Here is a 121,954-nt window from a genome sequence, read left to right as displayed (position 1 = left end):
AGGGAGGGAGGGAGGATGGTGGGGAGAGAGATAAATGCTGGGAGGAAGTGGAGAGGCTAAGAGCCCTTGTGTGCAGCTGGTGGGGGACACAAAACTACACAGCTGCTGTGGAAAACAGGGTGTCGGCTGCTCCAGAGATTAAACATGGATTTATGAAACAGGGTGTGGTGACACACACCTGCCATGGAGCTGGATGCAGGGCCAATCTCAGCTACAAGATAAATTCAAGACCAGCCTGGGATGCATGTGACCTTGCTTAAAGAATGCAAACAATCACAAAAGGGCTAGAGAGCTAGCATGTCCTGCTCTTCCACAAAACTGAGTTTGGTTCCTAACACCCATATCAAGTGGCTCACAACCTCCAGTAATTCCAGCTCCAGGGAGAACTTCCTTGGATGCCTGCACTCATGTGCACATCCCCCATACACACATACATAATTCAAAACAAAGTCTTTTTTTTTTTTTTTTTTTTTTTTTTTTAAAGCTCTTAAAATGGGACCCAACAATTCCACTTTCAGTTTTGAGGCCGATACCCCAAAAGTTGAAAGCAGGATTTCATGAGTGCTCTGCACACCCATGTGCAGAGAAGCCCTATTCTCAATTGCAAAAATTTGGAAGCAACCCAAATATCCCAAGGCTGATGGGGTGGACTAATAATACATTGGGATCCACACACATAATGGGATAGGCTTCAGCCTTCGGTGGGGGTAACCTTCAGCCTTCAAAAGGAAGGGAATCCTGCATTGGCTACAGCGTGGGAAAGAAGCCAGGAGGCTTTGAGAGATGTTTAAAATGGATCACTCTTCATAGCAAACAACAGAAGGAACCTAGACTCGGCATGTTGGCTCCTTTGTCAGACAGAGCTGGGCACAGCTGAGCTGACCTGTCCTCAGCCCCACACTGGGCAGGAGGATGAAGGAGAGCTTGTCTCTGTGGGAAGACATTTGTACTCATTTCCCTCGTTTCATTGAAAACATATTTCACAGTGCTGGGGCTGCAGGGTCATCTCTGTAATTTCAACATTAGGGAGACTGGGACAGAAAGATAGCCAAGTTTAAGGTTAGCCTGGACCACATAGCAAGACTCAGACAGGATAAAACAACACTTTACAAAATGTCGGCACCCCTCAAATCTGTGGATCTAATTTGGAAGCTGACCCATTCTGGAAAAAAACAAAACAAAACCAAAAAACCAAAAAAACAAAAAAAAAAAAAAAAAAAAAAAAAAAAAAAACTGAAGCTACAGTTGGCCACACAAGTTGCTGTTGCTTGCAAGAAAGCAGGGTGGGTGGCCACAGGCACAGTGCAGCATGGTTACTTGTGGCCTGAGGGACTAGGTCTGTCTAACCCACAGTGTAACCACCCTGCCTCCACACTGAGCAGCATGGGTATCACTATCTAGCTTCTGGCCCTGCATCTCTGGGGCCTATATGACCCTAGGGCTGTATGATGCTGAGCCATGAGCACAGCTGTTCTGGGACAGGCCATGGGACAAAGGCTGCTGGATCTGGAATTCATCCAAAGTTTCAAGCTGTCAGAGTAAAACCAGGAACCATGGAAGCCAGAACCTTGTAGCCTTGGGTTGCTGCTTACACTCTCAGGCAATATGCCTTGCCAGCAGGTGAGGTCTGACACCCCTGGGTGGCCCCTCAGCAAACATGTTAGAGAGAAGGTTTTTAAGTTTCCATGTGGGTCAGTGGTTACCATCACAAGATCACTGAGATTATCAATGTAAGAAGAAGGAAGGTTTATAGTTTTGAGGGCTCAGACCCATGGTCTATTGACCCTGTAACATTGGGCCTGTGGCAAGGCAGCACATTAAGGTAAGAGACTGCCAGAGGAAGCTACTCACACAGCATTCCAGGAAGCAAAACAGAAACAGGACTGGGTTCCCAATGTACCCCTTAAGGGCAGGCCTCCAGTGAGCTGACTCCTCCCTCTAGGCACTACCTTAATATTAAGGGCCCCAGCACCTCCTGAAACATCACAGGCTGGTGACCGCTTAAGCCTTTGATGCACACACAGCCTCCTGAGGACTGTTCTCCATAAACCATGTCACTCTGGTGCCAGGGTCTGAGCCCACCACATGGGCAGCCTTTAACCAGTCATGACGGCTGTGGAATCCTGCTGAATGGAGTGTGGGGGGTGGGGGGTGGGGAATGGACATGTGGAGGATCTGATACCCCCTGAATAGCTGTTTCCAGATTGGAATTCCCTCATGCCTTGTGTCCTGCTTTCCCAATTGTGTGGGTTGAATTGTGCTTGGTGAGGAGTGCACAACACAACAAAACAATCTGACTGCTTTCTCCTCCACTGCAGAGCACATCTGTGATCTTAACCTGGTGGGTATCTCCCCACACACTAATTCCCAGGTGGGAGATTCACTCAACCCTAGCTTCACCTGGAACATCAGATACCATAGGCCAAGACTGTACCCACCACCACACACACACAGGATGGACCCCACTTGAGACAATAGCTTCAGGTCCTGGCTGATGTGGGTGTTTCTGGTAGGTTCACTATAAACTGGAGGGTTTCATGCCTTGACTTTGAATTCCTCTGGGCATATTTTGTCATTTGCTAGAATTGTTCACAGAACTCAGAAAGACATTTTACTTAAATTTATCTTTTTATTTTAAAGGGACAACTTAGGACCAACTAGGTGCTGGAGGTTCTGAGGTACAGGGAAAGGGCATGGGCTCCCAAGTCCTCAGGGGTCACTACCCTCCACAGTACCCATACCTGGAAGTTCTCTGAATCCCAGAGTTCCTCTCTGTTGCTTTTCTGTTGCTTTGATAAGACACCAATGTAGCGCCTGCACTACCATCTGTTCCACGAATCAGGCAAAGCCTAGTGATTGAAATAAAGAGACAAGACAATGGGTCATTAGTTCAATGGCAATGTCAGAATGCCGAATGCCATTTATTGAAGGGATGCAACAGGCTTAAATAAGGACTTACAGCACAGTGGAAAATAACAGGATTTTTAGGCTTAGCTCCTCCCTACGAGGTGTGTGTAGTCACGAGGTATGTGTTATCAAAACGGGAAGAGTACCAATAACAGCTTTGGGGCAAGGAGTTCCGGCCAACAGCTTCAGGCTTGCTCAAGGTGCCTTGGGGGGGTCCATGCAGGGCCCTGCACACCACGAGCAAGTCAGCCTATAGAAGGAAGAGTTTGTTTGGGATTACAGTTCCAGAGGGCTAGAGTCCATTACAGTGGGAAGAGTATGGCAGTAAGCAGCAGGTATGCATGGTAGCTACAACAGGAAACTGAGAGCTCTCACATCTTGAAACACAAGCACAAAGTTGAGAGGGGTAGGGGAACCCACATGAGTTTTTTTTTTTTTTTTAATCTCACCCCTGCCCCCAGTGATGTACTTTCTCCAGCAATGACAAACCTCTTTAACCTCCACAAACAGAACCATACCATGTTTAGGGGACCAAGTATTCAAAAGCCTGAGACTATGTGGGACATCTCATTCAAATCAGATCTCTTTCTCAGGGGAAAGGGTAGAGAGAGGAGACTGGCCTCCAGGGACAGGAGCAGGTGGGGGTGGTGGTGGTGGCAGGGACAGATAGACTGAGAGAGGGAAAGAGAGAGATGGGAGGTGGACAAGGCCCTTTTAAAAGGGAACATAGTGAATAGGCACAGGTGGTGCTCTTAGTGGCTGCAGCTGAAGGCATATCCTGTCAAAACTCCAAAGGAAGGCCAGTACAAATGCCTAAATACTAACATTTAGGACCCATAGAGATGGTAAAGGGCTAGCAACACTATTGTGAGGGTCTGGCTTTGATCATGTGAAAAAGTCCAGAGAGGCTTTACTCACCTATAATCCCAGAGCTAGGAAGGTAGAGATGGGATCCCTGAGACTTGCTGGCCAGCCCATCTAACTGAATTGGCAGGTAGGTATAGGTTCAGTGAGAGGCTTTGTCTTAAAAAATAAGGTATAAAGTGACTAAGGAAGACAGTCAATGTTGAGCCCTGGTCTACACACACACACACACACACACACACACACACACACACACACACACGTGCACCCTAACACATACAATCATATAATACACACTACACACATAAAGATAAAATTAAAACAGAAAAACAACTCCAGTGGAATCTATACATCCTAATTGATTGGTTGAGTTTTGTCTTTGTTTTTCATTTTTTTTTTTTTTTTTTTTTTAGAAACAGTGCCTCATATAGGCCTGGCTGGCTGGCCTGGAACTTGCTATGTAGCCAAGGATGTTCTTGAACTCTGGTCCTCCTGCCTCCACTTCCACAAGTGCTAGGATTACAGATACAAAACACCAAGCCTAGATGGTTGATTTTGAGATGGGGGTGTGTGTTCATAAATCACTCAGGCTGGCTCTGAACTCCAGATTTAGCCTCTTGAGTGTCTGGGATTACTGGTACCCTATACACATTCATAACTCTGCTCCCAGACCCCCAGGCCACTTAAGGACACTCAGAGTCCTCCTCTAGTCTACATGGAATAGCAGGGCTGGCTGTGTCCATCTGACTATTGCTGACTTCTTGCACTGGGCTGATATGCACACTGAAGCCTTGGTGGTCAGGATCCATATCCTTTTTCTGTGAGGTCCCCTGCAAGCCTGAGCCCTGGCTGGGCCAGAGCAGGAGCTCAATCCCTCAAGTTGCTGCCTTTGTTAATTCTGCCCTTCCTGTGCATTTGCATGGAACACCATCTGGCTTCATCCCAGTCAATCTTCCTCTTCTTTTTTTCTCCCTTCTTGTTTATATTGTGTTATACTTTTTTTTTTCTCACTCTCCTTTTCCTCCTCCCCTTCCCCTTCCTATCCACTATCCCCAGTCCTCTTTACTGCCTAATGTCCCAGCTCTACACTCAGTACAGGTGGCTAGCTGATCCCTCCCTTCAGTTGTTACACCTTCAGACTTGTGTACACCACAAGCACCTACGCTCAGAGCACTGAGATCCTTGTTTCTTTGAATGACAGTTGGGATAAAATCAGAAACAGAATAAAAACAGAGACACGATGAGCATGTGCAAGTCAAAGTGAGGTCATGGCCAGGTGCTTCCTGAGTGGGAAGAGCCGGTTGCACACTTAAGTCCCAAGATCATTCCTTTAACCCCACAAGTTGCATCCAGTGTTGTAAAAATGGGAAAGAATTCCACTCTTGAATTCCTCATATACTGTGTGTGTGTGGTTTTTAATTTCTTGCCCTGAAATATGGTCCTTAGGAAAATAATGATGAAGCTTTTAAAAATAATTTATGCGTTTCTGTGGGTATGTACCCACAGATGCCAGAGAGGATGTAGGCTCACTTGGAGCTGGAGTCATAGGTGGCCTGCCTCTGGAAGAGCTATATGTGCTTTTACCATGGTGCCTTCTCTCCAGCCCCTAATAATGAAGCTTTAAAAGGCATCACAAAGACACAGAATGGATGGCAAAGAGTTAAGTGCTTAATATTCTTTTTTTGGAGGGGGGTGTCAAGCAGGGTTTCTCAACAGCCCTAGCTGTCCTGGAACTAGCTCTGTAGACCAGGCTGGCCTTGAACTCACAGAGATAAGTCTGGCTCTCTGTCTCCCTAGTGCTGGGATTAAAGGTGCCCAGCTAAATGAATGATGTTCGTTTTCTTAGAAACCACCCTGGATCTCAGCTCTAGGAAGAGGTCCTGTGTGTCCTCTGACGTGAGAGCCTCTGCTCCCTCGGTGGACGGGTCAACTTGCAGCAAAGACAAGAGAGTTTTCCTTCTCCTACAAATGAACTTGTGTGAACAGGAAATGAATGACAGAAAAGGAATAAGGCAAGAAGACTAGATCCCTGAACTCTGAACCCAGATTGGGGAAAGGGGACTTAGCTAGCTCTGGATTCTGGGTGGGCAGCTTGTATTTGGGTGACCATGCACCTGGATCCTACTGACAAACTCAGCTGCTTTAATAGGCTGGATAGAAGACAAGTGGAAACCTGAGCCAGGATGAAGTGAAGCCCCTTCATCTCTTCCTAGAACATCAGCCACAGCCATTGCACAGGACCCTGTTTAAGAAGGCTTTTGCCTTCTGCAATGGTTGGTTTTTGTCACCTTGACAAACTAGAGTCACCTGGGAAACCAATACCATAAATGAAGAATTGCTTTCATCAGATTTGCCTTGGGAATATCTGTGGGACATTTTCTTAATTGCTGATTGATGTGGGAGGGCACAGCTCATTGTGAGTGGTGCCAGCTTTGGCAGGTGGTCCTGGGTTGTATAAAAAAGCAAGTTGATCAAGTCATGGAAAGGAAGTCAATAAGACTTTGCTCAATGACAGGCCATAATGTGGAAATAAGTGCTTTCCTCTCCCAGGTGTTTTGGTCAGTGCTTTGTGACAGTGACAGCAAGCAAACCAGGACACCTTCCTTTGATCGCTTGGAATTCTTGTTATCTTTTTGCTTTTTGAGACATGGTCCCACATATTCCATGCTGGCCAGGAATCCAGTATGTAGCCAAGGATGGCTTTAAACTTCTGATCCCCCTGCTTCTACCTCCCAAGAGCTGGGGTGACAGGCATGTCACCTAGGGGTTTGTGGGTGCTAGGCAAGCACTCTATCAAGTGATACATCTTCAGCACCCCAAAACTCACTTCTCTTCAGATTTTATTGTTGCTGTTATTGTGTGTGTGTGTAAATGTGTATGCACACCTCACATATATGTTAGTAGTTTGTTTCCTGTTTCCACATGGGTTCCATGGACTGGACTGTAGTTACACGAGGACTTGCTTCCTCGTGTCTGTGGAGCTCTGAGGACACAGGGCAAGTCCCCTGAGCTGTGAATGCTGGGTCTACTTCTGGGCCCTTCCAGCCACCAGCCACCAGCCACAGTGTACAAGGTTCTTCCTGAGGATTGTGGAGTCAGCAGAACCGCTTTCTTTAAGCTGTGCGTGGATACAAAGCAATGATCACACACACAGGTGACCACTGGTTAATAAAATAAATGAACCTAGACAAGCCTGGCAAACTGAGGGCCTCCATCTCTCTGTCTTTACATCTTTCAGTAAGGCCCCAAAACCCGTCGGGTACACTGCTGCAGAAGACCTGGTTAGGCAGAGCTGCAACTAGAGACATTTTCCAGTCCTCCTAAGGAAGGGCAAGATATCTGCCTGGAGTTCACATGAGTTCCCTGGGAGGAAGGATGAGCGGACTAGAGACCAGTCTGTATCCGCTTCCCAGACATCACGGTCAGTGTGTGGCTGAGCGCTCAGGAGACAGCACCCAGGGCCAGGTCCCAGGGCAGACACCACAGGCACTGGTGTGTCAAAGATACACCACCCACTGACCCCCGCGCCTACCCCAGCTCCAGAATATGGATTGCTAGGTGCCGAACAGGCAGAGAAAGGCTGGAGTTGGCTCAGAGTCGCAGATCTTCAGATGGTACAGCCCATACTCCCTGCCAGGGCTGCAGATGGTTCCAACCGGCTCGGCAAACCATTTTCCAAAAGCGGAGGCGGGCGCAGAGGGGGCGTGGCCTACAGCGATCTGGGCCACGCCTTCATTGCATAGTCATGAGATGGTAAGCTCTGCCTCTGGGGCGGGGCAGGCAGCTACTGGCGGTGGGGCAGAGCCGTTGGGTGGGGCCTGGCTGAAGGAGCGCGGCGGGGAGGGACCGGTCTCTGCCCCGCCCATCCTGGGCCCGCCCCGCCCCCTGCCTCGCCCCCGCCCGCCGCCGCCCCGCCCTGTGCCCGCCGCCGCGCTGGGCGGAGGCGGGGCCCGGGGCTTGCAGGCCCCGCCCCCGCGGTGAATATTGATGCGGCGCGCGTCGGCGTCGCCCTCCTCCCATTGAGCGAGGCTGTGTCGCGTGGCCCAGCGTCGGCGTGACGGTTGGACGCGGGCGCGGCACTGCGGGTCCCGATTGCTGCAGCCGCTTGTCAGTGTGATGAAGATTGGCACCCAGGTAAGCTGTCACTCAACCGCTCCGCCGCCGCCGCCGCTCTCGCCGCCGCCGTCCCTATCAATCACACCGGCCGAGGCCGCCGCTGCGGCCGCCTCCGCCGCTGCTTCTTCCGCCGCGGGCCGGGCGGGTGGTCGGGCGGGCGGTGCCCGGGGCCGTACTTGACCCGCGCCCGGGGCGGGGGCGGGGGCGGGGGAGGGGAGCGCCGATGGGGGAGGGGGCGCCGCTGCGGCCGCGGCGCGGGGGCGCGCCCGGCTTGTTTTCCTGTGTGGGTTCAGGGGCGCGGAAATTTCTGGAAGGCGCCAGGGCCTCCGCGCCGGGCCCGCTCGAGGCGCGCGCCTAACCGTCGCTCACGGAGCGCGGCGCGCGGGCGGCGGGGGCGCGCGGGTCGGCGGGGGCGCGCGGGCCGAGGGCAGGGGGCGGCGAGGCAGGAAGATGGCGGCGGGGTCCGCGGCCCTGGGGGGCAGCCCGAGCCAGCGTGGGGCTCCCCGCGGGAGTCCGCGGGCGGTGACAGCGTGTCGCGCGTGTCCACGGCCCATCGGGAATAGCTTCTTAGGGAGCGCTCGCCCCGCTGTTCCTGCTCCGTGTGTTACTGCGAAGGGAAGCGATGCAGATGAGGACGGAGCCCGCCGACCCTGGGGCTTCGGGCTCCGGGCTCCGGTCTCCTCCCGGCCGCGGCCTTGTGCGGCCGGTCCTGCCACGCCACCTGGGAGCGCGGTCCGCGGGACCCAAGTTTGAGCGCACGCCTGGGGATTCTGAATAGCTGAGACATTGGTGTCGGCCTCGCCACGGAAGCTTCTTCCAGAAGTGACTGGGTTTTTTGTTTTTTTTGTTTGTTTGTTTTTTTTAAATGTGGGTACTTTCCACTAAAGGGAAGAACCCGCCCCTAAGCAGGCCTCCTGTCATGGCATTAGAAAAATGAGCTTTCTCTAAATACTCGGAGGAAGGATCTGACTGAGGCGGGAACTCGATGCCAGCACACTTGGTTGCTCAGGTGGGGTCCAGGTGATGCAGGAGTTGCCAGACCCTCTAGTCCTGGGGCCTGTGCGGGTTAGGAGCATCCTGCTGCAATAAGAGCTTTGAGTCTTAAGATTCACTGTTGTGTGAGGTGCCGCTGAAGCTCACGGTTTCTCCTGGCAAACTTTGTCACCAGGGTACCAGGAGTGGAGATGCCTAAAGTTCCTTGTGCTTTAGAATTGAGAATGCATGGCTGGAAGAATAGCTCGTTCCCTACAGTCTCTGAGTCAGGTTGCAGCAGGTTTACATTATGTTTAGTTCCGTTTCTTTGGTCTTGTAGCCTAACTTTAGGAAAGTCCTAATTGTGAATTGTGGAAACAAAGTCACTACAGGAGTTTTAACATTCAGTTACAAGCTTGATTTTGGTCTGTTATTGTTAAAACTAGAACTGTTAAGAGGAAAAGAAGATTGCCAAAGTTCAAAGTGTGGATCCAGGAGCTGTAACTTTCCCAGAGTCAAACAGAGAACTAGCCGTATTGAATTGGCTATCAAAAGTATCGGACCAAAGTGGAGTCTCCTCGGAGCCCTGGATTAGCTTAGCTCAGCTCACTGTGCAGCCAGGCTGAGCAGAACTTTCCAAGTCTGGGAATGTGGTGAGGTTTCTGTGACAATTCAGGTGCTTTGTGGACATAACCTCACACTGTCCATACTAGATCTCCTGATCTTAATGTCTGCCTTCCTCCTCGAAGAGCTGGAGCATACCTGGGAGCTACTGCAGATATTTTTTATTTTGTTTTTGTAAGATTCAGATACTTAGTTTAAAAAGTCCTCACTAGAAACCCATGTACATTCAGCTATCTTTGTTAGGAATATGGATGGATGTGCTGTGTCACATACACCCTCTCCCCCCATTTGATGGCAGAGGTGACAAGAAATTCAAGTAATAAAATGAGGACTTGGTGTTCTGATCTAGTGGTATGACCTCGTAGTAGTTGAGGATAAGAGCCTTTGGTGGATTAGCCATGTTGAATCCATGTGTCTTAAGTTCTGTTCAGGTCTTATATAAAGTTAAGTGTGCTTGTGTATACAAGAAGTTGATGGTGGAGATAGGTAGAATGAACAAAGTCTGGGCTGGACGGTCATTTGGTGCAAAGCAGCCACAGGTTTGGCCACAAAGGCTGCTTGCTAAGTGTTATATTACTGAGAGGATGCCAGGTACCTAGCCTGCTGCAGCCCCTTGTTCATTTTGTCAGCCCTTGATATTCAGCTATTGTTTCTGGAAATTTTCTGCAAAAGGCAGTCAATGTAGTGGCTGGCCTGTGGTTGAAAAGTCCTGTTTCTGTGGTCGGGAGCATGGGAAGGGGGTAGAGCGACTTCTAACTCCCGGAGCTGTGAGGTTGAGGAAGAACAGCTGTAGTATATTCAGAATCTTGAAAACCACTAGGTAGGAGTGTAGCTCATTGATAGAGCTCTTGCTTTACATGGCCCTGAAGTGGATTCGGAACATCCCTACCCCAGATGTTTTATTGTCTTGGCCCTTTCTCAGGGAGTGTGGCCATCCTGCTAGCGTCAAGCCACAGGCCCTTCTTCCCTCTTGAGGAGAGATGAGTGTGGATTGTCAGTGCTCTGTGTGTAAGGTAATTTCTGCTCAGGGTAACCCTGTCATCCTAAAGGCCTGTATAAGTTGTTTGGCCCACCCTCTAATAGAGTAAAGCCTTCTCAGGTGCTCAGTAGGGTAAGACAACAGGAGTCTAGTGGGCTCCCTCTGTAATCACCATGTTGTCTGGTCCTCACTCAGCTCTGCCTCACATTCTCTCAGTCCTCACCTCTGCCTCCTTAATCCTCTTCCCTTTTGTTAGCCATGGACATGAGACTTCTGAGCTTTCTTTCCCTATACATCACCTTCTGCACACTGACATCTGAGCTGGCAGGCTGTCTTTGTAAACGTTAAACTCTTTCTTCCCAGCAACCACATTTTACTTTCTGTGTGTATGAAGGTACCAATTTTAGGTATCCCATATAAGTGGAATAATACATTTACCTTTTTGTGATTGGCTCAATTTCACTTAATAAAATTTCATCAATACTTTAGCTTGTGCCAGCATTTCCATATTTTTAAGCCTAATAAAGTTCCATCCTATGTATGTCCTGCATTTTGTTCATCCACCCATTTCTGAACACTTCGTTCCTCCATCCTTTTGGCTATTGTGAATAAAATGGCCATGAACATGAGTGTGGATATCTGAGGCTCTGTTTTCAGTGCATTTGATATAGTCTCAGGAGTAGAGTGTGAATTACATTTTAAAGAACCATTGTCCTGTTTTTCCACAACGGCAGTGCTATACTCCAGGTTTTCAGCTTCTCAGCATCCTGGCTTTTGGGTGTCTTTTTTTTTTTTTTTTTTTTTTTTTTTGTTTTTGGCAAGAGCCCAGAGCTTTGTGAACAAACAGTAGGTGAGCACTTTACCACTGAGCTACACTACTAGCACCAGTCTGCTATGCTGCCATTTTGTTAGTAGTTATCCTAATGGGTGTGAGATGGCATTTTATAGTTTTAATTGCATTTCTCTACTGATGTTGAGCATCTTTTCCTGGGTTTATTTACCATTTGTGTGTTTTCTTTGGAGAAATTTCTTAAGTTCTTTGCCCATTTTTTGAATCTAGTTTATATACACATGTTTTATGTATAAATTGTTAAAGTACTTCTGTATCTGGCATTATCATATAATTTTATGCATGTTAACATAAATGTTTCTTATTTTAAAATGTTAAAGTTGGGCCAGAGAGATGGCTCAGCAGGTAAAAAAAAGCACTTGCCACCAAGCCTGACAACCTGAGTTCAATCCCAGATCCCACAAGGTAGAAGAAGAGAACTGATTTCTACAAGGTGCCCTTAACACCCACATTAGCTGTGGTATTGTATGCACACACAATAAAGAAATAAATTTAATTGAAAAAATGTAAGTGTCAAGATTTTTTTCCTGTTTTTTAAATATCTAATGGTTATGCCTAATGAGGCAGGGCTTTTGAGCATTTAGCTTTTGATATTGTCTGTGTTTTCCATCTGAAAACTGGCTTTCCTCTGATCTACTCAACATGGTACTAGCTAGGTTGACAAGGAATCTGCTATGAGCAGCTGCTGGAAGATGGGCTGTCTGGGGCCTCTTTCCATGGTGCACTGTTGATGTCTCTGAGCAGCACTGGCAGAGGAGGGAGGGGGAGGACTATCCAGGGCAAGGGTGCTCATCGTGGAAGAGTTAAGGTCCCCTATTTTCCACTTCCTATGCTTTCCTTGTGCTAGGGATTGAATTTGGGACACTGTACATGGTAAGCATATATTAATATGTGCAGTAGCCTGCACCCATCCGTCACAGGACAGTTTCATTGATCTAATAACAAGGATACTATGTAAGCTTTGTGTGACAATTTGTATTGTATTGATGCCAGTGATAGTCATATAGTTTTATAGCTTTGATGATGAATTGAATAGCTATGATGGCCCATCTAACTTGGCCTATTAAAACACATTCTAAAACCTGTAAAATGTCTTTTTGTTAGAGCCAAGGAGATAATAGGTAAGTGTTTGCTACCCAAGTGTGAACCAAGCTCAGATCCCCAGACCCACATAAAGCCTGGTGTGGTAGCACATGTGTAAATCCCAGCACTCCTGTGAGATGGAAGGCAAAGAGACAAGAGAATCCCTGGAAGCTCATGGACCAGCTTGCCTGGCAAATGCAGCAGCAGACAAATAGTGGAAGGTGAGGACGATGTCTCAAGATTGTCCCCTGACCTCTACACACTCGTTCTGTATGTAGCCCACATGCCAGCACTCACCCTTATCCTAACACACGTGTCTTTGTTATTAGAAATTAATTTGATTATGTAGATTTTTTTGATTTTTGCTGTGTAGCCCATGTTTGCCTCAAACCATTCTTCTGTTTGAGTCTTCCATGTGGCTGAGTTGTCTGAGCGTGGGGGTTGTAAGCGTGTAAGGTTTTGTTTTAATAGGATTTAATATCTGATTTTTATTTGGATATTAAATTATAAATTACACCTTCTCAAGCTTTGTTTGAAAACTAAAGTGGTTTCTTGGCAGATGTTTTCCTTCAAATGAGTTACTTACTGTCTGTGCTGAGGGATGAGAACTGGGGCTGTTTATGATTTTTGAGCCCCAGTCACCTGAGACTTCTTACACAAGAAAAGGCCCTAAACTTTATGCTAGGTGCTTAATTCCCTAAATAGCTCCTGGGGAAGGTGTACTTTTGAAGACAGACCTTTGCCAGCGTTCTTAGAATGTCCTGGCTTTGAGGAGTATGAAAAAGTAGTTTAATTTGGACAAAGACCATCAGTTCTTAGGAGAATTTGTAACAAAAGGAAAATGAAGAGACAACCCAGCACCCTCGAGTACCTCTTCAGCCTTCTGTTGTCATGTCTCTTTTAGTGCTGGTTTTGCTCTCTGCTAGACTTGAATTTGCCTAGAATGCCCAGCTTTTCTGAAGTAGGGTTGTTAAGGCTTACTTTGACTGTAGGTAGGACTAGGGAAGTTTTCCTGTGTTGCCATGGCAGCTGGAAAGGAACACAGGGTACTTTGGCCCATCCAATGGCTTGAGACATCACCAGCTGAGTTAGTAAACATTTTAAGGGTGTTAAGAGGAGTATTCTGGGACAGCCAGAGCTACATAGAGAAACCCTGTTCCAAAAAGAAACAAATAAATGGAAAAAAAAAAAAGAGAGAGACATTGCTCTTTGATTAGTTATACTTTATTTAGAGCAGGAGTTAGCTAGGATTAAAGGCATGTGCTACTACTACCTAGCTTTAGTGGATATTTTTAAAGTGTATGAGTGTTTTTGCCAGCATGTATGTATGTATGTATGTGCACCACATGTGTGTCTGGGGTCTGTGGAGGCCAGAAGAGCGCACTGGATCTCCTGCAAGTGCAGTCACACATGATTGTGAATGGCTATGTAAGTTCTGGGAAACAAACTTCTGTCCTCTGGAAAAACAGTATGCACTTCCATGTTGCCCAGGCCCACTTTGAAATCCTGGGCACAAGACATTTTTCCTGAATCAGCTTCTTGGGCAGCTGGACTGCAGGTGAGCACCTGTACACCTGACTTGTAAACATGTTTATGTGTAACTGATAATACAGGGTTGTTATGGAAACCAACAGGGGTAGAGTATTACTGTTGACTTTAAGTATCATAGTATGGAAATAACCAGTTGATATCCGAAGATGTGAGGACAGGGAGCATACTGCACCTATAGTGGATTGAACAGAAAACTTCAATAAAGGAGAATCGGGAAACATAAAACCAGTCGGCATAAACTCAGAATATCAGGAACCAGTTAGTTTGGAAAGGCTCAATCTTTCATCTGATAAAGCTCCAGATGAAGCAGAAAAGTGACTTCTAGCCAAATGATCTGGCTATAAGAGGCATCTAAGATTGGCAAATAGGTGGGAAAGAAGGGGTAGAAAACAGAGTATCCAGAGCAACTTCCAGGCAAGACAAACTCCTGGTGGCTGTATTGGACAGGAGAAAAGCAGTGAGGGCCACTGCATGTCCCTCAAAGGACCAATTACTAATGTTAAACTTCATATGCTTTGATTATCCTTACTGAGATTTTAGCAAGTAAACTAACAAGCATCGGTATACACAGGCACACACACTCAATGAGGACAGAAACAGATCTCAGAGAGAGAGAGAGAGAGGAGAGAGGAGAGAGCACAAGCTGCTTGTGACTCCCAGCAGCTCAATGACCAAGAAGTTACCAAAGGAGTGAGTGTTAGTGTCAGACAGGACATGAGCAGGTTACTCTGTCAAGATGTCACATGCTTCAATCATCAGAAATGTCTCCGGGCATTGCCAGATGTCCCCTTGGTGCCATTGTCTCAGTTGAGAACTGCTGATACAGAGGATTTAAACAATATGACAAACGAACCAATAAGCATGGACAGAAATTTGTACCTAATAAACAAAATGTAGATTGTCTTTCTCACATAAACACTTAACAAAATTAGCCATGTGTTATGATAAAAAGAAAATCAGGTTTCAGAAAAGTAAATCCTAACCAGGTATGGTTCACCACACTTGTGATACCAGCATTTAAGAGGTAGAGCAGGAGAATTGCACTTGGGAGGTAGAGGTAGGTGACTCTCTGCTTTCAGTATATTTCTCTGAATAAAGAGAAGATTCCAAAACTATCCCAGTGAGATGGGACACGCCTTTAATCTTAGCACTTAACAGACAAGAACAAGAGGATCTGTGTGAGTTTGAGACCTAGACACATAGTGAGCCCAGGCCAGTTGGGGTTACAGTTAGACTCAGTCTCAAAAAACAAAACTGTTTTCTGCCTCTGAACAAATAATGACTACAGCTCTTTACTGATTTACAAATGAATAACCATATTATACGTACTCACCTCTAGGGTAAAGCAGGGATAGCATTGAGGAGAAACCAAATAAGAAAGTCAGCAGATTAAACTTTCACCTTAAGATACAAGAAGAGTAAAATTAACCCAAAGAGAGACAAATTTCATTTTATGCTTGATAAACTTGATTAAGAAATTAGAGAAAGATTGTTTTAAAAGCGATATGAAAGTAAACTGAAGGTGACAAATAAGAGCACATCACATTGGGACTGGAGAGATGGCCCAGAGGTTAAGAGCACTGCTGTTCTTCCAGAGGGCCTGAGTTCTGCTCCCAGCACCCACATGGGAGCTCACAACTGTAACTCCAGTTCTGTGAACTAGTGAATCCTACTGGCTTCTGAAGACATCAGACACACACATGGTGCACAGATGTGCATGTAGGCAAAGCATTCATGTATGTTATAATAAAAAGGAGTACCATATGCTACTTGATGGTAATGCCTTTAAGGAGCTGTGGGGCGTGCATGAAGAAGGCAGAGTCTGGGTTGACCTAGGCAGAGCATCTTGAATGGCCTCCAGGCACAGGTGAGTGAGTTCTATGGGATTTTAACAGAACAGCTAATTCCTATGTCGTGCAGATTTAGAAATCACTAAGTAATTGACCTCTGATGTGTACCCAGCATTGTGATAGTGGCTGGGAATGTGGGGATGAATAGAAACAGCTTAAGTTTGTGCCTGGAAGGAAATGAGCTCATCGGTGACTCTTCAAGAGAAATGGTATATTACAACTGTGGTAAGGACTGGAAGGGAGGCATACTTTGCTCAGAGCAACTGGTCCAGAGGTCAGGGGTGACTCATGCAATGAGATGACTGCTGTGTAGAGGAGAGCGAGAGTGAAGGCATCCTAGACAGGGTTTCTCTGTGTAGCCCTTGCTGTCCTGGAACTCACTCTGTAGACCAGGCTGGCCTCACACTCACAGAGATCCACCTGCCTCTGCCTCCCTAGTGCTGGAAAGTTGTGTGCCACGCGCTGCATGGTGTTTCTAGTCTTTTCTACAGTAATGTTCTTGTCTGTAATCTTAAGTGAGCTCCTTTTGTGTCTAAACTGTTTATTTCCAAATCTTTGTCATTGCTTTTTGCTCACAATTTTTACTGTAAATTTGTCTAAGTATCCACCAATAAGCACATCACAGGCTGACTGGGAGTTTCTTTGACCAGGTTAATTAGGCCATCTGCTTTCAATTTAGCCTCACACAATTTGTCATAGACAAGAAGTAGGCAAGTTCATTGCCAGAATGTACACAAATGACCTGTAGTCCCACTCTCATTCCTATTAGAAACCTTGTAAGCACACATTATTTACTTTTCACATTGCTGTCAGCCTTCTGGCCTTCCAGGCTTCCTATGAAACCATTCACCCAGCTCTGAAGCCATCAAGAGCTCCGAATCCCTCCCACAAACAAGTTCCAGGATCAGGCTTATGAGCCACATGGTGAGGTAGTCACAGTAAAATACACCAGCTTCTTGGTGCCAGTTCTCTCTGTCAGGATTGTCATCACTGCAGAAGACACCCCACCATGCACAACTAACAAGAGGAAGGATGTATTTTGACTCACAGACTCACAGGTTTCAATCCATGGTTGGCTGCCTGTTGCCTTTAGACCAATGGCAAGACAAACATGGTAGGCTGTGGCAGAGGGTACTTGCCCATCTCATGGCAACCAGTAAGCAGAGAGGCAGGAAAGGATCAGGCTAGCTAAAGGCGTGCCTCTGGGCACCTATTGTTACAAGGTCCTATTCCAGCAAGGCCCCACCTTTTTATAGCCCATTCACTATGAATTCAGTTACATTAGTCATTGATGAACTTAGTGCCCCATCACCCAGCTGCCTCTCAGTAGTGTTACTGGCGAACCAAGGATCAAAATCATGGTCCTTAAGGAAACTTCATGTCCAAACCTCACCCAGATTCCCCATGTTTCTCTGTTCAAACACCTTAACTATCTAGCTGACTCTGCTTAAAAAAACACTGTGGTACGTGAATTGAGTTGATGAAACTTAACAGGCACCAGAGTTGATCAAGTTACAGAACTTTTCTGGTTTCCATGTGAGTCTATATTAGTATACATTAGAAGAAACTGAAGTACCCTTGGAGCTGGATAGAGTGACCTCAGGAAGCTGCTGAACCTTGGTATCTATTTCAAAAGTATCTGGTCATCTCTGGTATAAATCTAGTAACCCTTAGTGGCATAAAACAACCATTTTGTCATATGCATGTTTTGTATAGGCTAGATATGGAAAAGTCATAAGGAAATAGCCTACATGTCCACCATGTTTGGTTTCTCAGCTTGGGGACTAGAGTGGCTTGATGACAATGAGATGAATCTTTAGAGACATCATTTCTTCCTCCTCCTCCTCTGTGGTGATATATTATTTATGATTTATTAAAGCTTGACTGAGGATTCAGAAAAGCAAAGTCAGTCACAAGCCATTGAAGCCAGACACACATCTTTAATCCCAGCAGCCAGAAGCTAGGAGGTGATGGTATATACCTTTAATCCTAGGACTCAGATCTACCTAAGAGTGAATCAATCTTTAAGAGAATTATAGCTCACACCTTTAATCCCAGCATTAGGGAAGTATATAAGACAGAAGCAAGGTCTCAGTAGCAGGCATTCATTCTCTAGCCACACTGAGGAGAGGTTATAGTCTGAGGCTTGGTGAGACAGGGTCAGCCCATTCAGCCTGAGGTAGAGGTAAGAAGCTGCTTTGCCTTTCTGATATTCCACTTGAAGTTTGAACCCAATATATGTGTGTGTGTGTGTGTGTGTGTGTGTGTGTGTGTGTATGTGTGTGTGTGTGTATGTGTGTGTGTGTGTGTGTGTGTGTGTGTATATATATATATATATATGTATATATATATATATACATATATATATATATATATATAATCAATCTTGGAGGTGTAGCTGTCAACTGTAATATGAGGAGGGGATGTTGGGATGTTGGCCAGAGTGCTTAACCTATAGAGGTTCCATGTGCTTTGTTATAGCCTTATGGGGTTTTTTTTGCAGTCTTGAAGGGAATAACCCACAGAATTGGTGGGTTATATAGAATCAGGGAAGCTTCCTTACAGCCTTAGGAAGGTTGCTCATAAAATCAAGGGGTCATCCTTATAGACTAAGAGTTCAGAGCTGGAGAGATAGCTCAGTGGTTTAGAGTACAGGCAGCTCCTGCAGAGGTCCTGAGTTCAATTCCCAAAAACCGCATGGTGGCTCACAACCATCTGTAATGAGATCTGGTGCCCTCTTCTGGCCTGCAGGTGTACATGTAAAGAGAACACTGTATACATAATAAATCAGAGAGAGAGAGAGAGAGAGAGAGGAGAGAGAGAGAGAGAACAAAGGATCCTGTGCTCTCTGGATGGTTGACTTGGTATTTAAAGACCCCTGGCCCCTCAAAATCACTCATAAGTATTCCAACAGTTGTTATAAAGTGATTTCTTTATGCTATTAACTTAGTTTACTGACCCATCCCTGCACTTGGGGACAGGCCCCAGCAAGGAGAAAGACATCTCCCCCCATAGTAAGTATGCAGCATGCAGGCTGCAGCTCTTGTCTTTGCTACTCACTCACTGCTGCAAACTCATTAGCACTGCTTTTGGGTTTCATTTGTTTTTGATTCTGGAGACTCCATCCTGGGCCTCAAGCATGCATATAGACTTTTAAGCATGTGTTCTCCCACTAAGCAAAACCACCAGACCCTTGTGTTCTAGTAGAAGCTTCACCCCAGTCCCTGGTATCCATATACCCAAAGAGTCTGGAAGCTCCACTCCCAGTCCCTTCTCCCATCTCTGTCCAAACCCTGCTGCATCTCAAAAAGCCTAACAAATGATGTCTGCTCCCTCAGAGATGCTCAAGACCACTCCCATGGGGTCTTTAAACTGAACTGTCCTCCAGATAACAGACATGTGGTTTTCTGGTCTCTTTTCTGTCTCCTTTCTGGAGGGGGAGGGCTGGAAAATACATTGTATCCATTAAAAATGGGCTTTTTAAAATTTGGTTTGATTTGGTCTGATTTGGATTGTTGCCTCAGCTGAGAGGCTTATCAGAACTTTTTCACCTTGCTGTGAATTTTAAATGATTTTGAGTAATTAAAATATTAATTAATAGAGCTGGGTACAGGGTAAATGCCTTTAATCCCAGCACTTGGGAGGAAAGAGACAGACAAGTGGTCTCTGAGTTCAAGGCCAGCCTGGTCTACATAATGTGTTCCAGAACAGCCAGAGCTACATAATAAGAGTCTGTCTTGAAAATACAAACAAACAAAAATATTATTCATTGAAGTTACTGTCACAGGCCTAATGAGTTTTAACTTTGCCCTTTAAAATAGCTTTAGAGCAACTCAGGTTGATTCCATTAGGTACTGTTTCTTGGTCGTTTATTTTACTGTTGGAGATCAAGGTCAGCCTTGGCATGGTAGGCAAGTTCTCTGTCACTGAACTTCAACTCTAGCCTCTAGCTACTTTTAATTTTTTTATTGTGTGTGTATGATGGCAGGGTGGGGTGCATGCCATAAGTGAACATGTGGAAGTTAAATGGCAACTTTTGGAGTTAATTCCCCCTCCCTCCTGCGTATGGTCTCCATAGATTGAGCTCAGGTTGCAAGGTTTACATGACATGCACTCTACTTGCCGGGACATCTCACTGGCCCTGGAAACTCTTTAATGACCATTCCCATTACAACTTAAATATTATCACACATCTTGAATCGTAGTTGTAAGTTTGGTTAATATAATCTTGATAATACTTAAAACATCTGACTAGACAAAACTGTAAGTAACTGGGCGGTGGTGGCACACGCCTTTAGTCCTGGCACTTGGGAGGCAGAGGCAGGTGGATCTCTGTGACTGTGAGACCAGCCTGGTCTACAAGAGCTAGTTCCAGGACAGCCTCCAAAGCCACAAAGAAAACCTGTCTTGAAAAACAAAAAACAAAACAAAACAAAAAAGCCATAAGTAAATCTAGTTGTGTAAGCTGTCCACCAAGAGTGAACTATGTGAGGTCAGTCCTTGCTTTGATTATCACAAGGCATGCCTGACAGTCCATCAACTGGGATAAGGAAATGATACAAGCAAGCCATCTTAGTTACTGTAACTATTACAAAATCATGATTAATTCAACCATTAATTTTTATAGAATGCCACCTTAGTAAGTTCTTAACTAGACAACATGGATGTGCATCCCTTCTATTTAGGAGGCTGAGGTAGAAAAAGCACTTCATGAGTTTGAGACCAGCCTGGGCTACACAGTAAAATACCATCTTTAAGCCAAAATAAGCAGCCACAGAAAAGGATAGGGCTGAGGTTGGGGGAGGGGGAGGTCACATTGCTTTTAACTGAACACAACAACCATGTAATTCTTTGATATATTTTAACTTGTAATCTAGAAAATAATTTAAGAAATTTTCTTAATTATTACACACCACTTTTTTAGTTTGTTTTCTGTTGCTATAACCCATCACAAGAGACAAGGACGTTTATAAGCAATAAAAGTTTATTTGTCTCATGGTCCTCCATGAGCATAATTGCTTGCCTCTGTATGTGCCTTTAATCTCTGCATTTGGGAGGCAGAGGCAGGTGGATCTCTGAGTTTGAGGCCAGCTTGGTCCACAGAGTGAGTTTCAGGGTATCCAGGACTATATAGGGCCTGGATTAAAAAAAAAAAAAAAAAGGACAGAAAGACAGAAGATTTGTTTTGTTTTTTTGTACAGTCAGTACTGCTATTATATGTCCCTACCTTTATGACATTACATGAAACTGATTGCTTCTCAAAGACCTCACCTCCAAATAACATTAATTGGAATTAGGTGTTAAGTTTTAGCTCATGAATATAATAATTTTTTAATTAATTTATTTTTGGCTTTTTTTTTTTTTTTTTTTAAACAAGGCCTCTCTGTATAGCCCTGGATATCCTAGAACTCACTGTGTATTCCAGGCTGGCCTCAGACTCTGTGACCAAGAGTTTATGGAAGTGACCATTTTATTCTTGGAAGAGTTAAGAGTGATTGCAGAGCTGAACTGTGGGTTGAGAGAGTCATGCACCTGGCTCAGGATGCCTGTCACTTCTGTTTTGCAACTGAACATTCCCTCTGTCCTTAGACTAGTAGGAAAGGACATAATATGCGTGAATATGCATGCATGGCTCCAGATAGGAGAGAGGTGTCTTAGTTGCTTTGATCTCCCATATCCTGATTCCCCAGGGTGACATGATAAAAGCCAGATGTTTGTCTCAGGAAAGGTGATACATGGCTATGAGACTGGAATGTGTGTAGGTACTGAACGATGGAACACTGACCCAGTCTCCTCACTGAGGGGATTGATTGAGACACATGGGACTGTGGACAGGTTTTCTCTAGGAGTTTCCACAGTACTCTGTTCTAGAACATGGGCATGGAGACACTAAATCTCTGGGTTGTTATGCTGACCCTGGCTTCCCAGATGTATTAGTTGGCCATCATCTTTTAGCCAAATTTGCCTTGGAAGCCTCCTCAGTGGAACTGGGAAAACTGTCTCCCAGCAGGGTGGCACCTTTGCTGTGTATCACTTTCCCTTCAGGTGTGTGTGTGGGAGGTGTCTGGAAGTAGTACGGGACCAGCCATTGAGTCTGGGACATGGTCACTTCTAGACTGAGCTGGTTTTGATGTAGAATTGTCAATATACTGTTGGATTTGAGGTCTGGGACCCTGGAAAATATGGCATTCATAGCAGAGTTCTTCTCCACTCAGCATGGCCAGGGAAAGTTATCAGTTTGAGGGAGTTCAATGGCTCCTTAGTTTAGCTATTGTTTAAATGCAAATGTGTAAAATACTTTTCTAAGAGGCTGGGTTTGGTGGTGAACACCCTTAATTCCAGTACTCAGAGGCAGAGTCAGGCAGATCTCTGAGTTCTAGGCCAGTCTGGTCTGCATGATAAATTCCAGGACAGCTAAGGCTACACAGAGAAACCATGTCTCAAAAAACAACACAAAACAGCAACAACTTTTTACATGGCTGGAGAGATTAGTAGTTGAGAGCACTTGCTGCTCTTGCAGAGGACCCAAGTGCAGTTCCCAGTGCTCAATACTGGCTTCTCTCAGCCTCCTGGAACTCCAGTTCCTGAAGATTCAGTGTCCTTTAGCCTCTATTTACATGGTGCACATAAACTCATACAGGCACATATGCATACACTAAAATAATTAAATTAACCTTTAAAACACACTTTTATATTCTAAGCATCTCAGACCTTTAGAGACTTACTGATGGTTGAAGATCGTCATTTCCCAGGCTTTCTATGGGTCTTCTTGTTCCCTAGGCAAGACCCAGGAGGAAGGTGGGATGGGTGATAAAGCATACTCATAGTTAGCTGTGCATACAGAAGGGGAGAGAAGGTTAGTGGGAGAGAGTGGCAGTGGGAGGAGGGAGACAAGGTGGCTGGTTTGAGGGTATGTACATAATCTTGGTAGGGAAGTGGGATGGAGGTGGGCTGATGCCTAAGGATGGGCTTGGCTAGAGACAACTTTATGAAGGCAGTCACATAACCAGATTTGCATTTTAGAAAGCCCAGGGAATGGTTTGGAGCAAGCCAGACCTGGGCTCTGGCAGCTGTGTGGGGATGGGAGTCTGAAGGGGGACTGTGCTGTGCTGTCTCTGAGAGTGGAAGGACGGGTGGGAGCCAAACTGAAGAGAAGTCAGGATTTGGAGGAGAGCCAGACTTTAATCACCACAGAGGTCATTAGAGGATGTCCTGGAACAGGTTGTAGGTGTGTGGGTCTCTGTCCAGAATGGGGGTCTTGGTGAGGTGGAGTACCCAGATGTAACAGACTTAACAGGGTTTTAAAGATTTTAACTCAGAGGCTAGGCATAGTGGGTGGGGCATGACTTTATTCCCAGCATTTGGGAGCCAGAGGTATCCTGGTCTACAAAGTGAATTCTAGGATAGCCAGAGCTACATAGTGAGACCCTGTCTCAAAAAAAAAAAAAAAAAAAAAAAAAAAAAAAAGAGAGGAAAAAAGTGTTTAACTTAGTTTTCTCCCTGCACCAGTGCTGTGCCGGCACCATCACTCCTGGTGGTGGAGTTTGGGCCATGGTTCTTGTTTTGCCCCCCACAGGCCTTCTGTTGACCAGCTGCTGACTCAGTCCTCCTCTTCCTGATCCTGAGGAAGTCCTTAACATGGTTGGTACTCCTCACCATGGCTCCCCTCTTTTATGTAGTGTAAGCAGTTCTCCATGTGTACCTGCCATACCCTGATGATGACCAAGTGATTCCAGCCCAGGCTCCTCTGCTCAGTGTCCAAGAAGGTATCTGAGACTTGATTGTAGCCTGAGACATGCTGCCTGTCATGTCGTGCTGTGTCCTCTTGTCCTCTGACCTCCAGGCCATCTCCTAGCACATTGTCTTCTGTCTTCCTTTTGGTCCCCTCCAGTCTCTTGGCATTACACATTGCATTTTTGTGTATTTGTTCACTACGACTGCTGTGTCAAATTACCACAAATTGGGTGTATGAAACCTAGCATGTGTAAGGCCCTGGATTTAACTCCTACCTCCCCAGGAATGGATTCTCTCATGGTTCTGGAAATCCACGAGCAAGGTGTAGACAGGGTTACTCACTCTGAAGGCTCTAGGGGTCTGTCCTTGCTTATTCCAGCTTCTGGTGACCCTGCTTAGGCTTCTGGGCTTTAAGGTGTATTTCTGCGTCTTCCATAGTAAACCTCTTTGTGTGTCTCAGATCTTCCACTCTCCTCTTACACAATCAGTTGCGCCATCCCAAGTCCAAAGGCATTTCATCTCAAGACCCTTAGTGTCATTCCATCTGTAAGACCCTATTTCTAAATCTGGTCCTTGTTCAGGTGCTGGGTTAGAGTGGGACATGTCTTGTGGAGGACTCAGCTCATCTCCATCTGTGCCCACTGTACCCCGATGATGACCAGGTGATTCCAGCCCAGGCTCCTCTGCTCAGTGTCCAAGAAGTTATCTGAGACGCAACTGCAGCCCGAGACGTCCTGCCTTGTTTCCCTCCCAAGCCATGGAACTGTTCTTAGCTGTTTGCTCATCTCGGGACCTGTGGCTCTGTTCTTGCAGCTGCTCAGGTGGGAAGTTTAGACCCATCCTTGCTCCTCTAGTCCACCTTCAGGGCCCTGGCTCACCTCTGACCCTGATGCCTATAGCCCCCCACCTTGACTCCTGTGTTCCAGGGCCATGTGGTCTGGCCTATATATGTGATCAGAGCATGAGTTTCCCACTGCTCCCACTTGCTGTGGGTTTCTGACCACTGACTTGCTGTTTTCACTGTGGCCACACACTCCCCTGATCAGACATATCCCTACCATCTTCTCCACTCTGTTTAGCCATCTTGTCTCCTGGCTTCCTTATGCACAGGGGTGGTAGGTAGCCTACTACTACTCCACTGGTCAGACCTCTCATCTAAGTTGCCTTACTTACCCCCTAGTCATCTTCTATCCCAACCTGGTACTTCATCACTCCTGAAATTGACTTGCCAATGTTTGTCAATAGTCTGCATCTATGCCCAAGCCATCTATCTGTCCCCATAGCATCTAGTGAACTTACATACTAGCTCCTTCTTTATGTGCTAGCTCCTGGGCCTGTGGAAAGCTCTGGTACCCAAGGACAGCCTCAGAATAATGATGCTGAGGTGAGAGTAGCTCAACTTTTGGTCAGCTCTGTGGCCTTGGTCCCATTATTCTGACTTTTAAGATATAAATGGGCATCACCTGAGAACCCCCAGGGGGCTATCATGTGATCAGGCGGTGGTCCATCTATTGCTACTGTTACACTGTTGGTGGGATAGACACCCTTTTTGAGCTATCTCAAGATATGCTGTTCAGTCCTGCCTTTGGCTCTCACTGTTCCAGCTGTATGTGCCTCTGTTTTGTACAGTCTGCAGCATAATTGTGCTTCCCTTGCTGGCCCTTAGTTGGTTCTGCTAGTGCAGAACAAGTGGTGTGCCTGCCCCTGGTCTTTGAGTGACTATTTAGGCAAGCTCCTGCATGCTGGTCCAGACCAGCTGGGGCTGGCCTGTGCTGTCACATTGCAACATCCCTCTCCATTCCCCATGCTTATTGGATCCCTGCTCATCATTCCATCTTAACAACATTATTTTGAGAGTTTCTGTCATTATTAAGCAAATGACTATTGCTTACTTATTTGTGCCTCATGCACACAGACACGTCAGAGTGCCATCTACACGTTATTTTCATTTTGCACTGGCCATTTCTTTCTTCTCCCCAGTCTCCATGTTATCAAGTCCTGCTCTGCCCACACATCCTGGGAACCACCCCCATACCTCTGCTTTTTTCCTCATGCTCCTGTTCTGTGGTGCCCTTGGTGCCTCTCCTACTAGTCTCCTATTTTGCCCACCACTGCCATGTAGTCAAGGAAGGCCGGGCCTCTCTAGGCTAACATTGTGCTTCGGGTGTCCCCGAAGCATGGCCTCACCCAATGTCCTATATGTGGCAGTATTTACTGGCTCCTTGTTAGGGGATAGAGGAGTGTGGTTGACTGACTGTATAATAGAAGGTTGGGGTCCAGCACAGTAAGAGTGACTGCTAAGCGAGTAGTGCTGCCAACGAGGTTTTGGCTTGGAGTCCCTCTCTGTATAAAAATAATGCAGTTTTTGGAAATTACATGACGCTGTCAGATAAAAAACAAGAAATGCCAAGGAAGTGTTAACCAGTATTCCTCTGCTTTTATTTTCCTAGACACCATCCAATTCTGACTCAAGATGATGCGATATCTGAAGTGAACTCTCATCAACCATGATGGCTACACAGACATTAAGTATAGACAGCTATCAAGATGGACAGCAAGTAAGGGCCTGACCTTTATTCTGTATCCTGATCACTGCCAGGCCACCCAATACTAAATGTGGATAGCACTCTCTGTGAATGTTCAGTTTCCATGAGCTCACACATCTTCCTTTAAATGTATTAGGCATCCATCACATATTAGAGCTCACAACTATCAATTGCTCATCCTTGCTCCTAAGTGATACCTCTTTCTGACCAGCCAATAAACCATTTTTAGAGTATTGTATTGTACATGGATACATGGGTACATTCAAGCATGTGGTGCTGGAGATTAAAAACTGGGCACTTTTGGTGTGTTGGTAGTACATGCCTTTAATTCCAGCACTTGTGTGATGAGGCAGAGGCAGGAGGATCTCAAGGTTTGGGGCCAGCCTGTTCTGCGGAGTTCCAGGACAGCTAAGGCTACATAGAGAAACAAAAACAATACTTGCTTAGCATTTGTAAAGCATTTGGGAAGAAAAAGGGAAAAGAAAAGCTGGGTATGTATTTGTCTGTTTGTATCACTAGAGGCTAAATCCAGGGTCTCAGGCTTGACAAGCATTTTACTTCTGGGCCCTTTAAGCTGGGTGTTCTAGGGGTGTTGTTATGAGTTTTGAGACATAGTCTTTGTGCATAGCCTAGACTGGTCTTGAACTCACAGCATTAATATACATCATTGGCTGGCTCTGTTTTGTTTTTTAATGTTTGTTGTTGAATATAGGTGCACATGTACTGTAGTGCATATGCAGAGGTCAGAGGACAACTGGCAAGAGTCAGCTCTCTCCTTCCACTGTGTGGGTACTAGGGTCTGAACTCAAGTTACCAATCTTGACAGCAAGTACCTTTACCTACTGAGCCATCTTGCTAGCCCCCCCTTTTTGGGGGGGAGGGGCAGGGTCTCATATTATAGGGTAGTCTATCCTTGAATTGTGACAGAGCTGCCTCAGCCTCCTGGGTCTGGAGAGATGGCACAGCATTAAGATTGAGTACTTCTCTAACAGATCATCTGAGTTCAGTTTCTAGAACCCTGGCAGCTTACAACTGCCTGTAACTCCAGTTCCAGGGTCTCCAGTGTCCTCTTTTGGACCTCAAGGGCACCTGTACTCATGCATGTATATACCTTGCCACCAGCACATACATATACACATAATTTTAAAAGTATAAGTAAACCAATATAAAATGATGGGAGTCCTATGGTTTTATCTCCCCAGTGGTAAGCATTGGATGGCAGTGTCCCAGTAATGCCCTTAGTAGAGTTTCACTCGGAGACAGGTCTACCTTTTGTGTACTTGGGCGGTTGTGTTATGATGAGGGTACTTCCTGATTGTTCTCTCACAGAGGCTGTCCATTGTCCTTACAGGCAAGGCATGTGCGCCCATAGCAGCTGAAGCTCTCGGCTAGGGTGCTGGCCCCTCCTCTCCTTAAACTTGGGGTTCTGCTGAGTGCTCCCCGGGGGTTCTCAGTTCTGCCACTGTGTTCCAGTGGCAGAGTTGTACTGCAGAGTTGGAAGAGAAGGAATACCATCTGCCCCTTTCCCCTAGCCTGAGGATTGGGGGAGACTGGAGGGTATGTCAAGGTGGCTGGGAGCTGCAGCAAGCTCTGTCTCCTTTCCTTGATGACCATTTTGCACCATTTCTATATGGTTGCAGGTATTTGTTTTTGCTATTTTGAATCTGCCTTAGGCTTTTTTCTTTTTCATCATCTTCGCTCTGCCCTGCCCTTCTCTCCCTTTCTTCCTTTTCCTGTTCTTCTTCCCTAACACTCTCCTTACTTCCCTTGTTATTGTCCTGAGACAGAGTCTTTTGTAGCATAGCCCAGGCTAGCCTCAAACCGCCTCGGTAGCTAAGGATGACCTTTAACTCCTGATTGTCCCACCTCCCTCCTGAGGACTGAAATTACAGAGATGTGCCACCACAACCAGCTCTGAATGATCCTTCTTTTTTCTTAAAATGCAAATCTAATAATATATCTCCTTCCTGAGCCTTGAAGTGGCTCCCCGTAGGTGTCAGGCAAGGTCTAACCTGCCCTCGCTCTGTCTGCATCCCTGATGGACTGTCAGGCTCTCTACTCCAGTACCACTTGCCATACTTAGGCATCTCTTCTGCCTGTGGTTGTTGCAGTTGCTCTTTCCCTCTTGTCCTGTAGGTCTTTGTTGAGACTAGCCTTCTAACTGCCTTCTGTGTGCATCCATCCCCACAACAGAAGGAGTAGTGACAGCCTCCTGTAGCAGGCAGAGCTTGATGCTCTTTCAGGGACATTCCATGTCCCCTATATGGGCAGTCACATCCTAAGGTAGGACACTTAGGCTCCTCCTCCAAAGTCATTTGAAAGAAGACTCAAATAGTCTTGTAATGCTTTTTTTATACATACAGTCAGATCACCTTTAAGAGGATTGTGTTTGGTTAGGCTTTTGTTGCTTAGTTAATTTTTCTGAGACAGAATTTCACTATATATCCCTGGTTTGCCTGGAACTCACTGTGTAGGCCAGGACAGCCTTGAACTCACAGTGATTTACCTGCCTCTGTGATGGGGGATTTTCTTCTGTATATATTTTCTCTTATTGGTTGATGAATAAAACACTTTGACCAATGGAGGCAGGAGGATAGGCAGGGCCAGGAGATGAGGAAAATTCTGGGAAAGGTAGGCAGAGAGACCCTGAAGAGCCACCATGTAGCTGCAAAAGGAGTATCAGGTCTAGGCATTCTCTGGTAAGTCAAGACTAAGTGGAAATACATAGATTAATAAAATAAGTCAATAATTAAGACAGATGTAGCTAGTAAGAAGCCCTAGCCACTGGCCAACAGTTTTATAATTAATACAGTATCCATGTGTTCATTTGGGGCTGAAGGGCAGTGGGACTTGGCAGGACGAGAAACTCCAGCTAAACCTCTATTCCCTAAGTGCTGGGATTAAAGATGTGAGTCATCATGCCTGGCTAGTTGCTTTATTACTATTGTTGTTGGGTTTTTTTTTTGTTTGTTTGTTTGTTTGTTTGTTTGTTTTTTGAGGATAGAGATGAACTAATTCTATTACTATGTATTAATTTTACAAAACAATGTGTTTTGCTATGACACTATCATGCAAATACTCTGATCATGCTTACCATCCGTTATGTCCCATCCCAGCCTATTGGCCAATGTACTGCTTAAAACTTCTATGTCTTTTTTTCCAGTCAGGGTTTCTCTGTGGTTTTGGAGGCTGTCCTGGAACTAGCTCTTATAGACGAGGTTGGTCTTGAACTCACAGAGATTTGCCTGCCTCTGCCTCCCAAGTGCTGAGACTAAAGGCATGTGCCACCACCGCCCAGCCCATGTCTATTTTTTAAGGTCTAGTCCACTTATATGGCTTCTTCCTCCTTTGAAATGTGAGTGTGTGCTGAGGATCAGATCTAGGAAGGATGTTGCACGTGAGCTATACCCCCAGCCAGGTCCTTACTTGTATAGTGGAATAGGGCAACTAAGGAAGAACTTGAGCCCTGCCACAAAGTTGAAATGTTGCACTTGAGTTGTTTGTGTAGCACAGGCTTTCTGTTCACTCTCCTACTAAGTTACTAATTGGGAGCTGTGTGGCTGGAAAAGTCAGCCTGCATTGTGCAGTTCCTGTCAGTGATTCATGATGATGGCTTTAAAACCCTCTCAGTTCTTTTTGTTGTTGTGTGTTTTTGTTGTTTTGTTGTTGTGGTTGTATGTGTGGCTTTTTGAGAACAGGGTTTCTCGGTGTAACAGTCCTGGCTGTCCTGGCATGTTCTTTGTAGACCAGGTTAGACTCTAACTCACAGAGATTTTCCTGCCCCTGCCTCCTGAGTGCTGGATTACAGGTGTTTTCTTTGTGTAGCCCTGGCTGTCCTGGAACTTACTCTGTACACCAGACTGTTCTTGAACTCAGAGATCTGCCTCTCCCTCCTGAGTTCTAGGTTTAAAGGTGTGAGCTGCTGCCACCGGGCATCATCTCACTTCTTAGTGAGTTAGAAATTTGGCCCTTATGTTGTCTACTGGTAGAACATGAGAGATTCAAAGGAGTTTGCTACTCATGGTCTTTGTGTTGTTATTGCAAGAATATAATCTTCCAGCTGCAGTAGCACTTTATATTTTGCCTTTTGTAACAAAATTTCTTCTTTTACAGATGCAGGTGGTAACGGAGTTAAAAACAGAGCAAGATCCCAACTGCTCTGACCCAGATGCAGAAGGAGTGAGTCCCCCTCCCACGGAGTGTCAGACCCCAATGGATGCCGACAAGCAGGCCATTTATAGGTAGTGCCCAGCCTGGATGTGGGATGTGTGGTTTTCAGAGGATCAGGGAGAACACAGAGCTGGCATCTAGACTGAGCTAGGAGGTACCACTGCGATACTGCAACTACTAGGGAAACCTTTTCAGATTGCAATGTTACCTCTAACAATAAAAGAAAAGGGTTTATAATAGAAATCTACTCTGCTTTGGGTAACCTTTCAGAAAATCTTCAGGCCAGGCCTGGCGGGGCACACTTGGAATATCAATCAGCACTGGGGATAGAGAATTCAAAGCTAGTTCTAAATCAGTCTAGGCTACATAACAAGACTCTAAAAGGGAAAGGGGGTCTTGAGATGGGCCAGGAAGGAAAGTACTTGCCATGTTAAACATGTCCTGAGTTTGATGCCTGGAACCCACAGAAAGTGGAGAGAAGTCAATAAAGTTGTCCTCTGACCTCCACATAAGCAACTCTAGAAATTTTCGTTTTTCTCTGTAGACCTCAGCTACCCAGGTATCTCCTGAGTGAGGTCATGTCCTGCTGTCTGGACCTCAGTTACTCAGGTGTCTGAGGACTCACTTCAGTTATGTAATATCTCCTTGATTTTACTTTGTTTCCTGAATCTGTAATATGGAATCTGCTGGGGCTTTGTTCTTTTTGAGACTGAAGAATATTTCACTGTATAATAATCTATTTGGATTCAATAATATTTTACTATGTATAACCATATTGATCTATTTGGACTGCTTCAGCCTTTTTTTTTTTTTTTTTTTTTTTTTGGACAGAATCTCTCTTTATAGTCCTGGCCTGGCCTGAAACTCACTTTGTAGATGGAGCTGGCCTTGAACTCATAGAGAGCTACCTGTCTCTGCCTCCCAACTGCTAGGATCAAAGGTGTGGTCCCACACCTGTCTGTGATTTCTCCGTTCAACTGTTAGTGCACTGTGAGTGGGCATGGAGATGCATATCTAGCTGTCCACAGTGTATTAGAAGCCTCACTCATGACTGTCAGACTAGAAGCAGCAGCCTATGTGTTCTCAGACAGTGGTGAGTCTGTACAGTGTATGCCACTCAGCAATAAAAGGAAAGGTTATGGCTGTGTGCAGTGTCTTAACGTGAATCCCAGCTTTCTTATGTTGATGAAGGAAGTCCTCCTTAGAAAGCTTGCATTTTTGTATAAATGCCTTTAATAACACCAAGAGAACATTTGATGATGATGACCACTTGCTGGGGCTACAGATTCCAGAGGGTTTGGGGATCCTGATGTGACTGGACACACATAGAAGGATCTAAGCCCCAAGAATAGTCCATTTTATTGTTGGCTAGTTCACAAATAACACTTTAAATGCAGGCATGATGGCACATGGCTGTAATCCCACACCTTAGAAAGCTGGGGCAAGAGGAGTGTGAATCAAAGCTAGCAAGGACTATGTAGTGAGATTCTTTGTCTTAAAACAAATAACAAACAAATAACAAGAAAAAAATTAATGATCAGGAGTTTGGAAAAGTTATTTTCATGTAACTTAAAACTAACACAATCAAAAATATTTTGCTGGGTGGTGGTGGCACACACCTTTAATCCCAGCACTTGGGGAGGTGGGGCAGAGACAGGTGGATCTCTGTGATACTGAGGCCAGCCTGGTATACAGAGTGAGTTCTAGGACAGCCAGGACTGTTGCACAGAAAAACCTTGTCTTGAAAAACAAAACAAAACAAAAACCCCAGAAATAAAATAAAAAATATTTTATGAAACCTTTCCACTCAGAGTAGCCATGCAGCCATTATCATATAAACAAATTAAAATAAGTAGCAGGTGGGTTAAGAGAGATTGCTCAGGGGGGAGAACATGGCTGCTCTTCCAGAGGACCCAGCTTTATTTCCCGGGAGATCTGATGCCCTCTTCTGACCTCCATAGTGCACATACATGGAATAAAAATGTAAAAGAACATCAAAAAACAAGCAACTAGTTGTTTAAAAATCATTCATACAGACCAGAAAATGCATGCCTGTAACTTTAGTACTCAGAGGCTGAGGCAGGAGACCCTGGAGTTAGAAACCAACCTGGCCTGTATAATTGATCTTTGTCTAAAAATGGGTGGAGGCTCATTGGTGCACGTATCCCAAAGCCTCCCTGGAGAGATGCCGTACACTTACTCTCCTTCCCTGCAGGCATCCACTATTTCCCTTACTAGCCTTGTTGTTTGAGAAATGTGAGCAGTCCACACAAGGCTCAGAAGGCACGACATCCGCCAGCTTCGATGTGGACATTGAGAACTTTGTCAGGAAGCAGGAGAAGGATGGGAAGCCGTTCTTCTGTGAAGATCCTGAAACCGACAACTTAGTGAGTAAAGCCCATGCTTTGTTTCCTTCCTTCTTTCCTCCCTTTCTTTTTTTTTTTTTTTACGACTTAAACCCTGCTCATGCAGTTTACCTTTCTAGTCTTCTAGTTTCTAGCTAGTTCTCTTTTAACAATCTAACTGATCTGTGCTTCCTCTGAGCTGGGGCTCAGTCCTCTCCTGGGTGTCTGTAAAGACTTCCTGGGGGGCTGGAGAGATGGCTCAGAGGTTAAGAGCACTGGTTATTCTTCCAAAGGTCCTGAGTTCAATTCCCAGCAACCACATGGTGGCTCGCCATCTGTAATCGGGTCTGGTGCCCTCTTCTGGTGTTGAAGCAGACATGTAAGCAGAGCATTGTAAACACAATAAATAAATCTTAAAGAAAAGAAAAGACTTCCTGGAGCAGGTTGCTCCTGCAGAGTGTCTGTCCCACTTGTGTTGTGAGTACAGGTCTAATCTTAGAAATGGACTGGAGTTGTCATCTGCCAATCAGCTCCCTCCCGGTGCTGACACCAGTTGCTGTGCCTTCTTCCTGTCCAACCCATGGCCAGGTCTTGGAGGACACAGTGGCAGCATCCTTTGTCAAGGCACCCACATTGTCTGCCCTCCCAGTTTGACCCTCTCCCAGAATCTGATGTACTCAGAGCACCACAGCTCAGTGTGTTCTCTGTGTGTTGTAAATACCTGGAGGACTCTGGCCTTCAGCAGGTCTTCATCATCCATGGATAAATTGCACCGGCCTTAGTTTGGCTGCTGTTGATCTCGTCATGTGTTTAGTCTTTACCACCTGAGAGGTTTCACTATGAGCTGTGTTCAGCTATGCCTTGTCTTTGAAATGTCTGTCATTTGAGTAATCCCTTGCCTGGCTTAGTAGAGGGAACAGGTGTCCTCTACACGCTGCCAGCACCTCCTCATCGAAGAACAGGATCTAGCAGAGCTCTTGTTACTGACTTGTCTCTCACAGCATCCGAAATGTAGGTGACTTCATTAGAGAGCCTGTGGCTAAAGGGCTGGGCCTTGCTCACAGTGACATGGCACTGTTAGCATTAGTGACCCATTGCTAGAGAGCAAGTCTGCTCAACCCTTAGTGACTTCATATTAAACAACAGAGGAAATAATAGGAGAACTGAGGGGTCTAGAGGTAGGCAAAGAGTTCTTAGACTTGACACCAGAAGTATGATCCAGAAAAGACAGAGCTGGTGGGTTGAACTTTGAGAACCACTCCTAAGATAGGTGTGGATGTTGAGATGGGGTAGAGTGAGGCTGTAACCCCGTCATCTGCAAGCATTAAGCCACGTCCCCAGCATGGCCATGCTGAAGGAGGCACCTTATTCCTGTGTCTGGCACAAGTGCAGCCGGGCTGATGCAGAGGCGCTCGAGTGCTGGGACACTTTGTCTGTTGCCTGTTTGAATAATTGCTAATGCTCCTCCACTTCTGTTACTGGCACTGATGTCGTTTCCAATTACTAATAAGAACAGTGTGTGACAGTGGTGGCTTCTGATACCGGGCACATTATTTCTCACCTAACAATCTTTATTTTCTCTACCTCTAGATGGTGAAAGCAATCCAGGTCCTGCGTATTCATCTTCTTGAACTGGAGAAGGTTAATGAACTCTGTAAAGATTTCTGTAGTCGGTATATTGCTTGTCTGAAAACAAAAATGAACAGCGAGACCCTCTTGAGTGGGGAGCCTGGGAGCCCATACTCCCCCGTGCAGTCCCAGGTACTTGCTTTTGGGGCCCTCTATGCTTCTTGGTCACTATAGTATTGATCATGCAGCATTAACTCCTGAGACTACCAGTTCCTTCAGAATTGCTGGCTGTCTTGATGACAAAAAATTCTTAGTCCAATGACATGAAGTGCATTGTCAGTGTTGTACAACCATCACCACCACTATGCACTTTCCCATTTTCCCAGAGGAAGTCCTGGGAACACTAACTTGTCCTATTCTCCCCTGGCCCTGACTCTGTGCATCCTGTTCTCTGAGAACTGACTACTCCAGGTTCCTTACAGAAGTGAAATCATAGAGCATCTGGCTGGTTTCATTTCTCAGAATATCCTTAAACCTAGGCAGGGATGAAGCACCATTGCATTTTAACCACTCTGATGTCTGACGACATTTCATTGAGGACTTTATTTGTAGTTCCCTGATAGCAAATGGTACTTTTATGTGCTGATCTACCATCTGTGTGTCAACTTTGCTAGAAAAGTCTGTCTTTTGCTCATTTTTTTATTTATTAATTTTATTTTACATGCATTGGTGCTTTGCCATGAGTGTCAGGTCCCCTGGGACTGGAATTAGACTTGTGAGCTGCCATGTGTGTGCTAGAAATTGAACCCAGTTTCCTGTGAAGAGCAGGCAGTGCTCTTAACCACTGAGCCATCTCTCCCCTTGTGCTCATTTTTTAACTTTTATTTTCCTTAAGTTTCTGAGTTTTGAAAGTTCTCATTATTTGCAAATGTTCAGCTTCAGCACCTGTTGTTAGCAGCTCTCCTCCTGCTGAACTGCTTTTCTCCTTTTGTCAACAGCCATGTAGGCATGTTTCAGGAGCCTCACTATCTGGTGCTCTGTTTTGTTGACCTGTGTGTCTGTGTGTCTGTCTCACCAGGCTTTCTATAGCCCCCTGGCAAGTCTCAGCACTGAAGGGCTGCTTTCATCTATTTCTCAGTTCTCAGAGTGGTTTTAGCTCTCTTCTAGTGGCTGTGTGTGTGTGTGTGTGTGTGTGTGTCACACGTGCATGTGGTGTGTGCATGTGTGGTGTTTTGGTAGTGCTCACCCTCTGTTCCCTCACCCTTTTCCTTGCCTCTCAGAGTCCCTCTAACAGTTGGTTTTGTTCTCATCTCCTGTGACATGATGGATTTATTTCTCTGTTCCGAGTTAGCTGTTTAGTTGGTCCATTCCCTAGCTTTTTACTTTTCACTGGTGCCCTGTACGAACAGGAACAACTCTGTTTTCTCCTTTCTGACCTCTTGGTGTGCCCTCCTTTTCTTGTCTCATTGCATTGGCTGAAATATCCAGTGCTGACTAAGTGTGAGGGCAGACTTCCTTCTCTTGTCCCTGGTCACTTCTGGAGCCTCTAAGCCTGAGGTGTCAGCTTTGCATGTGTTCATTCTGTCCTGAAGGGTCTGGTTATAGAGAACCATTACCTGAACCAAATGTAGGAGAAAGTTGTGATGGAAAACACAGTCTTCCTGCTCACTTCCTGGGATTTGAACAGCAAGAGGAATGCCACACACAGCACACACAAACACAGTGTGGATCATCATAGCCATTGTGGCTGGTTTTTCTTTAGTTCCCATATAGGATGCTTGCTTTCTTAAACCCTGTGAACTGAGTCTGCTCTGTGTCCCTGGCTTCTCTTGCTTTATTGTAGCATTATGTTACTGCTTCCTTTGAAATTTTAAACATGGTTTTTCTGTGTTTTAATGATTCCAACAATGTGTGTATTCTGACGTTCAGCAGATTCAAAGCGCCATCACAGGCACTCTCAGCCCCCAGGGAATCGTGGTGCCAGCATCAGCCCTGCAACAGGGAAATGTAACCATGGCAACAGTAGCAGGTAGGACCACCTAAAAATGGACACCTTGTCCATGAGCTTTTGCAGAAAACAATATATTATAATGAGCATATATATAAATGTCTTTTTGTTTTGTTTTTTGTTTTTCAAGACACGGGTTCTCTGTATTGTTCTGGAGCCTGTCCTGGCACTCACTCTATAGACCAGGCTGGCCTCAAACTCACAGAGATCTGCCTGCTTCTGCCTCCCGTGTGCTGGGACTAAAGGCGTGCGCCACCAATGCCTGCCATAAATGTCTTTTAACATCTTTTTTTTTTCTTATTGCTTGCATTGTATTTTACTCAATGTCAGTTACTGATATAATAATGCTAGAGTCCAGGGCAGTTTAAATACCTGCTTCGTACTGATTTTCTACAATTTGAGGGAGAGGTTTTATTTAGCAATTGACTATATTTAGCAAGTGACTGGAGAGGTAGCAGAGCTGTTAAGAGCACTTACTGCTCTTCCAGGAGATCCAAGTTTGATTCCCAGCACCTGCATCAGGCTGCTCACAACTGTCTATAACTCCGCCTCCAGGGCATCCCCACCACCAGCACACACACAAATTTAAAATAATAAAGTAAAAATAGAAAAGAAGTTAGGTGATGGGTGGCACACGGCTTTAATCCCAGCACTGGGGAGACAGAGGCAGGTGGATCTCTGTGAGCTTGAGGACAGCCTGGTCTACAAAGTTAGTTCCATTACAGCCAAGACTGTTACACGGAGAAACCCTGTGTTGAAAAACCACGAAGGAAGGAAGGAAGGAAGGAAGGAAGGAAGGGAGGGAGGGAGGGAGGGAGGGAGGGAGGGAGGGAGGGAAGGAAGGGAAGGAAGGAAGGAAGGAGGGAAGGAAGGAAGGGGAGAAAGGAAAAGAAAAAATACAGGAAAAATTAATTATGGTTTCAAATAATATGTCTGTGTGCACGCTTGTGCACCCATGTTTGCACATTCATGTTTATGCATCACAGCATGGGTGTGGTCAGAGAACAACTTGTAGGAGTCAGTTCTGTCCCCACCACATGTGTTCTGGGGATCAAACTCAGGTTATCCAGGCTTGGTAGCAAGCACATTTACCTGCTGAGTCATCTTACTAACTTCTCAAATAACATAGTTTTTAATTGTGTTATTTACAGGACCTGGAAACTACCTAGTATTATAAATTGGTAGTGGCAACCATGGAAAAATACTGCCTTATTCTTACTATTTTTTTTTTTTTATATAGCAAAACCATTATAGGAAAGGGGCAGGTAAAGCATTTTCTGCTTTGTATAGAATATTGGAAATATCAAAATGGAACAGTTATGTAGGGAGGGGTAGACATGCACTCTTCATGCCTCATAGAGCGGTGCAAAGGGGACTTTACCAGAATAAGAGAACTGTTGCTAAGAAACATAACTAAGGCCCAGTGTGGTGATGTACCCAGAGGCAGAGGCAGGCAGAGCTCAGTGAGCTTGAGGACAGCTAGGGCTACATGGAGAGACCCTGTCTCTAAACAAACAAATGAGAAATAAAAGCCAGACAGAACACTAGTGTGCAGAACACTAGGATAATGGTGCTCATTATCCAGTTTCTCTAGCCAAATGTTGGATATGTATTAATTATAGGAAACGGAAAGCAGATACAAGCAAAAGGAAAGAGGCCTGCCAAGTCACCTGTGACAAGGGCAGGTGCCATGCAGGCCAGAATTGGTGTGGTAATTTGCCTGACCACATAGTTTGCAAAATATTGTCAACCATTTGAAATGGTTAAAGGCTCACTCAACAGGGTTTTCATTTCTTCCATAGCATATCAGGAAGAAAGTCTTTAAATCATTAAGACTAAGAAGTGGTTTAATCTTTAAATTCTCTTTTCCTTTTTGAGGTGGCACAGTGTACCAGCCTGTCACGGTCGTCACTCCACAGGGTCAAGTGGTCACACAGGCGTTGTCTCCTGGGACAATTAGGATCCAGAACTCCCAGGTGTGTGATGCACTCTAGGACTTGAGATGAGCGCTGCCTAGGTTGGGGTACAGTGGAGCAGGCCAAGCTGCCCTTCTTTGTGACATTTTGTTGTCACTTTTCATACTTCCTCTCCCTTATTGTGGAAATTTACAAAATTCATAACAGTCTGAGGCACCAGGGAAGTCATTCACAACCCCAGAAGCAGCCATGGCCATGGCATCCATCTGCCGTGTCTGCACATCAAGCCTCGAAGTCCTATAGATGCAGAACAGCCAGACTGTACCCCTAGACTGAAACTGCACTCCAGGCTTTAGAATCACCCCAGGCCTCTGCATTGCATCCCCAGCATGACTAGGGTGCTTTGTTGAGGGCAGGCTCTGAGTGTCTGCAGTAGCAATTCTTGGCCCCTACCTTTAGGTGTTCGGTTCTGCAAACAAAAGGTGACCTCTGGCATATTGTGGTCAAGGTCATTCTTCACTCTTCCTGTTCCTTTGTAGTAAAATAGGGAAGTTGGCTCTTGTGGGCTGGAAAACCTTCTTCATTCTAGAAACATGAATTTTTCACTTCGAATAACTGAAGACAAGGTTTAAAGTTTTACTTTGTGGATGCTGATTCACTTTGTGAGGTCTATGTCCATGTCCTTATCTAGGACTCTCATACCTAGCCTGGGGTGTGGCTGTTGTCTTAAAGGAAAAGCCATCCAAGTGGGCTGCAGTAGTTCTTGATGGTCTGGGTAGTCTGGGGCTGCCATCTTGGCCATGAAGTTTTGGTGACAATACTAGAGAAAAAGGTGCAGATGCCCCTAGCATAGGTGGGGGCTTCAGAGACTGAGAGAGTGTGACTACTCAGGCTCAAGCCCTCGTAGGGAAGAGCCAGATCTCACTTATACTGCCCTTGTCTCCCTACCAGCTTTCTTCCCTTGTGGTTTTCCATTTAAATGTTTGTTGCAATAGAGTCGTGTCCAATTACTGACTAGTTTTCTAAGATTGAGTTATGCTTTTTTTTTTTTTTTCTTCAAGACAGTTTCTCTATGTAACAGACCTGGCTGTCCTGGAACTCACACTGTAGATCAGGCTGGCTTCAAACTCACAGAGATCCACCTACCTCTGCTCCTAAGTGCTGGGATTAAAGGTGTGCACCACTACTGCCCAGCAAATTATGCTTTTTTTTTAGGGGACGACATTTTAAGTCAACTTACTAGTATTGTAGATGATACTCCATTTGTCTTTTTAAAAAGAAAGTGTTTTTTTGTATTTGTTTGTTTTTTTTAATTTTGTTTTGTTTTTGCTTTGGGGGAATTGGGACAGAGTTTGGTTTTGTACCCTGGCTGTCATGGAACTCACAGTGATCACCCTAAACCTTAGTCCCTTGGTGCACTGCAGCGGTTAAGGTCTGTGATTCTGCCATAGTCTATCTAACGTGTGTACAGTGCCTGCCTGGGGGCTGTAGTCACCAGTTGACACAGTTCAGCATATGGAAGTCATCCCTTAGCAGTTTGAAGAGTCTAAGAATTGTAAGGCTTACATGCTGAAAAAGTGTGAATGAAGACCAAATATGTTGACCTTGTTACAGTAGCCTCAGATTAGTCTGTACGTGGTGTCCACACATGCCTCTTTACCGTAAGTCTGAGAGCCTCAGTGCCTCCTCCATCTCAAGTTGTAAGCTGCTTGATATGTTGTAATTTCAAAGCCTTTCTGACATTATGATATTATTTGTCAATTGTATGAAAGCTTCAGTTGCAGTTGAATCAAGATCTCAGCATCTTGCATCAAGAGGATGGCTCCTCCAAGAACAAGAGGGGTGTCCTGCCAAAGCATGCCACCAATGTGATGCGGTCCTGGCTCTTTCAGCACATAGGGGTAAGAGTGCATGGGATACACCATGAGTGACCCCAGACCCCCTCTTGGCTTGTGTTCATTTGGCCCAGGTCTAAGTTTGGTATTATACTGTGTCCATAGTGGGGCTTGAGCACAGGTCCCTAATGATGATTTCAAGAAACTTCAAATGCAGCAGGGGTCCCCCGATGGGTGGAAAGGGGGAGGCAACTAAGCTACTACCAATTGTGCTCCTTTGGGTCAGAAAGCCCCTACTATGTGATGGGGCAGTGTATGGAAGAGGGAGTCAAAGGCATATCATGAAGTTGGGCACAATGAGGACAGCCAACACGTGGCTTGTTTAGTTGAAAATGAGTGGTCCAGGCAGAGTGAGGCACATAAGTGTTCATGATGGTGAGAGCTGCCAGCATAGGTGGTGTCAAGTAAGGGACAGGAAGCAATGGCCAGTGCAGTGGCTGTGATGCAGTGGTCACAGTTTCCCACAGAAGTGCTGCATTGGGTGTGCCTCTTTTCCTTTCTGGGTGTCAGTGTCTTATCACACTTCCCTTTAATGTGTAAGTATTTCTCAAGCATAAACCCTGGTTATGAGGGCCAGAGAGGACACATGTCCTTGTTTTCCTGTTCCTTCTTGCTCTCATTTCTTTGCAGCACCTAGTTTTCCAAGCAATGGGGTAGCAGTACTGCTGGCTGATGTTCTGGCTCTGTGCTTTCTGACCTCACTTTCTCTTTATTGTTTAGTGGCTGACCACATTCTCACTGCACACTGACAGCTGCTGTACTGTTGGACATTTTTGGTCAAAGAAACATTCTTACTTTTTTTTTTTTTTAGATGATTTATTTATTCTTATCTTACATGCTATGTTTTGTCTGCATGTATATCTGTGTGAGGGTGTCAGATCCCCTGGAACTAGAGTTACAGACAGTTGTGAGCTGTCTTGTGGGTTCTGGGAATTAAACCCCAAGTCCTGTGGAAGAACAGCCAGTGCTCTTAACCACTGAGCCATCTCTCCAGCCCGCTCCTTCCTTCCTTCCTTCCTTCCTTCCTTCCTTCCTTCCTTCCTTCCTTCTTTCTTTCTTTCTTTCTTTCTTTCTTTCTTTCTTTCTTTCTAAGACAGGATTTCTCTGTGTAGCAGTGTTGGCTGTCCCGGAATTCCCTCTGTAGACAAGGCTGACCTCAAACTCACAGAGATCCGCCTGCCTCTGCCTCTGCACACTAAAGGTGTGCACCACCACGACCCAGCCAGCCCTCTTCATTCTTATCTGAACATTTCTAAAATAATAATATATGAAACTAATGTCTGGTTATGCTGAAAAAACTCTATACTGTTATCAGCTTTTTTCTCTTGCTTATTTGTACGCATCTAATTTGCCTGAATAATCTTGGGTTTCCCTTTTAAAATTCAATTCCCACTATGACAGCAAACCTCTTTATTTTTAGCATCCCTACCCAACAGAGGATGAGAAAAAGCAGATTGCTGCTCAGACAAATTTGACACTGCTTCAAGTCAACAACTGGTAAGATGACCTAGTGCTGACACCAAACCTGTATGGTGGCAGAGCCTGGCCTCCCCATAAGCTCTGTACTGCCATCAGAGTGCTGCAGCCTGAGGCAGCATGTGTCAGGGTTTCTGCCTGGTGGGTATGCTGACCCAGCGGGCCCTCTTCTCTCCTTTAGAAATATGCCATGGCCAGGTGTGATAGCGCATGCCTTGAACTTGGCATTCAGGAGATAGAGGCTGGTGTTTTGAGGGCACCCTGGTCTACATAACAAGTACCAAGACAGCCAGGACTGTTGAGAGACCCCCATCTCAGAAAATAAAAAAACTAACCCATGCCACCACTTTAGGCCTGCAGCTTGGGAACACAGTGTTGCATGTGTCCCTGTAGTCAGTCATTCTGTTGCATGGTGGGTCTTAGAGATGTTCCAGAAAGATCTGCTCAGAGAAGACCACCATGCTGTGCTAGGCTTGGGTCACACTCTTGGAGATAGTTGAGCCCTGGGCATATGTTCCTCTTGTGAGAACTGGCATTCATCAATCAACATGGTGCACATACATGTAGGGGTGCTACTGTTGGCCAGTGGTCAGTCATTGTCCATTTCACTGTGTTCAGATGGAAAACTGTCAGCTTCACAGAATCAGCATGCAAAAAAGAAGCACACACTTCCACCCAGAAGCAATACTAGCTTCATATTGCAGCTGTGCTATCACTACCATACATGCCTGTGGCAGTTCCAGAGTAAGCCATGTAGTTGGCCTGCTTATTCTACCAGAGATGCAAGATATGGTATCCTTCAGGGCTGCATTAGACATGCCTACTTTCTTGCATTTGGGATAGTATTTATTATTTAAGTAGAAATAGTAGGCCTTACTGCTTGAGTTATTTCCTGTTAAATCCTTCAGATAATAGTGTTGGCAAAACATAAAAGGTTCAAGCATGTCCTCTCTCCCTCCCCTCTCTCCCTCTCTCCCTCTCTCCCTCTCTCCCTCTCTCCCTCTCTCCCTCTCCTCCCCCCTCTCTCATGGTTGTTGGTGAGAGTTTCGTGCTATGTAGCCCAGACTGGTGCCCCTCCTGTGACAGTCTCCTGAGTGCCTCCATGGTTATTTTCACCTGGCCATGACACAGTTATCACATTTAATTGATGTATCAATTGACAGATACTCTGAGAGGTACCTGGTGTCTGCTGTGGGCCCTCTGTCACCATTGGACTCCTGTTCTCTCCATTCAAATCTTGTGTACCCCACTTTGCTGCTGTACTCAGCTCCCAGAAATGTCTAATCTATAACTAACTTTTAAATTTGTAAAAAAAAATATTTATTTTAGCTGGACAGTGGTGGTGCATGCTTTTTTTAATCCCAGCACTCAGGAGGCAGAGGCAGGTGGATCTTTGTGAGTTCCAGGCCAGCCTGGTCTATAGAGTAAGCTTTGGAACAGTCTCCAAAGCTACACAGAGAGACCCTGTCTCGAAAAACAACCAATAAAAAACAAAACAAAAAAATAAACAAAGACAACTGCTTTGGTGTCCTGGAGTCCAGAGGTTGAGGCATTGTCCTCTTAGCATGTACCCAATGAGAACCCAAGTCATCTTCTGAAAAGACATTTCTCTCTATTTTTTTTTTTTGGTGACAGGATTTCTCTATGTAATAGCTCTAGCTGTCCCGGAACCTGTTCTGTAGACCAGGCTGGCCTTGAACTCACAGAGACCCACCTGCCTCTGCCTCTGCCTCTGCCTCTGCCTCTGGAGTACTGGGATTAAAAGCATGTGCCACCACCACCTGGTCCTAAACTCATTTTTAAAATGAGCTGGGCCTGTTCCTTCGGCTATCTAGATAGTTCAGGAGCATGCCACTTGTGTTCCTCTTGTCAGCATGGTTCCTAAGGGGTGGTACCCTGAGCCAAATACGAGTTCTTTGGCCTGAGTATCCCTTTGTCCACACAGGTTCATCAATGCCCGAAGACGAATTCTGCAGCCAATGTTGGATTCCAGCTGTTCAGAGACTCCAAAAACAAAGAAAAAGCCTGCTCAGAACAGGCCAGTTCAGAGGTTTTGGCCGGATTCTCTTGCATCAGGAGTGACACAAGCAACATCCAGTGAGCTCGCCATGTCAGAAGGTGCGTTCCTTCTGATGGGCAAAGGTGGGAACAGTGGGCCAGACGGCTCATTGGGTAAAGGCACTTGCTACCAAGCCTAATGACTTAAGTTTTCCCCCAAGACTGAACCAATCCCTGCAAGTTGTCCTCCGACATTACATTACACTCCCACACATAAACAAATAAATAAGTGTTTCAAAATAAATAAAACAGGAGGAGGCTCCCATGGATGGCTGTTTAGGCTCACAGTGATGGGCAGTGAAGGTGTGCATGCTGCCGTGAGAAGGGTCACCTGTCTCGGTGCCCTTTACTTCCAGCTTTACTTTAGCAGACAGCGGAGTTGATCATGCTCACACCACCTGGCCTCTTTCTGTGGCACATGTGCCTGTCTCTTGCTTGTGACCTTTTTTTTTTTTTTTTTTTTTTTTTTTTGTCCCTGTCACAAGCCACCATTCTCACATGTGTCATCAGCAACTCTGTGTGCATGAGCTTCTCAAAGTCTGGGTTGTTTTGTATGCTACTGTACCACTGAGCCACATCCCGACCCAGCCCCTGCCTCTTTTCAAGGCTTCAGTTACCCGTGTCAGAAGTCAGTAAGTATTGCGGTTTAATAAAGATCAGGATAAACAAATAGGCCGAATAGATGTTTACTCAGGGAGAAATAACTAACAACCTAGACAGGTGAACACCAGCAAGTTCCACGGGGTTCTCTCCTCTCCCTGTCCTGCCCACAAAAGAGCGTTCAGGCTCCTCCTCAGACCTCCTTCCACAGGTCACTTCCGCCCCTTGCTCCACCCCCAGTGGGCGTGGTCAGTGCCACAGAAGGAGACAAAGTGAATATCCCACTACAATTCCCCTTTTAGTCTATAAAGAAAAGATTTAGGCTTGATATAAAACTAAATACAAAACAGTGAATAACAAGTGTGCTCTAAGAAAAGGTAAATGGAGAACAAAACGACCTACAAGTAAGTGTCATGGGCACTAACATTCTTCTTTCCCATCCATTTCATGCTGAGTTATTTGTTATTCTTTTTGCCACATCACTGCCCTCCTTTGCATAGTGTGATTCTGTGCACTATGAGTTTATCTTAGATGTCACATACTTCCAAGAAGTAGTGTATTTTGTACTCCCCTTCAGCACAGTGACTGACACACACAGATGTCTTCAGTGTAGACTGAACAAGCAGATAGTACATTTCTGTACATAGAGTGCTTTTTTCTGAGTACTAGTGAAGACAGTGACACTGTCATCCTCTGCTTCAGGTGCCGTTGTGACCATCACCACACCTGTAAACATGAACGTGGACAGCCTCCAGTCCCTGTCGTCAGATGGGGCCACCTTGGCTGTACAGCAGGTCATGATGGCAGGGCAGAGTGAAGATGAGTCGGTGGACAGCACAGAAGATGATGGCGGCTCACTGGCGCCGACACACATCAGCGGGCTGGTGCTGGAGAATAGCGACTCCCTGCAGTAGGACCGGTGCCAACAGGGCCAGCGTAGAGCTGGAGTACCTGACTCTATTGTTTGCACAGCAAACATTTTACACAGTTTTCTTTGTAATATGTTTTATATGTAGATATAGAAGAGTGCACTTTTGTATTTCACAGCAAGCTTCAAGATGTCTTCGCTGGTGCAGCAACTTCCTTCAGATGTGCGAGTGTGGGTTTTTAATGCTAGAAACGTGATGAGTGGCTCCTGCCCTTTGAGTCCCTGACAAGATTAAGGAGCAGTGCTGCCATCTTCTAAACAATTATGCAGTTGCAGTGAGTTCTGTGGGTCACAGCAAGTCTGGGGCTGCTGCTTGTGTCCCATAGGTCTGAAAGGTGGTCTGCACTTGGGCTGCAGGGCAAGAGGACGCTGGCCCTGGTGGGCTGTGAGTGCCCACAGCACACTTGAGTTCTCTTTGGGCAGCATTGCCTGCTTCATTTGCTATATAGAAAAAGAAACTCCTATTTTTACCCTGCTGGGATTATTGGATAAAAAGCTATTTTTATAAATCGGTTATTAATTGGATTATGACTATATTAAGGATAAATTTCTAGAGAAGGAACAGCACATGCTTGTCTTTCCATTTGGAATGTTCTGAAAGGCAGCCCACACATGTGTGGTCTCCTGCTCCCCTGCGGGGAGGAGGCTCACCATAACTGCTAAAAAGGAAACAACCGTCAAGTGAACTTTTGATATGTCCAGTTTTGTGTTCAGATGTGATACTCAGATTGCATTTTACACTTGCTCTAGGCATCTTACGGAGTGTACTCAGTAGGGTGTATGGTGAGGGCTGCCACCATGCAGTGCCCTTAATGTGTCATAGCTCTCTGCCATGCCTAGTCCAGCCTAATTCAAACCTGACTGCAGTTACATGGCTGCCTGGCCATGTTAACTGGGTGGTAATTTTAGATTTTTTTTTAGTTAAAACATGTTATACATAGAACGTTTATTGTAAACTAATATAAAATGTGCTCTACCCCACTGGCTCAGAGCTGGGGTAAATTCAAACACCCAAACTGTCTTACATTATGGGCAAATGTGGAAGTTAGAACCCTGGGGGTATTGTTTCAGTTGACATACTGTTGGCTCACAGGTGTATGTGGCTCTCTCGCTGTCACACACTCTTGTTGCGTGTTGCTGCTTCCATTTTCAGGATCCCCCCCTTCCAGTTACCACTCACGATTTAGGACAGTTTGGGGACTGCATTTCCTGGTGTCAAGGCAGAGCAGACTGTAGGCTGAGGTTTAAGGTTTGCTTTTGGTTTACTTGGGAGGCTTTTTCTCTGAAAACAGGTTCCCTGCTTCGTTTGGAATAGCTATGATATCACAGATGGTATCCAAGCCCCCTGCTGATGAAGGCAGCTGTGTGGTTGTCAAGGATGCCAAGCCTTGGGGCCCAAGGGTAGTGATTGGTTATGGACCAAGATTACCCTAGAGGGACATCTTTAGCTAATTGACATTTTTTTTTTTTCTGGAATGGTTCACTGCCTCCCACCCCCCATTCCATGTTTTGATTCCATTTAGTCATGGAGTATATCTGGACAATCAAGTAGTCAACAAGAGGAATGGGGTTTCCTTTCAAAACATTTAAGGAGCCTTGCACTACAAAAAACAAAACAACAAGATACTTTAAGCAGTCTTTCCATTACTTATTTACATATATTGTTTGAATGGTTTAAGTCAGGTATACAAAAGAATGGCTATATTGGGTTTCAAGCAGAAATGCATCACCCCTGTGAGCTCCTGCAGAGGTCTGCCACTCTCCCCAAAGGAAGCATAGTCCCTGCTGTCTTGCTCATGTGCCAGCTGGTGGCGGCACTAGCTGGGATGCAGCATGCCCTTACTAGTGGAAATTAGCTTTCCTAACCCTGAACTCTCACCTGTTAAATTCAGAGGGATAGCATGAAGATCACAAGAGAACCTGGGCATAGTGGCACACTCCTGTAACCTTAATACTCAGGAACTTGAGACAGGAGGCAAGCCTGGGCTATATAACCTGGCCCTGTCTGAATAAAGATGGTAAGAGAGCTGGCTGAGGGTCATAGCCTGAGTTTCCGTCCACCTCCCATGCACACTGAAATGCTTTTAAGTAACTCCCATGAGCAAGCCATTCTGGTTCATAGAATTACTGCCCAGCATATTTGTTGTCTTATCAGTTGCACCTTCAAGATACTTGCTTACTGGGCATTTTGGCATGTGCCTGGAATATAAGCACTTAGGAGGCTGAAGCAGGAGGATTGCTGCGAGGTTGAGATCGGTCTCTGGTGCATAGTGAAACCCTATCTCAAAAACCCAAACAAAACTCCTGCTCTCCTTTCCTGTGGAGAAAATCTGGAAGTCCATCTCCTTTGAGCTTTGTTGAAATGGTCAGATTCCAGCTTTCATTCCTGTTAAAGTCCTTCCTAACATTGGAGCCTTTTGAATGTGTTCTGAGACCTACAGTCAACCTGTGTCATTCCTGCTGTTTGGCTGCCTAGCAGAAATCTAGACTGGCTGACCACCCATCTGGTGGGCTCAGTTTTCTCCTTTTTGAGTCCAGATTGTCAAATAGAAGTGTATATGCAATATGCACTGTGACCCTTCTGGCTAGGGCTGATGGGTCACTGTGTAGCCTGCTGAGTGGCCGGTGCACCTGTGTGGGCTATTGGAGACATGTTCCTCTCTGCATAGCTCCCACACGCTAGCATGCAGGGAATGCCCATCCTGAAGGCTTCACCCACAGGTAGTGACAGAACTCAGCAGTCTGCCTTTTTCAGTTAAGTTCGGTCTTTGAAACTGACAATCTTTAAAATGTGAATACTGTAACAATATGTTTTCTCGGATTGTTGTCTTTAAAAGGATTTTTGTGAAGCAATGATTTATCAAAGAAAAAAATTAAAAACAAAAACATGCCTTGTGGATGATTGATTCTGTAAAGCTTGTTCCACCAAGCTGCTTTTTCACACTGAGACTCTCAGATTGTCACATATCTTGCAGTGACATCAGAGTTCCTAGGGACAAGTTGACACTTCATCAACTGTTTAGCTTCATTTCATACCTTCAGTGGTCTGTCTGGGCTTCAGTTAGTCATTTTTCAGGAAAAAAAAATGAAATTGCAGAGTGCTTTTCATTGTAAGTTTTCATAAATTGAATTACTTTGGCATAATAACAAAAGAATGATTCATGGTTGCAGTGACATTTGCTGGTCCACACTGTAAAACCCCTATGGAGGCAGATCCTGGGCACATCCAAGGTGCCCAGGAAATTGTCTAGGTGTTGTAGGTACACAGCTTGTGCTTGGAACAGTGAACCAAGAGGTTTTTTTCTTTAGAAGTGTGTCTAATGGCTGGGAGTAGAGCCCAGAATCCCATAAATGTGGCATCGAGGGAAACCCTCCTAATCCTGGCAACTGAGAGTAGAAGGTCAGAAAATCAGAAGTCCAAGCTCCAATTGAGGGGCATTGAAGGTCTGAGATAACTTTGTCTAAAAAGACAAAAATAACATCTAAAATTTGGACTCTGGGTGGCCATTATCTTGGGAAGTATTTGACTGACTTTCAGAAGGTAAGTGTGTCATTGTTGAACTGTTATGTTCAACGTGGACAGATGACCTCAGGCCACCAATGCCAGGCTCTCAAAGGGACTTCATTGTTGAGAAGGGAGAATTTGGCTTGGTTCATCAAGCTCTACAATGATGTTTGTGGCTAACAAGTTTCAACATACCTATTTAGACAGAGACGAGCAGATGAACAGTGGCCTTGCAAAATAACTGCACATAGGGAGTATATTTGGGTTAAAAGCTTAGGGATTTTGCATTTTGTTGATTTATACAATGTTTAGCTCACAAGACTTTCTATGGACTCAAAGAGGACGCAGTTTTTTTGTCCTTGTCCAATTAGCTCTTCAACCTTTACTGGATCCTATGAACCTTCCATTTTTCAGACCTAAGTTTTGCCAAGTATGGTGGCTTGTGCTGATAATCCCAGTATTTAGGATGCTGAGGCAAGAGGATTGCAAGTCCAAAGACAGCCTGGGTGACAGTCTATCTCCAAACAGAGACAAACCTAAAGACCTCCACAGCCATGGCCTCTTGAATATGAATGCCTGAGAAGACCTCCCTAGGCCAACAGTCTGTTTTCCTCTGCAGAGGACCCTCTCGTGGGACGTCACCACAGAAGACTGCTTAGACATGGGCTTCGCCAACAGAAAGTCTATTAGCTGGCCTGGTGGACTACACTGGGTGCTTGGCATCCCATTGTAACACCGAGACTGTCTCAGGGTGAGCTTTTAAACACAGAAATTGTATTCTGGACTGACATACTTTAGTTAGCAAGGGCAGTTGGCCAGAAGTGGGACTATAGAAGCCAAAAAGCAAGGTTAATACATTTATAGAATTTCTCAGAACCATGGACTTGGATGGATTAGGTCTTTGCTTTTTGTTTTGGCAGGGAGTGCTGCTATATGCCAAGTTTCATGGCCTAAATGATAATTCCATCATAGAGTCAGTTGTGCTAAGAGCCCTCTTGTATTCTTCCCTCCCAGTCTCTTCCTGTCCAGCCTTCAATGTTCTGGAAGGTCATCATGGCCTGAGCTCAAGGGATCATCTGGTAGGTACTTCATAGGTAAGCATCATTTAGAGTCATTACCTAAGCCAGTGATGCCATTCTGTGTCCTGTTGTTTGAACCCAAGACTTGGAAATGTAAAAACAGCAATGGTGTTATTACAAATTGAGAATCCTTTCATCCCTTCATACTTGGACAGTTTTAAATTATTTTTGTGTATGGGTGTTTTGCCTGCATGTATGGCCTGATGTCCATGGAGGCCAGAAGAGAGCCTCAAATCCCCTGGAACTAGTGTTACAGATGGCTGTGTGCCACCATATAGCTGCTGGCAATGGTCCTGAATGAAGAGCAGCCAGTGTTCTGCTGCTGAGCTGTATCTCCAGTCCCTATAAGAGACAGCTTTACTGGCAGTGAGGGCTTTTAGTTTTCTTCCTTGCCTTTGGCAGGACTGGAATGGGGACACGGGAAATGCAGCTGCTCAGTGAGGTCCCCTTAAGCCATTAGACCCAGTCACACACATCTGAGACTTGTGTGAAGCCTGCATGCACCCCTGTTCCTGCAGGGCTGGTTATGTACAGTAGCTGACTCCCACGTTGGTGGTGGCTAGTGTTCTGCTTCTATGATGCACTCTTGGAATGTCCAACTGGCCTTGTCACTGTGGGCTTGGTGTCTGTGCCTGCCCTCTTCTTCATAGCCATATACCTGTTTTCCAGTTTGCCCTTCCACACTCCATCTGTCACATGCCGATGCACTCACCCACTACCATCTCTCAACCCCAGCACTGTTCCTTCTCTGATGATGGACTTTTGTCTTCCACCCTTCCTGTGGCAGTCAGAGGAAAATTCTTTTGCAAGTCAGTTCTGCCGTTTGAGTTTCAGGAATGGAACTCAGTTCATCAGGCTTAGAAGCAAGCACCTTCACTTGCTGAGACATCACCCAGCCAGGGTACTTTAAAAAGTGTTTATATATATTTGAAACGGGTTCAGACTGTAGAAGGCCAGTTCCCAGATCTGCTCCAGGGTAATAAAAAGAAAGCCTCAGAGTAGCAGAGGTTTAGGGGAAAAAATGGTTGTTTATTTATGACACCCCAATCCCAGTTCCACCACCCTCCTCACCTTCTTCCCTCCCCATCTCCCTCCCACTCCACCTCTCATCTGCTCCTCAGAGAGGGTAAGGCCTCCCCTAGGAAGTCTACTAAGGCTGTCCCATCATTGTACCTAAGTCTGTACCTCATTGAGGCAGGACCAACCCCCATCCCACTCTGCAACCTTGTCTAGGCTGAGCCAGGTATCCCTTCATAGAGGATGGGCTCCACAAAGTCAGTTTATGTATTAGGGTTAGATCTTGGTCCACTGCCAGTGATCTCATATATTGCCCAAGTCACACCATTGTCACCTATATTCAGGGGCCTAGTTCAGTCCTAAGTTGGTTCCCCAGTTGCCAGTGTGGAGTCTGGGATCTCTCACTAGCTCAGGCCAGCTGATTCTGTGGGTTTTCCTATCATGGTCTTGACTCCTTTTTTCATATTATTGTTTCTCCCTCACTCCGATTGTATTCCAGGAGCTCTGCCCAATGATTAATTGTAGATTGCTCCATCTACTTCCATCTGTTTCTGGAAGAGGAACTTAAGGTTCTCTGGGGTTGTGGATTGTAGGCTGGTTAATACTTTGCTTTATGTCTGGTATTCACTTATGTGTCAGTACATACTATATTTGTCTTTCTGGGTCTGTGTTACCTCACTCAGGAATTTTTTTTCCTAGTCCCGTCCATTTGCCTGCAAATTTAAAGATGTCATTGTTTCTTATTGCTGAGTAGTACTCCATTGAGTAAATGTATCACATTTTATTTATTTTTTTGGTTGAGGGCCATCTAGGTTTCAAGTTCTAGCTATAATGTTACTATGAATATAGTTGAGCAAAAGTCCTCCTGGTATGAGAGGTATGGAATGCCTCCTTTGGGTATATGCCCAGCAGTGATAATTGCATGGTCTTGAGGTAGATTGATTCCTAATTTTCTGAAAAATCATCATACTGATTTCCATAGCAGCTGTACAAGTTTGCACTCCTGCCAGAAGTGGAGGAATGTTTCCCTTACTCCACATCCTCTCCAGCATAAGCTGTCATTAGTGTTTTTGATTGGTGTAAGATGATTATCTCAGAGTTGTTTTGATTTGCATTTCCCTGTCTTTTGACCATTTGAGATTTCTTTGTTGCTAGTTCTGTTTAGATCTATATCCCATTTTTCATTTAGATTATTTGGTAGCTTGATGTCTATAGTTTCTTGAGTTCTTTGTATATTTTGGAGATCAGCCCTCTGTCAGATGTGGGGTTGGTGAAGATCTTTTCCCATTCTGTAGGCAGCCATTTTGTCTTGTTGACTGTTTTCTTTGCTTTACAGAAGCTTCTTGGTTTCAGGAGGTCACATTTATTGCTTCTCTGTATATGTGCTATTGGTGTTTGTTCTATTTAGGAAGCGATCTGTGCCAATGTGTTCAAGGCTACCTCCCACTTTCTCATCTATGAGGTTCAGTGTGGATGGATTTATGTTGAGGTCTTTGATCCATTTGGACTTGGGTTTTTTGCCTGGTGAAAGATATGGATCTATTTTGCATTCTTCTACATGTCAATATCCAGTTTTACCAGTACCATTTGTTGAAGATGTTTTCTTTTTGTATTTTTAGTTTCTTTGTCAAAAATTAGGAGTTCATAGTGTGTAGGTTATTATCAGCAGCCCACCTGTCTTTTTTTTTTTTTTAAAGATTTATTTATGTATTATGTGTACAGTGTTCTGTCTGCATGTATCCCTGCAGGCCAGAAGGGGGCACCAGATCTCATTATGGATGGTTAGTCACCACGTGGTTGCTGGGAATTGAACTCAGGACCTCTGGAAGAACAACCAGTGCTCTTAACCTCTGAGCCATCTCTCCAGCCCCTACCTGTCTGTTTTAATGCCAGTACCAAGCTGCTTTCATTACTACAGCTCTATAATAGAGCTTGAAGTCAGGGATGATGATGCCTCCAGATGTCAGGAAAAAAAATTCTTATCATTTTAGGCCTTTAGGAGAAAAACAGGCTTACTTGCTCTGAAGGTAACTTTATTATTGCTTCTTAAAATTTTCTCCTGTACACAACTTCCTAATTAGCTCTACATCCTTATCCTTTGCTCCTTACTCCCCCACTGCTCTCTGCTGCTTCTGCTCTTCCTTTTAACCAAAACTCTGCACAATTATACATTACGTCTTTAGGGCTCGCCTGACCCATTCTCGTAACACATAAGTCATGTAGTTTCTCTTAGGCTAGCAATGTCACATTGGCCCATGTATGTAGCTCTGAGTTGGTGAGGGTTCCCAGACAGAAAAATGACATTAGAATTCAAGACTTAATAACAATTAGCTGGATCTTGATTGGTAGGGATTAAATGCAGACTGAAGTTACTGCCTTGAATCGGTAAAATGCCACGTGGGAAAATGACCTTGTGTATTGTCTCCCAGGACAACCAGCCTGCTTCGAATCTGCTGTGAAGTCTAAAGTTAGCTGTGTAAAAGGCTGTCTTTGTTGACTGAGAATCCTATGTCAGTCTGGGTAATATAAAATTTCCCAGTATTATTTCTTCAGAATTATACAGATTAAGCAGAAGCCATCCTCCTGACCACCCACAGCTATATGTATGCCCAATAAGTATAAAACACACCACTAAAGGATCTGTGGAAAGAACACCACAACTGTTGTTACTAGGGAGGTAAGTAATAGCACTTGAGAACTTTACAGACAGGAACAACCAGTCATTCATAGTCAATAACCTATGGCTTTGCCAAGTAGGACTTCCCAGCGTCTAGTGGATTGACTTGTTAAATACTAGTTGTCACTTCTGTACAGTCCCACGGCCCTCTGCATGGAACAAATCTTGCCACATGGCTCAAGTTAGCCTCAAAACTTGTGGCAGTCCTGCCTCAACCTCCTATGCCTGGGGTAGTAGGTGTGCTGCTGTGCATAGCCCATCTCTTCTTAAGATGAACCTGCAAGAGCCTTCCCGTGGTGTCCTTGACCCCTCTGGCTCCTACATTCCCTTCTCTTCCTCCTCTATAGGATTCCTGAGCCCCACCTAGTATTTGGCTGTGGGTCTCTGAATCTGCCTCCATCGGTTGCTAGATGATACCTCTCTGATGACAATTGGGCTAGGTACCAATCTTGTCACAAGAGACAGCCAGTTCAGGCTACTCATCCACTATTGCTAGGAGTCTAACCTAGGGTTCTCCCATAGATTCTGATCACAAAGCCTGAGCACAACTCCTGGAAGCAAAGATGTGAAATAGCTGCAGCCTACTGCAACAAATGGAATACAGGATTGCAGCAAAGCCAGTCTGGGATATATCCTAGGGGGGGAAATGTATTCAAGCAAACATGTCCATAGGCCTTCACAACAGCCAAAAGGTGGAAACAGCACACACTTGTGCATGAACAGAACAAAACAAGGACCATCCACACAGTGGACTGTCACTTGGCCATAAAAAAGAATGAAACTCTGACATAGGCTGCAACATGAAACCAAGAGGTGCTCATGCCAAGGGTATGACACGGGACCATGGCTGTGTGATTGCATTTAATAGGAAGTGTCCAGAACAGGGAAACCCATCGAGACAGAAAGCAGGTAAGGCTTGTCAGGGAAGCAGGGGAAGGTGAGGAAGAACTGCATGATGGGGCATGACCTATGCAGGCACTCTGTTCACAGCCACAGGGCTTAGGTCACAGGAACTGCATCTCCATTCAAACCCACATGCTCCCATGCTGGGGACACACTAGCTCTGCTGATGGACAGAGTCGGTATAGGGTTTGCCCTTCCCCATGCTGGAGCCTTCTCTAGGGAGGACACTTCCTGGCACCCCTCAGTCTTGTCACAGTTGTACTCTGTTCGTCTTCCCTGACTGACATCCCTCAATTCTTCCATGACACCAGAGGACACCCATGTAAGCTATTCAGGCTCGGATTCATTTAGGAAGCTGAGTGTTAGGAGGAAGGCTGGGCCTCTGCAGCTTGTGTAGACAGCGACCTGTTCATGCCACCTGCTGGACATGGGCATGGAGACTGGTCCACGTCCTTGAAAGCCAAGAAGCCCCAGCAGGAGAGATGGAAGCCAGTCCCGACTTCCAGGCTCTATTTCTGGTTCTTTTCATGGGCTGTCACGAAGTTTAGCAGGTCAATGGCAGTGACAACCCCAAACACCATCTGCCGCTCGCTGGACATGCCATTGCTGTGGTCTAAGGAAAGGAAACAGCTGCTGGATTAAAGGTGACTAGAGACAGAGTTGACCTGAGGCCACTTTTCCAGTCTCCAAACAGGAACAAAGTACCAGCCACTCGTGGCTCCACCTGAGCCATGTGGGTGGAGTCAGAGAGCAGGATGCTAGGTGCTGTCTAGAACAGAAAACCAGAAACCAACCCAGGCTCCCCACAAAGGATGGCCTGGCAGGTGCTTCCTCTCAGCCCATGCCCACAGGCATGTGCAGTGTCACTGCCAGGGCAAACATCAGGCCTTCTTTCTGTCCAGAGCCCTTCCTGGTACCCAGAGCCTATTCAGTTCAGCCCACCTGAGTCTGTCTGCAGACAGATTTCTCAGAGTGGAGCTTCCTGTCAGATTGGGCCTGGCCCTTTACCACAGGGCCTACAGGCAGAGAGGGCCATGTCAGTAGTTTTCTATCAGTTTAACAGGATATGGGGAGCCTAGACTTCTGTCAACAGAGTGATAGGGACATAGAGACTTTCCACCAGTAGGGATGTCACTGGCCTAGGACTTGCCCTAGTTCATCATTTTCAGGGTCTCTAGGCTAAGACTTGGCCTGCAACCCTTGACACATTGTCCACCTCTATAATAGTGGACTGAGCTTTTGTGCTAGATGCCCCCCCCCCCCCAGATACATGTCCTATCAGGCCTGTTCTCAGGAGAGCCATTGCTGGCACAGTCCTTGGGAGGCTCTGAATGCCACCCAGTGTCTAGAGACATAGGCCCCTTGGAAGAGACCCATCAGGGATAGCCATCTCACTGGCCTATCTGGAACCCTAGGAAAGGACAGGGAAACTCAGAATAATTCAGCTGCTGCATTTTGGAATCACCCAAGCAAAGGGACCACTTGATTGGCTCTGGGACTCCCATGGAGTGAGGACAGCAAGGTTCCAGTTAGACTGGCTGATTCTCCATGCAGGGTTTGGTGGGGAATGTTTTATGTCTATGACAACATTGCCCTGTCACTCCAGCTGCCCCTCCAGTTGGAATTCATGTTTTGTTTTGTTTCTGAGATGTTCAAAGACTGGGAGCCACCCCCCTTCCCCAAACCCAACCTCAGGGAATCCAAGGCCCAATGTTGGAAAGCTGTGATTGTGAACATTAGGGCCACTTCCTAGGGGCCGGGATGGGTGAGGCGTACATACCTGTAGGCCCCCCCACCACTCCTGACCAGGCCTGGTCTTGTGCTGTAGAGCCAAGGACGGGAGAGGGATTAGACATGGGGTCGCCCCCACATGCAGGCCAGCCTTGGAGCTAGATATAAAGCTCTCCCAGTTCTTTGGATTGAGGAATGAATATCAACATCTGTCACCCTACTGGGACCTGAGAGTGTCATCCCCACCTGCAGATACTGACATTTGGAAGGCTCTCTGAGAGCAAGAAGGACAGACTGTTTCATATTCAGAGACAAGTGTGGCTCACAAGCTGTCCTTTTGACAGACACACCCAGAACCTCCCTTCAGAGTACCCCTGGAGCCCATCAGAACCAATCAATATCTCCTAGCAATATGTCCTCGAGAGCTTTCACGGGTTTCTCTGGACAACCCCCAGCATCCTTAAAGACTGCCTGCTGTTTATGCCTGTGGGCCTGGAAAGGTACTATCTAAGGTGCTAGCTAAGCAAATGGCATGAGAGCTCACTGGATCATGACTGGATTGACCGGGTCATGGAGAGAGATTCAGGATGTAAAAAGCTATGATGGGAAGATGAGGATCATGGACTCCTCCTCATCACCCACTAGGAAACATGCCTGCCTAATGCACATAGCTCAAATGTGTACCATGCATGAGAGCCTGGGCCAGTCGTGGCCAATGTCAAGGGCTTAACACCCTCGCTCCCAATAAGAACCCAGCACCAAGTGGACCCCACTCACATTGGATCTGCTCATGGATCACCAGGGCGAAGTGGTCCATCTCCAGGATGTGGGATAGCATGCCCAGTGTGTCAGTTAGGTGGATCTGCAAGAGACAGACCCTCAGAGCTCCCAGCTCCCACAGACTTGAAGAAGGCCAGAGGCCTTCACCATAGCTGCTCAGATGAGTTTCAAGTAGAAAAAGGCCCTGCAGAGCTTAGAGCCATTTCTGTTATGGCAACCTGTCTGAATGTCAAATGGCTTGCCATTTGACTCTAACCCACAGCCTCTGCTCAGAGTCCAAGCTGGTGGATAGGCCACTGCTTGTGAGGTCTGTGGAGGAGAGCTGGAGCAAGAGTACAGAGGTTTTTACTGGCATGCACACAAAATCCATGTGGCAGCGTTGACTTTCAACTGAAGGGACCTTGAACCCCTTAAGCAAGCTATATAGTTTCCAAGGGCTGGTGTGGCTCAGGCACTCACCTCGGGCACAGCAAGCACTGTGCCCCACCTTGAAGGCCCAACTTGCTCTCACATTCCCATTTCCTGTCTGGAAAAATGCTCTTACCGGTTTGAACTGCTTGTAGAGGACTTTGCAGACTTCATCTGATGGCTGCACCTTCCCAGCAAGCAGGGATGATAGCATGTTCCCAAGAGTCACCATTCCCAGGATGGCCCTGGGAAGAGCATAAAAGGGGGGGGGGGGAGAAGAGGCAAGGTCAGAGGTCTCTGACCAACTCTGAAAAGCTTCAGCAGGCCTCAGCATGGCAAATATGTCTTTGGCAGGCCTTGCCCTTCCCCCAGGCCCTGGGCCTTGCCAAGCTGTTAGATTACATTCCTAAAGCTAGCCATTGAGGTCCATCCCCTTATTTGGCCACTGACTCACTGCTAAGACAAACCACCCACATCCACCTATGAAAGTATTGAATTCCAGCAGTCAGATGCCCCCTCTTGACTGCTCTAATTAATATGTCCAATCAAGAATAACCAATTCATCCTAACTTGGGGTTTCTCCCTTTCCCTTTAAAAATTGCCATTGGCCTATGGGCCACATCTGTCTCCTCTCTCTCCAGAGGGATCCTTTTCTCCCTCATCCTGTACCTCCTGTCTTTGTCTCTTAGCCACTGCCCTTTATCCCTCTGGGGTAGATAAATCTTGTGTTGAGAACTTGGTCTTGGGAGTCCTGAGCTGACTTCAAGGTCCTTTCAAACTTGACTCAGGAGCTGGAGAGATGGCTAGTGATCAAGAGCATTTGCAGAGGACCTGGGTTTGGTTCCCGGCACCCATGTGACAGCCCACAAACATCTGTAACTCCAGATCCAAATCTGGTATCTTCTGACTGCCACAAGCACTAGGCACACAGGTGGTGCACACACACACACACACACACACACACACACACACAGAGAGAGAGAGAGAGAGAGAGAGAGAGAGAGAGAGAGATAGAGAGAGAGAGAACACCCACACAGAGGCATAACAGTTGTATGGGTAAAAATACGGTTATGGGATGGAGAACAGACAGGAACAAGTAAGTTTACAAGTCCTGTGTTGTTTATGACCCCTCAGGGATCCATGGTGACTACCATCAGACTTTTGAAGCTGGATGTAGGGTCAGCCCACTGGCTCTCCCTCCCATGTACTTCACTTGTGTGCCACCCCCAGGGTTCCTGTCACCTGCTCCCTAGGGCAAGGTGGGCCTGCACACTAACAAGGAACTGGGGGGGGGAACAGAGCATTGAGGTCCCAAGAGGTAGTATGGTCTGATTTCAGCTGCTCAGGGACAAGAGGTCAGTAGGCTTTGGATGTTGTATGCAAAGTAACCACACTCAGCCATCACTGCCCATCCCATTTAGTGACATGGACACAAGCCTGGAGAGCAGGATCTAGGATCCTGGCATAGTCTAAAGACAGAACCCTGGACTGGGGGGTCGGGGGGATTCTGAGACTGACCCTGACTCGTTGACCACAGGTGCCTGGTCAAATCCTTTCTCTCGGAGGATGGTGATGGTGTGCTCACAGGTGACTGTGGGCAACACAGTCAATGGTGCTGACAGGTTCAGATCTTGAACACGCAGATGCCACCACCTGAAGGACGGGGCAGAACAAGGCAGGAGATAGGGCTGAGAGAGAGCCAGTATGGTGGGAACCTGGAAGGCCACCTTTGTGGATCTTCCAGGGGTGACAGCCAGGCAGCATCCTTACCAAGGCCTCTTCACTGAGAGTTCCTCCTTCATGAAGCCCTTCTGCAGCATCCACTTGTCACTCAGGAACTTGGACCTGCAGGGTCAGGGTGTCACTGGGGCCTCTGTACCCAGTGGGAGGTACATACATGACCAGGGATGGAGTTTCTGAGGGCCTTGAAACTGCTTTGAACCTTACTGTTTCAGCGTATGTCGAAGGGATGGCAGAGCTCCAGGGTGGCAGAGGACTGAGGGTTACTGGGCATCTAGGCTAAATGAACCAAGGAGGTAGGCTCTGGAGCCTGTGTAGTCAGGACCCTTCCTGCAGGTTCCTGAGCAGCCTCCTCCTTGAACCCCCAGGTTTACCTCAACAGAGGGAACATTTCCCATTCTGACCAAAGGCTGCTGAACAGGCTACAGAGCTGCTAGGATCTATCCAGGGAGGCAAACTGAGGAGCAGTGGTGGTCAGGCTGTGAGCTATAGAATAATTGTTTGTGCTGAGCTAGGCAGGGCCAAGCATGGTACACAGGCATCCTGCTGGCTTCCAGGTAGGATGACAAGCAACCCCAAAGGCCATCCATCTCTCCAGCACATGGCTGGCCTGTTGTGTGTACGCATTTGTGTGTACATGGTTCTGTTCTATGCTAGTGCATGCGTGTGCTCTAGGGGCCAGAAGCACTTGAGGATTTTATGTGAGAGTACATGGGTATGTACTTCACATTGGTGCTTACAGGCTGTGGAGAATGTTCAAGAGACGAGGAACCACTCTTGTTGCCCATAAGGCCTGCTGCAGAGTAGTTCCCTCTTGTTCAGCCAGGAACCCAGGCAGTTGACAATACTTCAAGCCTGCTGGTACAGGTAGCCAGGCAGGGAGCTGGGATTGTCCTGAGTGCAGATATCAATCCCAGCAAAGCCTCAGGCTACCGAGCTAGCACATCACACCGCAAGAACCCAGCCAGGGTACACTCACCCTCCCAGATCCAGTTAGGACAGCTGATGAGGCAGCAGAGCTGGTGAGCAGAAAGCAAACTAGGATCTCCCCGGTCCCGCGGCCTCCCCATGAAAACACCAGTACAGTTTAGCCCGTGGCACCCAGAAATTCAATGATGTAATGAAGAGAAACCCAAGAGACAGGGACAGAGGGGTATATATGGGACATAACTGTCCACCAGAGCTGTCGCCATGGACACATACACACACACACACACACACACAAAGACTCAGGACAGAACCATGCAAAGTGAACCCTGACTTTGAAGACATGGGGAATCCTGCAGCTAGCAGTCTTACAAGGCCCAGCTCTCCACTACCCTTTCCCAGCATCTCACAGTTAGCACTTAGGTGATAGCTACCAGGAGGGTGAAGGGGACCAGGGGTGTGTCTTACATGTAGTTCCGCACAGAGTCGGGCAGGATGACCACACAGCGCTGTCCTTTCTGTAGCTCCTGGGCGGCCTTCACGGCCACAGCCATAGTGCTGCCTGAGCTTCCACCTACCAAGAGGACCTGTCAGGACCCACATGCTTGTGTGTGCAGTCATATACATGAACTCATATGCATGAATAACCCATACATCTGTGCCAACACTCTAGAAGGCTCTGGGGGAGCCATTCAGGCATGCATTGCACAAATGCCCACACATGCTCTGGAAGGGTTCATATGTTCTATGGAAGGATCTGTGGACTCTCTGGACAGAGGACAGGCCTTAAATGGCTCTATTCCTCCCCATCAAATGGAGCTTGCATAATTAAACACTCAATGGGTAAATTGAGACCCGGGGCAATCATGCTCAGCCAGAAGAGTGGCTCTTGGTTCCCCAAGCTAAAGCCTGACCCCAAACCAGGAGCCAACCATTGACTGCTCATAGCCACCATGCAAAGCAAGTAGGTGACACCAGGTCTCACATAGTGAGAGTCCCAGGTTCACCGACACTGACCATATAGGGCCCTGGCACCTCCAGGGAGAGACAAAGATACTGTTGCTGCCTCTCCTTTGGGGCTCCTCCGGACTCAGCCTAAGAAGGTGCAAGTCAGTCAGAAAGGTTAATCTAGTGCTTCTCACAGAGGACTATGGTCCTGCCACTCATCTCTCAATGCCCAGGTTTATACCACTTACACTGAGTGCAGGGTATAAACTCACTGAGAGCCCAAGTCACAAGTCTCCTAGTGGTCATGCTAAAAGTTCTTGTCAGTCATCATGACTTATTCTGGCTGTCCAGTAGAGCCTGGCTGTTGAGGACCCAGCCATGCTGGGGCTGCATTCCCCTGCCCCATCCCAACATGACTCAGAACAGATGGGCCCACATGTATAGGATAAGTTTGAGCATGCTTGGTGTTCTCCAATCTCAGGTCTAACTCAAGCTGCTGGAGCCTTTGCTGCCCCATGGTCAGGCAGTGATAGCCTATCCATCCTGAGCAGATGACTAAGAAGCCCAGGGTGGGAGGAAGGCTGCAGAGGTCGCTTCTGGATGTGCCTCATCTGCACAGACAACTATGAGGGCAAGAAATACTGCTCCCTCGGGACTCCCTCGCCAACCCCTTCAGGGGACTGGGACCCAGCACGCCTAGCTCTGAGCTGCTGCAAATTGAGCCCCCATTTCAGGCATGGGGCTGTTTATGAATGAGGGAAAGAGACCACAAGAGCTTGCCTAAAAAACTAGCAGAGAAGATTGAAGCCTGGGCCCTCTGCCTCATGCTCTCATCTCCACAGGTAATTCTTGCAAAGGACAAACAAACAGCTAAGGAGGATGAGCCTGGGCAGATGGATGGGAAGTTACTGCAGTCACACAGCCTCAGAGTGTCCATGACTTCCATGCATTTGGAATAGGTAGTTCACATCCTGGACCGTCCTCTACCCAGCCACCCACAGGGCACGCTCAGTCACTCACCACACAGCAGTCCTTCCTGTGCAATGAGCATGCGGGCAAAGGCGAAGGACTCCTCATCATTGCTCTTGAACCACTTATCCACCACCTGTGGTGAGACCAGGTAGGGGCCTGGCGGTGAGCAGAGCAACCTCATGGAAGACTTCTTACCCCTGGGTCTGCAAATCTAGACTTATTTGTCCTTCCCTGCCCCATTATGCTTTGCAGAGTAACTTGGATCACCCACATGTTTATGGATCTGGTGGCCTCTGCTAACAGTGGCTGTCCCCCACACACCCTGGCCATCCTTGTCTGTCCTTCCTTTTGCATCTCAGAACCTGTGCAAGCAACACCAGGTGTGAGCCTGGACACAGCGATGCCCTTCACCCTGACTCAGCTCCTGTATCTGCAATCCCTATTCTGTCCTCTCAGATAGAGTGCCAGAACACAAAAGCAAGTTAAGGATCTGGCAGTAGCTTGTGGCTCTGCCTGGGGAAGCATTTTGGTCCAACCTACCGCCCTGTCCAGCACTGTCGGGATGAAGTCATAGCCAATCCCTTCCACCTCATAGGCTGTTTGATCCGTCTGGTTCAGTTCCTCGGGCTCCGCAAGGATGGACCCTTCAGGATCTACACCAATGATCTGCAGGGTGGACGGCTTTAGGACTCAGGCCAGGAGAAATGCAACCCAGCCTGAGGCAGCTGCCACTAGAAAGGATACTGTCCAGTAATATCTGCCTGTTAATGACTGGTTCATGGAATGCATGTGTGCTAGTCTCAGATTAGAGGAAGGGAAGGCCTGCAGAATCCCAGACAAGAAGCAGAAAGGCCATGACCTAGCGCAGGGTATTTGGAAAGATCCTCCCTGTACTGCTCTAGGAAAGATCCTAGTCATGGGCATTTGGAGAGCCTTTGGAGACAAAAGACAGCTCTGAACACTGGCATCTTCCTGGAGGGTGGACACTCTCACTGCAAGAAGATGCCCCTCCTCATCAGGCCTACCCCTAACCCAATGGTTCTCAAGCTTCCTGGTGCTGTAGCCCTTTAATACAGTTCCTCATGTTGTGCAGACCCTTCAACCATAAAGTTATTTTTGTTGCTACTTCATAACTGTAATATTGCTATTGTTATGAATCATAATTTAAATGTCTGATATGCAGGATATCTGTTGTGCAAGCCCAAAGGGGATCATAACCCACAGGTTGAGAACCACTGCCCTAACTCAAGGCAACTGAGGACTACTGGTGGCTTCTGGGCTAGTCCAAAGGGTTTCATCTCACTCAGAATAGGAGCCCGGAGGACCCTGTGTGCTCCAAGTTCCTCATGGGTGACTTGATACAACTATTTAAGACAGAAAGTGGAATAGGAATGTGGAGAAATCAGTTCCCAGGCAGAGAGACCTCCCAGCCTGATGCCAACAGCACTGAGCCTCTAAGCACATCTCAGGCCACAGGCAAGAGAGCAGGTCCAGGCCCACCCTCTCACCAGCCCATCTGTACTAGCACCAGCCACAGTGCCATACTCACTTTACACCCAGGACACTTCTCCTTCAGCTTCCTGGCAATACCTGTGATGGTGCCACCTGTGCCCACTGAAGCCACCAGCATGTCCAGCTTCCCTGGGGTGGGGGAGGACACATTCTCAGGTCACATCTCAGCCAGCCATCCACTCTTTTTTTGTTTGTTTTGGTTTTTCAAGACAGGGTTTCTCTGTGTGGCTTTGGAGTCTGTCCTGGAACTAGCTTTGTAGACCAGGCTGGCCTTGTACTCACAGAGATCCTCCTGCCTCTGCCTCTCGAATGCTGGGATCAAAGGCATGTGCCACCATCGCCCAGCCCTCTACTCTTAATGACCACTGGTGGAAATACTCACTGACCAGGCCAGGTCAGTGAGATAAACATTGTCTATCACTGCCTCCATCTGTAGAGAGCATGCCCAAGGCAGGGGCTGCTGTCTATACTGTGACCTTGGCCTTTAAACTACCAATGTAGCTGAATCTACAAGGATGAGTCATAGCTAGGCAGCTAAAAGTCTAGCAGAGGTTAAGCTGTCTGATTCTTGGGTGATTACAGATAAGCAAACTGTGTTTCTAGGATACAGGAAAAATGGCTGAAGCTAAGACTGAGAACTGGCCCAGGCTCTCTCAAGCTGCTGAGGGTCAGCTCATCACCAGGCAAGTCTGAGCTGGGCAACTCAGGAATGAAGCAATGTGTACCAACTCTGCCAAATGAGAATTCTCACTCATAAAACTGGGTAAGCAAATACCTGGGCTTTTATTGGCCAGCTCCTGGGCACAGAACAAGTCTGCACCCAGGCCAATGCCAACACCAGGTTCTAAGTGTGAAGCCAAGGGTGGGACCTTCCAGCACCTTCTCCCATGAGGTGCTCTTAGGTGTCCCATCAGCCCCAGGAGCTAGGCATGCCTAATGCCTATACTAGAGTAAGCTATCTACAGCTAACACCATGTAGCTCCAGAAGTAAAAAAAGAAAAACAAACTGAACATCAAACTCAGTGCAGCTAGCCGGGCATGTGGCATGTGGCGCATGCCTTTAATCCCAGAACTGGGGAGGCAGAGGCGGGAGGATCTCTGTGAGTTTGGTGCCAGCCTGATCTACAGAGTGAGTTACAGGAGAGCCAGGACTATACTGTCTCAAAAAAGCAAAAACAACCCTCCACACACACACACACAAGAAAAATGGGGTGCTGGAGGGATGTCTCAGAGGTTAAGAGCAATGGCTGCTCTTCCAGAGGTCCTGAGTTCAATTCCCAGCAACCACATGGCTCACAAGCATTTGTAATGAGATCTGGCTCCCTCTTCTGGCCTGCAGGCAAACATGCAGGCAGAACACTGTATACATAATAAATAAATCTTAAAAACAATAAAAATGAAATGCTCCAGTTGATCCTCAGCTGTGAGGCCAGCACCAGCATATGTCCAACAGCCCATACAGCCTAGAGGATGTGGGGGTGAGCACAGTCTGAACCTTGTAGTCTGGGACACAGGAGAGGCACAGGCAGAGGCCAAGAGGCCTCAGAGGAAGAACAGTGTCTCCAGAGACTGTCTTACAAAGATGGGGGTTTGTTTGGTTTGGTTTTTGTTTGTTTGGGTTTTGTTTGTTTTGTTTTCTGACATAGTGTTTCTCTGTGTAACAGTTCTGGCTGTCCCAGAACTTGCTCTATAGACCAGACTGGCCTTGAACTCACAGATCCGCCTGCCTCTGCCTCCTGAGTGCAGTGACTAAAGATGTGTGCCACCACTGCCTGGCTCGAGGGATTGTCTTGATTATATTAACTGATGTGGAAAGACCCAGCCACTGTAGGTGACACCGTTTACAGTAGGAAGTCCTGGACTGTATAAGAACAGGGAAAGTAAGCTGAGCAGTAGGCACATATGCATGCTCTTCGTTCTGCTCCGGAGTGCAGGTGTCATGTGACCAGCTGCTTCAAGTTCCTGTCTCCTTCACTCCCCCACAAGAATGTACCAGTACCTGAACTGTGAGCTGAACCAAATCTTTTCTCCCCTAAGTGGTGTTTTGTCCCTGATGTTCTATCACAACAACAGAAATGAAACTAGAATAAGAAATTATTGCAGTCTAGGAGGGTGGAGGGGTGGAAAGCACACACCATCACACTGCTGCAGGATCTCCTCGGCAGTGTCATCGTAGTGCGCCAAGGGGTTGCTGGCATTTCGGTACTGTGTGGAGGAAGAGAGACTGTGAGCTGTCCGAAACCACCTACATCATACTCGGACACTGGACACTTAGCTTCGTGCTGGCCAGCAAGTCCTACAGCAGCCTAGAGAACCTCATCCAGGGAACCTCACATACCAGATATTAAAAGCAGGTCATCACAGTGTGAGATTAACACAGAAGTGAAATGAACAAGGGACCAGGCCTTGGGGTACAGGTCTTAGACATTCTGCATCTTCAGAGCCCAAGGGTCCTCCGGAAAGGGTAACCCCACCCTCAGTGCTGACCAACTGGGTTGTGTCCAGTGGGACAGCCTTCCAACACTGGCACTGGGCCAGCAGAAACGAAAAGGTCTGCCACAGAGCAGAGCCCTGGAGACCTCCCCAGAGAAAGTACTGTCACCATGTTCATGTTGGGCAGGTACCAATCTCCCAGTCTCCCAACAGGCCGCCATAGGAAACACCACACTTAAGCCCAAATCCCTGACCACAAATTTGCCTCCCAGGGGAACTGGTTTGGGGTGGGAGTGGGGAGACACCTGACCTGATCCAGAATGTGAGAATTGGGGATTTCATTCTTCAGTCGCCATGCCACTCCCACATGAGACTCGGGGGAATCGAACCTGGCATTGGTGGGTGTCCTCACAATCTCAGCTCCCAGAGCCCGCAGCACATCCACCTGTGCATGGAAAACCATGGTTTTATCACTGGGGTTGGTCCCTGTACCTAGGCACCAGCCTAAGTGGTACCCTCCAGGGTGCTGCCCTTTAATCCACCCCAGCTCACCTTTTTTAATTATTTTCATTTTCAGCCAGTAAAGAAAGACTTTTATTACGGGGGGAGGACACAGAGGGCAAAGAGTAAGATTGTATAGCCAAAGCCCCCTACCTCCTTCCCCCCTCCCCCCGCTTGTTTTTTTTTTTTTTTTTTTTTTTTACTCATTTGATACAGCAATAGCCCATCAAGCCATACCCTCCACCTGGGCCACACCCTACGCGCACCTTCTCCATACTCATCTTCTCTGGCATCACGATAATGCATCGATAACCCTTCACAGCAGCGGCCAGAGCCAGCCCGATCCCTGAGAGTCACATGCAGAGGATGAGAGGGACCAGTGCCCAAAACCTTGTGCCTCCCTGCCCCAGCCTGGGACACCTGGCTACCCTCACCTGTGTTCCCAGATGTGGGCTCAATGATCGTGTCCCCAGGCTTCAAGGTTCCAGCTCGCTCAGCATCCTCAATCATTCGAAGGCTGATGCGGTCCTTCACACTCCCACCCGCATTGAAGAACTCACACTTGGCCACTGAAAGCCAAGCATGAGTCACAGAGGGGAGAGGACTCTCTGGATCCCACAGATTGCTGCCCAATACATCCCCAGGATGAGGGCTGGCCTGGGCATCTGCCATTCTGGGCATCTCTGTACCCATTTCCCACCTCTGTACCAGGACATCCCTGGTCACAGCTGGCCTGGCTCCCCCCTGCCTTGCAGATCCATGGCAGTACTAAGTAAATGGGAGAGACAGTGAAGAACCCATGGGAAGAAGGTGGCTGGATTTGAGCCCACACACTCCCACCAAAGCAGGCTGTTCAAGCAGCCCTGTTGGTGGTCTGTCCTAAAACCTAAAGCCTTAGTCCTAAAACCTTGAAGCTCCTGTCACAGTTGCCGCTAACTTCTCCATCCTTAGCTGCCTCCATCACCCTTGGTCAGGTAGCCCAGGCTTTATACTCAGTCCCCACTCCCACCTGGCATCACCTCCTTCCACACTGGACCCTCCCCGCCCTTCTCCAGAATATGCACAGACCACCTTCTTGGTTGGTTCTTGGTTCTGAAACCTACAACAAATAGACTGTCTCCCAAAGTTAGATGAGATTCTGTGGGCACAGAGGGGCTTTGTTTGATGTCTGCTCTCTTGACCGAATGACATCCTCAGATCTGTAACACTGCCCTCCAGGCCGAGCCAACTTAGCCCTTACTCCAGATAATAGCCTAGGCTATGAATGCCCACACCCTTGTTTGGGAACAGCTCCCTGCAAGGAACCCCTTCCTGAATGACCTGCGTTCACCGGGGACCTAATTCCCACTCTTTGTCCCATAAGTGGTTGGGTGACCTGCTAAACTCCATGACAGACAAATGCTGTCATGGCCGTCACTCAGCACATGTAGGACCCTCCACTCCTCCTGAGGCAAAACCACCCCACACAATCTCCACATTGACACACTCCGTCTAATACAGTGCCTCGTGCCTTTAATTCTAGTACTTGGGAGACACGGGCAGGGCAACCTCTGTGATCAAAGCCAGCCTGTTCTACATAGTGAGTTCCAGGCCAGCAAGAACTACACAGTAAAACTTTGTCTCAAAGAAACAAATAAAAAGATACACTCCTTTGGTACCTGGGTTTCACTTCTGCCTGTGACCTCTACAAAACCTTCCCAGGCGAGCTCTTTCACCCCAAGCTTCCCTGGCCATCAGAGAGGGGTCATCTCAATCACCAACATTTGTCCTGTATCCCAGATGACCCCAGGATGGGGGTGGCCCCGGCAGAGCCAGAGACTCACACAGCTCGCACTTGAGTCCCACATTCTTTGAGATCTTGTTGATTCGGACCATGGGGGTGTTCCCAATTTTCCTCAGAATATCTGGCAAAATTTTTGGAGATTTTGTCCTAAAACAGAGAGAGGATGCCAGTAAGAAACAAGACAGAATAGCAGTTGGAGCCCGAGCATCAGGGGCATTTAGGTAATCAAGAATCACAGAACTGCCTCAGGGGAGGTCGTGGGTGGTGGAGTGCCTGGCAGATGCACATGTGACAGAGATCTCACATACACACACACACACACAAACACACACACACACACACACACACACACACACTGAACACCCAAGTACAGTACACCTTAAATTTGAGGGACTGGGCCTCCACATAACTTCTGCTCCCTAGGTCTGAATAGGCCCTTGGGGCTCACGTTATGGATAGGAAGCCAAGTTAGGAACACAGTGTTCTCTATCATTTTGGCAAGTTCGTGTAAATATTAATTTTTATTCCCAGTGGTGGGGGAAATCAAAATACTTGAACATGATGTCACACGTTTGTAACCCCAGCACACAAGAGGCTGAGGCAGGAGGTTTGCTTGGGCAACAAAGTGATTTCACTCTGGGTTACAGAGTAAATGCACAGACCAAAAAAAAAAAAAAGTCGGAAGTTGGTGGTGCACGCCTTTGTTACCAGCACTCGGGAGGCAGAGGCAGGTGGATCTCTGTGAGTTTCCAGGCCAGCCTAGTCTACAGAGCAAATCCCAAAACAATACAGGGAAACCATGTCTCAAAAAACAAAAAACCTAGCCATCCCTATGCCCCTACTCAGACCTAAAACAGCTCAACGTAATTACCCCTCCCACTCCATTAATGACTTGGCCTTCCTAATCTGTCAGAAGAAACATGTGGAGATAAAAGGCCAAAAAGAAGAGCAAGAATCTGCTTGTTTTAAGAGTAGACATGACCACTTGGGGTCTAACCCCTGGGGACTTAAGACATCTCACAGATATGTGGGGCCTAATGCCCATGACTCGGAGCCAAGACTCACCCCTAGTGATTATGACACCTGGCGCCTGAACAAATGGACACTCTCAAGAAAGATATGTGCTATAAAGTTACTTAAGACAGTGGCATTCTGTCTATGTATGCAAGTACAGACCCAGAACAAATGGCCCATGAGGCGAGACCTCTTCCTAATTTGCAGAAAGAGCTGGGAAAGAGACACGCTGTAATCCCAGCAATAGGAGGCAGAGGATATGGATTTCAAGGCCATCCTTGGCTACATAGTGAGTTTGAAGCTAGTTTGGGATACACTGAGACCCTGTCTCAGACATCTTTCCCTAAATATTTTGTAGGGCCCTGCATGGACCCCCAAGGCATTGAGCAAGCCTGAAGCAGTTGGCCAGAACTCCTTGCCCCAAAGCTGTTATTGGTACTCTTCCTGTTGCTATAACATACACACCTCGTGATAACACACACTTCATGGGAAGGAGCTAAGCCTAAAAAAAGCCTGTTATTTTCCACTGTGCTGTAAGTCAGTACTTAAGCCCATTCCATCCCCTCAATAAACAGCATTCAGCGTTCCGACATTGCCATTGAACGAATGACCCGCTGTCTTGTCTCTTTATTTCAATCTCTAGGCCTTCGTCTGATTCATGAAACAGATCATAGCATGGGTGCTACAATATCTCTTCCTCTCAGCCATATATTCCCTCTCTAGGAATTTACATGCTAGACATGGCATATTTCAACAAATTCTCTCTCTCCTCTCTTTAAGCCCAGGTAAATTCTTTGACCTTTCCAGATGCTATTTCCCCTAGCAGCAAGCCACTGTCTCAAACTAAAAACTGCCAGGCGCCTGTAATTCTTGCACTTGGGAGGCTGAGGCAGGAGGACTGCTGTGAGTTCAAAATCCAGGCCAATCTAGGGTATGTAACAAACAAACCCTGGCTTTGAAACAGTAGACCCAACATCCACCTAGAAATAGAAAGTCTTCCCTGAGAACCCTCGGTTTCCAGCCCCCAGAAGACTTTTCCCTTTCCATTCAATTCCCTAAGCCACTGAGGTTACCTCCCTCTCAGGAGTGTGTCCTTGCTGCTGATATCCTCAGATATCTGCCACCTGCCAGTGGCACATACCCCAGATTCCCCAGAAGCCCTGGCATTACAGGGCCGGCAAGGCAGAAGTGGTACATGGAAACAAAAGGCCCAGCTGGCCTGTGGTGGCACACGGCTTTAATCCCAGCACTTGGGAGGCAGAGGCAGAGCAGAAGGATCTCTATGAGTTCAAGGCCAGTCTGGTCTACAGGTCTACAGAGTGAGTTCCAGGACAGGTAGGGCCATACAGAGAAATTCCGTTTCAAAAAAAAAGAAAAGAAAGGAAGGAAGGAAGGAAGGAAGGAAGGAAGGAAGGAAGAGAAAAAGAGAGGAAGGAAGGAAGAAAAGGAAAGGAAACAAACAAACAAACAAAAGGCCCAAGGCTGAGCTATTCATACTTGCCTCTGGGGACAGGGCTATGGCCCAGTGATAAGTCAAGCCTGTGGCTTCAGAGCTGCTCTGTAGCATTTTAATGACAGCACAATGTGACCAAAGCAGTTTCCCGAATAGGCCCTATATGGCTGTCCCTCCACAGGCTCAGGGGTGGCTACACGTCCATGCACTCCCCGCCTATGCCCGCACTCATCCACCCTGCGCCCCACACCCAGACTTCAAGGCTGCCAGGCTGCTGGGCCCTGGCTTCCTGCCTGCCAGCCCCAGGCTTCTCACACCGGAGCCAAACTGACTAAATAGAAGCCTCAGACACCTTTGGGCCCTGGTCAGGGGAGGAGTAAGGAATCTGGAGTTCCAGGGTGGGAGAAGCTGCTTGGGTGCCAACGGGCAGCAACAGGCTAGACTCCAGCCAGGTCTGCCAGAGAGGCACACTCTTACTTTGTGGAAGGGTTAAGCGTACTCCTTCCCAGGCCGTCTTTGGCTGGGCTCAGGAAAGTGGAGATAGGCTGGAACAAGGCCAAGAGCTCATGACCCTCAACCCCATGGAGGTGACACAGGCTGGAGACTCAGGTGTGCTCACTCAGAAAGCTGTCAGATGTTTGTACAGGTGATGGCTTAGATCTGTCACCCGACCCAACAGCCACTGGACCTCAGAAACCCCAATTCACCATCAGGGCTGCCCGCCCACCTGTCTGTCCCTCACCCTGAAGCCCTCACATCAGGAACATCTGGAACTGTCTGGCTTGTCTCGTCCTATTCAACATGTCCCATCTTTCTCTCTGCCCATATCTGGTGCCATACCGGGTTCCCTGAGCCAGTGCCTCCCTGCAGGGACCTCAGTCTAGTGCCTGAGCCTTCCCTTGGGCTTGCCCCCTGGTCCTCCAAGGACTTCTGACAAACTGCTGGTCAGGTGAGGACAAAGCTGCCCTGAAGGCTGATGTGTACCACACACGTCTTTGAACAAGCAGTTCCCAGGCCTTCAGAAGCCCTGGGGAGTTAGTTCTCCTGCAGCCACAGGCTCTTCCCCAATGCCATGTTGTCAGCTCATCTGACTAGCCCCCACCTTGTCTCTTAAGCTACCAGAACTGGAGCTCATTCAATGGGCAAGGCTTCTAGTCCTTGAAAATGCTGCCTCCCATACCTGCCCAATGCTTGCTCTGACTTTTGAACCAATAACCATAAATGTTGGTGGCCACACACAGAGAACAAGACTCTAAGATTTAAAACACAAATCCTTTCACCCACTTGTTCTAATCTGAAGACATTAGACTAAGGAAATGAAGCTAATCCTAAAGGCTTTTACAATAGGGCAGGAACCTGCATGGCTCCATCCTGGGCACTTAGAACAGGGTGTGACACAGGGCATGCTCCTAAGTGGACTCCTGACTATGTGTGGAATGGTTTCTGGTTGGAGCTATTTCAAATAAAGCCATGGCAGATATCTATCAGTGCCATTGACAGTCTTTGCCCAACCATAAATGGAACCCATCAGAGCCAAACACTCAGTACATGTGAGCTATAGTTCAAAGAAACCTTGGCCATGGGCCTGGCCTACACTGTTTCAATCCTCCTCTCCCAGCCCCCACAGTGATCACAGAGCAGGGGATCCCACTCTGAGTCTGGTAGCTGTATGGGCTCCATTCCCCTGCCCTGCCTCTCAAGGTCAAGGAAACAGGCCCACCAACTTAGGATCAAAGCCAAAAGACTTACAGCTCTGTGGGTTCTGTGTGATGATGCGGGGAGTCTGCCACGGGCCTGCCCAGCTGCCAGGTACATCGGCTCGGGGTATCAGGTGGGATCCACAGGCGCTCACTGTCCCCTGAAGAGCCCTTCTCTAGGTGCCCTTTTCCTGAGTGCTCCTCCAGGGGCTGGGGGCATCCTGCAGAGCCATCTTCACACTGGGATGTCCCTGAAGGCATGCTGGGCTCTATCTGTAGAGGGAACAGAGTCTGTTGTTTTAGAAGTTGGCTCGCACATCCCCTGTAGGAGTGACTCAAACAAATCCATCAAGGACGGGAGAAAAGGTGCAGGTTCCAGCTGCTGTGGAAAATGGTTAGATTCAGAAAGTTAAACAGAGAGTTACCATATGACCCAGCAATTCCACCCCAAGGCAGAGAGCCAAAAAAAAAAAAAAAAGGAAATAATAGCTTGTCCATTCTCATGGCAGCCTTGAGAGCCAAAAGGTGAACATCACCCAAGATCACGGATGAATGAATGCACAAAAATGTGTTCCATCCATGCAATGGAATACTATTCAGCCACAAAACAGGATAGACGGGGCCTGTGGAGATAGTTCAGCAGTTAAAAGTGCTTGCTTTGAAGTCACGAGGAGTGGAGTTCAGATCTTAGCACACATACAACAAGCAGGGCAGGCCAGGCGGTGGTGGCGCACGCCTTTAGAGGCAGGCAGATCTCTGTGACCAGCTTTGGTCTACAAGAGCTAGTTCCAGGAGAGCCTTCAAAGCCACAGAGAAACCCTGTCTCAAACCCCCCTCCCAAAAACAAGCAGGGTGTCCCATGCACACCCACCCAGACATAGACACAAATAAGTTAAATCTCTCTTTAAAAAAAAAAAAAAAAAAAAAAAAAAAGGAATGGATGAACTCTGAAAACATAATGTTAAAAGGAAAAAGTCAATCATAAAATAAATTTAATTTCTAGAAATGCCCAGAATAACCAAATGTCCTGGGATTTGACATATGAGAGAGACCTAGAATAGGGAAACCAATAGGAACACAGCATAGAGGACACCAGAGGCAAGATGTGCAGAAAGATGTGATCTTTGTAATGCACAGGGGCTTCTGAGATGGCAAAAAACCACGAGGCTGGTCCTATTTTCATTCTGTAGCTATAATAAAACATACTGAAGGGAGGAGGGTTTATTTCAGTCACAGTTCCAGGTTACAGCCCATCATTTCAGGGAAGTCAGGGCAGGAACTATTGCAGCTAGTCATTACATCCACAGTTAACAGCCGGGTCTTTCACAGTTCAGGACCCCCTGTCTAGAGAAGACAATTCTCTACAGACATGCCCCCATGTCTGACCTAGGTAGTTCCTATGCTGACCCCGCATCAGCTGACTCTAAACTGTGTCAAGGTGACATTTGACACTAGCTAAAACCTTGTATAGACAGTGATAGCAGTTGCACAATACTGGAGATAAAGTGACAAGATACTGCCCCTACAGTGCCCCTACATTGACCATTTCTGCAGTTCAGACTAAACTGCAGATTAAAATTATTCAGATGTCAGATGTGTAGTTTGGTAGAAGAGGACACAGTGGCTGGCAAGTGCCAGGCCCTGGGTTTTATCCCCTTGGTTTTTTTTTTTTTTTTTTTTTTTTTAAGGAAGAAAGTTGCTTTAAATTTAAAAAAAAAAAAAACAAGGTGTGATGGTGCATGCCTTTAATCCCAGCACTCGGTAGACAGGGGCAGGTGGATCTCTGTTCAATGCCAATTTGGACTACATAGAAAATTCCAGGACAGCCAGGGCTATGTAGAGAGATTTACTAGTATGTATGGATGTTTTGCCTGAATGTATGTATATGCACCATGTGTGTGCCTGGAGCTCTTGGAGGCCAGAAGAGAGTGTCAGATCCCCTGGAACTGGAGTAACAGGTAACTATAAGCCACCAGGGTTCTCTGCAGGAGCATCAAGAGCTCTTACCTACTGAGCATCTCTCCACATACCCCAACATCTGTTTGCCTAACAACCATTCTGGGGTTCTAAGTAATCTAAGTCTGATTTGAAGTTTGTGAGAAGGAAGGATGCCCATGTGGGACCACTCTCCATAGACCTGGAGAAAAGACCACCATTATGTTATGTATATTTAACCCACAATTTACAACAAAGAAGAACAAATCCAGACACCTGGCCCATACCTGTAATTCCAAGAGGTAGAAGCAGGAGATCAGAGGTTCAAGGTAAGCCTGTGAAATTTTGTCTCAAAGTGTGTGTGGGGGGGGGGAGGGTTGGAGGAATAAACTTCCTTTGTAAAATATAAGAGACAGGCCAGGAGGTGGTGGAGCTCACCTTTAATCCCAGCAGAGGAAGACCAATCTCTTTGAGTTCAAGGCTAGCCTGGTCTACAGAGCTGAGCTCCTGGACAGGCTCCAAAGCTACACAGGGAAACCCGGTCTCAAAAAGACCAACCAAACAAACAAAAAACACAAGAGAAAGAAGCTGACACTGGGTACCCACAAGTTTGCACCAAGACTGATCAGAAAGCCAGAGACCCCACTTCAGCAGACATAGGTGAGCTGATGCCTAATACCCTAGAACAGATAGATACAACCGTGTGATGGGGCACTGAACATCAAGCCTGAGGCCAGCAAAAGTCTGGAGTTCAAGCTTAACCTGGGCTGCATAAACTGTAAAGGAGGAAAAGAACGAGGGGCCAAGCACTCCCAAGTGAAATCAAGATCCCTATCCCACCTCACTCGCGACCTTTTGGGATGGGGGGCTACGTTAATCAAAGACTTGCCGCCACCTCAGCCCCCAAGGAACTGCTCTGAGGACACCGCAGCGTCCCGCCCAAGATCCGTCCCCAAAGTGCCCTCCTGCGGTGCCCCTGGCTGCGAAATTCTCCAAAAAGCCATGCTTGGGAGGGTGGCCCAAAGCCATCCCTCAAGTTACCTTTGTCGAACAGGAAGCCACCGTGCGACCCGAAGCAGAACTTGTCTTGAAGAGCATGCCCCAGGGCATCCTGCGTGTCTCCCACCCCCGCCCCGCTCCGCACCAAGCACAGAACCTGCTCTCCCGCGCAGCAGCCACCGGGTGCGCCACTACTTCAATATTTACCCCACCCGGCACCAGGGCTCAAAAGAACAATTTGCGAAACAGTAGTCTCCATCCAAAACGGGAAATCGATGACTGGTATTAGGGCAGCGCGTCACCCTAAAACCTGGCTCCACGCTCCTGAGACTCGCGGTCGTGGGGTCCAGGATCACGTGGGTGCTCAGCATAGAGCTGCCGGGAGGTCGATACTTGTGGGAACCGGGAAAGGGACGCAGGGTGGCAGAGGACGGCAGAGCGCCCCCGATGGGGTCACGGGGATTTTAGCGACCCGGAGCACCCGGCTCTCAAGCTGGCACTGCTTTGAGCTTTCAGGTGCCGCTGATGCCAAGTCTGCGCGCAGGGGTGGGGAGCTCCCGCGTGGCACTGAACCCCAGCGGGGACCTCACTGTGCGCGGCACGCTTACCTGGACTCAGGCAAGGGAAAGCGGCTCCGGCTGGGCTGGAGAGTGAGCAATGACAAAATCACCGCTCAGATTGGGACCTGGTGGGTGGCCAGTCTGGCACAGACCAGGAGGCTCACTGCAGATGTACGCGATTGGCCTCGCGTTGGGGGCGGAGGACCAGCACCCGCCAATCCTGGGCCGCAGAGCTGCCGCCCACCCACCCCACCCCCAAACCCCACACCCCCGTTTCCCCTCCCCACCCCCACCTCTCTTTTCCTTCCCACCCCACCTCCACTCTGGCTCTGAAAGGGGCTGGCTGGACGCCTCACATCCACACCCGTGTGTCTTTCTGGTATTTAAGAATTCAGGGAGATGCATTCGAAAGTTCAGGAAGCTCTATCGCCTAACACACTGTGTTAGTCACCAGAAGGGGGCCTGGGGCTGTGCCCAAAGGTCTGCACCCTGCGGCACAGGTGGCCGAGTATCAAGGAGCCTCGTTTTCCAGAACCCGTTTTGCCCGAGGACGTACCTCGTGAGGCTTCCTGGTTTGGCATGCTCGGGTCACGCGTCACTGCTCGCCTGATGCTTGCAGAAAAGTGCCCATAGCTCTCCCAAGCAACGGGCCTGGCTCAGTGGTGCCACGGAAAGGACGCCCCGATATCCATAGAGGTTAAAATGGATGTGGTGGAGCATGCCTGGACTCTCAGAGGATCTCGAGTTTGAGTTCGAGGTCAACCTGGGCTACATAGAGTCCTTGAGCAGGGGAAGCAAACACATAATTAACAGGTTGATTTTGACTCGGTTTTTTTTTTTTTTCGGTTGTTGTTGTTTGTTTTTAGTGTTTATTTTTCGAGACAGGGCTTTTTCTGTGAATACCTGGCTGTCCTGCAGAATAACAGCTGGCTTCGAACTCTTGCTGTAATTTTGAAAAGCAGCACAAGAGAAAGACACCATGCGACAAAGCTTGGGTGGAGTTTTTTTTTTTGGGGGGGGAGTGGGGAAGATAGAGGGGAGACCAGCCAGCCTCTGGAGACAGGAGGGGGGGTGTGGGGAGAGAGAGAGGACAGAGGCAGGGAGAGAAGGATGGGAGGTGGGTAGGGCCCTTTTAAAAGGGAACTTAGTGAATGTGCACAAGAGGTGCTCTTAGTGGCTGCTGCTGAGGGCAAATCCTGTCAGGACCCCAGGACAGGCCAGGACAGATGCCTGTCCGGTGGTGGTGGCACACGCCTTTAATCTCAGCACTACAGAGGCAAGGCAGAGACAGATTAATATCTGTCTCTGCCAGAGACAGCCTGGGATACAAAGTGAGTTCCAGGACAGCCTCCAAAGCTACAGAGAAACCCTGTCTTGAAAACCAAAACCAAACCAAAACAAATTTATTTTGTCTGGTGGTGGTAGCATATGCCTTTAATCCCTAGCAGTCAGGAGGCAGAGGCAGGCGATCTCTGTGGGTTCGAGATCAGCCTGGTCTACAGAGCTAGTTCTAGGATAGCCAAGGCTACACAGAGAAACCCTGTCTCAGAAAAAGAAAAAAATATATTGGGCACTTTTGTAGGTGTGTATGTCTGTTCACCATGTATGTGCAGTGCTCACAGGAACCCGAAGAAGATGTCAGATCCCCTGAAACTGGAGTTCCAGATTATTGTGAGCCACCATGTTGGTTCTGGGAATTGAACCCTTGGGTCTTCTGGAAGAGGGGTCAGTGCCCTTACCTGCTGAGTCATCTCTTCAGCCCTGTTTTTAGCTTCTTGAGACATGGTATCAAGCTCCAACTCCTGATCTTCCTGTCTCCCCAAAGCTGGATTGAAGATCTGGGCCACCAAGCACATCCACAGGTGACATTTGATCAAAGGGGCCACATCTTGTTCCAGGGAGAAGTCTTCTGGGCTGGAAAATGTAAGTGCTTAGGGCAAGAGCAAGGTGGGTCTGAGAACAGGGTGCCAGCCTAGAAGGAAGCTGGAGGGGAGGGAGAGGGGTGGAGCTTGGGATGGAGATAGAGATCAGCATGGGAGAAAGAGGCTTTCTGTTAGGGTTTTAGCATACTGAGTTGTGTTGCCTTCCAGTATAACTTATTCTGTCAAGCCAAAGGCAAGAACACTAACAGGAATTTCCAGGAACCCTTCTCCTGAGTGTTGGCCTATATTTAAAAATCCAGTCTTGGAGTTGGAGAGATGGCTCAGAAGTTAAGAGCACTGGTTGCTCTTTCCAGAGGACCTGAGTTCAATTCCCAGCCTCCACATGGCAGTTTACAGCCTGATGCACTCTTCTGGTCTGCGGGTATACTTGAAGTCAAAGCACCTCTATACATTTAAAAAAGAAAATCTTAAAAGAAAAAAAAAAAGTAAATGCATATATCCAGGTCTTAGGGCATGTGATTTGATCACATCCATGCTAGTAGCTTAAATCCACGATGATAGGTCCTTAAGAGGAGAATTTGGATGGAGAATAGCCCTGTAAGGATGCAGACATGCATTGAAGTTATGGTGGACAAGACACAAGCAGCCAGGACCACTTGCCCCTGGCTGGCTGTCATCTCAAACAGAGAGGAAGAGGCCAGAAGACGACCTTTCCCAGTTTCCAGCAGCCTTTGTGTGCGCAGCATGAGTGTGTGTGCGTGTGTGTGTGTATGCGTGTGTGCATGCGTGCATGTGTGTGTTTGTGTGCTTGCATTTCTGTCCCATGCAAGTGGGGACAAAAACAAAGGTTTAAGTCAAGTTTCTGATAATTTGTATTGTAATTTTTTAAAAAGGGGTGAGAGAAAGATGCCTTAAGACAGAACTTGGGTGGAGGGTTTTTTTGTGGGGGAAGAGAAGACAGAACTTGGGTGGAGGGTTTTTTGTGGGGGAAGAGAATGGGAGAAGGGGAGAGGATAGAGGGGAGACCAGCCTCTGGGAGCAGCAGAAGAAAAGGGAGAGGCAGAGAAGGAGAGAGGAAGGGGGGGGGAGGGAGAGGGCGAGGAGAGAGAGGGAGGAAGAGAGAGAGAGGTGGGCAGGGCCCTTTTAAAAGGCAAAGTAATGTATGTGCACAGTGGTGCTCTTAGAGGCTGCGGCTGGGGCGTATCCTGTCAGAACCCCAAGGACAGGCCAGTACAGATGCCTGAATACTAATATTTATAGTGTCTCATTTTATTGAAAATTGACAGTCTTGACTTGATTTCAGACTGCCAGAAAAGAGGTGAGAAAAAAGTAGGGAGAAGTAAAGAAATGCCAAGAGACTTTCATACAGACTTTCCCTCATATTTCCCTCTGCCCCGTCTCCGTCTCTCTCTCTCACTGTGTGTATCTTCCTCTATCTCTCTCTCCTTCACACACACACACACTCACACACTTACAGTTTCTCTCTCCCCACACACTCTCACACACACACTCATGCCATCTGAGCTGCTGAAGCAAGCTGTAGACAGGTGATACACTGTCCTAGTTTGCTCTCTGTTGCTATGAAGAACACCATGACCAAAGCAACTTGGGGAAGAACGGGTTTATATGGCTTACAGATTACAGTCCATCTTTGAGGGGAGTCAGGGCAGGAACAGGGGCAGGAAACTGGATGCAGGGACTGACACAGAGGGGAAAGCTGCTTACTGGCTTGCTCAGCCTGCTTTCTTATAGCACCTCAGGACTACCTGCCCAGTGGTAGCATCACCCACAATAGGCTGGACCATCCCACATGTCATTAATCCAAAAAACTCCCCACAGGCCTACCCAAAGGCCAATTTGATGGAGGCATTTTTTCATTTGGGGTTTCTTCTTCGCAGATAACTCTAGATGGCATCAAATTGACAAAAAATAAAACAACAAAAACAAAAAACAAACTAGCCAGCAGTCATCTTTTCCCTTCAATACTTGATTATTTCCTAAAAACAGGACCGTTCTCCATACCCACAATACACCTGTCAAATCAGGAATTTAACATGGTCACAAACTGTGCCCCACCTAGCTGCTTGCCATTACTCAGCGGCCCCAACATTGCCCTCTGCCAAGTCCCTGGGTTTGTGCCCCCTTCTTATCTGGAGCCGTTCCAAGGTTACTCTGTGTCTGAGGAAGAGGAACATTTTTGAAGTGCCCAGGACAAGCAGTTTTGCGGAATCCATTGATTTTGATTGTATGCTTTTCCCTCCTCTTGGCCAGACCTTTTCCCTCCTTGGCTTTTGTGTGAAGGCCATGAAAGGGATACTGAATTTATGTCAGGGATTGTATTGTCTCCTTGCTGATGCTAAGTTTTTGTTTTGTTGAGACAAGACTTCATGTAGTCCAGACTGACCTTAAATCTACCATTGCTATGTAGCCAATGGTGACCTTGAACTTCTGGACCTGTCTCCACCTCCCGAGTTCTGGGGTGACAGTTTATATGGTGCCAGTCTTCACACACTCTTGGCCAGCATGCTGTCACCTGAGCTCCATCTCCAGCTCTGGTGCCAACTGGGAGAACATGGCTGGGGTAATGCACTTTTCTGTCTCTCTGAGAAATTCCTCTGCCACTTGTTGTAATTATTCAGTATCTTGTGGGGAGACTTAATAACCATGGAGATACTTTGGTCTTTCACATTCTAATATCAACATTGAAGCAATTTTTTAATTGACAATTGTCACCAAATGATGTTTTAACCACATCACTCTTGCTACATTAATCATCGGTCCTCATTTGGTAAGAGTTGTCCTCCCTCACAGATCATTAATTGTATACTTTTTTTTTTAAATCAAGCAGAATTTTATTATTCAAACTGCAGCATGGGTACTTATTAATTTTTATAGAATATCCCTATATAGGCTAGGCTGACCTCAGACTTGGAGTCCAATGCTGCCCCCCCCACCTCTGCTCACAATGACATTTGAAATAAACACAATAGTCTTTAGTATTCGAAGAGTTGGGAGACTGTCATAACAATTTAATTTCAATACTTGGTCAACTCTGAAGGACATCCAGCACCACTGCCATCACTCCCTACCCTCCATGTGTGACAAGTCACAGGTCTGGATGAGAGGACAGAGGCAAAATGTGGACCCTTAACCTGCCCCTGGTTAAAATCATAGTTTGTGTCTCTCTACTTCTGTCCTATACTCTCCAGACAGCTCTGACATAAACACCTGGCCAGCCACAGGCCTGAGTGCCTGCCCCTTGTCACTCACAAGCCACAAACGACAAACACAGACAGGAATGAGTTGTGGAGAAAACCATTGCTCACACAATGCCCTGTTGAGGTTGTCCCCACCATGTCAGAGCAAAATCCCATTTTTTTTTTTTTTTTTTTCTTCTACTTGATTCACAGGTCACTAATTTTGGAGGTCATCCAGTTGAGTGAGTGGTACCATAAGGTTCCCACAGGAGAGATATTTTACAGAGATGACTTGTCTCTATATTTGGCCATCAAAAATTGAGACAAGACTCCGAAGAATTGGAATCTCTCAGAGTAAAATGCTGGGAGAATAGCAGTAAGAGGGCAGCTTGTCTCCCACAAAGGGGTTTTGCTCAGTTCTGACTACTTGTAAGACCACTCTGCAGGAGAAACCTGAGACGGTGATGGGCAAAACCACACCTTCCTTGACCAGACTGCTTAGCTGTAAACACCTCTGATGGACATCCAAACCTCAACTTTAGGCTGCCCCAGTAAAAGCCTAGTGTCTCATAGCCTTAAAAAGCCAGATGCAGCTGTGTGGTGCAGATCTAGTCGTGGCAAATAGTTTAGGGACCAGCTAGCCTGAAGTGCAGACAAACAAGGAGATCTGGCCTCAGCAGGGCAGGTCAGAGGAGACCCCCCCCCCCCAGAAAGGTAGAAGGCAGGAACTCCTGAAGTTGTCCTTGTATCTCCACATGTGTGCCCTAACTGTATACCCACCACATGCAATATTAAAACAGAAAACTTCATGTTGGAGTTCCCTGAAGATGGACTGGTCGAGGTGCCCTTCTTTGGTCCTCTTCCCCAGGTGGCCATGTTGAATAAGTCCCCCTTTTCTAGTTTTCACTATTTATTTTGATTGGCCTATTGAGTGTGGGCAATCCTGGTCTGTTAGGGCTGTCAGCGCCTCCCACCCCAACTGTGAACCTGACTGGGGTTAAGAGTACATGATCAGCCTTGCACAAGGTCGCTGGAGGTGGGTCATGATACAAACTTTCCATAAGCCTCTGCAGATACTTGAAAATCACTTTTACTAAAACTCCAACCTTTCACTTGAACCTACAGATCCAGCTGCATGACTAAATGGGTCAAAAAGGCTTACATGCCTTGTGCAGTTAGATTCCTGTTCAGAAGCTGAGGCAGTAGAGGTGACAACCATCCATCATTTGCCAGATGTTTTGTATGTGACTCACACAAGGTGAGCTTGGGATATTCCAGGCTCCACCCCCTAAATGGTTCCACAACCTTCTGAAGCAATAGTACCAGAAAAAGCATTCAAATACAAGTCTGTGGGGATGTTCACAGAATCACATTTAACCATAACATCATTTATGACATCTGAACTTCAACAAAGGTGCCACAGAGGCGGCACCTTCCACATCAACCTAAGTGCCAAAAGTTTCCATGAGACAGACTGGGGAAGTAGAGGGATCAGATGTTTACTAGAGCAATCCATGGGACACCTGCAGAGTGTTCCTGCCCTGGCTGAAGAGCTGTCAGGATGCATGTCAACTCCCAGAAGTGGCTGCGTGTTCCTCAGATGGTTGGTGGCTGACTCTGGTCTGGCAATGAGGTATGGCATGGCCACAGCGTGCCAACACCCATAACAGTATCTACATAGGCAGCAACAGTACCTACCCTAGCTCACAAAACAAGTAGTTTAGGGCAAGACACCACACAGGAAGGCCTTGGACAAAGGTGTGTTCATGGGTCTCTGTGGCTGTGCTACTGGGCATTTCCCAGGCATGTAAACAAACACAAGCCAGCCAGCCAGTCAGTCCTAGCAGGGACAGTCCATCCAAAGGCACTACTACTGACTACTGGCTTGAAGGCACAGGTCATATGATCCTAACAGGTCCCAGGGCTGCACCTCACCCCAGAACATTTCTCTTGCAAACATCATCCATGGCCTGAGGTACTCAGAGGGTTGTAGCTGGACATTGTCATTAGCTGTGAAGAGAAAAGCAGAGGCCCCACAGTGCTTGAAGAGAAACTCCTGGTCACAAAGTGACAAGAGCAGCTTTCCTAATGAAGCTACCCCCACTCACCTATTATTCTATGCTCTGAAGTTTTGTTTATAAGCAGTGATGTCAACCTACTGTAAGGACATGGGACTAGAACTTTTAGAAAAGAAACTGCAGGGGCTGGAGAGGTGACTTAACACTTAAAAGCATTGGTTGCTTTTCCAAAGGACTGGGGTTCAATTCCTAGCACCCACTTGGCAGCTCACAATTTTAATTCCAGTTCCAGGCGATCCGACACCTTCACAACAATGCACAGAAAATATATTTAAATAAATTTAAAAAGAAAAAAATTCCAAACAAGAAGTCACACCAATACTGTATAATCACTACAAATTTTATTCAGAAACCCATCTTTGTTTTTTTTTGTTATTTTTTAAAAAAAAAATCCCATTATGAACTGGCTTGTCACCAACTACAACACTGTCTAGCAGACACACGGTAAAAATGGCTCGGCTCAGAATCGCCCAGATCTCTCACGGTCTCTTGACCGCCTCCTGTCACGCTCTCGTCCTCCACCACCTCCACCTCCTCCGCCGCCACCACGACCACGGTCTCTAGATCGAGAACGCCGTTCCCGGGATCGGGACCTGGATCTATGCCTGGATCAAGGACAAGAAAATGGCATCAAAGCATAGCATTGACAGATGAGGCCAGGAAAGCCCAAGCTCCCCACCCAAATCCTGTGGGAAATCAGCACAAACAGACGCAGGCTGGGCAGCAGTGAGGTCTGGATGTACACCCAGACAACACTCACACTGACTTGCTGCACACAGCCTTTCCCCAATCAGACCCACTCTTTGGGCAGAGTCCATTAGGCTAATTTTTTTTGGGAAGGAGAGTTGCTTCTTGCTGACAATCAAAGCAATTTCAGTATAATACCAACTTCCTGAACTACGTGTAACAGTAGAGGGAAGAGAACTATCTAGAATTAGTGAACTCCCCTGACTCATCCTGACCCTTGCTCTGTGACACAGGGCCACAACAAGAACACAGTGCCCATCTGTCAGCAATACAGTGGGATGGCCCCGTGTATGCAAAACCAGATAACCCACATACCACCAGGATTTTTGCAGGCATGTGCAGCTCTGGAACACAGGTGTGTCCCTGTATAGCTGGAGGGGGGGGGGGAGAAAAAGCTTCTCCCAAGCATTTTGTGTGTGAAGTAATACACCAGGATCTAACAGACAAGACACATTAGGGAAGAGGCATCCTAGGCCTGGTTTTCCTTGGGCACCAGGGAACCTCCCACTTCACCATGCACCCAAGGACTCACTTCTTGCGCCGGCGCCCGTACAGTTCCCGTCGCAGCTCCCTTGAGATAGGCTTCAGGTGCATGAAGTTGCAAAAGCCCCCTCTTGTGCACTCTCTGTGGGTCAGATCCAGGCATGTTATATATGCTATGCCCACACTGAGCTCCACCCGCCACACCAGGGTTGTGTTTTTGCTTACCCCATTTCATACTGGCGGCAACAGGCTTCCCTGAAGTCAGTCACTGGGGACAGCTCTGCATGGATTGGCTGCCCATTAAACCAACGGTTATTCAAGTCGATCACAGCTTTCTCTGCATCCTCCTCACGTCGAAACTGAAAAGCAAAAAAAGTGCTTGCCGCTCTACTCCAGTTGCTAATGTTTAATTCTCCACCCCACTACTATCACACACTCACTGACATTAAAACAGTTCAAAACAGTTCGGGGCTGATACAGTCAAACCTCACTAATCCTCCTCATGATAGACCTCAGGCATTCTAAGATCGTACCAAGTGCTGCCTACCTTTTCACATCCAATCCATGAGGAGCAAATGTCAGATTTTTCCCAGAGTTTTTTCAGAAAAAGAAACAAAGTACATGGACTCATCTGTGCCAGTCTAAGCCATTTCCACCCTAACTACTCCTCACTAAAGCCACAGCTACCAGGATGGCAATTCATGACTTGTCCGTACCTTGACATACACGTTCCCCACCAGGTGGTCTCCTAGGTTGTCACAGACATTCATCTCCTCAACCTCGCCATACTTTTCTTCCATCTCGGTGAAGACTTCCTGAAGGGAAACATGGGTTGGGGAGCACCGTGCACAGCCCAGTATCTCATGGCCACCCTCCCACCCTGTACCAGGGTGCTTACCTCAAAGAATTCGTCATAGTGCTCCTGCATCTCCACGTCGCTCACAGCACCTGCAGCCAAAAACATCCAGCAGGTGAGAGCCCTGTGGCCTTGCTGCCGGTCCTTAAGCTCAACTGCTACAACGACTGTCTAGAGGACGCCAGGCCAGAGCTGCATGCTACAGGAGCATCGAACTGCTGGTGATTTGGAGTTGCTGAGATCTTAAATGCCCACCACAGCCTCAGTCCCAGCTACCAAAACCACAGCCAGCTTTAGTAGGTACCAAAAGGGTCACACCAAGTTCAAGGGAAAAGGTGACTCTTAGATTAAGACCTTTTAAAATAAAGATGTCTTCCTTAAGATTGGAGGCCAGATAAGTACACTGATTTCCCCTTCATTTATGTCAATATGGAAGCTGAAACCAGGGTGAGTGAGCAAGAGCTCATATGCCTTTAGACACTGCCAACCTCTGAAATGTTAGAAATTACTTTCTAATGTGACTGAAACCCAAGCCACCAGACTCCAGCATTTAGATGTCTCTCTATACACAGTTAGACATTGTTGAAGTGTTCTCAACCTCAGCACCAAGTTTACTATCCATAAGCCATGCATAAGTGAATGAAGTCACGGCTGGTCACGAGCTCTTTTGCTCAATCTCACTCTATCCCAACCACCACTCCCTCAACATCATTCTGAGACCCCACAGAATGGGATATCAATAGTCATATTCCAAACACTTGGGCGAGGAGGTGGCAAGGGCCAGATGGGATTTGGAGGCCATGATGTCCAGACTAGGTCTTCAATCAACACCTTCTGTAAGCCACATTTCTGGATAAGAGAGCTCACAGGCCATATCAAGGGCATCTGGCTCATTCAAAACTCTTTAAGAATCTAAAACTAAGACCTAATCTAGGTTCTGGTTTTGACAACTTCAGCTCCCTTTCTAACCTATCTGGGGTTTAGTTATTTTGAATTTTGAGGAAATGATTTGGCCTGAAAACCCCAATTTTATTGAATGTGCTGGGCTTTCTTGACAGGAGCCTGCCCCATAGGTGGTACCTGATCACACCTTCAGGGGTGCCCCGCCCTGCCTGAGAAGGAACAGGTCACAGGCAACAGCAAATGGCTGAGAAGCCTGCACCACCGAGAGAGAGCATCACGGCCCTCTGCCTCAGGGAGAATTGGGAAGCAAAGACACTCCCATGCTCTAAGAGGCCCGAAAACCATTTAATGGTGATTTAAGACTGACGGTTACCTCCTCTGTTCCATTTCCCAGAGTCAAAATGACCCAAAAGGCTGAGACCAGCATACCAAAACACTGGCCAGACACAGCAACAGTGGGCCCAATATATTTTAAATACTATAACTTAGAAAATTACTTCTTTTCTTAAAGAGATACTATCCTTAAATGGATTTATATTCAACTTTAATTTATGTATATGAAGTGTATTCTTCTACAAATGTCAAGATGATAACTAATTTGCTCTAAAATGAAGAGTTGGACTCCAGGACTGGAAGATTCAGTAAGAGCTGAAAATTCAGTTTACAGTATACCCCAAACATATTGTGAATTTGCAAATAGAGACAGCAAACACAACATACTGTCAGTAAGCAGAATCCCCAAGTGAACAAACAGGCAAAGAATAATCACTGTTACCAACCACATTTTCCATTTGCTATACCCCAGGGCAGGGAGGAGAACAAACATTACTTAATAAAGCCACACATAAATACCTCCCTCCTCCTACAGACCTTACTTCTAAAAATAAATAAACCCAAGTATTTAAACCAAGGATTATCCGATGAACACTATCTCATTTTAGAGTGCTCTATTGTCGGGTCAGGGTTGGCATCACAAAAATACCCAGCACCTTAGCAGGGAGACAATATGAAAAGCCCGATCCACAGACCCGTGCACCATAGGCCTCTCAGCCTGGCCAGCTCCAGCAGGCGGTGGCTCTAGGACCATTTATTTCCCAGGGTAAGCCAACCAACAGATGGACGTTGCTGTCAGAGGTATGCTGGATTTAGCTTGTGGCCATCCAAGGGAAGTCTACCTTGGATTTGGACACAACTTCATCCCAGTGTTCTACTGTAGAACAGTTATAATGTAAATATATATATATATAAGAATTCCAGCACATGAAGAAATCTGTAATGTTGACTGATACCAGTTTAAGCTGTTGCCCCATGAGTACCATCCATTAACCAAATGTAGCACGCTACCTCCTGAAGCTCACTTGAGGTGCTACCTATGCCACATGGATGTCTGGCCCCTGAGCATCTCTTCTGCTGAGTGCTCATCTGGTCAGCACACCTGCAGGGGTGCAGCGGGAACACTCAGGTCAGTGCGAGCTGCAGACCCTCACCTGGGAAACACTCAGAACAAGGCCCTCACAAAAGAGCATGACCTCTGACGTGCAGAGTTTATGGAAATGAGGCTTAGTGAGAGCTAAAAATCTGAAAATTTCTAAGCAATTTACACTCAAGTTCCAGAAAGTGAGAGCCATTCAGATGTTGCTACTGCTCTTCAGAGGAAGAGCAGACCTCGAACTCAATCCCAGTGCATCCCAGGGTGACGGTCCAAGTGCGGAGGGAGCAAAGAGCAGCAAGTCCCAACTACTTCAAAGGTGCCCTTGCCAGTCCTGTCATCCTCTGACTAAGGGACAGGAGTTCAGCTCTCCAGCAGGTCAGTGGGGACAAAACAGCTCCTGCCACTTCTAGGAAGGCGGTTCTTGACACTAGCACAGCAGACTGGGTGGAGTGGACACTGAGCTGTGACACGCAAGCCCAGGGGACCAGGGAAGGAACTTGTATGAACTTACAGCGCAAACCGTCAGCAGACTGGGAAGAGTTTTGAGGGTTACGGTAAATGTTCAAGAGGGCAATGGTCTGAAATACAAAACGCAACAACTTTATATTATGGAAATTAAATGTACACACTTAACCGGTTGCCTGTGACGATCGCTTCAGTTGAGTCGGTGCTGAAAAGAGAGCAGGTTATTTTCCTAGAGCAGAGGTGTCCCCTTAGTTGGTGGCTGTCTTGAACTACGCTAACACTGCAGTGCTGGGAGATCTCATGAGATGCTAATATTGCACTTCTGCCCACAGTGGACTCTCCACTGGCAAGTGCCAGCCAAGCAAGGACGGCACTGGCTCTTAGCTGACAGTGAGAGGAAATGTGCTCACGCCTGTGACGAACCAAGCACTGTATCAGAGAAATACAATAATCTCATGTCATGAAATCTCCACTTCCTAGAGGAAAAATTATAACGGTGAAATAAAACCCACACTTACTGGGCAACTTACCTTAATATTCCTACATTTTAACTTTACAGAAAGAACTTAAGGAAGGCCAGGGTTCAGTCACTGTAAAAGCCGCAATCGGCTACCCGGGTTAAAACCCGCTTCCTGTGGGCTGACACTCTCGTGACAAATGTTAGTCAACAGGAGAGGCTGGCCAGTGACTTTCCCTAGGAGAAGGGCCTCTTGAGCGCGGCCCCTGTCAAGTTCTGGCTGTGCACCACGCGGTTCCAGCACCGTGTCCTGTTTGCAACAGCTCTATGTCAGCAGCTCAGAGCCAGCGTTATGTCTCAATTAAGAGTGGGCTCTTGAACACCATCGTTTAAAAAAATTTCTCCAACTGTGGGACTTACAGTGTGAGCCGTCAGCCGTCTGTGCACTGTTTTGGGGATTACGATAGATGTTTTGAATCAAGATGGTCTGCGGGGAAAAAAAAAATAAAAAGGGGAATTCTACTGGCTGCTGTGCATATATTAGACAATTGCAAAGAGACAGTTTGTTTGCAAACGGGTAAAGTTTGTTTGTTGTTTTTCTCACAAGTCAGACACTTGTGTCTTGTGCCAAGTACACCAAAACCATCATATTATGAAAACAGAGTTTGAGCAGTGACTTGGGTCAAGTCAGCCAGCAACCAAGAAGGAACTGTATCTGTTGTTTTGAGTGGTCCCCGTTACCAATAATAAAGTGCTTTAATACAAGGTAAGAGAACGCTAACACTTTCTTGTACTTCAAGCCAGCACACACGGAACATATTAAAAAGTCACATAATAATCATATCCCCATACAAAATTCTCTCTTAAACAAATGCATACTTCAACGTATGCAGTATTCAAGGTCTTTGGTCTCTTAACAAAACAGCCACACCAGTTGTCTTGGATACCTGACTCTTATTTACACTTTCTTGGTGGGTCTCTGTTTACATAATACAATAGTTAAAACATTTGCTCTTTTGCGATCCTTCTTTTAAGGAAAAAATCCTGTTAGCCCTTGTGCTTTAAACTGGATCAGGCAGACTTGAAACCTTACACTGTACCGTTCTTCTTAAAATCAAGTTGTCTGAAAAAACAAACCATGTTTAAGTTAGTAAGCTAATATAATACATCAATCTCACGTCCACATCACTACGAGCTTACAAAGAAACCCACCCTGAGTTACACTACAGTTATGCTAGTCAACAGACCATGGGACCCAGAGCACAGTGTCCACAACATGCAAGAAAGAAAGTGCTCCTTAGACCAGTGGGCTCTGCTTCGAGGAACTGGCCTGCTGCTGGAGTCCACCTGGGGAGGCTGGACATCAGACCACACCCTGAACCACTGAGCTAAAGCAGTCCTCTACCACCCTGGGTCTGCGCCTTCAGAGATTTCCAAAGTTAACTTTATCAAGCTTCCTACTGGGAGCAAAGCGGCAAGTAGATGCCTGGTCCCTGGAGGTCTCCCCAGTACTGGGGCATACAAGGGCTGTTCACTGTAGGAAAGCAATGTAAAGGGGGAAGCTATAGTTACCTCTGACTAGTCAACTAAACTAACTGAGGTGATTAATGTAATGCTGAACTCATTACATCACATGGGAGCCCCACCATCCCTACTTTGTTTTAGGCCACTGGAGGCATCTGTGGGACAGTAAAGGCCTTCTGGCTCAGAGAGGATTAAGGACACTCTCTCTGCCCACCACCTCACATACTGTTAACTCCCTACAAAGATACTAAAGGCATGCAGAGTCAGCAGCCTATAACCACTGGGTCAAGTGGGAGATTTTGTTAATAGTCAACAACATACTCATAACACACTTTAAGGTAGGTGCTTTGATAATATTAAAATTCACAAAAAGGGATCTTAGGGTCATTAGAGGACAGATGCCTCCTACACTAACCATGGGGTAGTCAGGAATAGTTGGGAAGAAAAATCATTGTGCTCTCCCCTCTAAAAACATGATGCTGTGATTTCCTGGGGACTTAACACTCTAAACCAAGATCTCTTTCTTCTACCTCCTTGTATCAACTGGCTAATTTCTTCTTAAACTCCCACAGAAAAACAATACAGTATGCAAGAAGAGCAAAATATGTGAAAGAAAAACACGTGCTCAAAAAAAGATGTATCTGAAGCTCAGAGAGCTGCAGCAGGTAGGCCTGAGCTGGAGAATGAACTCAAGAGCCCAATTTAGACAGATTCAGAAATATGTTCCAATCTCTGCCCTCCTAATTCATTAGCAAGCCTCTGCTGGGACCAAAATCTTGCCTTTCCCCCCACAACCTCCCCTGCCCTATCTAGCCCGGACAGACCCAAGTCTATCTAAGAAGTCAAGCATCTCAGTGAGTGGAACAGACCAGCTAGGGGCAATTTATGCCCATCTTTATCGTTACAGTTTTATGATCATGATGCTCACTGAAACTGTGTCTGCTGACAAACACCCATGCCAGCATCCCTCGCCCACTGGCTATATCACTACTACATCCACCAGTGTCTGTCTGAAAGAAGAACAGGGTGGTGAGCCAGGCCGCAGCCAAGTCTCAACCATATTTTAAGGAAATACTCTAAGGCTTAAGAACAGCAAGACTTCCCACTGGGGTAGGGTGGATCCACCACCCTCTGCAACAAATACAAAAGAAAACTAGAGGGAAAAAAGGACTTACTAAGTGCATGGAAACATTAATCACCCATGAAAATGTAAGAACTTTTGATAATTTATGTGAAAAAAAAAAAAAAAAAAAGCCCAACAACGCACAAACCTGGCTAAAGGTCGGTTTATTGTGCAACCGAGAACATCTGTCTCCATGACGACATGCTCCAATTTTGAAATAAAATGAACAGTTGACTCTGTAAGGGAAAATAAGAACTGATTATTTCTGGGAAGATACGGCATAAATATTACCATGATCCCATTTCCCAGCTACTGTTCTTACAATCATGGAAGTTTGGCTGGCTGCATTTCCTCCTGCAGGCAGTATGTCAGAGGCTGTAATTCTAGATCCCTACAGAATGCTCTAACTCTAACCTGCTTCCTGTAACTCTAAGCACCCTCTCCTTTTAATATTTTCTTTGCTTTTTTAAAGATTGCCCCACTCTCAGTCTGGCGGTGGTGGCACACGTCTTTAATCCCAGCACTCAGGAGGCAGAGGCAGAGGCAGGTGGTTCTCTGAGAGACCAGCCTGGTCTACAAGAGCTAGTTCCAGGACAGCCTCTGAAACCAGAGAAACACTGGGGAGACCAAAAAAAAAAAAAAAAAAAAAAAAAAAAAAAAGATTGCCCCACTCTCTGAGTCCTGGATGTCACCTATAAAATAAGGGCAATTAAGGCACTGTTCCAAAAACTGTATTCTTATTCACAGGCCTAAGTGTTGTCATTATTTAAAACAACAACAACAGAAAACAAAGTCCAGGTTCTCTCCAAACTCATGTTTAGAGAGGCAATTTCCTTGGAAACTTCATTGCAAATATGCTATTTGGAGACCTAGAAACCACACAGGAGCCTTAGAAACCACACAGGAGCACCTGTCTGCCACAAAGCCCCTTTAATACTGCTCAGATAACCATGGAACCACAACCAATCAAAACCATCACTAGGTGCTGGGTAGTCAGGTGCAGAGGTATCTATGCTGTCCCACAGATACTTTTAGCAAGAGCCATATGCTCAGGTCCTCACTCTGAAATAAAAGACTGAAGGTCTCAACCTTAATGAAATCTGGTGAACCATGAAGACCAGTTATCCTCTAGGTACGATCAGTAGAGGAAGATGACTGAGAGTGATCTTACTTTACATAATCTAATTTGATTAGACTACATCTCTTTAGAAAATCAACTGAGGGGCTGGAAAGATGGCTCAGCAGTTAAGAGCACTGGCTGCTCTTCCAGAGGACCTGGGTTCAATTACCAGCACCCACATAGCAGCTCACAACCGTCTGTAACTCCAGTTCCAGGGGACTTGGCACCCTCAGATGAACTTATAGTTCAGGCAAATCAGCAATACACACAAAAAAAGTATTTAAAAAAAAATTAACTGAAAATAAAGAGTTTATTAGACAAACCTCTAGCTGAAAACACACAAGGGTTCCACATGAAACAGCTCTCAGTCCTGCACTTTCAGCAAACACCTTTGCTACAATCAATAAATTATCTAAACTACTGAAATAAAACTAGAAGGAAACTGAGCAGTGGTGGCACACACCTTTAATCCCAGCACTCAGGAAGCAGAAGCAGGCAGATCTGAGTTTAGAGGCCAGCCTCGCCTACAGAGTGAGCTCCAGGACAGCTACAGCTATGAAGAGAAACCCAGTTCCAAAACACCAAAAAGTGTATGTGGGAATGGATGTGTATATACCTAAGCGCAGGTGCCTGTGAAAGTCAAATACAGTGGATCTCTCCAGATCTGGAGTTACAGGTGGTTGTGAGACATCAGACTGCATGAAGTGGACTTGGGGAACCAAACTCCTGGTCTTTGGAAGAGTAGTTCACACTCTGAACCACTGAGTCATCTCTCAGTCCCTTTTATATATTCTAGTCATCCTTAACACAACACATACAGCCTTCCGCCGTAACTTCCTGAGAACCCATATTTTATCCCATCTGATTCTCTAAGACTGGCCTAGACTTGACACCCAGTAAAATGTCTCTATAGTGACTGCCAATTTGAGTAGGAGACTTTTAGAAACATTCCCTCTTTCACACACAGCAGATTCTATCTGTATATAAAGGTGCCTGGTAGGGCAGCATCCATCCTGGAAAGTAGAACATTTTCAATAGTGAGAATGTGGCAGCTATCTGTTGCAAATACAGAGGTTTTCTATATATACCTTATACGAGATTCAGGAACACCAAGGTGGTGACTACTTACTCAGAGAAGATTATGCCAGATACTTAATCTTTAGGTTTCCAAAGTAGGTATTATCCTTCAAAGCGTCTGAAGAGATTTCCTTTAGCCTAAACTTCAGTCAGCACACTGGAAATGAGTATGTGCCACGGTGGCATACAAATACAAGCGGAATTGTTTTTTCTCTTATACCCTATGCAAACCTTAATTTAAGAAAAGCAGGCACGCCAACGCTTAGGAAGGCAGGTTTATTCAGTCGATACCACTCCCAAAGATCAACCTCAGCGACTGAGTTTTTGCGAGGATGGTGCCACCGCACTTCCTACACGACACTCAAAGCCCAAAGTTGCAAGAAACACGTTAACTCGCCGCAGAAACCAGGGCGGCTGCGAGAGCGCGGCGTGGAGCAGAATTCCGCGTGGAACCCGGCGCGGAGCCCCTTGGAGCCCGAGGCCCGGCCCGAGCCGCCCGCCAGGTCCCGCCGCCCGGCCCACGAGGCAGTGGCACCCAGACGCGCGAGGCCGCCAGGGCCTCCCCGTCCGCCACGCCTGAGCGCCGCCATCGCTTGCCTCTGTCGGCACCCGTTGCCCATCACCGCCCCGGCCCAAGCCCCGGCAGGCCGCTCCTACTCACTTGTCTTTCTCGGTGCCGAAGATGGAGGCCAAGTATTCCGCCATTTTCCAGCGGACGCCTCCGACACGGCAGCCGACGCCGCCGACTATCACGACGTCCTCGGAAGACGTCACCGGACGCGACGACGCTCTCCACGCCCGTCGTAGCGGCGCCGTCCAATTAGGAGAGGGGCTGTCTGCGCGGGGGCGGGACAAAGAACGCACGGAGGCTCCGCCCCCGACCCAAGCGCCTGCGCAGTCTCTGACGCCCGGGCGGGTCTCGCGCGCTGCCCTTTGCCTGGCCTGTGAACTGCTCTTCCGCGCGTGCTCAGCGCCGCGGTTTCCCGCTCCCGCTGCTGGGACCGCGCCTTCTCCCCAGGCCTTCCTCTGGTTCGGCTGTCGATAGGGACCCCTATCCGGCCTCTTGGAGAGATTTAAACCTACAGCATTCCCAGCCACCAGCTCATCTTCAAGTTACCAAATTTCCAAGCAGAGCCTAGTCCTGTTATTTCGGGCTGAGATCCAGGCTGTGGGATCTTGGTTTGATGATTGCCTGCTTTCTTTGCTTCCCAAGTGCTGGGATTAAAGGTGCACCACCACTGACTGGCTAATGTTATCTGTACACTCTTATTTCCATTTGTTCATGAGCTCAGCTGCATCTAGAACTAGGTGCTCATGAAACCACAGCTATCGTCCTCAGTGAGTGTTACTCTGTGTGTATTATATCTGACACTTTACTAAATTCTACCCTTAGGCGACAGAGAAAGCATCAGATCCCCTAGAACTGGATCTACAGATGGTTTGTGAGTGGCTTTGTGGGTGTTAGAGATCGCACCCAAGTCTTCTGGAAGAGCAGCCATCTCCAGTCCCAGTGTGTGTGTGTGTGTGTGTGCGCGCGCGCGCATGTTTTAAAGGGTTTTTTTTTTTAGAATTTTTCCAAGACAGGATCTCACTTTGTTACTCAGGCTGGCCTCCAACTCTGGGCTCAAGTGATAACCCTGCCTCAGCCTTCAAAGTAGCTGGGATACAGGTGTGGTCCATTACACATGGCTAGTGTGTTTTAATTTTCAAAATGTATTTTTGTGGGCATAATTGCACTATGAATACATTTTTTTAAAAAAAAGGCTATATGAACTCCGTTCCTCATTGGGAAGACTTTGCAGAAATGCCATTTTAACCAAAAAGCAGCAATCATGAATAAAATCCCTTTCATTTAGGAAGCCAGAAGAAGCAATGGAGGTTTCATAGCAATGATAATGACCAAGAGTTATTGAAAGATGGAAAATCCAAGCTGGCTCTGGTCATCTAAGCCTGTAATAACAGCTACTATGGAGGCTGAATGAGGAGATTCAAAAACTCAAGGCCATCTTGGGCAGCTTAGTGACTCTGATCTGAAGTACAAAAAGGTTTTTTTTTTTTTTTTCCTGTCCTGGAACTCACTCTGTAGCCCAGGCTGGCTTCCAACTCACAGAGATTCATCCACCTGCCCTCCTCCAGAGTTCTGGGATTAAAGGCATGCTACACCGCCCAGTTCAAATGCAAAAAGTTTTAAGAAGGGCTGGGAAGCCAGGTGTTGATGCACAACCTTCAATCCCATGCTTGGAGGCAGAGACTCCCAAGAGCCAGCCATGTAGATGGGGAATTACAGACCAGTCAGGGCTACATAGTGAGATTTTTCCAAAAAGGAGGAGGAGGGCTGGGCATGTAACTTGGTGTTACAAATGCTTCTTCAGCATTCATAGAACCATAGACTCAAGCCCCAGTTTGTTTGTTTGTTTTAAGATACAGATAAATGAGCTGGCAAGTGATGCTGTCACACACCTTTAATCCCAGCACTCAGAAGGAGAGACAGGCAGATAGATCTCTGTGAATTTGAGGCCAGCCTTGTCCACAGAGCAAGGTTCTAGGTCAGCCGAAGCTATGCAAAGAAACCCTGACTTGAAAGGGGAAAAAAGATACAGATAAATGGAATTTATAAGTGCATATGTGGGCATATGTTTGCCAGTAATGGAGCTGGCAATGAAGATGCCACCATATGGCAGGGAGTGGTGTGCCGGTCCTGACAAGCTGCAAAGTAGCAGGAGTGGTTGAACTTTAAAGGTGAGCATGCATATGCATTTACATGAATATGCAAAAGTGCCGAGATGAAAGCAACCTGCCTGGATGGAAAGCTTCCTATCCAGAAACAGCTGAAAACCACACCGGCAGGTTTTCTGGGAATCTGCTACATGCAAAGTATAGTTTGAACAAGTGCCAGGGGCTGAGGAGAGAGCTTGCTGGCCCCCTGAGTCTAGTTAGGCAGGGTGGGCTAAGAGAGTAGCAACAGGTGTCATGGTGAAGCAGGCAGGTTGGAAAAGGCCTCAGGTGTGAATGTGGGCATTTTGCCTCTTATGCAAAGGAAACCAGGAAATGTTCCCTGCCTGGCTCTCATGTAAGTGCCAGGAATTCCTAACAGATAAGCTGGCCTGGAAGAAAACCCAGCCTTCGGTGTTCTGCACAGCCACTCCACGAAACCATCCCTTTTGAATAGTCATGCTTCTGACATTTACTTTCCCTCCCTTTGGGAAAGGAGTTTTACATCCTTTAAGAAGAGGGAAGTATTAGGATGTTCCACCACTGATAGATAGATATTGGCATTGTCTTGGCAATATCAATATCAACACAACCACTTTCACATTTGCAAGTGTTTAGACAATCTGCTGGCCCTGTCAGTACATGCTTGCATAGTTTCTGGGCCAAAACAATTCTTTCTGTTTTTTTAAATTATTTATTTTTAAAAATTATTTATTTTTTTATAATTTATTATTATTATTATTGGTTTTTCAAGACAAGGCTTCTCTGTGTAGTCCTGACTGTTCTGGAACTTGCTATATAGACCAGGTTCGCTTTGAACTCAGATCTGTAGGCTCCTTACTACCAGGTACTGGGACTAAAGGCATATGCCACCACTGTTCCACTTTGTTTTTTAAAGATATTACCATATGTTCCAGATGGCTCTTGAATTTGATATATGGCTGAGGATGTCCTTGAACTTCTGATCCTCTTGCTTCTGCCTGTGTGCTAGGGTTGCAGACCTGCACCACCACTCCTGGGCCTCATACATGATAGGCAAGTGCTCTACTAAATGAACTACATTTCCCAGTGCCAGAGGTGGTGGACTGCCTTCTTTATCCTCAAAGCTCATCACCCAAAGACATGAGAACAAAAAACATTGAAAAAAATTTTTTTGTTTGTTTTTTTGTTTTGTTTTGAGCCAGGGTTTCTCTTTGTAACAGTCCTGGCTGTCCTGGAACTTGCTTTTGTAGACCAGGCTGGCCTTAAACTCACTGAGATCCACCTGCCTCTGCCTCCCAAGTGCTGGGATTAAAGGCTTTATACATAAAGCACCTCACATTGTCCTTAAATGGTGGAGAACTTGCTAGAATGAGTTAAACATAGGTAAGAATGAGGAGGAGTCGAAGGGTGAAAGGCAGTGTGGGGGTGGGAGCTCCCACAGACTGTACGGTAAGACCATGTGACCTGCTTGTGCAAAGATTCCTGGTAAGCAGGAAACATAGAATTCTTTTATTGTTATGTATCTATTTACTTATTTATTTTGAGACAAGGCTTCACTATGCAGCCTTGGTTGGCCTGGAATTTACTATGTAGACCAGGCTGGCCCTAAACTGACAATAGATCTGCCTGCTTTTTCCTTCATAGTGCTGGTATTACAGGAGTGTGCTACCACACTCACCCTGGAAATGCTGTGTTAAAAATATCCCGAGTCAGAGCCAGGCAGTGGTGTCACACACCTTTAACCCTAGAACTTGGGAGGCAGAAGCAAGCAGATCTGAGTTTGAGGCCAGACTGGCTTACAGGGCAAGTTCTAGGACAGCCAGGGCCACACAGAGAAACTCTGTTCTGAAAAACCAAGCCAAACAAAAAAACAATCCAGGCCAGGCATGCCAGTGCACCAATCTAAGTCTGGCATGGTGGTACACCTTTAATCTCAGAACTCAAGAAGCAGAGGCAGCAGGGTCTCCGTTAATTCAAACCCCACCCCCTTACATGAAGAGACCCTGCCTCAAGAAACCAAACCAAACCACCAACCAAATAGTAATAATAATAAAAATAAAAACTAAAAAAAAAAAAAAAGTTAGACCAGCCCAGTTTGGTGATTTGGTTCTTTGGGTGGAACACTACCTTTCTGGTGCTGCTTCAAGACTTGGTACTTCCCTGGGATCCCTCTGATGCCCACCTCCAGCTGTGGGACCACCAACACTTGTCCCTGCTGGCTCATAAGGTATCAGTACAGACAGGCAGCCAGGTGTGATGATAGCACACACCTTTGATCCCAGCACTTGGAAGGCAGAAGCAGGCTGATCTCTGTGACTAAGTGGTCAGCCTGGTCTATAAAGAGAGTTTTAGGACAGCTAGGGCTGTTACACAAAGAAACCCTGTTTCCAAAATAACAACAAACAAACAAAAAACCCATAAAGGGGGTGGGGAGGAGGAAGAAGACACAGACAGACATTCATCTTCTACAGAGTCCACCTCTGTCCAAAGCTTTCCCAGGAATCAACTTTAGAAAAGTTACAGTGTGTGGTTAACTTATAATTTAACAAGTCACTTTGTTACTATTTAGGTAGTAGGGACCAGAGAGTCAACTGGAAGCCAGGTGTAATACATTAGCTGTACTATTTATCTCAGTAGCTTGAGGAATTTAGTTGCAAAAATGTGAATGTATTTGATTTAGAATCCTGGTGCAGGCCTTGATAGGGGTCATGAAATGGATACTATTTGTTCTTAGTTTTCATTCTGCACTTGTAAATTTGTTTCAATGTTTTCTGAAAGAGTGTTCTTAATATCCTTCTATTTCCATGACCCTTGCAAAGGAGACTTTGTAACTATTTTTATCTAGATGTATTCTCTTAGGGCTAGAGAGTTCAGCAATAGGACAGTTCATAACTATCTGTAGCCCTAGTTACAATGCTCTCTTCTGGTCTCCTTGGGTACTCCATACACATGATGAACATTCACATATGCAAGTACACACTTAAACACACATAAAATAAAAATGACAAAATTAGACAGTTCTTTTGTTGTTGTTGTTGTTGTTTTTTTAAGTTACCTGTTTTGCCCTCCTTGAGTTTGGCATATGCAGAATTACTTCTGTAGATAAACGTGGCAGAGTGACTTTGGCTCTGGTCTTAGCCTAAGTTTCACAGAATTGGGTTCTTCCTGTCTTGGGACCCCAGCTGCTATGTAAGGTGCCAGCCTGTGTCACGTTGAGAGGCTACCCGTGCCTTGTAGGATACCCAGCTGAATGCATGCTGACCACCCAGCTGCAAGACTTTCCAGACGCTACAGAACACCAGTTTCATCACTGTAATGATGGTGGAGCTGCAACAGAATCCTGCCTGAGCCACAACATCTCTTACTAATTGTTGTTTCAGCCTTCCTGGACGGGCACATGGAGAAGCAAATCAGGAGCTGGCAATTCCTGACAATGCTGGGAGCTGGCGTGAAAGAGTTGCCAGAGAAGGTGCATGCACACTGGGCAGATGCCAGGTCACCTGAATAGGAATGACATCCTAGTAGGACCTTCCTCCCCCAGATGACTTGGTATCTTGTGTTGTCTTTGTTGACTAGAGTTGCTGTCACAGAGCGTGCCCTTTCTCATGTTTAAAGGAGAAGCCATGAAGGTTAGGTGTGTGTGCTGGCACACGTATATCTCCATGACACTATCAGCTTGCAGATGAGAAAGGAGGATCACCTTTCTCTGTGCAAGGAAGATGTGCTCTGATGATTTAGAATAGGCAAAGAGCTGCTGCTGGAGAGATGGCTCAGCCATTTTTTGTTTGTTTGAGACAGGGTTTCTTTGTGTAACAGCCCAGCTGTCCTGGATCTAGCTCTATAGATTAGGCAGGCCTCAAACTCACAGAGAGCCACCTGTCTCTGCCTCTGGAGTGCTGGGGTTAAAGGCGGGTGCCAGTGCCACCACTTGGGCATGATGGCTCAACCATTTAGAGCTCTGGTTGCTCTTCTAGAAGACCAGAGTTAGGTTCTCAGCACCCACACATCAATTCACAGCAATCTGTAGCTCAAGTTCCAGAGAATCCAATGCCCTCTTCTGATCTACTTAGGTACTGCACACACATGGCTCATGTGCAGGCAAAGTACCCATAAGTACACAAAATAATAATAGAATTGTAGAAAAGACCCCAAGTCAATATTAGCCCACCTACCATACTAACAGTGTCTCCCACCAGGCAGGGTCATAAGCCACAGGAGATTTTTCAGAAGCTGACACTTTAGAAAGGAATTCATGGGTCAGGTCCTGCTGGCTTTCAGCTTGTCTCCCCTTTACTCCATCCTTGTACACTTAGGAACACTTCCCAGAAACCCTAGGGCCTCAGACATCAAGGATTCCAGGATGGGAGGCTAGGGTGTGACTTGAGGGCCAGCTATGGCCAGGGAACAAAGGTAGGCAGTGAGCAAAATCCCAAACCCTGATGACATGTGGGTTTGGGATGCTTAAAAGATGCAAAGAGCAGGCCTGTGAAATTGAGTAGGGTCCCTGGCAGGATCAGGTGGGCTGTGACCTGGAGAGTGATGCTATTCTAAAGCCATCCTGAACAGAGTACCACTGAAGAGTTTAACTGAGAATTGAAACCTCAACTATGTTTTTTGTTTGTCTGTTTGAAGTTTTGTGAATCAACCAGACTGGCCTGGAACTTAGCCTTCCTGGGGCAGCATAGAAGACAAGAAAGGTCGGGGAGATATGAGAATGAAAAGAAGCCCCTGGTTCTGGGATTTTCCCAAAGCCTTACCTCTTGCCATCTGAAACTCTGGAATCCCCAGCACAATCACCATTTGCTGAGCAGGTTGCCAACATCATGGCATTATTCCTTTTCTTAGTAATAAATCAATCACTAATAATTATATCCATGTATACGATGCATTCTAGAGATTATGCCCCCCATACTTGGTTGCTCTCCTTTCTTACAAATCTCTTTCTATATTTACCAGTTTGGGTTTTGTTTAGTTTGTCCCACATAATTTTTTATTTTATTTTATTTATTTATTTATTGGTTTTTGAGACAGGGTTTCTCTGTATTGTTTTGGAGCCTGTCCTGGAACTTGCTCTGTAGACCTGGCTGACCTTGAACTCACAGAGATCCACCTGCCTCTGCCTCCTCAGTGCTGGAACTAAAGGTATGTGCCACCAACACCTGGCCCAGAGTTTATTTTTTAAACTGTTTTTTTAAACATTATTTTTTAAATAATTTCATGTGTATGGATGTTTTGTATGCATATGTCTGTGTACCACGAGCATGCCTAATACCCAAAGAATTTTGGCTAGGCAAGAGGCAGAGGCCATGGGTAACAGGGGAAAAGGTTTTGGTTTGGTTGACTGGGTATAAAGCAACCATGGTTGGTGGGTTTCTGCTGGGTCTGCCCACTTTCGGCTATTACAGAGCAGCCAGTTGCTGCAGCCTACTCAGGCAAAGCTCATGTGGGAAATATGGTCCCCAGTGCCACCTTGTGGAGAGGTTGGGCATTTCCATGGTATGAACCAGGAGGGTTCTGCTTTGGTGACCAGCTGAGTGCTGGTATGGTGGTGGTGATAAAGGTGTGTTTGTATGTCCCATGCTTCTCTATAACAGGCTTTCTTGGACCACCAGCCCCCAAATAATGACATGGAGACTCATTATTAGTTATGAGTGATGCTTGTCCCACTAGCTCTTAAACTAACCCGTTTCTTTTCTTCTATGTTTTGCCTCGGGGCTTTTTACCTGTTTCATTATGCATATCTTACTTTGTGTCTGTCTGTCTGGCAGCTGCCTGGCTGGCCCCAGGTGACTCCCTTTCCTTCTCCCTTGTTCTCCTGGTTCTCTTCTCATCTGGAATCTAGATTCCTCCTCTTACTTATTCTTTCTGCCCACCAACCCTGCCTATCCCTGTACTGCTTAGTTACTGGCCATTCAGCTTTTTATTAGCCCAATCAGGTGGTGTAGGCAGGCAAGGCAGAACAGCAAAACATCGTTACATAATTAAACAAATGCAGCTTAAACAACTGTAACACATCTTTACATAGTTAAACAAATGCAACACAGACAAGTGCAGCACATTTTTGCCTAGTTAAAGTAATATTTGACATTTCTCTTTCCCTTTCCTTCCTTCTGCTTTATGCCATGCTGTGGCACAATGTGCCACCAAGGCCTTGTATTTCTCATCCTTTAGAACCTTGAGTCAAATAAATCTCATTTCTTAATGAATGATGGAAGATGTGCATGGATATCCATATGAAGTACGGTTGTTAACATGACTTAAGACTTGTGTCTAGGACTCTCTAGAAGTTGGCTCATTGCAGGGTCCACCATGAGAAGTCCTTTGGTCAAGAAGTTAATATATTTTGTTTGTTTGTTGTTGTTTTGAGTCAGAGAAAAAAGTTTCTATTGAGCGGCCCTGGCTATTCTGGAACTAGCTCTGTAAACCAGGCTGGCCTTGAACTCACAGAGATCTACCTGCCTCTGCCTCCTGATTGCTGAAATTAAAGGCGTGTGCCATAGCAGTCTAGCTGAGAATTAATATCTTAAGGTCATCTTCCCCATGCCTGCTGTGGGGACAGCAAGTGTTCCTCCTTTGGCAGGTGTGCTCAACTTAAGTCAGATGGGGCACTGTGAAGGAAAGTGTTAAAGCTACAAGATTCTATGGACTTGTTTCCTCAGGTCCTGTCTTGGCTCATCATTCCACTGGACTAACTGAAGCACTTTTTCTGATAAGTTGGGCTACTTGAAGTCCCTTCTCAACCCCAAGCTCTGTGATTCTGTGATATGGAACACAACAAAGGTCCTATGGTCTCTAGAAAGCTGTGAAATCTTACTACCCAGCGGGGACTCAAGATAAGTTGGAAGGTTCTCTTCCCTTGTAAGAGTCATGGAAGTCCTTATGCTTACAGATAAGCATCAGCAGAACCTGGAATGTTAGAGCACATGTTTGTTCTTCAAGAGGCGTGTGATACCTGTTATCCTCCCAGAAGGCTGGGATTAGATTGCAATCTAGCCTGGTAATCTTTGCACTATCTGTGTAGCCAAAGACCACACTGGACCCTCCCCAAGACCCTTACTATAAGCTTGCCTTTCTCAGTCAATCTATAGAACTTATCTTTATGGAAGGTGTCATAAGTACTTTACAAAGAATTTCAATGTAGTCATGTCTGATCTTAATTTAGCTTGCTTTGATCATCAAGAGATTTATATATGCTTTATTGTACACATGGGATAGATTTAATTATCACCAGAAACATTTTCACCAAATTGTTATGTGTTTAAATATGCCAAAAATAAAATATTCTGGGTCAGACTCCTGAAGTTTGGGCCAACACTGGCTACTTAGTTGTGTTGAACTAAACTATCTTCTTTGGATTGTCACTTTGCTGTCTGTGGATTCCCTTTACTTCAACCAGGGAGCTTCAGGATCTGAAGGCCACTCACAGTCATAGTTGGTACATGTTAAGAGCAGGTTTTCCCACATCCTGGACCCAGTTCTGTGCCAGGCCCCCCAAAACACACAGAGACACTGTATTTGATATAATGCTGTTGGCCAGTTACTAGTATTTCTTATTGAATAGCTCTGTCTTAAATATTAACCCATTACTATCAACCTAAGTATTTCCACATGGTCTCATCTTACCAGAGAGAGGGTCTAGTGTTCTACTCTCTCCATCCTCCATGTTAAATCTCCTCCCTACTACTTCCTCTCTCCTCCTTGTCTCCTAGTCCTGCCTATCTTGCTTTTCTATTGGCCAACAGGACTTTATTCATTAACCAATAGGAGAAACATATTTACAGAATGACATCTCCCTTAAGGTACATGATCAGTATAATGTGACCCAGTGAGATCTGCTATTGCTTTTTTGCAAGGCTAAGGACGGAACCTAGGGCCTCTCTAACTTCAGACAAGTACTTCCCTAACCACATATTTTATTTTATAATTATCTTCAGTTGGTGAGATACTTATTTAAACCCTTACTAAGGCCTTGGTTGTGTTAATGAAATAGTTCCCATAGGTTTATATATTTGAATGTTTGGTCCCTGGTTGGTGGAACTGTTTCGGGAAGGATTAGGAGGTGTAACCTGAAACTGTGAAAATTAAATACCCCCTTTTGTCATTGAAGAGATGGCTCAGCACTTAAAGAAGTTTGCTGCTCTTCTACAGGACCTGAATTTTGTTCCCAGAACCCACCTTAGTTGGCACACAACCACCTGTAACTCCAGACCCAGAGGATCAGATGCCCTGTTATGGCTTTTGTGGGCTTGTGGGCACAAGTGGAATACAAATCCATATCCATACAAATAAATAAATAGCCGGGTATGTTGGTGCACACCTTTAATCCCAGCACTCAGTTGGCCTAACTACGGTGTCCAGATGTCTCCTCTCAGCTGCAGGTCCTCATGTACAGCCTCTAGGCGGAGGTGTGGGAGTGAACTGGGAACCAGAATGCTCTCCTGGCATTGCAGTCTCCTGCAAGGACATTCTTGGAACTGCTGCTTTGGGGTTCCTGGCCTAATTGACTACCTGGCTGGTTTCTAGCTCCTGTCTCCTCATTGTGGGCCATTGCATAACGCAGAAGAATCAATGTGAAATTGCCCAAGTTGGAGTCATTCACTGTCTGTAGCTGTGCAACCACAGCGGATGCCGACCAGAGCCGATCCGTTTGTGAAAGATGCCTCAGCCTGACCAAGAGTGTGGTTGTGGCTTTGAAGCATGGGTTTGTTCCCGTGTCCCTTGTGGTCATCCTCATCTGTGATTTGTGGGAGGGTCTCCCCGGGGGAGAGCTTTAGTATGTGTGCCCAGCTTCTTCTAAGTCTGGGATACTTATACATGGTGGTAAATACATAACATGCAATTTCCCTTTTTAACCTCATTTACGTAGTCACAGGATCATCAGCACCACAGGCTGAGCGGCCTGGACACCCCCCACCCTGCACTCTGGTTCCCCTCAAGGCTGCCCACATTTGTAGCTTTTCTGTCATTTTGACAAAGTGCCCATCAGAAGCAACTTAAGGAAGATTTAATTTAGCTCAGGGTTTCAGTTCCTCATAGTGGGTATGGAGAGCACAGTGCAGGGTGTGGGGCAGAGCAGCTATTGACATCATGACCAAGCAGGAGGCAGAACACTTGGTTTCCATACCCATCAGCTAGGACTCACATCTCCATAATTCTATAGCCAACCAGCGCCACCAGCTGGACACCACATGGGCCTGGGGAGATAATTCAGAAAGGGGAGAAGCAGGAAAAGTGGGGAGTATGCTCGTGTGTGCATGCGTGCGTGCGTGCGTGCATACGTGCATGTGTGTTTCTGGTTCTCTGGAGATCTAGTGAGGGAGGTGTCAAGAAGCCACCATATGGTGATGTCCTGAGAGATTCTAAATGATGCCAGCCATGTGTTCTCTCTAAATGACTCCCTCAGGTAGAACCTCCATCCTGCCCATGACATGTCCACACCTAAGCTTTGCCCTAGGCTCTGTTTTCAAGAACCTGGGCTAAGACAATGACTAAGTCAGGCTGATCTTTAGGGAATTAATTAGATAATTAATTCATAGCTCACCATGTTAACAGATGAAGAAAGCATACATGACTTTTCCACAATATAGAAGCAGTTTTAGAAAGGCTCTATGTGATAACCAGGGAAAGCTGGGTGGTGGTGGCACACACCTTTAGTCCCAGCACTCAGGAGTCAGAGGCAGGCAGATCTCTGTGAGTTTGAGGTCAGCCTGGTCCACAAAGTGAGTTCTAGAACAGCTAGAGCTCTTACACAAAGAAACCTTATCATGGAAAACCAAACCAAACAAACACATAAATAACCAGGGCAGGGAGTGGGGGGTATAACAGGCCAACTACCAAAGGTTATAAAGAGAATTACCTGGGGCATGAAAGACAGCAATGACATGATTGATGGGAGATGTAAATATGTAAATATGTTTCTCTTATTTGTTAATGAATAAAGCACTGTTGGCCAATAGAAAAGCAAGATAGGTGGGACTAGGAGACAAGGAGGATTCTGGGATAGGACAGAGGAGAGTAGTGATGTGATCTCAGGAGGAGAGGATGTGAGCCTGTCATTCTCAGTAAGATAAGACTGTGTAGAAATACATATATTAGTAATTATGGATTAATATTTAAGACAGAGCTAGCCAATAAGAAACCATAGCCAGTGGCTAACAGTTTTATAATTTATACAGCGTTTCTGTGTGTTTTTGAGGGCTGACAAGGCTGTGGGACCAGGCTGGCAGGAAAGTGCTTGTAACACATGATGTTTGGGCCCTGCTTTAAAATAATTAATAGGCTGGGTGCAGTGGCTCACACCTCTAATCACAGCCCTTGGGAGGCAAAGGTAGCTAGAGCTCTATAAATTTAAGGCCAGCTTGGTGTATATAGTTCCAGGCCAACCAAGACTACATAGTGAGACCTTGTCTCAAACAACTAATAATTAGGGACTGGAGTGATGGCTCAGTGGTTAAGGACACCAACTGCTTTACCACAGGACCCAGGTTCAATTCCCAGCACCCACATGGCAGCTCACAGCTGTCTGTAATTCCAAGATCTAACACTCTCACACAGATATACAAATGCAGGCAAAACACCAATGCACAAAAATAAAGATGAATAAATCATTTCAAAAACTTTATAAAACCAATAACTATAAATAAATAAATGATGATGATGATGACAAGCAATGATTGGGGCAAAAACACAATTGTTAAATCTGCCTGGAGCCCCTGTGGATGTTCTTTGTACCAATTTTTCTACTTCTGAGACCCATGAATATTTTTGTATTGAAAAGAAAACCACTCATAGTTTTGGTTGTGAGCCTAGCCTTCAGCTGAGCCATCAGCAAAATGAATAAAAAAAAAAAATTCTAAAAGAAAATCACGGAGACAGCACTTTACTTCCATGGCAGAGTTATCAATGATAGCAAGTATCAGTGAGCAGGAGGGGCGGCACCATAAGCTAGGCGTGTGGAGCACAGCTTCCTTTGAGTCCTTGGCAGGGGTGGGGGTAGGGTGGGCTGAGGGTCAGCTCCCGGGCTGGCCTCTTCAGATGCTTGGTGGGGGCTTTCATTGACTTGCAGCCAGTGGCTTTGCCCTGGGAGGGGTTGGCAAGCATGCCTGGCCCTCGTTCTTTTCTGGGATGTGATGGTGTCTGTAATGGGCAGTCCTGTCTGACCTGCTGACCCCTGAGGCTGGGGCCAGGGCTTAGCTGGGCACATTCCTGCTGCCCCACCACAATGCTGGTCGTCCTGCTCTTGCTTTGTGCAGGAGCCCTGGCCCCTGGGGTGGAAAATCGAGCGAGGCTTTCTGACTGCACAGCAGACTGCTGGCGTCGGGGGAATCCTCAGGATCAAGCAGATGTCAGCTCTGCCAGGGTGGGGGCAGCTGAGCTATGTGCAGCCGAGCAGGAATGCTGAGGTTAGATGGAAAGCTGCTGTCCAAACCAGACAGGGAGGGCACGGAAGCAAGTCTGCAGGGCCTTCCTGCCTGGCTGCTGTGCTCCAATGTGGTCTCCAACGTGGAGGCTTATACTTCACCCAAGGACACTCATTCACACACATTCATACTTCCCTCCAACTCCACCCTACCTCACTCCATAGATACAATCACATGCACCGTACTCATGTATCAGGCATATACTGTAAGTATATCACAAACATCACTCAGATCACATATCCCACATAACAGACACACAGTCACACACATATTGACACTCACCACATACAGAATACAGTACAAATGCTCTCCAAAACATGCTCCACTAGGGTTCTTTCCTAACACCCCCCACCTCTGTCCCCAGACACCTCTTCTACCTTCAGAACATCTGACATCAAGACATCAAGCCCACACTACCCATCCCCTGGATCAAGAGTGACTTTGGCAGCCCGAGGCCTGCCTTGTAGGTTCCCCTTTCCCTGTGGCCTGAATTCATAGGCTCCAGGATGCTGGGCACACACGGGTAGCCATTTGCATCCAGGTCTTAAACAGCCACAGTCCCCAGCATGAGTCTGTGACAGAGGGACTCACATCTGCTTAGACCCGTTTCCCAGCCCCAGGAGAATGGTGCATTGTCTTTCTTTGATTTTTTGGGAAACAATTTTTTGTTGTTGTTGTTTTCAACCTGCAGGTGGGACATCATCTGTTAATGGGACATGCTGGGCTGTCTACTTCCCAGGCTCTAGTCCAGAGAGGTTGAGACCTCTGGCCAGGGCCAGTGTGTTTGTGTTCCTGTAACACCAGTGTTACTTAATAATGTGCCACAGCACAAGTACAACGCTGGCAACTCAGGCAGGCCTAACAGAAGTTGAGAGATGCCCCTTTGGGGTGAAAATACAGAGATCGCCAAGCTCTAGGGTGAGAACAGCCCTGTTTGTGAAACTGAGGAAGGGGCCGGGAATTCGTGCTGCTGCTGCTCCTCAGAGGGCAGAAGGTACGGCCACACTCAGGTTGTTGTTTTATGAAAACATTTCACCCTTCGAAGGACAAAGTTAGTTTCAGTGTAATCAAGTGATAATTATGAGTAACGGTGATTCTTCTCATTCTTTTCTTTAAAGCAATTAGCAAATAGGGAGAAGAGACTGGTTCTACTTAGTGACATATTTCAGGCATGGGCTGATGTTTGCATTTAAACATGATGCCTAGTTTGGATTCAGTTTCACAATTTTAAACATTAAACCTGCAATAAAACACAAGTGGTCCTATGGGCCACAGAATCAGCAATGATCCAACAGTCCCCCACCCCCACCCCTGAGAAGTTAATACATGCAAATGAGAGCATTTGAAATCTGTTGATGCATGTAAAATCATGGGATTCTTTCATGCCCTCATGCAGAGTTCTGGACCTTCAGATCCATCTTAAGAAAGCCTTGTGGTCATTGCCCATGCAGTTGGGATGGCGAGCTCTGTATAGAGTAAGCCTGCAGGGCTGTGTGACAAGGTCGGGGATGCTCTGTTCTTCCCAGGGGCAGAAGGCAGGTTCCAAGACCTTCCATGCCCCTTGGTGGATACCAAGCCCTGGGAAGAGTGTTCATTCCACCCCCACTGGAGTCTAAGAGATGGCAGCATGGATTCCTTGCTCCTCTTACAATCTTACAGCAGATCCAGGTCAGCCAGGACTACACAGAGAAACCCTGCCTTGAAACAATCCCAATCCCCAGACGCTTATTTTATTTACGTGTACGTGTGTGTCTGTGTGAGCGAATGGCATGTGAGGGTACTCTCGAAGGTCAGAGAACAGTACTGCATCCCCTGGATCTGGAGTTACAGGTGACTGTGAGCTGAGTGCCGTGTGTGCTGGGAAGCAAACTCAGGTCTTCTGGAAGACCAGTGAGTGCTCTCACCCTCTGAGCTATCTCCCCAGCACTGCCCCCCCTTTTTTTTTTTTTTAGCAGTTTCACTATGTAGCCATGGCTGGAACTTGCTAGGTAGGCCAAGCTGGCCTTGAACTCACAGACATCTGCCTGTGTGCCACCACTGCTCAACTGGAACAGAGCTTTCTAAGAGGGGTAGGAGAGTGACAGCTGGAGGAATGGAATATTAAAAAGACTTGGCTGACCCTGGCTTCCTTTGAAGGTGGAGCAGAACCCTGAGGAGGTGGAAGAGGCTGGAAGAGCAGGAAGCTGACTCTCTCCAGAGCCTCCAAGGGCCCTGCCCAGCCAGCATCTTTACTTTAGCTCCAAGAGATACACTGCTGACTTCTGGCCTCCAGAGCTCAGGACAATGCATCTGTGTCATGTCAGCCACCCAGACTGTGGCTTTCTGTTTCAGCAGCCACAGGACACTCATGCAGCAGCTTGAGCTAAGGTAGAATAGTGGGATCTTCAAGTTTCCCTCTTTAGACCTTCACCATTCAGTGCTTACCCAGGCCTAGCTATGCCGAAGGCAAGCCCTGTGGTGAGGACTGTGCCTTTCATAGTCTACTGAGCCCACCAAACCCTTAGTGCATAGGAATTCATAGTCTCTCTATAGGAGTAGGACTATGGGGGGGGTATATACATGCTTGCTTTGTCCTCCATGGCACTGGGCTATGTGACCCACAAGAGGAGAGGAGGTCTCAGGCTGGTACCTTGGCATTTTTTCTGCCAAGGTCTTCATCCACATACAGGATCTGTTTAGGGGACAGAGCAGAATATTGTCCTCTGTGTCCTGTGTTGTAGCTGGGAATTGATAATTCCTAGCCATTTTGTCTTAATACAACTGTTTTTGTTTTGTTTTGTTTTGTTGTTTTCAAGACAGGGTTTCTCTGTGAATCCCTGGCTGTCCTGGAACAGGCTGTCTCTGAATTCAGAGATCTGCCTACCTTTGTCTTAAAGGTGTGTGCCACCATGTCCAGCCCTTAACACAGCATTTAAAGAAGTCAAAACGACTTCAAAAAATATGATTAAAAATATACAACTTTATTTTTTATTTATTTTTTTGTGATACTGGTGATGGACCTTAGGACTTCATTCATGCTAGGTAGGAGCTCTACTATTACAGTAACCCCAAACCCTTATTTATTTATCTATTTATTAATGAGAGACAGGGCCTTATATAGCCCAGGCTGGCCTTGAACTTGCTATTTAGTCAAGAATGGCCTTTAACACCCAGTCTTCCTGTCTCCACCACCTAAGTGCTAGGATCATAGGCATATGCCACTGCACCTGGCTTATGTGATGTTAGGGATGACCTAGAGTTTTGTGTAGGATAGGTAAGCCCCAGTTGACCCCCAGCCACAGGCCCTCCTTTAGGAAGCTGCTCACTGTAACCTTGAGTTCATTCTAGCTAGGGTAAGCCTTGAACTTGAGATTTTCCTGACTTACATTCTGGAGTAGCTAACAAACCCCAAAGGCTAGACTTGATTTTTCATTTTTTGGCTTGGTTCAAAAAAATTATTCTATTCTTATTGAGTGTGCATGTGTCTGTGTGTGCATATGCGTGTTTGAGTATGTATGTGTGTGTGTGCCTGTGTGTGCATGTATATTTGTGTGTTTATGTGTGTGCTTGTGTCTCTGTGTATGTGTGCATGTGTGTCTGTGTGTTTGTGTCTCTGTGTGTATGTGTCCATGTTGTATCTCTCTCTCTCTCTCTCTCTCTCTCTCTCTCTCTCTCTCTCTCTGTATGTGTGTGTGTGCGTGTGTGTGCATTCTTTCCTGAGCTGGGGTGTCAGGCTTGTGTTGCATGCTCCTTTACCTGCTGGACCCTAATGCCTATGTAAATGAACACTACTGTATTTCTTTTCTCAAGTGCTAGGGCAGCTCCTTATAACCCTGACCATGGACCTGGTTGGACTGAAGCCCATAGAGGACATAGCTAGTATTCTTCCACTGGGTTAGCCTCTCTCAACTTATCAACTCAGGTCCTCAACAGAGTAAGGTATGCCTCCTCACCACTTACCACTGCCCAGATGTTGACCCCAGTTCAATATGTGAGCTGAGCCCTCTGCATTGGCTGCCCTTCCCTTCTTCCAAGTGGAGTGATGTACTCATGCAGTTCAACCTGCCTAAGTCGAACTTCCTTGGCTTGTAGGAGGTGTGGAGGTCCTTGTGTTCACAGACAAGCATCAGGGGAACATGGAATGTTAGCACATAGCCTTGTTCCTTCAAGGGAGGGATGTGATACCTGTTACCCTCCTAGAATGCTGGGATGTGGGTTCTAGCCTGGTGATGAAACTTTGTACTATCTGTGTACCCAGAGACCACACTGGATCCTGCCCAAGATCCTTATTACAAGTTTGCTTTCCTCAATCCTTAGAACCTATCACTTCCGTAAAAATACCAGGAGGTCGTGGCACATGCCTTTAATCCTGGCACTCGGGAGGCAGAGACAGGTGGATGTCTGTGAGTTCCAGGCCAGCCTGGTCTACAAAGCCAGGACTGGTTCACAGAGAAACCCTGTCTTGAAAAAAATAAACAAACAAAAAAGTAAGGTCTATAGATTGACTTAGAAAATCTTTACAAAAAAGGTCATCACGTCTGACCTTTATTTAACTTGCTTTGTCCCTCAAAGATATTTATGTATGCTTTATTGTACACATGGAATTGAATTTATCATCAAACTGTGCTGTGCTTAAATAAACCTAAATAAATCTAAAATAAAACTTTCCAGGTAAGACCCCTGATGTTTGAACCCACATCAGCTGCTTAGTGATGCTGAACTGCTTTCTTACCTCCTGAGGATTGTTACTCTGCTGGCCATGGTGGTCGAAGTGACCCCTACAGGGTACTACTGGGACCTGCCTCCTAGTGACTTGAAGAACTGCTAAGTCGTGGGCAACAAGTGTGGTGGGCGGTGGGGGTCAGACTGTGGCATTTATCGTGTGTATCTTAATTGGTACTTGCTGCTGGGACCCCAGGAAATCACTCTGGGATCACAAGCCTTCAGGGCAAAGGTGGTTCTCTGCCTCCTTCTGGGACCTTTTTATCACCTGCCAGTGCCACACACGCAGCTGGCGTTCAGGGATGTCTTACACCTGGTGATACCTGGATGAAGGACCCAGGTTGGGGAGCAGAATCCTTTCCTTTCTAGCCTTGCCCAGAAGACCCTGGAAGACCTGTGAGTGATTTGCACAAGCCCCGGACCCAGCAGAAGCAGCTGGTTTATTTAATATCCTTGTGTAGTGATGTTGGGAAGACTTGAGGCTTTGATGAGGATGGTAACCACAGGGAAGGGAGCCCAGGGTGGGCTGCACAGAGAAAATCCCAGTCATACCAAGGCAAGCTGTTGGAAGCCTACAGATGCCCCAGGAAGAGCAGGAACTGGAGCCTGGTTTAGCCGTTTTCTTCATTGTTTTCTGTCTCCCTTGAAAATTTCTTGAGTTGTGTGATTTTTGCTCTCAGTAAGAAAAAGACAGAGGGTGCTTTGCTTTGAATGACATGTTTTCACAGGGGCCGGGAGAGCTGGGGGATGGCTTACTAAGCCCTGGGCCTCAGTTTCCCAATGTGTGAAACTGGGTTCTGAATTCTTTCTCCAAGGGAGGCCAGGAGGACCCCTCAGGACAACGTGTGAAAGAGCAGCGCTGTCCCAGGCCTGGAGTGATGAGACACTTTACAGACCTTCTTGGGGACATCTGGACTGAGAGCTGGTCCCTGCTGCCTAGTGTGTGTGGCTGGGGCTGTGTGGTGGGTGAGCATCCTAGCTGCTGACGGTGCAGCCTCCCTTCTGAGCTGAGTGTAGGCATTTTGGGAAATCCCTTAATACCTCTATTCTGTGCAGGCGTATATAGGGAGGACCAGAATGCTAGCTCTCCACTGCACTGCCCAGAGGCCCTTGCCTGACTTACTGCCAGCCTTCGGTACCTACATTGCCAAGAAAAACATGGACGTCACCATCCAGCACCCTTGGTTCAAGCGCGCTCTGGGGCCCTTCTACCCCAGCCGACTGTTCGACCAGTTTTTCGGCGAGGGCCTTTTTGAATATGACCTGCTGCCCTTCCTGTCTTCCACCATCAGTCCCTACTACCGCCAGTCCCTCTTTCGCACGGTGCTGGACTCTGGAATCTCTGAGGTAAGATGCTGCCATATTGACTTTGTGCTGGTCAGAGGGGTCTCGGCCTTGTCTAGAGGACAGCTAGGGAATCCAGTACTGTCCTGTGCTCTCCTCTAGCAATGTCCCTGACTCTCCCAGCCTGCAGAGGCTGGGTGGGAGCCCACATGCTTAGATGCCCAAACTTCCCACATCACTGGGAACGGGGTCGGAGGAGGAGACCTGCCCGAGCCCGACCGCTGTCTTTTCCTCCCATCAGCTCATGACCCATATGTGGTTTGTAATGCACCAACCACATGCTGGAAACCCCAAGAACAACCCCATCAAGGCAAGTTCCATGGCAAAGGCAAGCGTCCTGAGCTGGCCGCTCCCTGGACTTTCTCTTTTTTGGTGTGGGGGTGGGATGTACTGCCTTGAAGCACAGAGAGAAGGGGGTTTCTTACAGTAGGGCAGGAGCCTTCTGTAGCTGGCAAAGCTGCAGATGGGGCTCCCTTCTAGCTTCCCTGATGGCCAAAGAAAAGCCACAAGGCTTTACCTCTCTCTACTCAACTGATCCATAGCTCTGGAAGAGTTAAACCTCCCTTTGCTTTAAAAGAAAGGTCCCAGAGCAGATCCAGCCACAGATCTAGGAATCCAATTGCCCAAATGCAGGCTCTAGTTAGGGTAGAGGGAGGAGAGTGTAAAGGGCTCTGTGCTAGCAGACAAGGGTGCTGTGAAGCTGTTGGTAGCATCACTCGACAGGTGAGGTGTGCTCCTGGGACTGTGGCTATATTGCACACTTTAGTCCCATCAGCTAGCCAGTTCCCTAGCCAGGCAGACAGTCCCCAATGGACCCACTAGCTCATGATTAACCATAACCAACCAGCTACTTAACAAAATCAATCAGTTACTTCACATGTTAAGAACCACCCAGCTCATTACCAGCTTAACTTAATCAACAAGCAACTTAACATGTTAAGACCCACCCAACTCATAACCAGCCTCTAGGCCATATCCAAACAACTGGTCAACCTGTAACCGGCCATCTGATGATGATCAACCATCCAGCTAACTCAGAACCAATAACTTGGACTCTAATCAGCCAAGCCACTCATTTATCAACCAGCCATCCTACTATAACTAGTCCTCCAACTTATAACCAATTAGCCAGCCACCCTATAATCAGTTGGCTGACTCAATATTGCCCAGTCCTTGGGTTTGGAGGTCAGGGGTGATCTTACTGAGGGGCCAGGTGAGCAGTGTCAGCTGTAGGCTTACTCAGCCTGTGGAACAGAGCTGTGACAAGATTGATTGTGGGTTCTGGCGGCCGGGCACTTCCCTCTCTGGTCTCATGCACCCAGCAGAGATCACACAGCCATTTCCCCACCCTTTGTCCCTGGAGATGGTGGCCCGTTGGGAAAGCTCCACATGTGGGTTTGGGTTTCAGGTCCGATCTGACCGGGACAAGTTTCTCATCTTCTTGGATGTGAAGCATTTCTCTCCTGAGGACCTCACCGTGAAGGTGCTGGAGGACTTCGTGGAGATCCATGGCAAGCACAACGAGAGGCAGGTGAGTTTGGGTAGTACCCCTATCTGTGTGGGTCCTGTATCCCCAGAGAGACCAGGGAGGCTGCACTGGCTCAGCTGCTCCTGCTGGGAGGGGCCGCATCCTCTTGTGCTAGGCTGGCCCCTCCCAGGACCATGGAGGTCACTGTCCTCAGCCCTGGTGGGGTCAGGCAGCAGCATGAGCAGGGCTCGGGGATGCAGGATGAGGACTCTTGTATTGGGCATAACTCTAGCTGTCCCCTTGGATCTTCTGGATGATAGGATTAGAAAGGACCTTGGGAAAGTAGAGTGCTGAAGGTAGCCCCTTTCAGAGCCATAGGGGGAGAGCCCCCAGACAGGAGAACTGGCATTTACAACCAAAAGTTGTATATGGCATTTCAGTTAGTGAGTGACAGTCCTGAGGCATAAAGAGGTCCCTCTCCAGGCGGGGAAGGCTTCTCCCCCAGCAGTCACCTACCCTGCCCCATGGCTCCTGATCAGGTGGAGAACCTTCGGGTCTTTGGATTGAGGGAGCTCCAGGCACTGGAGCTGGCTGGAAGTAGCAACCCCTGACAGAGGTGGGATTATGTAGGAAGCTCGCTGAGGTTGGCAAGGTGTGTCATGCCCATAAGGGCCAGATGGCAAAGAGGGCTAGAAGCGAAGTTCTCAGTCCCAATCCTAGTTTCTCTTGGGTGGGCTTTTCTGTCAACATTAGGAGGGGGTGGGGCCACCCAAACTCCTTGTACTGAACTCAGCACAAGGCTTCCCTGACTCTGGGCCAGGCTGCACAGTTTACTTTCTACCTCTTGACCTTTGACCCTAGAAAGAGAGGAGATTGGGCCCAGGGAGCTGAGTCTGGGGGCCCAGGATTCCAGAGGAAGTGAGTTTTCTGTTGGGTGGGAACACACAGTCCCTGTGTGTTCAAGGGGAGGGGAAGCTGGGTTAGGATAGCATAGATCATTGGAGTCAGGACAGAGTCTGCATGAGCCAGTTCTGTAGCACAGGCCCTGAGTAGGCTCACACCCTGTGTGTGGCCCTCACCTGAGGTCCTTCGGAGGCTTGCTGTAATTCTAGGGTTTAAGAAGTCTGGTTGTAACTTGTAAATCTCATGGTAAAGTAGCTAGGCACTGGTACTCTGGTCCTAAAGCTGTGTGAGACCACCTGGACCATGGCTACTTTGTGTGGTCTGAGAGGTTCGTTTTCCACTGTGGGATGGTGGCCACTACTGCCCCATCACCATTGACCGTGCTGCTCCCTGATGGTCCCCAGGATGACCACGGCTACATTTCCCGAGAGTTCCACCGTCGTTACCGTCTGCCGTCCAATGTGGACCAGTCCGCCCTCTCCTGCTCCCTGTCTGCGGATGGCATGCTGACCTTCTCTGGCCCCAAGGTCCAGTCTGGCTTGGATGCTGGCCACAGTGAGAGGGCCATTCCTGTGTCACGGGAGGAGAAGCCCAGCTCGGCACCCTCGTCCTAAGCGGGCCTCACCTTGGTTGTCCCCTGAGGCCCCTGACCCATTGAGCCCAGGGACCACAGCAGAGTCTGCCTTCCTTCCTTCCTTCCTTCCTTTCTCTTTGTTCCTTTCCTATTTTCTCAGAGGGCTGAGGGTTTGAAGGAGTGGTTTAGAGAGCTTGGAGTCTTGGCCTGAGGTGCTGCAGGTTCAGGGTGACTGAGGCTCAACACCAGCCAGTTGGAAGAAACGATGGCATTGAACTCTTGAGATATGACCTGTCCTCCTGGAATGTGTCAGAGTGGGTGGTGCTGACCAACCAAGAACCCCCTGCTGAGCCCCTGGACAGCAGCCTTCCTCTTGCCCACACTTACTGCAGGTTCATGTGCTGGGCTCTGACAGCTCACTTCACTCAGCCCCTCTTTCTGCAACTTTCTCTAAGTAGTATTGCTTCTGGGGACCCTGGTCACCCATGAGAATGGAACCCCTGGCAGACAATAAAGAGCAGGTGACAGAAGCAACTTGCGGTCTGGTGTCGTGCTGTCTCCCTTTGGGGTGGGGGTGGGGCACTGGGAGTGTATAGTGGTCATCCCCCGCTTGCCCTGAGTGGGTTTCTGGCCCCCGATATCACCTCTTAAGCCCATGGTTCCCTCTGCAGCTAGCTCCGCAGTGCTGTGTCCTAACCCCCTTAAGGTCGTGAGGGTAGAGTCTTGCATGGTATGGCTGCAGGCAGGGGGCTGAGCTGTCCTTGGGTGTTCAAGGTCTCACATATGAGCAGTTATTTGACTGTGTGGACCGTATCTGACCTGCTCCCTCAGAATGACGATGTCTTTGGGGATAGGATCTTTTTGGAGGTGATTAGAGTGAAATGAGGTCTCCAGGGTGGCCCTGACCCAACCTGATTGTATCACTGCAAGAAGAGAGCAGAACTTCCCTCTCTCCCTCCCTTCCTCCCTTCCTCAATTCCTTCCTCATGCCACACTCACTCTCTGCACACATGCCTCTTAAACTTGGGGGCCTTAAAGGCTGTAGTTGAGGTTACTTTCCCCCTCTGAGATGCTCTGAGATCTTGGGGTGGGTCCCCCCAAAGCCCCCTATTAGAATAGGGAAAATCAATCCTGGGGCATGGTTGCTCACCCTTTCTGGGGCTGCCTGTAGCCTGTGTCTTTTCACCTGCCCTCCTTGCCCAGGATTCCAGGTGACTTCATGTCACCACAGCTATTATGGGACCAAGGTCACAAGACCCCCTGCAGGCACAGAGCAGCTGGTCACCCTAAGGTAGCTCTGGGGACCAGCACTGTCATCCTTGCCCAGGAGGAACTCAGATTTAGCCACAGTGAGGTCCTGGGGGACAAACAGCAAGGCCTGGAACTCTGTAGGACCCACCTGGGCTCATCTCATAGACCCTATGCGCTTAGGAGTTGTGGTGGGTGACCCTGACCTCTTTGGAGTCATGGCAATGTCTTCTGGATGCTGTCCCAGCAGAGGCTATGATGACCCAGTTCTAACACAGTGGGTACAGCTATGTCTATGGCTGTAAGCTGCCCTCTTGGGGTCTGATTAGCTGTCAGAGGTTTCCTGGCCTTATGGCTTCTATTTTTGCTGTGGTAAGAACTCCTGAACCATGGGGCTGCCTGCTCTCCCCTCTCTTCTGCTCAACTCTTTTCTACATATGTGGGACCAGTCCTGATCATATAACATGCATGCTTGCCAGCCTCTTCCTTAGACACTGCCTTACCTGCTGGGCATGCTCAACCCCCACCGTCGACTATACTTCCTCAGTGGTTTGTGCCTGTGGTCTATTTCTTGGCCTGGCTCTCAGGGTCCCTGTGCCCTGACTGCACCTGATTTCCTGACTTTACTCCTTGGTTTCCAGAGTATGTTCAGGTCAATATTGTTTCCAAGACAGGTTCTGGCAGACAGAGCTTGCACTGTCCACTCTGGGACCCATAGAAGGATGAGTTGGCCAGTGCCCTTCAGACAGAAACCTCAGAACCACACACAGCACATTCCCAGACTACCCCTGCCCTCCTTATTGGATGGAGACTGGAGGGCAGAACCCAGGGGTTTGCTTGCTCTATAGTCCTTGCCTGAGGTCAGGCAAGTAGAGGAGATTCTGCAATACCAGTGGGGAATGTCCTAGTCAGGGAGCTTGAGGGAGAAATCTCTCTGGATGCTGCCTTGCTGGTTCCAGTGTCTCAGATTCTAGTTCTCACTAGTGGCACTGTTTCCCCACCACTCAAGATCCTGAATGTGGCCATGTGGTTATAGAACAAGGATCATTTGTGAGCCCTTCCTGGAGCTCCATTTTCACCTCAAGCAGCAGTTTCACTGTCATTGCTCCGATCATCACCATTGTGGCCCCACCGTCAATCACCACCCATTATAATGATGACATAGTTACATCCTTATAACCTTCATCACGACCGCCATCATCACATCCATTGTAATCGCCTGTCATGGTGATATCATCACTACTAACCATAACCATGATGATGTCACCATCATCATCACTACCAACACTACTGTCGTCATCATCATCAACACAATGATGACATAACCACCATCATGTCATTACACATCGCCACAAAATCACCATCATCATAACTGAAAGAGTTAAATTCTTCCCTGGATCTGGCCTGACACCCATGTTTGCTAAAGGATTAAATGAATGTCCCTAAGTAAAGCAGGAGATAAAAAGGTTTGCTTAGGAACTGTGGCAGATGGAAATGTAAAGTCTGTTACAGTGGGGTTATAACCTTAGGGATGGTAAAGCAGGAAGTAGTAAAACCTGTCCCACTGGCGGTTAACTCAGGACATGAAATGTGTCCAGATCTTAACATTGTGATGCTGGCTCTTGTAAACGTATAGTTCTGCTTTTGTGATTTTTGTGAATGTTAAAGCCAACATCTCTGTAGTCCTTCTATCTTGTCTACAAACCTCAATATTGAGGCTGCTCTCTTCTCCTAGTTCAGGGGGCAGTGAGTAGGCCTGGTGTTGTGATTTTTTTTACTTTTGCAACACTCCTGCCTCTAGCAGATGGGGATATAATAATAACTACTCTCAACACTAACACCATCATCACCACCATAATGTTAGCATCATTACCATGACAATATCATCATTGATATCACCTCCATCATCATCTCTCTAGTAACATCATCTTTCCCATCACCACACCATGATAACATCATCATCACCACCATTTTTATCGTCATCACCACTACTATGTCACGATCGTCATCACCACCATGGTGATATTATCATCATGGCTGTGACACTCTTATCACCTGTAAATGAAGAAAAGAAATAAAAGAAGGACATAAAAGGAAGGAAATAAAAGGAGGGAGAGTACAGGCGGGGGGGGGGGCAGAGATATCTGGGGAAGTCTAGAGTGAACATGACTGAAAAACTGAACCAGGCCTGTGAGGAGATGGAGAAGGGGAGAGGGGAGAGCCAGGAGACCAAAAGACCAAAAAACGACCAATAGCCAAAATGGCCGAGTTTATATAAGAGCAGCTGGGAGGAGGGCAGTCCAGCCACTGGGCCAGAGAGCCCAGCGTCGGGACTGGAGAAGCCCACCAGATGACTCTGTAACAGGTATGGGCCATGCTGAGACAGGCTGATGGATAGTGTCTGCTTGGATATAGTCATAGGCACCTCAGTAGGCTGTTTGCTCCTGGTTTGAGACTTAACAACATGATGAGATCATTGCCATCACCACTACCACCAAGGCCGGAATGACGACATCAACCATCACCATCATTCTTCTAGTTCCCCCTCAGTCGCTTTAGTAAAACTCTCTGGCTAAAAGCAACTTAGGAGGGGGAAGGGTTTACTTGGTTTACACTTCCAGGTATTAGTTCATCATTGGAGGAAGTCAGGGTAGGAACTCAAGCAGGAGCATGAAGCAAAAACCATGAAGGATGTTGTTTACTGACTTGTCCCAATGCTCACACTTAACTAGCTTTCTTATACAGCCCAGAACCACCCACCCAAGGAACGGGACCGAACACAGTGGGCTGATTGTACACACACCCCCAATTAATTAACAACTAAAATCATCTCCCTCAGACACATCCACAAGCCAATCTGATAAGGACATTATTACTCAAATGAGACTCTTCCCCCCATTCCACACCCTAGGTAACCCTAGGCTCTGCCAAATGGATAAATAATGTTATCTAGGACAGTCACCTTCATAGTGACATCATTTTCACCTCCATTGCCAGCAGCAGCATGGTGGTGTCATCGTAGTCCAGAATTACAGAAGTAGTGGGAAACTTCTTAACAGAGAACCTACTGTGTTCCCTAGGGTCCTGGTCACACTGGCAACTGGCAGTCCTCATGCAACCTACCCAGGAGCCTGTGACTTGGAAACGGAATCACTTGCCTTGTGTTGCCTGTTGGTGAAGGTTGGAATGAGCCACTTCTGACCTCAAAGCTAGCACTCTGGATCCCCAGGTGGAAGATGATTATGGTGGCACAGGAAATCATCAGGCTGTGGTCTCTGGGGATGGCAGGTAGATGCTGGTCCTGCCCTGTTCAGGGTTTGCTTTGTGGCTGCAGGCTGGGTTTTCAGCCCCCCGCCCCTGAAATACCACATTTCCATATCAGTTTCAACTGGCCTCATCCTCGCAGATTTTCCTTGTCTACTAACCACTGGTATGTCACAGGCTCACCACCAGGTGGCAGCTGAAGCCTTGCTTCAAAGGCAGACCTTGGCCCACACTGACTGAGAATACCAGCCTTAAGGGTCTCCTTCACTGGTCCAGGCAACCAAAACAGTCGCACAATAAACATCCGCAGGGTCAGGATCTGGGGGCCTCTGCCTGTGTGACAAGGATCTGTAGGAGATGCTCCTGGTCCCAGGAGTCTTGGCCACCAGGGAGCCTGAGCTGGAGACACACAGAGGCCCTGTGGGGGCCAGTCGTGTTTCCGTATAAAGAGTCTGTTGGAACAACCATTAGAAGGAGAGGTCACCTAACACAGGCCAGCGCCGTGCAGCTCTGCTGCTGCTCCTGCACACAATGACGCGGGCTGTGAGCCGGGCGGGGCCCCAGGGTTTACAGCGTCTCCCTGGGAAGCCTCTGGCAGAGACAGTCAGAGCAGCTTCCTTCCGGCCACGACTGCAGAGACCCGTGTGGGGGCTGGGAGGCTGGAAGAGAGGGGCCTAACAGGAGGCCGCAGCTGACACAGGTGTTGAGATCTCATGTCCTGTCAGCCTGGCTCTGCTTGCTGTTGCCGGCAAGAACAATGGGCCCAGGGAACTCTGCTGTCACGTGGGACAGTCCCAGTTGAGAAGGAAAGGCATGAAGGGAGTGTTGGAGGCTAGGGATTGGGTCTACTCCAGAATAGCATCCTTTTCTGCAGGGTACAGCTCCCCCCTCCCCCGTACTCCCGCCCTGACAGCACCCCTGCATTCTCTCACTTCAGGATGCTTGAGAGGGTGCCCCATTCAGCTGGAGGCCCAGCAAGGTGGTGGCTCAACCCAGAACTGTAGCTGTCAGGGGTCCCTCAGTCTCTGCTTCCTTTCCACCTCTCACCTTCCCCCTCCCCTGCCCTGTTATTTGAGAGTGTGGGAGCCCCAAGGATGTGTGATTTCTTCCAAGATTCTTGGCTGAGGATTGAGTTTACTGGAGAGGCAGGCAGACCACAAACCTGTGTGTGCAGGCTGTCATTGTTAGAATAGAACAGAAAGGAAAACACAAGCACACATAAGTCATGTTACAAGCATGCATGAATATACTCGCAGACACACATTGCAAACACATGCATCACACACACACACACACACACACACACACACACACTCCACACTACAGCTTCAGCCATAGCCACAGTCACACTTTGGTGTCTGCTATCTGCCTCATTGTG

General features: G+C 47.1%; 4 protein-coding genes across 10 annotated transcripts; 2 read left to right on the top strand and 2 right to left on the bottom strand.

The window, feature by feature from the left end:
* The first annotated feature begins 7,778 nt into the window (after positions 1-7,778).
* Positions 7,779-47,938, top strand: Pknox1 (PBX/knotted 1 homeobox 1). Of its 5 annotated transcripts, XM_051187051.1 has the most exons (13): positions 7,779-7,905; positions 23,373-23,562; positions 24,112-24,351; positions 25,981-26,088; positions 30,190-30,317; positions 32,462-32,633; positions 34,182-34,352; positions 36,090-36,189; positions 38,047-38,144; positions 39,857-39,985; positions 41,400-41,476; positions 43,401-43,573; positions 44,816-47,938. In XM_051187051.1, exons 4-13 carry the CDS (start codon positions 26,038-26,040, stop codon positions 45,025-45,027), a joined length of 1,311 nt encoding a protein of 436 aa, XP_051043008.1. In that variant the 5' UTR covers positions 7,779-7,905; positions 23,373-23,562; positions 24,112-24,351; positions 25,981-26,037; the 3' UTR covers positions 45,028-47,938. The 5 variants fall into 5 exon arrangements, with proteins under 5 accessions (XP_051043008.1, XP_051043009.1, XP_051043006.1 ...); XM_051187052.1 differs by lacking the exon at positions 24,112-24,351 and having other exon boundaries at positions 36,093-36,189; XM_051187050.1 differs by lacking the exon at positions 24,112-24,351 and having other exon boundaries at positions 7,780-7,905; positions 23,373-23,437.
* Positions 47,939-54,165: 6,227 nt separating this feature from the next.
* Positions 54,166-75,705, bottom strand: Cbs (cystathionine beta-synthase). 2 transcript variants are annotated; one of them, XM_051187035.1, is made up of 17 exons: positions 75,664-75,705; positions 72,174-72,394; positions 67,998-68,104; positions 66,609-66,743; positions 66,441-66,520; positions 65,984-66,118; positions 65,376-65,445; positions 63,278-63,369; positions 62,269-62,394; positions 61,777-61,861; positions 60,277-60,382; positions 58,912-58,986; positions 58,660-58,794; positions 57,278-57,386; positions 56,731-56,815; positions 56,003-56,044; positions 54,166-54,835 (listed from the first exon to the last, which is right to left on the bottom strand). In XM_051187035.1, exons 2-17 carry the CDS (start codon positions 72,380-72,382, stop codon positions 54,732-54,734), a joined length of 1,695 nt encoding a protein of 564 aa, XP_051042992.1. In that variant the 5' UTR covers positions 72,383-72,394; positions 75,664-75,705; the 3' UTR covers positions 54,166-54,731. The 2 variants fall into 2 exon arrangements, with proteins under 2 accessions (XP_051042992.1, XP_051042993.1); XM_051187036.1 differs by lacking the exon at positions 56,003-56,044.
* Positions 75,706-83,092: 7,387 nt separating this feature from the next.
* U2af1 (U2 small nuclear RNA auxiliary factor 1) lies at positions 83,093-93,778 on the bottom strand. Of its 2 annotated transcripts, none has more exons than XM_051187058.1 (8): positions 93,622-93,778; positions 90,912-90,999; positions 88,537-88,603; positions 84,902-84,951; positions 84,720-84,818; positions 84,229-84,362; positions 84,053-84,145; positions 83,093-83,378 (listed from the first exon to the last, which is right to left on the bottom strand). In XM_051187058.1, exons 1-8 carry the CDS (start codon positions 93,663-93,665, stop codon positions 83,234-83,236), a joined length of 720 nt encoding a protein of 239 aa, XP_051043015.1. In that variant the 5' UTR covers positions 93,666-93,778; the 3' UTR covers positions 83,093-83,233. The 2 variants fall into 2 exon arrangements, with proteins under 2 accessions (XP_051043015.1, XP_051043014.1); XM_051187057.1 differs by lacking the exon at positions 88,537-88,603 and adding an exon at positions 87,706-87,772.
* An 18,929-nt stretch (positions 93,779-112,707) lies between these two features.
* On the top strand, positions 112,708-116,382 carry Cryaa (crystallin alpha A). The gene is made up of 3 exons (XM_051187059.1): positions 112,708-113,122; positions 114,528-114,650; positions 115,895-116,382. Exons 1-3 carry the CDS (start codon positions 112,853-112,855, stop codon positions 116,102-116,104), a joined length of 603 nt encoding a protein of 200 aa, XP_051043016.1. The 5' UTR covers positions 112,708-112,852; the 3' UTR covers positions 116,105-116,382.
* Positions 116,383-121,954: the final 5,572 nt, after the last annotated feature.

Source organism: Phodopus roborovskii, unplaced genomic scaffold, assembly GCF_943737965.1.
Source record: "Phodopus roborovskii unplaced genomic scaffold, PHOROB, whole genome shotgun sequence".
NCBI classification, from domain to species: domain Eukaryota; kingdom Metazoa; phylum Chordata; class Mammalia; order Rodentia; family Cricetidae; genus Phodopus; species Phodopus roborovskii.
This window is presented reverse-complemented; position numbering and strand designations above follow the sequence as displayed.

Coding starts and splice junctions, on each gene's coding strand:
- Cbs (XM_051187035.1), bottom strand. CDS start 72,382: ATGCCTTCAGGGACATCCCAGTGTGAAGATGGCTCTGCAGGATGCCCC. Junction 65,446..65,983: donor ATTCTCACATTCTGGATCAG/GTCAGGTGTCTC, acceptor TCCTCCACACAG/TACCGAAATGCCAGCAACCC. Junction 60,383..61,776: donor ACAGGAAGGACTGCTGTGTG/GTGAGTGACTGA, acceptor TCCTCTTGGTAG/GTGGAAGCTCAGGCAGCACT.
- Pknox1 (XM_051187049.1), top strand. CDS start 26,038: ATGATGGCTACACAGACATTAAGTATAGACAGCTATCAAGATGGACAG. Junction 36,190..38,046: donor AACCATGGCAACAGTAGCAG/GTAGGACCACCT, acceptor TTCCTTTTTGAG/GTGGCACAGTGTACCAGCCT. Junction 43,574..44,815: donor TGAGCTCGCCATGTCAGAAG/GTGCGTTCCTTC, acceptor CCTCTGCTTCAG/GTGCCGTTGTGACCATCACC.
- U2af1 (XM_051187058.1), bottom strand. CDS start 93,665: ATGGCGGAATACTTGGCCTCCATCTTCGGCACCGAGAAAGACAA. Junction 91,000..93,621: donor TTCGGCACCGAGAAAGACAA/GTGAGTAGGAGC, acceptor TTTCCCTTACAG/AGTCAACTGTTCATTTTATT. Junction 84,363..84,719: donor TGGGGAACGTGTATGTCAAG/GTACGGACAAGT, acceptor TTTGCTTTTCAG/TTTCGACGTGAGGAGGATGC.
- Cryaa (XM_051187059.1), top strand. CDS start 112,853: ATGCTAGCTCTCCACTGCACTGCCCAGAGGCCCTTGCCTGACTTACTG. Junction 113,123..114,527: donor TGGACTCTGGAATCTCTGAG/GTAAGATGCTGC, acceptor TTTGGGTTTCAG/GTCCGATCTGACCGGGACAA. Junction 114,651..115,894: donor GCAAGCACAACGAGAGGCAG/GTGAGTTTGGGT, acceptor GATGGTCCCCAG/GATGACCACGGCTACATTTC.